Below are 144179 nucleotides of genomic sequence, written 5' to 3'. Positions count from 1 at the left end.
GATACGGAAATTCAATCACCAATACAATCAACCTGTCCAATATATTGTAGATACGGTAATACAATCACCAATACAACTTAGTCAAATATATTGTAGATACGGTAATACAGACACCATTACAACTAAAGTCAAATATATTGTAGATACGGTAATACAAACACCATTACAACTTAGTCAAATATATTGTAGATACGGTAATACAATCACCATTACAATCACCTCAATCCATTATACTTTAGTAATTTGTATGAATAAAAGGAGATGTTTTTTTTTTATGCCAATGAGACAATAATTGTTCATTTTTGTTGCTACGATATAATTATTTTCATTTTTACCATTTGAGCATATTACCCATTAGGGTCAAACTCTGTCAGTTGACCCAAGTCCAATAGTTACACGTATGCATACCTTTAATCTAAAAACCAATAAAGTTTTTGTTACCTACGTCGCCATAGGCAAAAGTAGGGCTAATAACCACTCAACTCGGTCCGTCCGTCCAAAAGACCTTGCATATAAACTTTCTTCAAGGTTTTCATGGCTTCTAAAAAGGGAATTATTTTACTATTGGTCTGCAGCTTCATAACTTTGAAGCGGGTAACCAAATTTTACATCTATCAAGCGGCTATTTCCTGTTTTCCGATAAATTGAAATTTTACAACACACTCATTGTACAAGGAAAGCTTTTGTCAAACTTTTCTTGTCTTTTATGAAAAGGAAGATTTCAAATTTGGACTGCAGCTTCGTGCGGGTAAGCAATTTTTGCATTGTACAAGGAAAATGTTCGTCAAGGAAAGGGATTAAATCTCAATCAACTGCATGCACTACTTCCATAGTTTGTAAGGACTTGTGTATTTTGAATGTTGATGCAGCTTTATATATTTCAACTAACTTAAATAGCTGTTTGCAGATATGTTAAATATGTTATATAAATTGGGATCTTGTAGCCAACAGACAACCCTATACTGTGTTTGTTTTCTCTACATTATATATACTTGTAATTTTATATATTGATTTTCTTGAGTATAGAACATATTCGATTTCAGCAATTTGTGGCGGAAAAACAAACCTAAACAAAGCTTGTCAACTGACATATACTGATGATAAGATAATATATCGTGGAGCCCACGGCGACAGAACAGAAAATTTTAGTAACGGAACATGTATAGCACCAAACAGCTGTGACAACTGTAATGATGGATACTACAATGATACGCTTGGTCATTGCTCAAGTTAGTTACGTTTATTAGTTTTGAATGGTTATTTCTCAAGTTAGTTACGTTTATTAGTTTAGAATGGTTATTGCTCAAGTTAGTTAATTATATTAGATTTGAATGGTTATTACTCAAATTGGTTAAATTTATGATATTTGAATGGTTATAGCTCAAGTTAGTTAACTTTGTTAGATTTAAATGGTCATTGCTCAAGTTAGCTAAGTTTATTAGATTTGAATAGTTATTGCTCAAATTAGTTTTCTTAAATTTGAATGGTTAGTGCCCACATTGGTTTAGTTGATTACAAATAATTACAAATTACTAATTAATCAAAATATTAAAGAATCACTATTTTGAGTGTCATAATTCATCCACGAACAACAGCTTAAAAGGTTGAGTGTTAGTAACGTTGAAAGAACGTGAAAACGGGTTTCTACCATATCTGTGTAATCTGTTGGACTATTCATCGCATATTCTTCTTTCTTTGCTTCTTTAATGTACTCATATCTTTGATTATGGTTTTATATAATCGAAAGGTGGGAAAATGGAGCGGCAGAAATATTAGTAAAATCTTTTTAAGTAGCGTTAGTGGACAGGTGTACGCTATGATATCAGAAAATAAATCCAAACAGAACAATTAAAGAGATGTGTATAATTAGCAATGTGGCAACTACCAACCCGAGACAAAAGGACAAAGATGTACACATCTATAGGTCACTGTACGGCCTTTAATAATTAACAAAACTGAAACAGTATTGTAAGCTATGAAAGACTATGGAATGACGAAATACAAAACAATTCAAAAGAAAAACAAAAGTTTTCATTAATGCTAAAAAAACTTAGCGAAAAACAAATATAGCAGACAGAAATACAATTTAAACCACGGCATAATAGGCACCTGATAACAGGTAACCTGGGTTTTTTCTTAATAAAAAGCAGATTTGTACATTAAAAATGTAATCATAATAGTATAAAATTTGATTCGATTTGATTTTAGTTTGCCCTAGAATAGACCATTGTAAACATAGAAGGTGTGCCGCAGTGTCTGATAACCACTGTGAATATTGTGACGGAGAAATAAAGGACAAGCTATATTGGAGAGCGTATACAAGACACAAGGATTCACTCGGGAACAAAGATAATTATGTGAAAAACTGCATACGTAAGATAAACTGGAAACATACAACATTTACTAGCAATATTGTTATACTTTATATTTTGTCTTTGTACTAAAACCAACTGCTCATTATCGGTAGTTCCAAATTCTTATGAGTATTATACCTTCTTGTGTACATTGTACCATCATGACATTATTTTTTGCTTTAAATTTATGTGTTCATGTAAATACAGGAATAATCTTAAATGAATAAATTTGGTTAAGTGAAATGGTTTTCCTTTTTTTACCTGCTGAAAACAAGGTTTATTCTGCTAAAAAGCTTGACGCGAAAGATACAAAGATAAATATATAATACAACAGTGGCTTCTTCGAACATTGCATGTTTTGATTCCTCGATAAGAATAAACGGGTATCTTATTAAGAAAAAGTCAACTTCAGATTTATTTAACACTACAGAAATGATTAAGTGAACGAAATAAAAAAAGTGCAATGTCACTTTAATGATATATAGTTGACCAAAACAGAAAAAAAAAGAATAAGAAAAACTGGAGCAAAACAATTAATCCCGAAATGAGTTAGTTTAAGTCGGATAACATTTTCTGTCACAGGAGTGTTTGTGACAAAGCAAGGCGGATTCCATGGCGGCTTGTTAATTTTAATTAAAACAATTAGTGAGTCTAGTAGAGAAAGCTTGCCTTCAATACACTTGGATAACTAATTCTGATGCTAAACAAAAGTATCTCAAATTACAAGAAACTTCTGTATGTTCAAAACACACGGTAATACAGTTTTTTAGTTAAACAAAAAAAGCGTAAGCAGTAGTTATTGGATTATAAAATAATGTAATTGTTGTTACTGCCATTAAAGAGACTTGCTCATGGCGAAAGGACAGTACAAGATGCTACCCTGGAAGGTGTGACAACGAAATTGCTGCTTCGTGTAAATGTAATGACGGTTTTGGGGGCAAACACTGTCAGACCAGTAAGTTTAGGTTTACACAATAGTTACATGTAAGTTTATTTGTACAAAATGCGTTGAAACACATTTTATATTGCTCCAACAATGTACGAATATTGTTTTTTATCCTTTGGTTCTCTAAGTTGATATTTACGCGTGTACGTCTAGTTTTTTTACTTCCCAACCGTCGAATTTGTTTTTGGAATAAAATAATCAAGACTTACACACAGACCCCATATTGAACTGTATATTTCTACACGTATATCGATTCATGTTATCTTTTCACATGTATATCAAATTTTGATTCTGCAATCTGAAAATTCCTCGTAACACGAAAAAACTCAAATTAATTGGGTTTTTTTTGTCGCGCACAACTCCATTTGTTTTAAAGACTTAATCTAATGGCAAAACCTCTCTCTCAATAAAAAATGTTTGCTCCCCTTCTGCTTAATCAATATATGTATTTCTTCAAAATTGGGAATCAGAATATTTTTTACAGGAAACCCCCAACATTTGAAACCCGGGATCTACTTTAAACATGATTACTAGTTAAAGAATACACATAGCAATGTACAGAGAAAACTATAAACAAGTATTCGGAAACAAACTTCATTTAGCTTATCCTATATTATGAACAAGCACAAAAGGTGAAGTTGTCAGTTCTAAGCGGACGTAAAACATAAAAATATATATTAAAACGTATAAATGAAATTCGTCCGAAACTACTTTCATCAGAAAAGCTCTACTCAAACATTCGAATTCCAGGAATGTATGTATACGTTTAAAGGGAAAGAAATAAGCGACGGAAAGGGACCTCAAAAGAACAGGCAAATTCAACGACGGTAAATTTTACCTTGGTGTTAAAAATATCTTGTCTGCATTTTGAATATCTGTGACATAGAGAAGAAGCTCTACATTAGATGTCACTGTCAAATTCTGTTTCAGTTTTAAGAGATACAACTATTGCATTTGCGTCAGCAAAGTTAAAAAGTGCGAATCCTACAGATGATCCGGTAGAAACACCTGATGATCCAAATGACCCAATACCACGTGACACAAAATGGACCAATAAAGTTTTAATTAATCATGCTATGTTACAAGTGACATCAAATTTCAAAGTAAACATGACTGCGTATCCTCCTAGCAAAACTGGAGATGAACACTTCATTACAGAGTTTAAATATGGTATAACTAAAGGACTAATGAAACTAACACTGATAAGAGGTAGTGTATATTTATAGTTTACATTGTACCTTTACTGTAGAGTTTGTTCTTAACATGCATACAAGGAAAATCTGAACCTTAAGCAAGCAACACTCAATCAAACTCTTAAGAGGTGTGTATGTGTTAATCAAACTCTTAAGAGGTGTGTATATGTTAATCAAACTCTTAAGAGAGTGTATATGTTAATCAAACTCTTAAGAGGTGTGTACATGTTAATCAAACTCTTAAGAGGTGTGTACATGTTAATCAAACTGTTAAGAGGTGTATACATGTTAATCAAACTCGTCAATCAAACTCTTAAGAGGTGTGTATATGTTAAGGCAAGTTCCCGGGTCTCCCGAATAAAGAAATCACAACGCACAATAAAATCATTAATAAGGAACCATTTGGACAGCAGACGGTTCTTGGATCACGACGCCCCATTCTTGATTTATTTTTTTAAAGAGGCGAAATATACCAAGGGGTCACTCAAAATACATAGGTCGCAACTGCAGTTGACAGCAACATAGCAAAAAAACGAAATACCAAGGAAAGACAAACAAGTTCACCAAACACTACATAGAAAACTACAGACCGAATAACACAAAAATAGTCGACCGGGATATAAAAACCAGGATATTTGGACTGCTCAAAACAAAAATAGGGTTTGTTTGAAAGGGGAACAAAATATGTCCTTTAACAGGTCAACTATAATAGCATCAAATAGTCGTTGTAAAGTGTTATGAGGATTGCCCTTTCCCAACATGGGGCGTTATATTTAGCAGCCCTGTTACAGTTTGACGTATATAGAGTAACAATAACTAAGTAACGAAATGCATAAGTACACTTTGATTTGTGATGTTTAGTGCAGTTCATATAAACACATGCAAATGCTTTGGAATCGTATGTCTCGTGGCAATATTGATGTAAGATTAATAATGAATTTTGTAATTTAGATATGGATTTGTTTTTTTTTATACAAATTTATTCATAGATAGGATTAACAGGAATCCCCCATAAAATTGGACAATACAACGGACCATACCAATCACTATGTCAACGTTACATTTTGTATAAATGAATTTGATATTGCACCATGAGGGTTAGATATGAACTGCTAAATGTTAGATATGATTTACATATGTCAAATTTTCACATTGTAGAAGGCAATACAACGATTGATCCCATTGTCTTACCATGTCGTGTAGATAAAGAGCTACCAACCAATGATGTATATCCTTGTATAGAACCAAATGTACAGTTTAAGGATTGGAACGTTAACGGTCATTTACCATTCGAACACGCAGACATGTGGGTAGAATCATGCTTAATATTATTACAGCTTTGTTAACTACTAGATTTCTAAAAAAAAAATGAACCGAGTTTGATATTATCAGAGACATATAATACAATTTTATTATATGTCTCTGATATTATATACATGTATTTCAAAAATATGTTAGAATTGGGTGATATTAAAGATGTACTGTGATTGTTGTAATGTTTACTATTTTATAACTTTGACCTAAACCTAGCATTTCCCAATCACACATCCTTGTATTATGAATTTAAAAATCGTCAATGAATACCGTCAACAGACAAGGACGTTAACAACTTCAAGGCACTGTACGGCTTTCAACAATAATAAACACTCAAACCGTTTAGCAAGCTTTAATTTACTCCACTGAATCCTGTTTCAATTTGATTTAAAAATCTAGAAGGAAGAGTTAATTTTTATAAGTGAATTTGGATACATGTATCGAAGAAATATTGTATATGCATTTTATAAATATGTGTAACCCATTGAGCTATAAGCACACGACAAATATATTAAGTGACCTATGTACCTTCTTTGACCCTTTTACTTTGAATAAGCTGAAAGCATAAGAAATGATAAAATGTTCGATCATTATTTGAACAGAAATAACGTACGGACTATTGACAGCTTAAATTTCAAAAATGTTCTATGAATATTAATACATATATCACATTTAGGACAATCTGAACATATTATAATACTTTGCATTACTAATAAAATCTACAATAATCAAAGTACGCTTTCAAACAATTGCAAAATGTTTTTTAGAGTTATTTTTTCTCTACAAATATTAAATGGTGGATACCTGAAGTATATTGATAGAGACACTGATCCGAATCCTGAATATGCTTCCCATATTAGAGTAGAGTTAAATGGAAGAAATGTTACTCGTGAATTCATAATTCAATGGGATATTCATGAACCTTATCATCAATGTGTTCAAGAAAATGGATCGAAATGTACATCTCCACCCGTTTCTGTAGACGATGTTACAAACAAGGTAAACGTTATAGTCAAAGACATACTATTTTATCCTTTGGTAGAAAAGAAATATCTCCAAAAGCGATATACGATAAGCTTGATGCATGTTATAAATCACGAAGACGATTCAATGAGTTAGTGATGGTTCGTTTAAAAGATAAAATGAGACTGAGTGGTAATTAGTTATCTTGTTTTACTAACCATACTGAGTTATGCTACTACTTTATGGTGTTTAACTACCTTGACAACCCATGAGGGTCTTTTACATTCGGAAATCAACGCTTATTCATTGCGTATCTTGTTTAAAGTGTTGTACTGACGCTTTTCAAGATTACAGTAATCTTATAGGTGAGCCCAAATTATTAACTGATTATAAATCATTATGTTGAATAGTGCATCAGCTATACCATTAACAAATTAAGTTGATTCATTGGTGTTTGACTGCGATTGCACAAGCAGGCAGAGCAACCGCTCGACTCCGTTCGTCTGTCTGTCCGTCGTCGGTTTGTATGTCCATTCGTCCGATATAAATCTTCTACATTGTATGACAGGGAATGATTTAATATTTGGTCAGCAGTTTGATGATGTTGAGATTTAGAGGGTATTTAGCAATTTGTATATCTGTAGCCACTTCCTGTTTATGTTTGAAATTTTACATCCTTTATTGTACAAGGATAATTTTCGTCGACGTTTTCTTGGCATTTTTGAAGGGGAATTATCTCAATATTTGGTCTGCAGCTTGATGTGGAACAGGATCTGCTTACTATTCCGGAGCACCTGAGATCACTCCTAGTTTCTTGTTGATTAGCCCTTAGTTTTCTATGTTTGTGTTTTGTGTACTATTATTTGTCTGTTGGTCCTTTTCCCTTTGTAGCCATGACGTTGTCACTTTATTTTCGACTTATGGGTTTGAAGATCCCTTGGGTATATTTGATAACGTTTAGGTGAAGCGAGTAAGTAATTTTTGCATCTGCCGTGTATCCGGTCGATGCAGAGATGTAATAAGAATTATTATCACAATCATTATATTTTTAGACTAGACACTCAAAATGGTAACTGATGCTTGCACTGTTTAAGGCCATAATGGTATTTTGCTAGTTTTTTCTCGATTTATGTAATTTTCAATGCCTCTTTATATGCCAACAGTTATTATGATTGCTTCAAACTATATGATATATGTGTATCAAAATTAACATATTTTTTATTATACTTAACTACGTATAAATAACATTCTTTGTTTGCATTATTTAGAAGCATAACGACTTTGATATTTGTTTCAGTCAGTTATACATATTGATTGGAACTCATGGTTTGATGATCTTTCAACAATAAATTCGTATTCTTACGAAGTTTTCGAGTTAGAACATAATGGAAGAGCCTTTTCTGAAAGAACAAAGATAACAGAAGTTGCATATATTTCTAAAATATATGAAAAGGTATATCAACATCACATTTGCAATTGTTTTTTGGTAGCAACCATACAAACTTGATGAATACCAAGACAAGATTGTATTATAATTCGAGCTAAACCATTAAAAAGACGGCCAATTTGCACTAAAATTTACCTAGTTTTAATTTACTTTAATCATGCTTTATATGTGAATTCAAATGTTGATAATTATGGAAGAAGTGCAATTTCCAAACTTATGCTTCAATTTGAATAAATGAGTACATTTACTTCTGTCCGAGTCATCTATTGTAATTTCGTATTGTTGAATAACAGAATCCCTCTTCACTCTAGCTGTTCAAATCTATGATATTAAATTTTCCTATATGATATAATAGCCCCTTGCATTTTTCTCTGTAAGGGAGAAATGTAGATTTATCTCATTCCACTATTATCGATCATTTGGGAAAATATCATCAATTTTTACATCACTTTGTGTTAGCAATTTCTTTTTAAAAAACAATGGAACTGGTCATTTTAAAGTACTATATTTTGTCGTTTGCTATGGTCACTTACTTTGTGATTTATGTATCAATTTTTTCTGTGGTCAAACTCATTCCATCACCTTTACATCCAGTTTGTGTCATAATGCTAATGGTAATCATATAACATTCACATTTTCAGAGTAATTTTACTGTTACCTCACAAGGAATGTATTCAGTAGTATTTACAGCAGTAGACAAAGCAGGGAACGAGAAATCATGTAGAGCTCTGTTTTTGTATGACGACTCGTCTGTTGTTGAAATCAACACAGAAAAACATATTATAGTCAAGCAGTCGTCAAAAAGTTCCAATAATGTTTGGGTTGATGTTGATGTCCCAATAATTGATGTTCAGTGGCCTGATAAATATAAGAATGAACGACACCATGCTCACATGTGGCTAGACAATGTTTTACCCAGACTTCGAGTGGATTCCGAATATGATGACCATTACGGTAAAAGACAAACAACAAGAGTTACGAACGTACAAGGCAAGTTATTAATTTCTTTCTAACAAAATGATTAATTATAAACTTATTACTATCATAAATGTAAAAGCTTTACAACAGGATGGGTAAACCATATCTTTCATCACACTCACCCAAGCCATTATTAAATCTATTGTTCTATCTACGATAATATTACAACCTTTTTGTTTTGTTTTTAGGGATTGTAAGATTTGAAACGAAATTTACGGTGTATTCTCCAAATGTATCCCAGTATAGCGATTTCAACGCGACTAAAAGTGTACTTGACGAATCAGCATCTTTATCTGTGACATGGAATGATGGTGATATGCTTATTGTGACAGTCCGGGCTTTTGACATATTTGAAAATTTCGAAGAGGATACAGTTACAGTTTATAAAGATGCTAGTCCTCCAGAAATCCGAAACTTATGGTTAACGAAAGGGAACCGAGTAAATATATCAGTGCACAGTATTGATGATTTTTCTAAAATGATGTATGTAAATGTAGTTTACAATGTTTTCGGTACTAAGGTTCGCTTGTCCTTAAACAAAGTTTTTGACGGATAGGCTTTTATTATCTACTCAAAATTTCCGTAGAGAGGAGCAAATTTCCGACCTATGTTCATGCCAGTTTCATAACCAGGAGGGCGGATGATCTATTTCGTAATCTTGTATTTACTGATTTTTTTGGTTAATGGTATATAACATCTTGAAGGGGGAGGGGGGGGGGAGGTGCTTGTGTATGGGTATGTGGTTTTTTGTTTGTGTTTTTTTATTGATACCCTTCGGTATCATGACCAGCATTATCATTTCTTATTTTGTCGTGAATTTTATGCAACTAGTAGATATAAGAATTGTGGTATGAGTGCCAATGAGACAACTCTCCATCCAAGTCATAATTTATAAAAGTAAACCATTATAGGTCAAAGTACGGTCTTCAACACGGAAGCTTGGCTCACACCGCACAGCAAGCTATAAAGGGCCCCAAAAATTACTAATGTAAAGCCATTCAAACGGGAAAACCAACGGTCTTATCTATATTAAAAAAGAGAAACGAGAAACACTTATGAACCACGTCAACAAACGACAACTACTGAACATCAGATAGTGTTTACTAAATGCCCCATTACACAACAATCATGTAAAACTAATCGTCCAATTTATTAGAAAAAAATCAAAAAAATCAGTATCTTGTAAATTATAAACCCATTGTTGTCCATTCAGTAATACAATGATAAATTAAAAATTTCAAGCAGCAATAATTTTAAACCTGAATCTACAACTTTCGAGACAATTTTCGTTACATACCATGCAGAAATATATCTAAATATATAAATTCAGAATTGAATGGGAAGCATATGATTATCACAGCGGTTTAAACAGTTTAAGTTGGAGATTGTACGATAACTTCACAGGGGTTAATATTACTCATGGCCACGATGATTTACATACGCAAGGAGATTTCGAGGTAATTCCAAACATTTAAATGTAACATTTTCACTATTCCTTTAATTGAAACCTTCCGCCTCTCGTTTAATTCTCTTTAAAAGAAATTATGAATCAATCAGCATGCAATTAAAAAAGTCTTTACAGTTCACTTTCGAATACTTACAAATGAAAGACTTGAGTATAACTCAACAAAGGCATTATTTCATTAAAGTTAGATAATCGACAGTGAGATAAAAAAAAAAACAAAGGACGTAAAGTTGTTTTTTTTTTATTTTTTTTTTTTTATTTCCAACAATTAAAACATATACGTTACATACATACAATATAATGCATGTAAGATATATACAATGTTAATATTATAAATACATCATAGTTGGAAATATTTGACATTATCTATAGGATAGATCAAAGAAAAAATTTTAAAAAAAATTAAAAAAAATTATAAATAAATAAATAAATAATAAAAATCATGTTAATAGCAATATAAAAGCTTTTAATCGTCCATAATCTTTAAATGTTTTTAATACATTTAGCAAAATGATACGATGACAATAGCATAGCCCAAATATTTTAGTGGGATATAATATGTCATTTAACAGTGTCTTGTAAATTGTTCTAATTGTTTTTCTTCAGAATTTGACAACATGTGAAGAAACATACCACAACACAACAGGAGGCCCGGCATGCTATTGTACCATATTTCATGGATGTTTTCATAAAAACTTTCATGTAAAGCCTGCAATAGTTAAAGGAGCTGGACTTGATCCTTTTCTGTCAAATGGTGTACACGATTCTGATTATTTTATTGAAGTTTCCGTCGTCAATAAGGCGAAGCTAAGAACTGTTGTCGCTCACAAGGTAGTTACTAAATTATATGTTTTGGCATCATTAATGGTTAGCATAAGATTTATACTCATTTAGGGAAAATAACTCATAAATATTACATTAGTAAGGGAATTTTTAGCTTGGATGGACAAATTATTATGTATAGTCATATGATTACAAAAGCTTATCTCTGATCATTTTAAAAGATATGAACTATTTACGATATTTCGTAACAAGGGTATTTTACATTCATTGTGACGTTTAGTGTATACCTAAAAGTGTAACATTTAAGAAAGTTTAAGTATATTTGATACAATGTAGTGAAATGTTATAAGTATATGATTCCAATCTCAAACCAAGAATAAGACCATGATACTGACCACTGGAACGCATAGTTATAATTGAGAGTATAGGTTCCACTTTAGCTATTGGTTGAAATTACAGTGATGTTTGTTAATCTATTTCAGATAACGATCGATATTTCCCCTCCACATGAAGGATCCGTGCATGACGGTTTAAAATGTGACCAAGAAGTTGATTACCAACAACACTTACATCTGAATGCACACTGGGAAGGATTTTTTGATCGGGAGAGTGGTGTTGAATCTTACTTGTATACATTTAGCAATCGCTGTGTTACAAGCGAAGAATTCAAAAATATCAGTATGGTACGCCGTTTGATATATTTATGAAGTCTTCAAATAAAAAATGACATACGAGAGTTGTTCCCTAATATTTGGAATTTTTTATGTTATCAAAACAAATATAGATATAGAAATTTAAGTAACAAAAATGAGAAGCCATACTAAATAATATCACTAGAGAACTATAAATTGATTGATACTTAACCTCAATAGAGTGTCCTTCTCTCATTGTACCAGCCGGCATATAGCTCATGACCAATAGAAATAAATTCTATTGATAAGTTGCATTTGCTGTATTTCTATGGTAATCACTGAAAAAACCACGTGATGTCCGTTAATCTTTAGATGAGATATTTCAACTATAGCATTAAGATCATTTGAATAAATAGCTTATCTGTTAACAACAAAAACTATGAAAACGGACAAAATATTTTATTTTACACTATTGTCAAGTTCGGTAAATATAATCATAATCATTGATAACCAAAGTTGATATACTAGTCAAGTGAAACTTATTTAAGTCCATATACACGTATAGTTTAATGTTAATCTAAATACAGGTTTCATTCACATACAACACACATGCCAGCTTTGACGCTCCCGAGGAAGGCACATACTATGCATCAGTTGTTGCAGTGAACAGAGCAAACGAAAATTCAAATGTTGTATGTTCCGATGGTGTAACGATCACAACTGATGTTCCATATGTGACTGAATTTTCTGTAGAAGGAGCTAAATCAAGACCAAGATTAGTAAAAGATGGAAATGGAACGATTTGGTTGTTAAGTGACAAGCTGACGAGACATTTTGTTCAAAATCAAACAGACACCTGCAAGTATGAGATACCGTGAAGTTTAATTCCATTCACTTAATGTACTACACTCAGTATAAATAATTACTTCCTATGATTCTAATAAAATGACATATGCTCAGTCGAAATTTACAGCAATTCAAGATATAAAATAAGAGAAAACCTATCATCTCAATCATGATTAGAAGTGTAATTTCTTTTACCTATATACTTGCAATTATAATACAACATATGAAAAAAAAAACATAGCAGCCAAAGTTCCATAATAAGGGTCTTTCTCGCTTAAAATTTTTAAACTACTAGTATGTCAACTGTATAAACGTTTGTCTAGAAGTCTAGATCAATGATGCTAACCTTACAGACACCAAGAAAAAACCCAGACAGAGTCCATTCTAGATTTACATTTCTGAAGGATAAGTCAAATGCTATTCTACACATAATGATTCAAACTGATGACAATTCGAAAAAGTATAAAAAAAATAAACTAACATTGGTAATCCAATTATCATACTCATGTGTTAAGACATCGGTAATCCAATTATCATACACATGTGTTAAAGTGTTATCATACTCATGTGTTAAGAGTTATCATACTCCTGTGTTAAGACATCGGTAATCCAATTATCATACACATGTGTTAAGACATCGGTAATCCAATTATCATACACATGTGTTAAAGAGTTATCATACTCATGTGTTAAGAGTTATCATACTCCTGTGTTAAGACATCGGTAATCCAATTATCATACACATGTGTTAAGACATCGGCAATCCAATTATCATACACATGTGTTAAGTGTATAAAATACTCATCAAAGATATTCGTAACAATTTTATGCATGTGTAATAAAAATCTCTGTTTTAATTTCTAGCGTTTCACTTTTCAGAATATTTCCTATGCCAAACGTAACCGTATTTCCTGAAGGAAGCATTATGGATACCATTCCAAAAAGCATTTGTCATTTTTCCACAAATTTCAATATAATTGCAGTCGTATCTAAAAATTCACAGGTTAGTCTGTTAATGAAAGAGACACCAAATTATATTAATGGTTTACTTGGGTTTTAAGTTAAATATAACACATTAAACGTACACCTTTATTTTAAATTAAAGTGTTCGATTTCGAACGCCATTTCTAAGCTTTACAAATACAAAAATTCATACATTAGCTAAGAGTGTTTTTTTGTATGCATTGATTTAATACATTTTCTCACCAAGCTATCATATTTTTTTCAATTGTTTCATATTTTTAATGTTGTGGCATTTTATAGCCGACTAAACGTAATGGGTTTTCTCATTGTTGAAGACCGTACGGTTGCCTATAATTGCTTACATCCATTTTATTTGAACTTTGGTAGATAGTTGTCTCATTGGCAATCATACTACATCTCCTAATCTTTATATGTATATACATTTTAGTTGAAGATGACATGGAAATCGGCTTTGAATGCTCAATTGATCCATGATTATCAAATTGGACTGTCGTCAACGGCAAACAGTGTTGCACCGGATATTGTATTTTTCCGTTCATCAAAACACCATGAACATTTTCGACTGAATCATCCGAATGTTCCGGATGGAAAGGAATTTCACATCATTATGAAGACAATCAGTAAATCAGGTGTTGTAGGGATTCAGGTAAATTTTAATTAGTTCAAATAATTGATTATAGAATACCTAGTAAAAGTGTTCATGTTATCTTTGTTAATTATTAAAATTTAAAATAAAGACACCTCTTAATTTCATGACTGTTTTGTAGAATAATTATCCTCAATTTGATAGGACAGATCGCCCATATTCCACTTTATAGCGGACCGTCATTCATTCCATCACAAAAGGGAGACCTTTTCTTTGGTCCTTTTGAATTCGAAAAATAACACAAAATAATTGTAAATGTTTATTAGAAATATTAATAGTTCTGTCGGATAGCAGGACAAATATATTTGTATTGGCCTTAAAACCTGAATAGCTGGAAATCTGCAAAAACTATCAAATAGTTAATCTTAGATCTTCCTATATTTACATCATCAAAATAAAGAAAAAAATCACCAAATGTCTCATATAAATATATATATGTCAGTTTAATATTTATATTTGTAATGCTGTTGCTTATTGAATGAAAGAAATTTTAGGCAAGAAGGTCATTTCTATCAAATATGCCATGATTAGAACGTCACACGCACAAAACGTAACATATAGGATTTTCGCACCGAAATAAAGAACATATTGTCTCGACATATGTACATGTGTACATGTATAAGTTAAATTTTTCAAAGCTAGTTTTATGAAATGTAACAGTTTTATGCTAACTGGTTAATGTTGAAAGTCAAAGTAAAACAGACTGCATACATTGATTCCAACTCGATAAATTTGCGATAGATTAATATAGACTTTGCGGCAAGGTACACACTAATATTCATAGGCTACCTATCTATCTGTCTACCTAAAATACAATAAAAAGTGATTAAAAACATAATATGTCTAGATTTGATAACAAAACATAAAATTGTAGAGTATAGGACCATTTATTATTGATACAACAAAACCACAGTTTACCGGAGAAAAGATTGACGTTACACTTAGAGGGAATGTTCTTGTCGCCAATTGGTCGGGAGATAGTTTTACAGACCAAGATGATCCTTATCCTTTACAATTTCAATATGCCTTTGGTAAGATAATTTTATTTTATTGCAAGTTCCTCATAATCTAGAGTGGGATGCAATTCTTACAATACTGCTACACGTACATGGTATATAGTAAACGAGCTAAACTTGTTGAGCTTATCCTTGTTGAACGTCGTCTTGTCTGATTCACCGCCTCTATAAACAGTTCCTGCAATAGCTACATGATTTTGCTATTCTTTCTTCAAATCCTGAATTATCGTAACAAAGAAAAAAAAGATAAAGAAATAAAAACAATTTAAACTATATTTCTAAAAATAAGATTTTGGGTTTACGTCAATGAAATAGTACTATCAAGTCTAACAAATTCAAAATACATCTAGAGATGATCATACAGACAGATCACTAGGAAAAATGAAAACGGATAAGATCCATACAACAAATTAAGATCAGAATATTACGACAAATGCTCATCATGGTCAAATGCTGTAAACATCTAACAACAGATTAAGTAAATCGTTTTATCCATTTTTCACAATGACTTACAGGTAGATAATGTCGATAAATAATTACTAATAACATAAACGGTTCCAATTTTAAAGCAGTATTTCCGTTTTTGTATTACAGGTCATCAGCAATATAAGTATGATATACAACATTTTCATAATTTACAATATGGCGGACCGTGCAAAATGACCATTCCGCCTACTTGTACAGTTTTACCAATATCGAAGCTAAATGGTCTCTTCATGGACACCATAAATATTATTTTACCATCAAGGCTACCAATGCTGTTGGTCTATCATCACTACAATCTTCTGTTCCATACAATCACAACGTTCAACTTCCATCTAAGGGAATTGTCTTTGATATTTCACCACAATACATATCATTAAGACATACAAAAGTAAGTAACGAATCTTATTGCTCTTTGTAGCTTTATTCAATTATAAAACATTGCAGCACTAGACATGACGTTCCTGATATTGACTCATCTTAATTGCACAAAATGAAGTGATTCGTGCAAAGTTTTTAAAATGCGCGGACAAAATCCGAAGTATACATAATACTCATGGTAATATTAAGCACAAAAATCCTTTCAGTAAATATAAAAATAAGGAGATGTGGTATGATTGTTATGGATGGAAACATATTAATGTTGTGATGTTACACTATTGTTTCGGAAAAAGGGTGAAGGTTTGGTACCATTAAAACGTTTAAACCCGCTGCATTTGTTTGCACCTGTCCTAAGTCAGGAATCTGATGTTCAGTAGTTGTCGTTTGTTGATGTGGTTCATAAGTGTTTCTCGTTTCTCGTTTTTTATATAGATCAGACCGTTGGTTTTTTCCGTTTGAATGGTTTTACACTAGTAATCTTTTGGGGCCCTTTATAGCTTACTGTTCGGTGTGAGCCAAGGCTCCGTGTTGAAGACCGTACTGTGACCTATAATGGTTTACTTTTATAAATTTTGACTTGGATGGAGAGTTGTCTCATTGGCACTCATACCACATCTTCTTATATCTATAAGCAAGCAATTACTAAATAATGCGTTTCGATATACATACTGTTGTTATGAATATGAAGGATAGAACGTCAAACGATTCGAAAACCTTAAAAAGTTTACGCTCTTGTCAACTGAAAGTATATTTTATGTTTCATAATAAATTGCCTTTATTTCAACAAATATTTCTTTAATTTGATTAAGCATGACGATATGTTATTGGCTACCAAAACAAATATACAAATATGTAAGAGCAAATAGTTGCCATAGCTAAGAGTGGTGAAAACGTTTTTGTGGAAGCGCCTCATAAAACCTTTAAATAAATGATGATTTCAGTCGCCTATTTAGTAAGCATTTATTTTTAACGTACAAACAAACGTGAAACGTGACAGTTACTGCAAACTTGTATTTAAATCTTATTGCATTTAAATATTTCTTGTATATTTTGTAAAGGACATAGAGGATATCGATTTCACAGTTGATACAGCTTCATTTGCAGTGTCATGGGCAGGATTTAAACATCCTTATGACAATGTTAGCTTTGATGTTTGCTTAGGTACAATTCCAGGAAGTTGTGATGTCGTTCCTTGGCAATCCACGAATTTTTTAGCTACCAAATATCTATTTTCTGGATTATCCCTGATGATTTTTAAGGTAATATATATTAGGTATGGCTGCATTTTTTGATTTCTCAAAGTTTGTGTTAGAGTTACAGTTCTCGTGTTGTTCCTGTGTGTTTTTCTGTATTTTTTTCTGTGTTTTTTTTTATCCTTGCGAAAACAGAATCACTTAATGCATTACAAAACCTAACGTTTGCCTGAAATTTGTTTGTAACAAGTCAGGCAGGAACACTGAAATTTATAGGAAAAATGTAATTAATGTAACATACATGCAAATTCTCAGAGGATATATACTGGCAGGAAATGTAAAATGTTTTGCAAAAAGACTATACGTAGCTCATTTCGTTTTTGTCAGATTTATTATGTAACTGTAAAAGCAAGTACAACTGCAGGAAGTGTGAACGTTACCTCAGACGGAGTCAGAGTTTTAGATATAAAAACCAAATTGAAAGAGATAGTAGTAAGAGATGGTAATAATTGTACAGGTAAGAATTTTACATTTGCAGTGAACAACATGAAATGAATTTAATGTATGGGTGTTTCTCATTGTGGAAGGCCGTACTGTTGCCTATAATTGCTCACATTCACATCATTTGATGGTGGACAGTCGCTCATTTTGTGTATAATATGATAAATTTATTCATTTTATAAGACAATTATTGATGAATTCCTTTTTATTAAAACTCTTAGTTGCGCGGGTATCATGGTTTATGAAATATATGTTTTTTAATTGGGTGCTTTACCTTCCAGTTTTATATTGGATTGCCACATACATATACCTGATTAAAGCACGAAAGCCGAACATTTAACGGAGAATTTCAAAGGCGAACAAGTTTCCTATTATTCATAAATATGTACAAAATGTGTTTGGAGTAAATCACTTGTACAGTCAAACCTGCTGTAAGCCAAAAAAAAACAAACTTCTTGGCATGCCACTTTCGTCTTGTTCCACAGAAGCACTACCACTGCATTACGAATCTCAATTCACATGTAATCTCTCTTATAAGTTAAGTTTTCGCTTTTCCCTAGGGTGACCTTTATATACATGTTTGACTGTATCATCATATTTTCTAGCGTTTTTTATTTTGTCAAACCATTATTATGCTAATTACGACATTGGACACAATGCGGATTACATATTTAAATAATTATGCTTTCAACCTTCAAACTTATGATATTGAATCGGTAGGTCATATGTGTATTAAGAGGGCTCTTTTTTATAGTATTTTCCGATTATATTAATTATCATATATCAATTATATATTTTAGGAAGACATGAACTTAAGTCAAGCCACCATTATAAGGTAAAAAGTCACACTGTTTACAATGTAATATAGATACTTCAGTCAGGATTCTATTTCGCCAAAATTATCTCCCCATTACGCCACCTAATTTTTATAATCGTAAAAATGGAAGCCATTGTAGTGATGACGCGCTGTCAATTTAGATCTTGAAAACCGATCAATTTATACACATAGCATCATTTCGATCCACATATGCCAGCTGTATTTCAAAAGATGTATCTACTATATATTGAGCATCATTTAATGTACTTTTTGCATTTGGTCAACTTAAAAATATTTTCTGATCTGTTATCAGGGGAAATTTTCGAAAGTTCAAAAATATTTAAAAAAAATCTTCATTAAATATTTCGTGGAAGGGCAGACTAAAAATTGTCAGAGGTTGAAGACTAACTACTCTAAATAACAAACACAAAAAATGAAGCGTTTTTGAAATAATGTATTTTTAAGATCCACTTGTTTAGTTTGTCCTCAAGTACTTTTAGTAAAAAATTGTTATTCGAATTATGACTCATTAGAAAGGTACTTCACTTGATCCATATATTTCATTTTTTAGTCCTGTAAATTTTTAATGTTAGTATATCAACCTATATCTAAATATATGAAAATAATAGAATCTGAAGCGAGATGATGTATCAAATATTATTCTTTTTTCACGTTTTCAAGATAAAATAGTCAACTCAAACACGCCAGAACAAAAAGGTGTACTCGGCTTTCTCTTTTCGATGAAATTATTGCCCATTTTGGGGGATTTTTTTCCAAGACAACTGTCGCCGCGGGCAGAGATGCATATAATGATGTAAAAAGATCAATCTTTTATCTTTCGTTTAAATTTTTTCGGCGGAATTTATGCTTATGCACAAAAAAAAATCCACATAAATTTGCACCTACCACAATCGACTGTTTTGCGAAAATTTGTCTATAATTTAAAAGTTTACAAATATCTCGAAGCTCAATACCATAATGTAAGTAAAAATACATATATAAGATGCATAACATTCTAAATAATGAACATTTATTAAACTTTTAAAGCCCATAGAAACAGATGTAAACAATTCAAATTTACCAAATAGGCCTTTTCCACCTTCTCTAATAAAGAGTTCCATTTCTTTTATTTAATTTCAAGTGGGTTTCCGCCTGACCTGGTATCTTTAAACAAAATACTGCTATAACTAGTAGCTAATTTTATAAATTAACTGTCAAAGGCGTTACGGTAGATACTAAATAATCACTTGTAAAGGCAGAAAGATAGATATCTCAATGATTTGTACATGGAAAGAAACACTTTTAAAATCAACATGAAGTAATTCAATTTGTCGTTTTTCTCATTTGGTCATAATTGTTTCAGTTTTGAGAAAAGTAAACATCTATCAAATCAAGTACTTCGATATTCGCTTACACATAACATTACTATGTAGATGATGAAAAATGCATTCTATTATATAATTCTATTTAAAATAATTGAAGAACGGTTTAATGGTAAATAAATTGATACATGTATCCATTAATGATAACTTTTCAAAGTAAGATGTCCCAGGTTAGGGGAGGGTTTAACCCCGCCACATTATGTATGTGCCTGTCCCAAGTCAGGAGTCTGTAATTCAGTGGTTATCGTCTGTCCGTTAGTTTTCTCGTTTGAATTGTTTTACATTTGTCATTATGGTTGTCGTTTGTTGCTGTTTATCATATTTGTTTTTCGTTTATTGTTTTGTACATAAGTCAGGCCGTTAGTTTTCTCGTTTTACATTTTGTCATTTCGGGGCCTTTTTATAACTGACTATGCGGTATGGGTTTTGTTCATTATTGAAGGCCGTACGGTGACCTATAGTTGTTAACTTCTATGTCATTTGGTGTCTGTTAGATAGTTGTCGCATTGGCAAATATACCACATCTTCTTATTTTTATAAGTTTTTATGATAATTATAGCGAACCATTATACGACGATTCTAATCTTATATGCATGGTTGTAATGCATGCTTAACAGGAGATACCATGTCGACGAAACTGGTCTCTCTTCTTTTAAAGTTCAGATTATACAAAGTTGTTGTTACTGGAATTTTATATTCAAAATGGGTTTATGCGATTTAGATCATACATGTCCAAGACATACCAAGATGTCGATATCGTCGATATCGACACAATATCGAATCGATATCGATGAACTTATGCACTCACATCATAACCAGATGTAGATTTTGATGACGACACCAATTACAAAACCGATGTCGATATCGTCGATATCGACAATGTCGACTCGATATCGACTCGATATCGATGATGACTTAAGATAACGAATAAAAATAAGACATAACAAGCTGATTAGATTAAGATCGAAGATTGATAAAGGGATAGATGATGGATGAATTGTAATCTATCTATTTTTTTAAAAGATACTCAGGTGCATTCTCCAAAGTAATGTATCCTTTAAAACACATTATTGTATTCTTCAAAAAAACAAAAACAAAATTGTTGCTTGTATTACACTGACAATGGCTGACATAGTAATTTATGTGTTAACTAAGTGAGATATGGTTGCACACAAAGATCTAAAAATGCAGATATAGTACAAACATTACTTGCTATGTAAAATTCAAATCCATGGGATGTGAACTGGTTCCCATTTCAAACAGAGAAAACATGGTTTATCTTTTGGTTGAAATTAAATTTTAACTTTATTTGAGTAGTTTCGAGTACTCTTTGATCGGTACTTTGTGAATTTTATGTATGGATGCTATACCACAGTCCTAGATTTAAAACACTCAAGTTTAACCTCGCCACATCCTAACTATGATTGATCCTTCTCGGGAGCTCTTTGATTAAGAAGTTGTCGTCCGTTGCTGTCGGTCATATTTGATTTTTGTTTATCATTTATACATAAATCAGGATGTTTGTTTTCCCATTTGAAATATTTGACATTTTGTCCTGCCGGTATTAGTGTTACTCTTTGTTGTGAAGACTGTAAGGTGACGTATAAATGTTAACATCCTCATTGTTTTTGTGTTTGGTGGTCTGTTGTCTCATTACAAATCGCACAACATCCCCTTATCTTAATGTGTAACTAAGGTACGTATACTTAACTAAACGAAATAAATAGAGAAACAAATTATGAAGAAAATGTTTAAATGTTGATATGGAATTGATATCGTCGACATATTTAAACAGACGAACCAGGAGAAACTAAATTGTCTATACAGATAACTGTAGGAGATAAACATTTGTAACATACTTTTTCGCTATCGACACGATGTCGTCGATATCGTCGATATCGACATCGTAAATAGACGATCTGGGAGAAACTATAATTGTTTCTTTACATAACTGTAAAACAGATAGACATTTGGAACATAATGTGTCGATATCGACATCTTAAAAACAGACGAACCATGAGAAACTAAATTGTCTATATAGATTATCATAGTAAATAGTCATTTGAAACATAATGTGTCGACATCGACTTCATATCGTCGATGTCGTCGATATTAACATCTTTATTAGACGAACCGGGATAAACTAAATTGCCTATATAGAAAAATGTAGCAGATAAACATTTTGATCATTATTTGACGATATCGACTTGATATCGTCGATGTCGTCGATATCGAGACTACATTGTGTCTTGGACATACCTCATTTAGATACCGGAAAATACTGTTGCCTGCTATTTATTTCCTTTTCATAGGATACAAGACCAGTATGTATCGAGGACGTTGACTATCAATCGTCGACAACGACAATTAGTGCCTACTGGAGCTTACCTGCTAAGTATTATAGTTACTTTCATGATTCGTATATGGCCATTGAAGAACGGTGGCAAGTCGGAGGTTAGTTTTTCTTCAAATACAAAAAACGATAAATGACGCAAAACAGTTCCAGTACTTGACTGGTGCTTAATAAACTAACAGATACCAACTCCCATAAAAACTACACTTATATTATATTGTTGTATTTGAACAGTATTAAAACATAAGTTATAATGGTTTATGAAATATATATTGTTTTAATTGGGTACTTTACCTTCCAGTTTTATATTGGATTGCAATATACATATACCTGATTAAAGCACGAAAGCCGAAAACTTTTCCAGTTCATATCTTAAGACTATTTGTCACTCTGATTTGATTTTGTATATATTGTTAGTTTTGTCAAATTGTTATTGTATGTTTCGTAGATTATTGGGAGAAGTTTCACGACTACGTTTACGTAGGAACGAATCAGTATGCTACTATTGGACAGTTGAATTTGAAGGCTGGACGTTTTTACAGAGCTGTTGTAAAACTATGCGCAGAAGAGTTATGTTTTCCCAATGTTACCAGTAATGCAATAGCTGTTATCTATAATCCACCAGTAACAGGACAATTGTCTGTGAAATTGATACATGATACTAATAATACAGACCTGGTAATATGTTTTAAATTAAAAACTAATCCTGAAATAAATGAAATGTGTAAAACTACAGTCGCCATGTATTGAATGTTTAGATCTATACAATATGCTAAAAAATAGTTTGAAATAGCAAGTGAAAGCTGTCAAATTTTACAATTATAAAGACAATCTATTTTTACACATAAACACGTTGCTTGATATTCTTACAGAAAACTAATGTATCAGAAGGGTTTTTATAAAAATAAGAAGATGTGGAATAATTGCCAATGAAACTAAATGACATAGAAGTTACCAACTATAGGTCACCGTACGGCCTTCAACACTAAGCAAAACCCATACCCCATAGTCGGCTATAAAAGGCCCATAAATGACAAAATGTAACAATTCAAACGAGAAAACTAACGGCCTGACTTATGTACAAAACAATGAACGAAAAACAAATATGATATACAGCAACACACGACAACCACTGAATTACAGCCTTGTTTTCTACAAGTACCTCTTTTTTATTAATTATTCAGTGACCGATGTATCTTCAAAAATATTCTACTCAGCTTTTTGTTCGCATAAAATAAAAGAAGCATACTTTGACACTTAAGATATTTTCCGTAGTACAGGGTCAAGCTGGCAATGTATAATAAATGCAAGTTTCAACATTTTTGACTGGAAGAAACTGACTCTTTTATTTTACGTAGCAAGGAATGTTAGGAATGAGCGTTTCCAACATACAAAATATAATCTTTCCAGAAATAAAAGGTGCTCTTGTAATGCAAATTAGTGTCCGCTACAAACTTGCGGTATTTTCTTTCAGCTGAAAATCAAATTTGACAAGTTTTATGATCCCGATATGGTGGACAAGAAAGAAGCAATATCAGTTTTAGGACTCTACGAGTGGACCATAGGGAATGATTTGGGAATGCATACTAAATGGAATGAAGTTTTGATAAGTACAGTTTCAAACCTTACTCAGGTAGGAGTGTAACCAGCTATATATTTTAAATAAGTAATGTTGTTATCATCATTGTGTAAGTTACAGTTACATTTTTCTATTGTTTGAGATCGAATTATACAGATTCCAAATGGTAAATCGGATATCTAATGGGATATATGTTTGGCGAATCCTATTATGCAATCTTTTATTCTGTTTACACAGTACACTGACATTCTTTATTAAAAGGTATTTTTTGTTTTCCACAGATAAATTTTGATGCTCCTTTTAATGGAAGCATTGACCTTTCAAAATGTCGTAAGATATTTATAAGAGGATACAACAAAGCTGGATTGTGGTCTGTTATTTCTAAGGAAATAACACAGTGCAATGAGAACCAGGCTAACGCATTAATTGTTCCAAATATTGTCATTGATGCAGTAGGGGAACCAGAATTTAATTTGGGTAGGTAGCACATACTTTATAACTTATATAAAGAAAAGTTTTGTGTAATTTTGTAAACAGGTCACATTATATATAAAAAAGGTTAAGATGTAAAATTTAATTCTCCAAAATTGTATACATATAAATCAATACATCATAAAAAGAGAAATTCATGGCTGACTGAAAAATTATTGACATTGTTAATGGCAACGTTACTTTTATGTTATAACACTAGCGCTGTGAATCAGGGGACGTAATTGGCAAAAGTGGACATTCTATTTGTATGTCAAGTATTGCAAAAATATATTCATACACCAAATTTCCCTAATCTTTTTATTGGTACATAAGTATATTTATATATATATATATATATATAAAATTAAATAAAAGGAATGGTGACATGTACATGTTATAATAAGAAGATGTGGTATGATTGCCAATAAGACAATTCACAATGTGACAAAATCACGTAGCATATAAGAAACTATAGGTCACCGTACGGCCTTCAACATGTTCAACAAATCTGCAAAACCCATACCGCATAGCAAACTATAAAAGACCACGAAATGACAAATGTAAAACAATTCAGACATGAAAACTAACGTGCTGGTTTATGTGCAAAATATGATACACAGCAACAAATTACAACCACTGAATGACAGGTTCTTGTTCTGGACAGTCATATTAAAACTGTGGTGGGATAAATCAAAGCACAAATTACAGATCTGAGAATATTTGTAGTTACTAAATATAAAAAGAAGATGTGGTATGATTTCCAATGAGACAACTCTCCAAAGCTAGTCAAAGTAAATAACAACTAATAAAAAATCGTGTCTCCACGACTGAAGAAATATAAATTATTGTTTATTGCTTGTTGGTTGCTTTACGTCAAGAGGCAAATATTTCATGCATGTTCAGGACGAAAACAAATTAACAATAACTACAATAGGCAGTTCATGTAATAGAGGCCGTCTGGGATGAAGTTCGGGGAAATTTGGACTACCACTGGGAAATGAACGTAAATTGGATAGGGACCTAAATTTTGCCTTGAAACAGGCCACATACGGACCACTAAAAGATTTGTTGCAAGGATTCTAAACGTACAGAAAGCGTGGCATTCTCTATATACGAGGCATTTAGTTTAACGTCCCCATTCTGACCGGACGAGGCTGCGTATTTGTACATCCCGCACAGCCAAATGGACGCCCCTCTTTGACAAAGGTTTTACTGCCGGTTTGAGGAAGACCAAAAGTGACAATATCTTTATTCTTAGCCACTTTGGGGACCAAATAGAGATGGAAACGATATATGTTATCTTTTTACGTTCTGTTGTATTGTACGTAATATTTCTTCCTATGGAAACAAAATTAATGAGGGTGTATTCTAAACGATTTTGGTGTGAAATGAATGCAGAGTTGGACAAAATACCTGTCTTTGTAAATTTTGAAATAATCCCTGATATTTTAACAATTGGTGACTATTTACAAAACTTAACTTTTTGATATTTCTTAAATGTACTTTTCTTTTCTCATATTAACATGACCAATTTGACCAACAGCTTGGGATACCTTAGCTAGCTTCCAGTTTTATCGAGCACATTTTAACCCTGCTTTAAAAAATATGCTTTGTCTTTTGTTTCATAGTTCAAGTTATCAGGTTCAACCCACCATTTTTTTCTTAAAATGTCCTGTACCAAGTCAGGAAAATGGCCATTGTTATATTACAGTTCGTTTCTGTGTGTGTTACATTTTAAAGTTGTGTTTTTGTTGTGTCGGTGTTCTCCTCTTATATTTGATGCGTTTCCCTCAGTTTTAGTTTGTAACCCGGATTTGCTTTTATCTCTATCGATTTATGAGTTTTCGAACAGCGGTATACTACTGTTGCCTTTATTTATCGGTCATCATGTTGTCTGGATCATGCATATGTATTTGTGTGTTTAAATTTTAATATACACGATACAGATAATTACAAAAGGAGGTTTCCTTTCCTCGAATGTAACGTACCGAATTAGGCTAGCCACATTGTCTGTACTGACATAACCAACACAAAAGATGCAACATATAGAACAAGATTTGCTTACCCTTCCGGAGCATCTGAAATCACCCCCGGATTTTGTCAAAGTTTGTGTTGCCCAGTCTTTAGTTTTCTATCTTGTGTTTTGTAGACTTTTGTTTATCTTTTCGTCTTTTTTCCTATTTTGCATGGCATTTTCAGTTTGTTTTCTACTTATGAGGTTGAATAACCCTTTGGTATCTTTCGCCTCTCTGGTATTTTTATTATCAAATAATTTTCATCTCATTTATTGGTTACTACTCAATTACATGTACCCAATGTTTAAAATCAAGTCAGAAGATTTATAGATTTGACTTAAAGAACAATAATAACAATAAGACTAATATATCGAGGTTTCGAAAATGACAATTGTTACCGTACAAGCATTTTCGGATCGATATATATATATCATCAGTATCAATAGCAAAGTACGACATTATTGTATTATATCAACAAAAGTATCCCTTTTGATTTGATGGTTTACTTTTACATATATTTGAGATAATCATGTTTTCCGTGGAAATAGCAATCACACCTGAATTTTGTTTTATTATTTCAGATGGTTCTATCCGTGACAAATTTGGACAAGAAATCTACCTTGCGGAAAACGACAAATGGGAAGTACCAGATACGGATTACACTCCTTATATGAATATTATATCTGCGTTGTGGCCTACATTTCGCCATAAAAATTATACATGGGCTGTCCTGGAAACGGAAAACCTATATAAGACAGGTTACTTAAAGAATGAAACGAAGTTAAACTTAGTGGATCCATGTTCTCACCCTTCAACAATTAAATGTGGTCATACAGGTACAGTTGTATGTTAATTGTATTGTCAGGTTTACTTTGGATCTATTTGCTGACAAAACCAATGTGTATTTAATGACAGATTTCTATTGTTCTTTGCAGTCCTTTGACACGGTTGAGAAAGTGTGGGAACTCTTTAGAATTGATATTCGAATGGTATATCTAAAAAAGACTCTGCAAAATTATACCAAATCAACGCAATGTATTTCATGTAAATAAACTCATCATAGCATGTAAAGACAGGAGTTTTGCATGCAATACAGTAATCTTTAGTACTTAATGTACATAATTGTTAGTATAATTAAATGGAAAGACGGATGGGTGTAAACATGCTAAAATTAAATTCTAAATTAATTTTTAAATTGTTATGTGTTTTGTGAACTGCCTTATAATGACCAGTCAACTTTAAATTTGATTAGCTGTTAAGTCAATGTTCTGTTAATAGCTTTTGAACATGGTAAGAAGTCAATCAAAGCTTTTTTTCTGACAAACAATATAACAGATATAGGCCCTACATATACTTTTTGATGATAATCATTACATTATTTAGTTTTAATCAAATACACAAACGTACGTAAACTTAAATAAATGTTATCATTGAACGTAGGAGGACACGGCTTTCATAAGAAAGGAAGCAGATATCTGTGATTTAGTCATCAACCCAAACAAAGCAAAATAAAAATGTGTTCTTTGTATCGTAATTGATCTTTACAACAACACACTCGTACCAGTTTATTATGTATGACTGGATGTATATATGACTGGCAGTTAACACCTTTCCCCAACACACAATCACATTTCCCAAATAAAGATAAGGAAAATACAAAACAAAACAAAGCAAAGAACAGATAAATAATTTAATCGATTATTTATGCTGAATTAATGAATCTTTATTATACATTCCATATTATTTCTTTAAAGTTACACGTATCATTTTGATAATAGTCACTTGGATTTTTTCTTCTTTCTTATAGATAAAACATACATCAATGTAAATTTCCAAACAAACGAAGAATTAGATCACGGCAAACGGTACATAGTTTGTATGCATGCTCCAAGAATATTTAAGAAATATGAAAAATGGAATGAAACATTTCCTGAGATCAGTGCATGTAGCGATGGAATTACAGTTGACCTGACGCCTCCAAGACCTGGTAATGCTTGGATAGGTTTAGATTCTGCAGAAAGTTATCAGGTAAATATGTTTCAAAAATGGGAAAAGGTACCAAGAAGTCACTCGAACACTGTACGTTGAAGAAAAACAGACAATACAATGGAAGAAAATGAAAATGAAAATAGTAATAGTTAAAAAAAACTACACAGAAAATAGAAATTAACCAACACGACTACCGCTAAATCCGGTGTTGAACTGAGGTTCTCGGGAAGGGTAAGTAAGTTATATTCATCTAGTAAACTGTATGTCATCTAATATCAAAACATATTATAGCTTATTGACAAAGGAGAGAATCATTAGCTACAAAGAAAAACTCATCAGAGATACCAGGCTTATAATTTTGTACGCCAGACGCTCGTTTCGTAAACAAAATGATTCATCAATGACAATCGAATCACAAAATGTAAAAGGCAAAAAAATCACGAATCCGTTCATGTGGTTGAAAAATCATAGTATTGAGGTCAAGTAAATTTAAACATAAAGAGTTTGAAATGAAGCAGAATTCGTTCAAAATGTTCGCAAAAAAGGAAAAAAAACCCATCTTACTTCTAATGAAAGGGAGTGCTCATATCTCATATCACAGTCAGCTTGAAATTAAGGATTATGTCCTAGTGAGCTTGAAAATAAGGATTATATCCTAGTGAGCTTGAAATTAAGGATTATATCCTAGTGAGCTTGAAATTAAGGATTATATCCTAGTGAGCTTGAAATTAAGGATTATATCCTAGTGAGCTTGAAATTAAGGATTAAATCTAAAAAGTCTGCTCCAAATCTTTTCATGAAATTTACACTGATGGACGACTTAAAACTTAATAAATGACACAGCAATGACGTTTGCAAAATTTCTATGGTCATATCTACTGCTCGTTCGTATTTCTTCTTATAATAAGTTACTTGTGAACGTTCACATTATACGAACTTCTTAAAAAAAGATCGGCTCCTAACACAAACACTCCTCCCGAAGAGTTGAAATGACAACTGTTACAGCACATGAATAAGAACACCACAATAAACTTGTTGACTTGTCTCAACTCACAAGGATCATGTTTGCGAGGTCTAGATCTTAAAGCACAATGGTCGTTTGATATGTACCGAATGAGTCATATTCTCTATTGAGACATTTTGGCCGAGTCTGAATTTAAATGACATGTGATGCATGCAGATAACAGGAAACGATTACTCTGTCGACGCAAACGGTTGGTGTACCCCCACTTTAGGAGTGGAGTGCCGTATTTCAATCACCTTGCTCTTCCTTCCGTCCAACCGTCGAATAAACATTTTCGTCACATTTTACCAAGACTGTTCTTTACAAAATTACTTTATATTTGATCTGCAGTTTGACAGTGATGAGTTTTATCGACTGCACACTTGGCAACTCGATCTGTCATGTGCATACCTTTTGTTTGCTGATGTCTTAAATTATTTTGACTGCTATGTATGTTGAAAGAACTTTAATTTTTGCGTCACAAATTTCTCCAATAATGCTGAACAGGTTGACTTGAAATTTGGTCAGCATTTCAGCAGCGGTGAGTTGTAACGTATGGGCGCTTTTTTGGTCTGTCTAACACCTTCTTATTGATTTCCTATACTTAAAAGTAGGATATTCTTAACATGACAACGCGTACAGTCTTGTTATGTATATTCGCAAAAGGATAAAAGTTAGTTATGGACATATGTAAACTACAATTGCCTCCTAACATATAGTGGAAAGTTATATCGAGCAATAAGATGTTATAAAATTTAAACAAAACCGTCGGCGAATTTAAATTATTTAACCTTTATTTATGACAGAATTAAAATGCTGTGCCTAGAAAAGACAGGACAGTTACTGAAAGTAACATAGACATTGCCACATAAAAAAGTCCAGATGCAACATAGTTTAGTGTATTTAACTAATACAAAAAGGGAAATGCAGTAAATAATTAATTCACATCGTTCTATTCGTAATTCTGTAGTCCATGTGTTTGATGCCTTTTATGGACCTTGAAATTTATAGATTATCTTCATGGGTTTGTAATGTTCTTCAACGATCTGTAAAAATCTGCCTTCTAACTGTGCAAACATTATTCAATCGCCACTGATGAATCTTGTGTAAACGACACGCGCGTCTGGCGTCAACAATATAAGCCTGGTATCTTTGATGAGTTCTTGTCAATTTTCAATTTGTGTGTGTATCTTTTACACTGTTGTATCAATGTATCTATTGTTCAGTGTGCTCTAGCAAACATTTCATTCTTTTGTACTTTCTTATATGTTGGTTTCCAATTAGAGTTACAAACGCTAAAGGCTTCCCTGAGATACATATATGACATATTTGACATACATTTTTCTAGTTTGATATATGTGATTTATCATACTTTATACATATATGTTTTTATTTAAAAAAAATACAGTCATCGACGTCAGATTTATATGTAGCCTGGGACTCATTCGTTGATGTAGAAGAATATGGTCAAGCTGTTCATAGTTCAGGGATAAAAGAGTACAAAGTTGGACTAGGTATGCATAATGTCTTCACACTACTCTAAAAACATATTTGTTTGTAACACGGCGTCATATTTCGATTGTAATTCGTGCATGTATGTTCAACCTGTTCGAAGTGTATGTAACACTGAAGAATTTGCACGCTCCGTTACTATAATTCTTTATATGCATTAAATGATAAAGTTTCATTTGATAAACATATTAAAAGGTAGTTACCAATTGGAACTGTGTCTAGAGTTTTTTTTGTGCGATTTTGGTAAATACTTCTTTAAAAGGTCAGCTGATACCAATCAGGCAATACATTACACCAGTCGAAAAGAAACAAAAAAGGGTATAGCAAAACATGGAATACAATCAGCTACAGTATATATATAAGCTACAAAACATTGAAAAATTGTAAAACAAATTGATTAAGCAATATAAACTGCAACAAACACCAGGGTTACCCAATGTTCGAGAGGGTGAGGCATGTTATTGGTATATGCATCCGTAATGACACTCAAGACTAGTAAAAATCTTATGAAAAGTCAAATGCTTTCATGTATGTTTTTTTTGTGTATAAAATTTTGCTTTCTGCAACAATGTATACTTTTTTTAAACAAGCGTCATTTCACATAAGGCATATTAAGGTTTATCAAAAGGAATTGAAAAATATGGCTGTGTTTACACCACAAAATCTACTATGAGTACAGATAAACTGATGCATCTAGGAAAGTGTTAAGGCATGGTATGACCTAGATATATAAAAGTTATATGTAGTCTATGTTTCAGAAAACTAAACACTTACCTGGATTTTGATGTGCATTTTTTTCCAGAGGATAGCATAATAAACTAACACATGCGTTTCATTTGATACGGTCCACTCAGTTACACAGTTTAAATCACCTATTGTTTGCAGATGTCTATTGTCCATCTATTGTTCATTTAAATCAATACTACTCAAAATATTTATTATATGAGGGGAGCTTCTCAAACCTCTTTCCAAACTTATCTTATTTTGGCACCTTCTGCAGGAATGAAAAAAAAAAGTTTAAAATTTTCTAAAACATAAAATGCATTTAAGATTAAATTATCTAATTCCTGCCATGCCTTAAAACTTTTCCAGGTGTACAGGTTTGTCTGTACTCAGAGTAAAATTTGTGGTGTAAATACGGTCATATTAGCCAAAAGGTTATGATGAACCTTAAAAGTAGTCAGTCAATAACTATGTGTTTTATTTGATATTTTTACATTTGATCTTGAGAGGGTTGCAGTCACATAAAGATTATTGATAAATGCATACACTTTTGTTATTTTAAGGTTCTACAACTGGTGGGACAGATGTAGCCGCGTATATATCAGTAGGAATAGGCAATCACTTCACCTTCCGTAATTTACGTTTACAGAACGGACACGAGTATTATGCAACAGTGAAAGGTATATAGTTTTCAGAACCCTTTATAAATGAGAGCATAACATGAAAATGCTAGTAAAACAATAGATAAACAGGATGTATTTGTGTTGACCCTAAGCTCCATAAACTTTCCATTGATTTAAGTTAAATTATATTTTTCATTATTGATAAGTATGAAAATAGAGGCAGATGATACCAAGACAATAACATAAGTCGTAGAAAAACAGACAGCACCATGGCCAAAACAAAAAAAAACGACAAAACGATCTACAGCATACCACAAAAAACACTGAACAACACGACTCCACAAAATCCTGGGTGAGTAAACAACATTTCACTATTGACCCCCGTCTTGCTGGTCATTGCAAGTTAAAATTCGATGAGTCGCTTTAGGTGATGTCATGATCTAATCTAAGAAAAGACGGTGAGATAATGGCTTCTAAATTTGAACATGTTTATGTTCATGTATGACACAGATATGTCAAAACGATCGATTATATCATGTGGGTGTCTATAGAACTGTCGAAAAGAAGACGTCAATGTTGTGTACTGCATGTGTTTAAATATACATGCATGTTTATTCAGTATCAAATTTTAAATCATGTTTTTTTACAGCAATAGATTTCTCAACAAGAAGTGCTATTGTCAACACACATCCAGTTAAGATTGATAACACCGCTCCTCAAAAGTCCAGTGTGGCTATACAAATAAAAGGAAGACATTTGACAGATCTCAGTGCAATAAATGCTTGGTATGTTCATTGCATGTTTCCAATTATCAGCCAATTGCTGCTTTTGAAAGAATACCGTTTGTACATGCACATATTTGACTGAAATGACAGAATATGAGGCCGTTAGATTTATAAAGGCCCTATATATCTTGAGTGAATGAAATACCTATTGACCAATTCTTGCTTTAAAAGGTCGTTTTATAATTCTATGAACTGTTATGACCGTAGATATAATATCTATTAATAAATTCGAATAAATCGTAATACTGAAATAGTTTTGTGATGTCATAATCATAAGTTATAGGATCTGCTTACCCTTCTGGAGCACCTGAGATCACCTCAGATTTTGGTGGGGTTCGTGATGCACAGTCTTCTATGTTGTGTATTGTGTACTATTGTTTGTCTGTGGATCTTTTTTCTTTTTTGCCATGGCGTTGTCAGTTTATTTTCGACTAATGAGTTTGAACGTTCCTTTGGTATCTTTCGCCTCTCTTTTTTTTTATTCTTACATAATGTCTCTTAACGTACAATTAACGCAGACAAATTATAAAGTAGATAACATGTGCTAAAACATTTCAGTATGCTTCCATCATGGGGAATTTCCACTATACAATAAATACATTTCCGTAAATTCTATCGACCGTTTTTCTCTTGGCAGTTGGAAAGATGTTTTCACAGACATAGAAAGTGGAATAGATCACTACCTCTGGGCAATAGGTTCTCATCCAGGAGATGGCAATATTATTCCATTCACTGTTACTACTTTGGATTGTGAAATCTCTGCTGAAGATACTAATATTGATATCCACGAGGGACATCCATACTTCATTACGGTCAAGGTTATTATTTTAAAATTAATTAGACTAAGTATAATTTTATAAACAAAATCATTTAAATACAACACGAAAGAAAGATTAAAAGAAATACGCATACTTCATTCACAAAAAGATTCAATATACCCACCATTTATTACACCAATGATGATGTGTCATTTCTCCATGAAATGTCTAAACATTTATTGTTAACTAAGTTCTCTATAGTAACATAATTTCCACAAAATTTATGCCGTCACATATATTTAAAGTTTCAATATGAAAATTATATATGTTATTTGTTGCAGTAAAGGTCTCATATGACATTAATTTGTGTGCAAATCTAATATTATTGTCTGAGATATCATTTATGTTTACTCATTAGGCCGTTAATCGAGCTAAACTTGTAGCTATGGCCTCTTCATGGGCATTTATATTCGACATGTCACCACCAATAACTGGTTATGTATACGATTCCAATCCTGACAGTATTGAGTCGAAAATGAGAGATGTTGATTATCAGACAAATCTTCGTAAATTGTCAGTTTATTGGGATGGGTTTCATGACTCACATTCCACAATCAAGAATTATTATGTCAGTATCGGGACCTGTTCAGGTTGTCAGGATGTACTTAGAAATCAAGGAATTGGCATAGCAAATAGTAAGTAAAACTGAGTGGGAGAATATTTATGTTTACACTTATAACATCCTAATTAATAAGGAATTAAAAATCGCTTTGATATTAGAGTGCATTAACACTATGCTAGAAAAAATAAACAGTATAATGTTTTTCAAAATGATTAGATATCAAATCCCAGTAAATGCCCTGTTCGTTTGCTTTTTGTTTTCAAACGTGATTTTATGTGTCATCTTGTGTAAGAATATAATACATCCATGTGCTCCGTGAAACCTCTTTCTGAATTATTAACATCAATTTTATCAGCAATCAAAGCCGGGCTTCAAAGTTATTGTGAAACTACCTATTCTAGAGGTGGCGTGAATCAGATGTGGATACTAAAAAATTCCAAAGATCTTTTAGAGTACATACAATCTAAGACTCTTTCATCTTGCAATAGTATTAAAACATTTGAATTTTCTACACTTTACACAAGTATTCTCCATTCCAAACTAAACGACAAATTGAAAGAGTTGGTCCTGCTTTGATTCATAAAAAAAATGTCCAACGTATATACAAGTATCTTGTCTAAGGGAGGTATAAATCCTACTTTGTGAAAAATCACTCTGATTCTAACAAAAAATTCTCTGAAACTGACATTATCAAGATGCATGATATCTTGATTGACAACATATTTGTTACGCATGTTACGTTTGGAGGACGTGTTTTTCAACAAACAATCGGCATTCCCATGGAAACTAACTGTGCCCCTCTTCTTCCCGACTTGTTCCTTTATTCATATGAGGCTGACTTCATACATGAACTTCTTAGGAAGAAAGAAAAGAAGTTACTTTTACTTTTCGCTACATAGATGATGTTTTCTCACTAAAAAAATCAAAATTTTGTGACTATGTTGAACGCATCTATCCCATCGAACTTAAGATAAAGGATACAACAGATACAATTAAGTCAGCCTCATAGCTTGACTTACATCTAGAAATTGACAATGAGGGTTGATTGAAACAAAACTTTATGACAAAAGAGATGATTTCAGCTTTTCAATTGTGAACTTTCCATTTCTATGTAGCAACATTCCAGCAGCGCCTGCATACGGAGTATATATCTCCCAGTTGATACGATACTCCAGGGCTTGCATTTCCTATCTTGATTTCCTTGATAGAGGATTGCTGCTCACACGGAAGCTATTAAACCAAGAGCTCCAAGTGGTGAAGTTGAAATCATCCCTTCGTAAATTTTACGGACACCATCACGAGTTGGTTGACCGTTGCGGAATATCCGTTTCACAGATGATAGCTGATATGTTCTTAATGTCGTTCCCTTTTCCAGATTGTGACCTACCGAATTACACTTATTACCGGGTTTGTACTAACAAGAGCAACACGACGGGTGCCACATGTGGAGTAGGATCTGCTCACTCTTCCGGAGCACCTGAGATCACCCCCAGTTTTTGGTGGGGTTCATGTTGCTCAGTCTTTAGTTTTCTATGTTGTGTTTTGTGTATACGTACTATTGTTTGTCTGTTGGTCTTTTTCTTTTTGTAGCCATGGCGTTGTCAGTTTATTTTCGACTTATGAGTTTGAATGTCCCTTTGGTATCTTTCGCCTCTCTTATACACCAAATCATTTCTTTTGCATGGCCAAGAAATACTTTTGAAATTGTATCGCAGAGGTTGTAGGCCTAGGGTAAAAGGAATTTTATGTCATATTATTTTATTAGATTTCACGCTTTGTCATATTCCTCTGGGTCCTGGTATCCGATATTTTACAACAATAACAGCCTGTAATACAGCAGATTTGTGCAAATCGGTGACATCAGATGGTGTAATAGTGGATAACAGTCCACCAACAAAAGGTGTCGTCATGGATGGAGTTGATATCTTTGATTTGGAATACCAATCTTTACGGTTTGTCAATTTTTATTTTGATATTTACCTCACGCCTTCTCTTCCTTTCATATTATCATAAGAACATATTATTAATTCTTGAAATTAAGATAATGACATGAAATCAATGTATAATCCATACGTATGACCATTATCTATAGCAGTATATGGAACACATAAGGACATAATTTATATATTTTGTGTTGTTTTCGAGACGCTGAGGACGAATCATTGCCGAAAGTGTCTAATTTGCATACACAGTACTGTTACTTTTGTGTACATTGACTGTGTATATGCGATAACAAACTCAAACCAAGCTACTATTTTTGATTAATTTTATTAGGAATTACATATCTGCCAAATGGTATGGGTTTTCTGATTCCCAGTCAGGACTTGAAAGTTTTGCATGGAGAGTAGGAACAAAGCCTGGATTTGATGATATCATCAAGGCTGTACATTTACCGGTAACAGATATCTTAGTAGAACCGAATGTACAGCAAAATACATTACCACTGGGAAAGCGAATTTACATCACTGTCAAAGCTTATAACAAAGCAGGTAAATGTGTCAAAACAAACAAGATGATTTTTCAACGTTTGATTGATAACAATTAATGTTACTATCATTTTTTTGTAAGTTTGTAAGCATTGATTTTGTTTTACGATAACAATAATGAAAATAGCATAAAACAACAATGTCTTCATCGTTTAAATAACATAAACATTGAACTGTCGTATATATTTTTTTAATTTTGTAATATATCACAAATAACTTTTTCATGAGCAGCACCTGCGATAAACCCTTGTTTAGTGTGAGCCTTGTTGCACAGTCTTTAGTTTCTATGTTGTGTTGTGTAGAGTGTTGTTTGTGTTTTTCATTTGTTTTTGCCATGACTTAGTTTATAATGTCTTTTTGGTATCTTCCGCCATTTTGTTTCATCATATTCAAAACAATTTTCTAATGATTTGATATATTTTAGGTTTAAGTGTGGAATCGACATCAAATGGTTTTTTGATCGACGATTCTCTGCCAGTGATTCGCGTGAAACCCTTTCTGTCAAGAGATTTAGGATCAATGGTTGATGATAGCATAGTGTTTAGAAGCACGTTAAAGGTCAAATGGGAAGTTGAGGACAGAGAGTCGTTCATTCAAAGACAATATTTATCTTTGACCTCACACGAAGGTGGAGAATTTAACTCCACGTCAACTGAGGTAATTATATGAATCGCTTGTAAACAGAAGGGAGAAAAACCAATTGGTAGCCGAAAGCAATGATTATTCGGTTTAATTTTAGTTTCTAAAAACGAGGTTTATATAGTCATGAATGGATTGACTTTATGAGAAATGAAAGAATTTTCTGCATGGAAAAAAATCAATATATAACTCACATTCTTTACAAAATATCATTTTTAATTCAGATGAACAAATTGATTTTTTCTTGCTTTTTTGGGGGGTTAACAGCTGCACAGAGTTTTAATTAAGATAATTATTGCAGCTTTGTGGAATGGTAAGAGAATATACGTTCGCACGACTTGAACTTCACGATGGGTGCAAATATACGATAAAATTAATAGCGTGTAATGGTGCTAAGCTTTGTGTTGAGTCTGAGTCCTCTGAGATAATGGTTGACAGTTCTCCACCTACGCCTGGTAAGGCACTCATTAATTCTGAACAATTCTATTTCACTTATATTATTACATTTTATTTTTTAACTGTTGATAACAAAAGTTTTTCATTTGTATTGAATGAGTACAATACAAGATATCCCAGTTTGTGAGTACAATATGATGTCTTTATCGAGTATATTCTTACAATATTTGTTGTGTTTATATATTGATGTAGCATACTATACTCATGTTCAAAGCTTAAGTTCATCAGTTTTAATTACAATTATCAGATATACTTTTCCTTTTTATATTCATTAATCTGGTTTCTTCTAAAATATATATTGTATCTGTTGTAACGACCAAAGTATTTTGTATTATAAAACATAACAGCAATTGTTTGAAGGCGTTAGTACATATTATCACTTATAGGCAAATACAATATAAATCCTGCTCTACAAAATGAAAGTATATTAACTTTCTAAAATGAAGAACAGTATGATATGTTCTCTAAGACATTATTAAAAGTCAATTCTCTTTAACCCTGATACTGGACAAAGTGTAGTGCGTTAGTATGAAGATGCAAAAAAATGTGTACCTCGTTATCATACAAGGTATCATATGTATCAAAACTTGTAATTTATAAAGAGGCAAAAATGAATGTTATAAGTGAAAACACTACATGTTTATCCCACGAAATACAAGGAAGATGTTATGCATACCCCATTGCTGACTGCCATATATTTCATAATTGCGAACACGGTTATAAGAAAACATACACATAATTGCTTGAACGATTGAACAGGAGAGCTTGAATACATACGCCTAATATTAATTTAAAAGGTGCAATATATATATGTTTAAAATAATTTATCTTTTTCAAATCTAAGGAATGTTTGCAATCAATACTGACCATGCTGCGAATCTTCATCGTCATGTACATGGATGGATGTCGTGGTCTCAGTATAAACTATGGTTATCATGGCTCGGATTTACAGATTTACATACAGGAATTGACAGCTATTATGTATCAGTTGGCAGTCAATACATGTTAAATGATTTGAATAAGGTAGCAAAAATAACTATTATTTAGTTTTTGAAATATTGTTCAATCATACAAATTAAACTAACAATTCCCTGTTTTGTATAACTTCTCAAATCTAATCTAGAATATGCATGATATGTATACGGCACTTAGTGCCATTGAAGTTGTCATCTCGTAGACCTGTTTACCATATCTCAAATTTAAACATTCCAAACATTCCCTTTTTTTCTGACTGTAGTAAGTGTTAACAATAGTTTCTTAGAAATAACCATTGTATATAGGTAGTATTATGTCTTAAAACAATTGCATTTTTAACATTTTTACTACAGGATGTCTTTGGATCACCAGCTAAATTTCAGCACAATTCATCCGAGTTCGATAAAGGAGATGAAGGTTTTGTTCAGACTTTTACAGTTGAAACAAAGAACTTGGGACAGTTTGAAAATATTTTTATCAGTGTTTGGGCTATTAACAAGGTACAATTAACACTACTGAATACTAATTCAATATTTTATGTTTTCCTGAATTTTATTGCAGTCTTTATGTAACATTTTTTATTGTCTAGATTTTACCGTCGAATTACATGTGTTGGGCCTCAATTTTTAATTGCTGGAACACACAAATGTTCGAATAATACAATAAAATCGAGAACCAAACCTAACCTACCTCAAAACGCTGTTTCAAGGAGATTTTATCCAAATGTAAATTGTACAAATATTGAATTAATCTTCGGTTTTAAAACTTTAACATGTTATGCGATTAATGTTTCGTAGTTTTATGTGTAGTCAAATTATTACACCATTATACCTTCTCGTCAATCATATTTATTGTAGGTTGGTCTTCAAAGTCCTATGATACATTCACAATTTAAATTGGTTCCTGGTGGATCTTTAGATTTAGTCAGACGTTGTTCAGCCCTAACTTGTCTTGGACACTGTGTATGCGCTGCACAGGGACAGCGATGCCCATTGAACAGAACATCTTGCGACATTGTCACTATAGGTAAAACTTTGTTACTAGTATTAGGTAAACTTTGTATTTAGTAATGTTAACAAAATTGTCCGGTTTGCTTGACTTTAATAATATTTGCTGGATTTTTGCATGAATGTAATTTGCAAATGTTAAACATACTTTTGATAAGGCGAACAAATCATTGCCATTTTTTTAAGACAAAGGGTTATGCACTTCTTTTACATCTGTATAACATGTATAATATTATGATTCTCTCATGGTTTCGAAATTAAATTTTGGTTTCCTTTTGTTTTTGACTTAGAGTTCGGTACTTTTTTTATCCTCTTTTTACCAAACCTCATAAAAAATTTAAAAAACAGGCGTATAAAGGGCCAAATAAAATATGAAGTTGAAGACCATTGCGTGCTCATAATTCCAATTTTGCTAATGCAGCTTATGTTAATTTTTTAAAAATTAAGTTTAGATAGTATTCTGTCGTTGCATTTACTCAAATCCTTAACATATATCGACACCAGTCATTTCATGATTGGCTTCTACTACGTATGTTTTATATAATTTACAGGAAATAAGAACAGCTTACTTGGAGTTTATGATTTAACAAACGTAAATCCTTCATCTAACGTTGATGATAAATCGTATTCCCCTTCAAATGATGCGATTGCATCCAAATGGAAAATAGTTCAAGCACAAGGATTATCGCCACTTTGGTGAGTGAATATAAATGTATGTCAATGTTATGCAATGTAATAAAGTTGTCAACTTGAGATGTTGTAATTACCTGGCTTCTGGATGTCGGACTGCATGAATATTTGGAGAGAAATGTTCATTCAAGCACAAAAGTCAAGACTATATCTAAATGCATATCAGGACAGCTCAAGCAGACCAAGTAAAACGCATAATAGTAAACTTCAAAACTAATATAAACATTAAAACAAAACAGGACTTCGATAGGGCTTTATAAAGATAAAAACGATATTTGTTATTTTTGTTAGTGAAACAACCATCCTTTAAAGACCAAAGGACAAACATGAGTACGTGGTAGAAATTCTTATAGAAAGTATAGTAAGACAATTAAAATTGAGTTTTCAGAATGAGTACTTTACCTATAACTTATTCACCCTTTAATTCAACAAGTGGTTTTTCTTTAAAAGTAAAAATGTCAATAGCAAAAGATGTTACAAGCTTATGTAGCAAGTTTGTATTTCTGTTTTAATTTCTTACTTTTTTTACTACAGAATCATATTGTCAGCATAACACAGCGTCATTATATATTATGATTCGCTTAACATAACCTGTATCGCTGACATAATCCAATATCAGATTAGTATTTCTTTTGTTGAACCGATAAACATCACAAAATTATTTACCACGGGTACATGTTCATTTTATTGCCTTTCGTAGGGGCCGAATATTAATTTTTAATTGACAATGCTAACAAACATAATAAAGCAATACCACATCAAATGAGACTTTGCAAGTATTGTTTTAAAAAAAGTCCTCGATAAAACAAAATATTACCGCTCAAATCATGTGGTTTCCAACAGGCCCTTTCTCTATTTTCTCAATCAAATTAATTTGCAAGGTTTGAATGGTCGGCAGGGTTGTCGACAGGAGATACACCACAAGGAATATTTGACAATTTAAAAGATGATGTCTGGCACCACGCAGGACAAAATTATCAAGCTATTCTAAATCTTAAAAGAGGTATGTGTGGTTATATTTATACAACGACTTAAACAACACATTCAATTACTGGATCGAAGATGGGTGATAAAATTTACGAAATTGATATAATAGATAAATTGTACAAGGCTGTGTCAATTTAAATTAGAGATTGAAAACGGGGAATGTGTCAAAGAGACAACAACCAGACCAAAGAGCAAATAACAGCCCAGGTCACCAATGGGTCTTCAACACGGCGAAAAAATCCCGCACCCAGTGGCAGTGTATACTAATAACAACTTGAGGGAACAAATGAACACACAGAAATATACATAAAACATAACTTTAACAAGATAGTTACAGAATCATATAAGATATAACACATTATTTTTGAAATTTTATTGAAAAAGTTGTGATTGTTGAGGTTTTTGTTTACAATGTACAAGTATTTCCAAAAAACAGTTTTTGGTTTTACGATATATGTTGCACGCAAATTTCATATGTTGATTATTTTCGTTCACCTGCCATCTATATTGGTGTCAAACTAACATGTATTGCACAATATTATATTTTTCTCCTGTTTGTATGCTTTTGTTAGGAATTCGTTTGTTTTGAAATTTTAGTTTGACAGAATTCGCATTACTAATACATTGATATCTATATAGGAAAGGTTCTTAAAGAATATCCAGTGTCATATTCCATGTTCATTCGTGCATGGTACGATGAGAATACATATGCACTATTTAAAACAGACGGTGTCCAAGTATTGTCTAATCCTCTAGCAACCAGAACGATACGAGGAACAGCAGTAAGTAAAAATATGTACACACAAGTCTTTTGATAATGTGATATTTGTTTTACTCTTCGGATAGAGTTTTAGAAAGATGTCATTTACCAGTAAAGTACATTAATATGAATAAAATATCATACATAGCATACATCAGTAAGGTACCAACTCTCGATATTATCAATTTTAGATAAAAGTTTAACTTCGTTAGTATTTGTTAACGAATTTTGGTGTTATTTGTCCTTGTAAATCTATGTTCTATTTTTTCGAAAATTCTCCGTGCATATTTGCTTCTTGTTTAATCGACATACAGTGCAGGGCCATAAGTATTCGTCATTTGTGATTCTTCATTATATATTTCCAAAAATATATTCTGGAGTCATTTCTGGTCGGATTTTTATCAACTTGTTACGACAAGAAGCGGAATTGTCACAAATTTATTTCCTAATTTAATTATAGTTTCGCTATTGCGCATTTTTATTTACTGATGATATAAGTACAAGTACTTTTATTGTTCTGGTATTTGCTATACATTTCAACTAAATTGAATTCTAAACAAATATTATACTTGTTCATATTAAGAAAAAATAAAAACAATTACCAAATAAAAACTATGAACAAATAAACAAAAACTATTCCGTGTTTTTTAAATGAAATGAAATATAATATATTGCCAATTAACTCTTGCAATAATTAAAAAAACAGTTGATATTCATTTTGATCTATTGACATAATGAATAACATGAATCTAAATAGTTTACATGGCAATAACATAATTACTTTTAGGAAGAAGTGCTGTTTTCCTAACAGATTTGTGCCAATAACTTTTCTTCTCAAATTGAAAGAACGAATATTACTATTAATCTATATTTAGAAGTTTTCAATCGAATATGTTTGTACCTAAATTTAAATGTTAGGTTGCCTTGTTAACGACTACATAAGGTATTGCAAGTATTCTTAATTACAATTACCAAGTTTAATGATAAAAATCACCGATGAATTTTTAAAAATTTAGAGAAATATACAGTAAAAAATGTGTTTTTTATTCTAAAATCATGATAATTTAAAAAAAATTGAATTTTTTCCAAAAAAAGTTACACAAATTTAGAACATACGTATGTAAAGACGATATTCCAAATGCTTTTACAAAAATCCGCCTGTGTTTATCTTTTGAAACAAAAAAGTTAGGTATGTCTCTCCAAAGGATAGAAATTTCCGAGAAATTCAAATATATATCTAAAATTTCGACCCCATTTATCTCTCAAAGTAGCACATGAAGGCATATTGTTTATTACATATTTCAATTGACTAGGTAAAGCAATAGCTTGTTTGCAAATTTTCGTCAAGAATTCAATGTGGGATCAAAACTGTATCGTATGCCCTTAAATGACACTGTAGAAATAAAATTCAAAAACACACGAGTTTTTTTCATTTTCAGGTTGTTGAGCAAATACCTGGAGGTTGGCAGAAAGACATCGATTTTATCAAACCTGGAGCTCCATTTACTATCAATTGGATCAATGTTTTCAAGGATGCATCTAAAGTAATGGAACATTTTAAAGTGTATATTAGTACTTACCCAGGAGGTGAGAATATAGATATTAATTGGGTAACAAAACGTCAAACCTTACAAGTATTAGTACAATTGAGGATTTGAATGTTCCTAAATTTAGATTATATTGAATAATTCTTGTCAACCATTATTTTTCTAAAATCTGCTTACCTTTCTGGAGCACCTGATATCACCCCTGGTTTTTTAGGGATTTTTTGTTGCTCCGTCTTTAGTTTGCTTAGTTGTGTTTTGTGTACTGTTTGTCTTTTCATCTTGTTTTTTGTTTTTTGCCATACCATTATCAGTTTGTTTTCGACTAATGAGTTTGAATCTATTTTCCAAATTTTGTCTTGTATTTCTTTGTTTCATTATTGTTCTACTGAAATATCTCAATTTTCATTATTGATAATGTCTAAATTCCCATTTGCAACTAGCGTATGTATGATTGTTGTTTGCAATACGTCTAGTGGGAGATATAACATGCATGTTCCGTTTCAGAAGACATGAACAAAAACAAAAATAGGTAGGGGTCGACCGGGATGAAGAGTGGGAAATGTGGACTGTTACAAATGTACTAGAAAAAAGAGTTATGTTGCATAGGAACATACATTTTTTCTAGTAACAAGTCACCTACGGACCCTTCAGAAATTTGCTGCAGGGTTTCTTAAACATGGAGAAGTTATGGCACTTTCCGCACACATGGCAACAGATTTCAGGTCCGAATTCTGACTGGACAAGGTTGTGTATTTATACTTTCCACACAGCCAATCGAACGCCCCATTTTTGCAAGGGTTTAACTGTTGGAACGTGAGAAATCCAATGAGGACCATAATTCTATACTCCAGTCAAACCTTGGTGTTACCATAAGCAAGTGTTAAAGCCATTTCTTTTTATATTTCAGGAAACGACATACATGAAGTTGATAAATATCTTCCTGGTCATATCGTGGCCTTAAATATAAGTCGGATATCCTTAATTCCTGGAATGGTATATTATTGCAATGTTATAGGATATAGTCACTCAGGAATTCACAAAACACAATCATCTGATGGTATTACGGTAGATTCAGTACCGCCGGTTCCTGGAACAATCTATGATGGGATAGGTAATATTCGCTAAATACGCTATTGCTTCAAATAAATAAAATATATATGCTAAGACACTGATGGTTAAATCGACAGGTAATACAATTTTCTCAGTTCTTCATCGTTCAAATATGACGTCAAAATGTCTTCTTTCCTCTCAATTTCTTATTGTGACGTCACGAAAAAAAGACGACGTTACAAAGAAAGAACACTTCGATCAGAAGGATTACATATGTCAGTATATTGTCTGAAAATCATTAGACAAACACATTATATCACCAAAAACTAGTGCAATATGATATTTCGCAAGTCTCAAAAGTTATATTTTCAATATTTAATTGTCTCGAGTGGAGAAATTTGGTATTACACTCGATGCAATGGTAGAAGATATCTTTACATGGAGAACAATGCACAACTGTTGTCCTGTATAAACTTGATACATATAGTAAGGTGTGAGTTATCGTCAACATAATATCTTCTTCAATATATAGGTGTCTATTCTATATCTCAAAAGCTCTAAATGTCAAGAATTGTGTGAATATATTCAACAGAAACCACCAAAGATCTTCCTACATCTATTTTAAAAAAGAAACTGAACTCTTTGAAGATAATTTCTGACTTGTCTCTTTGATTTGTATCACATTTCGGTATTTTGAAAAACACTTTATCTCACAATTGCAGGCTTATATGATATTGACTACACTAATAGTTCTAATTCAGTGGGTGGATCATGGCATGGATTTTCTGATGCCAACTCCGGCATTTCAAATTTCATGTGGTGTGTACAGACACAGGACTCTTCTGTACCGTGTGATATAAGAAAGTGGAAAGATGTAGGAATCCATCATTCAATATCGAGGCCAGTAAATATCTCGCATCAGAATATAGGTAAATTTTGTTTAGCCTGGGATCACTTTTTTGAGAAAATGTATTTTGTATGTATACAAGCATAGAACTAATTCACGTTTTATAATCATTTTTTAAAAATCTTTCATCATTTTATTTATGAAATTATGATTGTTTTTATAATATTAACTGTCTGTGCCTACTTAATGAAGTTGTGTGCATTTTTGGTGGTTATCAAACGTCTCAACTGTGAAATTATATTAAAATTCAAGACAATTGCAAATCAATTTGTCATTGCTTTATTTTGAAAATTACTTTTTATCACAGGAAAAATAATTGAAAACCTTATATATGCTGTGGACTTGAACGGACAGAAGTCAGAAACTATAACATCTAATGGTTTCTTAGTTGATAAAACTAATCCAGAACCGGTATCAATGGAGCACCTAGATCAAAATCTAGCGCATAATCCGTCATTTGAAGATGTCTATGGTGCAGCTATTGACTGGAAAAATATTACGAATACAAATTTTTGCGATGGTACAGAAAGTATTAAACCGATATTTTGGAACAGTACTATCGACAGTTGCATTGGTGTCATGATATCTGAAAGGAATGTAGCTTTTGACGGCCGATCATTTATATTTGTAAAGGGAGAAATTTCACAGATTCTAAGTCTAGAAACCAATCACTTGTATCGAGTAACATTTGTATCGGCACACCCGCCAGTGATAGGAGCAGTTTTAGCAAATAAAGAAGGATACATACAACTTAATGAGCAAACCCATGTATTCATAGTTTATACAAAAGGAGACAAGGACGGTACGGTATCTACAAAAACGCTCTGGCATCGTCACAGTTTTTACTTTCGGTCTGTGTCAAATAAAGCTCTTTTACGCCTCGGAAGCATGACCGGAAATACTGGGATACTTCTAGATAATGTTGAAGTTCAACAGGTTATTTTACATACTGACAAAGATGCTGAGTCATCTGGTAAACATGTACATGCTCATTTCATAGCCTTACATCAGTGGTCATCAATTCATGCGTCATGGGGTTTTGTGGATGCTGAGAGTCCTATTGTTGACTATATGTGGGCTATAGGTATACGGTTTGATTGATTTATTATTTTTTTTCCTTTATTACGAAATCAAAGACATGTAATCAAACACATTCAAGTTGCGCGAAGGCTTATGTAAACCTAATATTTGTTTTCAATAATTCTAGTCAAAATCTGTATTAATCCTAATTTATTCACTCAAACCTGTATGGAACTTAGTTAAACAATCAATAGAGTTTCTCCATTAAAACGAGATAAAATGATCACAAATTATTACATATAATTGTATGTTGACGTTAATTTTAAACTGCAACATATTGTTTTTAAAGTGCAAACCATATTTTACCATTGCTAACAATATGTGTGTTATACTAATTGCAGTTGATTCGAGTAACATATAAAATCATCCATACCTTCCAGAAGACTGCTGCTTGAAATTTTGTCAATGAAAACTTCGTAAATCAAAAGCTGTTCCTGTCGTTCCTGTACTTCATGTTTTTTTTAAACTTAAAAAAAGGTGGACCCTTCTTACATTAAGCTGGTTTTAATGTTGATCAAATTATTACTAAATCAGCTCTTCTATGGGGTGTATTCTCCTTACTGATATTTTGCAGCTGGGTTTTCTAAGTCTTTAATTAATTTTTAAAATTCAGTCGAATAATACTGATTAATATCGAACACTCAGTCCATCACACTTAATACTGTTGAGTAGTAATAATAATTGACATTGATAAATTCTGAGTTCGACCTTTGATTAAGTCATGGAATTATATAATAAAACAGTGCTAAGTCTTTTGCAATTTAAGGCTTCCCTTACGCTTTACCTAGCGTGGTACCAGAGCTTATATTTATCCGAAAGGTAGGTTTTGTGCTGTATTATCGATTATTGGTAAATAAAATATTTCAGTTAAGTTCGAAGGTGACAATGAGTGTTGAAATATTAAAACAGGTAGAACAGACATGCAGTGGTTAACATGCCGAGAAAACAATTAGTAAATTGAAATTGAAAAAAAATTGGTAAAAAGACAAACAAAGCACCATATATGATAGTGTTAGGTTTTTGTATACGTTTATCGTTCGTAAAGGGGTTTACCGGCCATATTCAATATGTATGCAAGATGAAAATTATCATTACTTCTATTATAGGCTATTCAGAAGGTAGTACAGAGATACAAGGATTTACTTGTGTAGGTCTGAACAATTTTGCGTACAACTACAATGTGACTTTAGCTCATACGTCTATAATTCACATAACTGTTATAGCTACTAACGCCGCAGGATTGATACGTAAGGCGCATGCTGAAGACTTCCTTGTTGATCTTACACCACCAATTATAATATTCGTCAATGATGGCACAGGTATGTTTCCATTTGTGTCAATTATAGAATTAAATAAATCATCATAATCATCATTACTTGTCTAGACCTTTTTTTCTAAAAGCTGACTTTAGTTGCTATAAATTGTTATGTTTGTAAGCTAGTCAATCTCGAAATGACTTCTCTTTTATTGATTTGCCCCAAGTTTTATGGTTTTAACATGATCTATATTCTTCATACCTTTCCACTGCCCAAAATCCAATAGTTTTGACGTAAGACAGTCAGACAGGTTTGTTAGAATAAAACCGTTGTTAGTTCTATACAGATAGCAACAATATACATGTACAATTTATTATTGGAACGATTTGACCTATACACAATCCAAGATCGGATTTTTTTCTTAGTATTACAATGACTTAATTAGAAAAGACAGACATGTATTCTAAATCTAATTTAAACTAACGTAAACAGACACTATATCACTCTCTAAATAATTAATAATAATAAAAAATGTTAATGTTGGTGTAAAGTACTTCTTTTGCTGTGAAGTTAAGATACTTGTTTCGCATCAAGCGGCTACGTTAAAGATTTATTAAGAGTTTCATTATTTATATTGTATTTCTAGGAGTTGATTTAGATGCTCAATCTTCAGAGGAAATATCAGCTAATTGGGAAGTACAGGATCAAGAATCTGGAGTAGATTTTTGTGAATATGCTGTCGGTATGCTTATACTCATTCAATCCATCGATAATCTCCACCAACAACAAACATATGCAAATTATCTTTGAAATGAAAGTGCTTCGCATTAGCCGAAGACCCTGTATTCTAGGCTTTTGTACTAATAAACGTGTGATACTAGAAAAATGTCTTAATTATTTTCTTCAATTTCAATTGTTGTTATTTTTGTTATACCCCCGCAAATACAATTTGAAGGGATGAATCTCGCTTATGAACTTTGTTGGTTTGCCTAAGGTTACTGTCTATATATTTTACAGCTATATACAGTTTGCGTACTTTCTTTTTTTAATTTTTCTTTGTCAAACCTATTCTTTAATTTACTTTCTAATGCAGTAAAGAAAACAGTGCTATATCCAATCGGAAATGGTTCTTAATGTTTTAATGTTTACATTAAACTTTTGTAGGCTATCAACCATATGGCAACGAAATCCAGTCTTTTGAAAAACTTCCAGGGAAAACTAATTATATTTCAAAATTGTTTTCCTCTGACGTGTTATCTATGCAAATGATTCATGTCACAATACGATGTAAAAACAAAGCAGGGTTACAATCGACTCTCTCTACAGATGGAGTAAAGATTTCGAACCTTCCACCTGACACTACACATGCTGAAGTTACAATTTTGTCCCACTGTGTGACAGAATACAACTGTTTTTCTCTTCACCAAGGTGATATTTCATCGGTTCGGTTAAAATGGACAGGTTTTGAGGATATTGCAGGGTTAGATTCATACACGGTAAGATATTAAATTCTTGATAGTTTCCAGATTATAATATTCATTATAATGTCACTGATGGTTATTATCACGTTATACGCCATACACATTTATATAATGGTATTTAATTTTAAATTGTTGTTTTAAGTTATAGTTTTCGTAGAGGAAAAGCAATTTGCTGAAATTACTCTAAGGGATTCCAAATTCGGCTAAAGAATAATTCAAAATAGGATAGCTGCAAATTAAGCAAGATTTTCATCTCAATATAAAGATCACTCTATATTTATAGTCATATATTTTGACAAATATGTAAGCCTAATAAAAAGGGTCTTAAAGTATTATATTTTAAAGTACTATTATAGTTTTAAATATTCGGAATCGTTAAACTTTCAGTTTAGCTTTCAAAACAGCGACAAAAGTGTAGAAATTTCCAAATCTGTAATTTATGAAGGCCAAGACGTGATATTTTGTGTCATGAATGGTTTGAAACTGACAGAAGGAAACTATACATCCCGTATTAAAGCTGTTAATACAATGTATCTGAGAAGTGTCCAAGTTAACACCAAACTTGAAGTCTCTTCTTTATCACCTCACCTTACAGGTAATCCTATTGCTTAGTGTATACAGACTGATTTTATGTTGCGTTAAACAATTATGAAGCATATCATATGTTTTGAAAAAAAGCACAAATAAAAAGAAGTTATATGTAACCGGAAATGTTGCTGTGTATCCATGAGAGATAACTTCAGTCAAATGGATATTACTACTGCTCGATTTTGATTGAAGTTGAACTGTGACGGAAGGCATAACAATCGTATTTTATGTTGTGTAATATTTCAAAAATTGTAATAACATGTATCATAAATATTAATTTCAAAGCTGGATATGTCTTGAAATGCTGATTTTTCTAAAAAATCCTGGCTGTTAACTTTTGGTTATTTTTTTTCCTGCATTCTGTTTAACGAACCCTTTGCGTACCCCCACGTATATTTTGTTTTATCCTCGATCTCTAAACGCAACAAATCAGAGTTAAGCCCATTGCAAACTTCCCATTTATCTGCAATAACTAATCCTCTGCCCAATTAAATTAAGTTCAAATGTCGAAATTTGATTCCAAGCATGTTTATATTTTACGAACTTTACTTTATTTAACTTATGCACAACTACTCTAGAAGGGTCATGATAAAGAACGATTATAATGGACACTATAAGGGTTTTATCTTCACAATCACAAATTGGTTGACTGAAGATACATGTGTAATTTGAAGTGTGGTACATAGTTTCTACTGGCAAACCATGTTCGTGCGATTTCTTCAGGTTTTTTTAACTGCGTCGCCGAAGGCGGAAGCAGGTCTAGTAACCGTTCGACACCGTCCGTCCGAAAGAAATTTGTCGTCAACTTTGTCTTGGCTTCTAGGAAAGGGAATGATTTAATATTTGGTCTGCAGTTTTATAATGCTGATTCTTTGCGAGTAAGCAATTTTTACATCTGAAATATTCCCACTTCCTGTTTGCGACAGTTTAAAATTTTTTAACACTCGTTGTAAAAGGAAAATTTTCGTCATAGTTTTCACGACTCCTATATATTGAAGGGAGTAATTTAGAATTTAGTCTGCAGCTTGATATAGTTGCGTTGTAGCGAGTAAGCAATGTATCTGCCATGCATTTACTTTCTGTGTGTCAATAGTTTTAAGTTCTACAACACTCATTTTCAAGGAAAATTTTCCTGAACGTTTTCTTGGCTTCAGGGAAAGGGAATGGTCAGTTATGCTCATGTGACCATGTTATCTCCATCAATTCTGTATCAATTTCACAAATAATGCCAAATGATGATCTGGAAGTATGGATTATAGGTACTGACGTTGTTAATCATCTTTATTATGTGTTATAGTGTCTTTTAATTTGTCTTTGTATATTTTTAACCTTTACTGTTAAGTCCATTTTAGGTAATATCCTTCTGCCACGGCTCGTTATCTATTCATCCCGCCATTGTGTTATTGTGCTATGGTCATTTTCTGTATTCTTGTCTTTTTTGTTGCTTATGTGCTTTGTCTACAGAGTGTCTCTATGCCATTTTGTTTTTCTGTGTTGACATAGTTGTTTGTTTTTGTTATTGTGATTAAGATTATAAAACAATGTTGACTACTGTTCCCCAATTTTTGACATTTTTACCTATTATGTCTGTTTGTTTTGATCACACATTGTTGTCGATATAATGGAATTTTATGAAACTGTCATACAAGTTTGAGTTTAGCTAGCTATGAAACCAGGTTAATCCACCATTATCTACATAAGTAAATGCTTGTACCAAGTCAGGAATATGACAGCTGTTTTCCTTTCGTTTGATATGTTTGAGCTTTTGATTTTGCCAATTGTTTTCCTTGGACATGTTGGAGCTCGGTATTTTTGTCTTTATACCTATTGTATGCAACGACACATGTGCAGACCCGGTGTATATTGGTTTGGTTTAAATTAGTATATTCTTTATTGATTTGCGAATGTATTTGAACATCAATACCCTATCCTTATTTTCAAACTTTGCACACAGCACAGGGGTCGATACGTGAATTTATTTTTGTAACTAACTCATCTAGCACAATTATATAAATTTTCTATTTTCTCCTAATCTGAAAAATAATCAAAGAGACAACCATGTATTTAGTATAGAATCTTAATTGACATGCTATATAAAAAACAAGTAATAAGATTACAAAATATAGTAAATATCTGAACAAAGTACTTTCCAATGGAATTCAATGCAACTGTCATACAAGTGAGAGTTTAGCTAGCTATAAAACCAGGTTAATCCACCATTTTCTACATAAGGAAATGCCTGTATCAAGCCAAGAATTCGACAGTTGTTTTCCACTCGTTAGATGTGTTTGAGCTTTTGATTTTGCCATTTTATAAAGGACTTTCCGTTTTGAATTTTACTTGGAGTTCGGTATTTTTGTTATTTTACTTTTTTCCAAATATAATGACTTGAATATGGGGCTGAATAGTCATTTTCTTTAAGTATGAACTTACTTAAATAAGGGCTTTAAGAGTCGAAATCCGTCCCATGTCAAAAGTAGATGATTTTTCTCCAAAATATCTTATAGGTGTCTGCTTTCCAAAAAAACTTTAAACAAACAAACCTTCTTATATACAAAATATACAAAAGGACGTTATGTGAATCAATGTCTTTTGTGGTCTCTGGTTACTGATTATATGTATTTACCATGACAACCGTTACTATGGCTTCAAAAATACATTGATATATGTCATCATTTTTACGTTTTTGTCGATTTTTGCAGTTAATGGAAATTTTGTTTCAGAGTAAAAACATAGTAACCGCTACCTAGTAATAACATTAATATGTTAAATCATACCTTTTAATGAAATTGTAATTATTTTAAAAAGAGAAAATACCTAATATACGTACAACAATGACTGATGTCTGGTTTTACGTATGTTTGTTGTAATGAAAAGAGTAACTGTATAAAACACAGCTAAACCAATAAGAACGAGTTAATGTTTTAAATAGAACTTTGTATTTTTTGAGTGAAATCATATTTTTATGTAGGTTTAGATGATGGCATGTACTGCTACATCAATTCATGCTACACATTACTATAGTTATCAGATGAAGTATTTGAAAAACATTGTTATATACAATAAGATGAAAAGTAGAAAATAAAAGAAAACAGTTCTCCACTGTAACTCTAAAAACGTGCTTCATTGATCTATCACTTTGAGTCCTATGAGATGCCACGAATGTATTGAATTGCTGTACAACTGAATAATATACAGGCAACAAAAGGGGACGAAAGATTCAAGAGGGACAGTCAAACTCATAGATCGAAAACAAACTGACAACGCCATGGCCAAAAATAAAGAGACAAACAGACAAATAATAGTACAGATGACACAACATAGAAAACTAAAGACTAAGCAACAGTTATCAACCGGAATTATGTAGTTTTGGCAAGATAATCCTAATATGTTTTATTTTGACATATTTGACATAGAATATGGTGACATTAAGTTGTCTTGATTTATTGTGTCCATAAAAGGATCTATATATTAAGAAATGCATCTCAATCGGTTTAGGCAATCGTTTAGTTATCCGAATGGTAAAAAAGCTACCACAAAGCTAACCCAGCATATCCAAATTCATTATAGTTAACGTATTCGTTAAGAATATGTTGAAAGAATTATTTGACCAGTATAATCGACCTTTTACGTATAAACGAAATCCTTTATCTCTGGCAACTCACTCACAAATCTAATAAAACTCTTTGTTTTGCAAGTGAACAGAAGGTTTTACAGTACCATAGACATACTACATGTGTACATTATATTATATGTCTCTTACAGTAATAACTTTTGTTAAAATATAACTCTGCTAATTGAATGCAATACAATTAGGTCCAATTCAACACTTTTATCGACGATTCGCCTGTGTAAGAAATCATACTCTTGAAATTGTGAAAGGGGTTTTACATGTATAGCCTTTTTGTTGTCATGACTCTCACAAAAGAAAGATTTAACATGATAAATTGCAAATATTATGAATTATATATATGTCATAAATCTTATTAAGTAAATGACAAATGTTTAACATAAGCTATGCAATCATTCCTCAATTTAGTCAGTATCATCAATTTCATCAATGACCTCGGGATCTGGCATGCTACGTGCATCTGTAAGATATTTTGTCCAATTATCACCAGAACAATATGGTATGTTCAAACAGCGAGCATACCCTAAATACCAAATAACTGCAGAAACATGTGCACACATTCCAACTATTCTTGCTCCAGGACGACATTTACAGGATCAGCGAAGAACAGTCACTTCATCGTATTGAATCCATAACAAATACGCTCTAGCTTAAACGTCTACTTTGGATTTTTGCACATATCGAAATTGTTTTCCTGTTTATGTACCAGTACCTCAAAGTCATTATTTTCAGTTACAAGTTCCGTAACGTTTGACTTGGCCAATTTTGTCTGGTATACGCCTAAGATAAGGTTTCTGAGATCTTCTTCCGTAATCAAAGGAAAATCAACAGATGCAGCAATAATCTTGCACCAACTAGAACATGTAATGCAGTCAAGATTTTCCGACTCAATTTTTTCTTTAAGATGATTATTTTGCTTGGAAAGATAAATCATTTTATATCTAAGTAATTGGTCTTCTTCAAGATCACCTGAACTAAGTGGCTTGAAATACATATACATATTGAGCATACAATGCGTAGGTACTCTCCAATATATGGTATTTAGGAGTTTGGCATCACATGGTTGAAAAACACCCATGTCTTAATTCTGCCATTTGCAGATTCAACTACCCAACGAATCTTTGTTTTCAATCTCTTGAAGTATTGCTTTCCTCTGTGGAAACTGTGACTGGCCTTTATTAAAAAACGATGGCATTTCTGTTTGTATTTCTAATTCCTCAAGAAGATCAATTGAATCACGAAAGCCACGGTCAACAATGACAACATCATCATTCTGCAACCAACTTTTAATATGCTTATTGTCTGAAGCAATTATATGGTTGCAACTGGTCAGCGGATCGAATCTTTTCCTACATTAAAAATAGTAGCCAAAAGTTTGTTGGACATTCCTGACCTCATTTTCGTCATGCCTATGCCTCTGGAAATACGCACCTTCGTATCTTTAGTAGAAACAAGATGTGTTGCTAAAACATTGAATGATGTTATATCAATGCCTGTTAAGCTAATGTACTCTGCATCACTTAATGCTGAGTCTTTATCGAAATTTAATCTTTTGTCATCATTTTTCAGCAGTAGCATTCTTATTTTTTAAGTAGGTCCAAAATGTCACTTCGGTTAAAATCTTAAGTCAGACAAACATTTAAGGGCTAGTGTACAAATGTATTAAGCCTTGTTGAGGAAGAAACAACAATAAGTTTAGGGTCTCGTTTCCTGCAAACAAAGGAGATTGAGTGGCTTCCACCTATTAAAGATAAAGAATACATAATAGTTTTAGGGGACACAAATATCTGTTGTGATGTGTTTGCAGTTGGTGGTACGTCAGGTTTAGCATTGGCAATGGATTTATCATCATTATTTCTGTGATATTTACGTCTACATTTTCCACATATTACATCAGAACTATCAACATTAAGGAAAACACTTTTGTACAAGTATTTACGTAGTCCTTTGTTATTTTCTCCACCAAGAAACCGTCTATCTTGAGGTTTTGTCATCTTAGTACAGAGAACGCATGTAAATCGTGTAACTTTATACATATCCTGCAATGTAAAATAGCATATTACTGAGTTATCGCAAAATTTAGATTTCAATTACAAGTTCAACACTAGTATTTTGTCTATTTTGAAACTGTGCGTCAGGTTTGTTTGTCTTTTCTACTAAAAAATATACCAGACTAATATATGAAGAATTCGGCGAGTAGACGGCAACCAAAAACCACACTTCAACTAAACGGGACTATGAATTACAAATTATTTTCATGGAACTAATAAACTGAAATGTGAATGTTGATTTCGGTATTTAATTTAATTTTTTTTACTTTTGTTCTGTGTTCCATGTACTTCAACAACACGTAGAGCGCAACTCTATGTTATGTCCTTTTTTATCGATACTCTATGTTCTTTCTTCTTAAGCATTTGATAGTTAGCAAATTTGAAGAAGGCGTTTTTTAAAAGCAAGAAAAAAGAACAAAGATGCAGAAATCGTTATTATCATTATTTATATACTTCACGAATGTGAAACTGCCTGAACTTTTTTTATCCTATGAGATGCACCCTTGTATATACGACTATTATCCAACGATGTATAAAGCATGCACCAATGATACACTTGGTATAATGAATCTTTGTAATGCAGTATTAAATATAGGTGTATTATTTCACATACCTTGTTTATTGATATTGGTAGATAACACATGTTATATTCTTCTATCTTCTTCATGCGAAAAAAAAGTCTGAAACAAACGAGTTCGTCAAAATGTAAAACATTTTAAAAGCATTATCCTTAATTTGTTTATTTCAAAGTTGTCATGAAACATATATATATAATGAAACTCGGCTTCTCTATACTAACAAAAAACGAAAAACAAAAAACAAACAAAAAAAAAGTTATGAGATTCTATCATGGAACTCTACCTTCATACGTAACGGCATACCGATCGCGGCTGTAGAAACTAACATGTGATAGTGGGTTTATTAGTAATATTTACGTTTTACACTGGTATCGCGTTACAAAATTAACGTCTGCTCTTATATATTTTATTCATGTTTTATATTGTTTTAACCACATCTTCGATTTTTGTTATGAAATTGTTAGAAGCATGTTAGTTCAAAAATGATATCGTTTAATATTAATTGCAAAAACCTTCGTATGTAAAAGGATAAGAAAAAAACAAGTCAGGCGGTTTTCCTTGTTTTGCTGTTTTTGCTAGTTTATTTGTTTGTTTGTTTGTTTTCTTTGATTTTGTAAAGATATAAAATGCTTGTTGTGTTTCGAATGAAGTCTAAGACTGGAATATATATAAATATCTTTGTGTTCATTTTTTGATTCATAAAAAAAGTGCATTCTTCATATTCACCTGCAATCTAAGCCAAACTGCACCTTTTTCTTCATCTCTCTGCACATAATACACGTATCCCGCCTAATGTTTTGATTTGATTTATATATACATATTTTACATTTACAGTCTTTGGAAATATGACCACTTTTCAGACCCTCATATATTAATGAACCACAAGTGCGGAAAATTATATCTGGAATTCCATCAGAATTCAAGTAATACCATTTACAATCTAAAGTTAATACAAAAACACGCGACTTGAGTGGCTATACTTAAATACTACATATTATCATCTAGATTGATAAAGAACGCCCCAAAAATAAGCAAACTGTTTTTTGAAAAATAGACTCCCCTACATTTTAGAATTCGCTGGTTTTCCGTAACATTTCTTTTCTTTCGTACTAAATAAATAATTTGAAGACAATTCTTAATATGAGACGTGTTTTAATTCATTTATAAGTGGAATTTAGATTATTTAAGACAGAAGAATGCACAAATTAAGTTTTACTAGAAGAATCTCATCGTAAAGTCAATATCCCAGCCTTTTATTGCACTGCTCGTGTAAGAAAAAAAGTTAAATTCGAGTATCGCACCAAGCTTGCACCAAAAAGATTTTTTAGGTAATGTTTATAAAGTACGCGCTTGACAACATATTAAATTTTTAAGTTGGTGCATGCATGGTGCGTTGATCAAAATAGAGAAAGAACGTAGTAGTTTTGCTACATGTTGTACATTTTTGTTATTTGACGTCATTAACACTCACCATTATGACGTCATCAACATTCATTTTTTGTTATTGCAACAATGCGTTTCAACTCTATGAAACATGTCCAAATAGATAATCGCTAAAAATATGCACAATATAACTTTTTATATTTTTGTAAATCTGGGGCTATTTTAGGCTATTATAGCCCCTACTCCTTTAAAGATATAAATTATCGGAATTTCCATTTGAGTTTGGTATTTTTGTTATTTTACTTTTTACATGTGTTTTGTAGGTATAACACGTCTAGATTGGTTTGTAACTAATCATACAGTATCGGCTTCTTGGCAGAATCATTTTCAATCTCAACAACCAATATTCTACGAGGTATCTGCAGGAACAAGTCTTGGTGGAGCAGACGTAATACAGTGGCAAGAAACTAAGAATGCATTCATAGAATTTGAAATTCCTCCTAAAATAAAAATTACAAAAAGTTTGATGCTTTACCTTACCGTCCGTGGAATAACTGCCAATGGAATGACCAATGTTTTGAATTCTGTTTTAAAGATTTGAAACTGGATGTTGGTGTCAGTCGTTAATATTAAATGTTGGACTGACGAACAGTTATTTTCTTTTGATCAATGCTTCTTGCTTTTTATGATTGTTGTATACTTTAAATGTGACCACATCAGAAATTTTAGTTGAATGTGATTTGTTGTTCTAAAACTTTGAAGAGGAAATCACACGAAGAATAAACATATGTAAATTGCGTTCTTCAGAAAGGAAGACCAAAACATGTTTTCCTATTTTCATAATGCAATTAGAATTAGTCTTCTGCTTTGTCATGTTTGTGCCGGAACATTGAAAACGATGATTCATTTATTTTAAACTTTCACTACAGATCCATTGGCGTTTTACTTTGACATTGTTTTTAGGTGTATATTATTTGATACTGAAAAATCATATTTTCTACATTTTGTTCAACTTAAAAACGTTAAATAATATTGATTACTTTTGTATGTAATGAAATATGCCTTACTCGATTAAAATGACATAAGTTGCTAGACTTCGAGTTTTCACTTCTTATTCGTTTTTAAAAACGACGAATACAATAATATTATTGTAGATGTTTTGCAAGTTCATAATTGTAAATGCAGGTATTTAAAAAAAAATGGATTTTTAATGAGACAACAGAAACATGATTGTTAATGTGTGTGGTCCGTGTATATTTGCGTCCATTCGTTTTTCATTTTGAAATATCAAAAACAAAAAGACAAAAAACGAGAGTGTTTTCATTTTTCGTTTTTTGATTTCTCAAAAACGAAAACGAAAAACAAAAGTGTTTTCGTTTTTCGTTTTTTATTTTCTAAAACCAAAACGGAAAAAGAAAGTGTTTTCATTTTTTGTTTTTGATTTCTCTAAAACCAAAATGAAAATCAAAAGTGTTTCCGTTTTTCGTTTTTTGATTTCACTAAAGATGAATTTTGAATGTAGTTTTAATTATTCTCGTTTTATAATGTACAATGTTTTCCTTTCTTGTTTCACAGTCATTGATAGTAAATAATGCCAATGTAAACAATCCGGTGTTCTTTCAACATAATGTACACAAAATAGACCGCCTGACTTATGAATTGAACCACGGTGATAAATGAATCAAAGCCTTTCAAATTACCTTGTTTATATCTTTACTAAAAAAAATATTATATTTAGATATTAAACGAATCATAAATTTAAATTGTACAATATAATATTATATAAAGATGGTACAAATAGATAGATTGATTACAACATCACATTAACAAGGGAGGTTACTACTTTTAAAACTGATAAGAAAACTAGCCCAGTCGTTAAAGGATACATGCACATGTTTTTGTACTGTTATGAATCACAGTTTATGACCAAACTCAGTAAAGACCCGTCTAAATTGCATTTAATTGATAAATTCAACCACACTTACCGTTATCTTGATGATATTTTTTCGTTAAATAATCAAGAATTTTCTCAATACACTGCCGACATTTTATTACCTAAAGGAACTTACTTTAAATAAATCAAATTTAAACGGTAACAACTGTCCTTTCCTAGATTTAGATATTTCGGTTTTTCACGGAAAACTTCACACTTAAATTTACGACAAAAGCGACGATTTTTCGTTCCCTATTGTTAATTTTCCCTTTTTGGATGGTGATGTTCCTTTGGCACCATCTTACGGTGTTTATATTTCACAACTCGTTCGCTATGCCCGTGTCTGTTGTGACGTTTTTGATTTTAACGAACGTAATCTATGTATTACTAGTAAATTATTAAGCCAGGGATTTAGTTACCACAAGTTACTTAAAACCTTTACTAAATTCTTCCACAGATATAAAGATTTGGTTTTGAAGTTTAGTTGTACCTGTAGAAAACTTATTTCAAACGGGATTGCACATCCTCATTTTTACGGCAATATTGTTTACCGTGCCAGGAAATTTAGAAACGATCCTGGTAAACTTATCGATCCTTTAAATAAACTTATTCCAAAAGGTTACCAATTCAACACTGTAATTTAGATCATTAAATATTGTTTTTACTGGTAATGATATTGATTTTGTTATCAGTAAATTAAAAGCAAACTAAATATTATTGTTATATACATATACACATTCATAGTTCTACAATCTGTCGATACCTGTATCTTGGCATTGCACAAGGTCATGTTTTTCTCTGTTTATGACGTTTTTACACTAAATCCATTGGATGTTGGATGTGGTGTACGGATTGATAGTTTAGTCTTAGATGCATGATTTTTTTATTAGTTTTTAATGGCTTTGAACTAGCTGTAAGTAACTGCGAGTACTCTCAGATCTGTACTTAGTGTCTTTTTGTTGTTTGGATGAACAAGTACCACGTCCACTTGTAATTGTAGTATTTGTATATTCATCCATCTGATGAGTTTAGCCTCTTTCAACTGATTTTTTTAGTTCGTTCTTATGTTGTACTGTTACACCACTGTCCCAGGTTAGGGGGAGGGTTGGGATCCAGCTAACATGTTTAACCCCGCCACATTCTGTATGCATGTGCCTGTCCCAAGTCAGGAGCCTGTAATTCAGTGGTTGTCGTTTGTTTATGTGTTACATATTTGTTTTTCGTTCATTTTTTTTTCATAAATTAGGCCGTTAGTTTTCTCATTTGAATTGTTTTACATTGTCATTTCGGGGCCTTTAATAGCTGACTGTGCATTATGGGCTTTGCTCATTGTTGAAGGCCGTACGGTGACCTATAGTTGTTAATTTCTGTGTCATTTGGTCTCTTGTGGAGAGTTGTCTCATTGGCAATCATACCGCATCTTCTTTTTTATATGCACGGCGGTTATCAGATCTATGGTATTTAAATCGAAGTTAATGTCGACGGATGCAAAAGTATTTATCAATCTTAACAATAAGGGTGCGTGATCTTTACTTTTAAGTTTAGAAAGGTTGATCTAAGATGATAAGACAGGGCCGTAACTAGCCTCTATTACAAGTAATGCAAAATATATTTTGGGCGAGGGTTCTAGGGCTGAAGGCCCCAAAAGATCTGAAAAAAATGACGCAAAATCGTGCATTCTGAACGTTTCTTTTGGACCCTTTCTTAATCTCAAACGCAAGTTTTGTTATATTTATTTTTTCGATAATATATCAAAATATATAGATTCAGTGTAAGACTTTTAGTATTTAGGGACAACATCAAAAGACATTTGTAGGATAAAGCAAAACATTGTAATCAACATAGTCAGGTGCGTGGCTGTTGTTTTTAGGGTATGTATGGTTCGTTGCCTCGTTGAAGACCCTCCGGCTACTTTCAAGATTAAGAACAGGAATAAAAGCCCTGTTCATTGATAATTTTCATTTTTTCTATGTATTGTGTGCGATGTCGTCCCATGCACTGTCCTACATAATCAAATAATCATGAAATATTTGGTCTAGTAATCAAATAATCACACAAAAAAAAAACAGCCAAGTAATTACATAATCAAAAACTCCACGAGGAGGCTCATTAAAGATGACATATTTTGGTATTAATATTGATTCACTTATAGGGTTTTTGCATCGGTAATAACCACATTAATTCTAAAACCGGTTGTTTGCATTATACGAGTCATTTTCTTCTCATATATTTTATGACGGTATGATACTAAACCCCTCACAGGAGGGATTGTGCTTGATTTTCATGTGATGAAGACATAATCTTTCAATCGGATTAATTGAGGTCTGGAGCTGGCATGTCAGTTACTGCTAGTAATCCTTTGTTAAGTTATGAATCATTGTCATTTTGCTTAGTTTCTTTTGTTACCTAGTCTGACACCGGACTCGGACGTCTTTTAAACTGAGTTTTACTACATCGGCTAGCTATAGTGGTATAGGGAGAGGGTTGAGATCTCACAAAACATGTTTAACCCCGCCGCACTTTTGCGCCTGTCCCAAGTCAGGAGCCTCTGGCCTTTCTTAGTCTTGTATGTTTTTTTTATTAGTTTAGTGTGACGTCCATTTTTACTGAACTAGTATACATTTTTATTTAGGGGCCAGCTGAAGCCCGCCTCTGGTTCCGGGATTTTCCCGTTGTGTTGAAGACCCATTGGTGGCCTTCGGCTGTTTTCTGTTCTTTGGTTGGGTTGTTCTAAGCCGACACATTCTTCATTTCCATTCTCAGTCTTAATTTCACCAATGAAACTTTACATTATTTTTTGCCTTTGTATTAAATTAACTTGTAAACTTCTTGGAACTCTACAATGACCATCTGATTACAATTAGACACGCAAGAATGTGAAATATGAAACCTTATTTGGCCTTCAATGCCTCAACTTTTTTTAATGTGGGTATCTACTTTGTTCAGTAAGATTTCGATTTTGACAATTATTTTGCAAACTATCATAGATTTCCGGTGATTGTTCTGTACTTAGTGTCTTTTTGTTGTTTGGATGAACAAGTACCACGTCCACTTGTAATTGTAGTATTTGTATATTCATCCATCTGATGAGTTTAGCCTCTTTCAACTGATTTTTATAGTTCGTTCTTATGTTGTACTGTTACACCACTGTCCCAGGTTAGGGGGAGGGTTGGGATCCAGCTAACATGTTTAACCCCGCCACATTCTGTATGCATGTGCCTGTCCCAAGTCAGGAGCCTGTAATTTAGTGGTTGTCGTTTGTTTATGTGTTACATATTTGTTTTTCGTTCATTTTTTTTTCATAAATTAGGCCGTTAGTTTTCTCATTTGAATTGTTTTACATTGTCATTTCGGGGCCTTTAATAGCTGACTGTGCATTATGGGCTTTGCTCATTGTTGAAGGCCGTACGCTGACCTATAGTTGTTAATTTCTGTGTCATTTGGTCTCTTGTGGAGAATTGTCTCATTGGCAATCATACCGCATCTTCTTTTTTATATGCACGGCGGTTATCAGATCTATGGTATTTAAATCGAAGTTAATGTCGACGGATGCAAAAGTATTTATCAATCTTAACAATAAGGGTGCGTGATCTTTACTTTTAAGTTTAGAAAGGTTGATCTAAGATGATAAGACAGGGCCTTTTTCTGTTCTTTGGTTTGGTTGTTCTAAGCCGACACATTCTTCATTTCCATTCTCAGTCTTAATTTCACCAATGAAACTTTACATTATTTTTTGCCTTTGTATTAAATTAACTTGTAAACTTCTTGGAACTCTACAATGACCATCTGATTACAATTAGACACGCAAGAATGTGAAATATGAAACCTTATTTGGCCTTCAATGCCTCAACCTTTTTTAATGTGGGTATCTACTTTGTTCAGTAAGATTTCGATTTTGACAATTATTTTGCAAACTATCATAGATTTCCGGTGATTGTTCTGCATAAAAAACCCATGGGAAAGCACATTGTCATAACTTGCTAAACGTTTATTGGAACCCAATAATTTTGCAAGGTGTTGCAACCTGTAATATGAAGACGTGAATGAAAATGCGGAGTTTGTAAGACCAGGTTCAAGCAAGTAGCCACTCGATAGCAGCCACTTCGCTAGCAGCCAGTTTTCAGATATTTATATAAACCCAAATATTGCATAAGATTCAAACATTCTTCAGATGTTTTTATTAATATATAACCACTATATTATCAGTTTTTAATATATAATTAAGCAGTCAAAGACATTATTCAATGAATTCTAAAATTTCATTTCTTGTTCATTAATTATATAAATGCAATAGAAATCGCTTTCAATATATCACACATTACAGTAAATTTTTAAATAGTCAACACTTTTGAGTGTATGTAGAATCGTAAATTATTTTAAATGTTGGCAAAATTGCACTATTGTGTGAAATAGCTTTCCAAATTCTCGGCATCCTGTCACTTCTGAACCAGTGGATTTCGCTTATTTATGATTGGACGAAATGTTTATTTTTTGTACTCAAAGTATGGTGGACAAAGAAATTATTTATTAGCTTTAAAACAAACAAAAAAATAATCCGTGCTACACCTAAACTAGGAATTTTGATCAAGTAGGCGCTAGATCTCTCTCTCTATACATATATAGCTAGCTTACGTTTGCACTTAGTGCGGACAAAAGTATTGCCGTAGAATTTTTTTTATTATCTTTTCGGGAAGGGTTGGGTAGGGTATCCGACCTCAACTTTGGACATACTTTAGAAGAAAAAAAAACTAAGCCGAACAACACCCTGGATTTTTTCTACTGTAAACCTCAGCTACCCAGCTTCCGTTTGCACCTAGTGCGGACAAAAGTATTGCCGTAGAAATTTTTTTATTAACTTTTTGGTAATGGTGTGGTAGGGTGGGTAGCTGAGGTCTACTTGAGAAAAAATCCAGGGTGATGTTCGGCCTAGTCTTTTTTTTATAATGTAATAAGCTGGCAAATTATCAAAGCTCACGTCTTAATTGATAGGCATAGAAATAAAAAGAAAACGTATGATAACCAATAACAATCTACCGGAGACAAAATAACGTTGGTTTAGGCAACTAGTACGATGGTCTGGATGCGGGGTTCTTCATTTCTGTATTCTTTGATATGTTATACCATTTTTCTCTATGCTTTAATTAGTGTTTTAGGCCATTTATCTCTATTCTTTATTTCTTTTTACGTTTTGCCAATTATTTTGTTCTTTTCATATTTAAACACTTCATTATTCTATTTTTTTATGTCTTGGTTCATTGTCTCTTATATTTATATTTTTGCCCACTATTCTCTTTTCTGTAATCCCCCATCCACACCATCCAGTTAAGGTCACCATATAACTTTCACAAATAAGCAAAACTAATACCGTATAGGCTCCGAATGGCAAAATGATTGAATGCTAATCCCGGTTTGAATTATGAAATTGTGCAAATTTGTTTTTCAATCAATTGATCAAGCAAAACACATTATCGTCCTGAAAGTTCGTATAATACTGGCAGATGGACCTTGGTCATCAATTCTAATCATCTTAGATCAACCTTTCTAAACTTAAAGATTACGCACCCTTATTGTTCAGATTGATAAAGACTTTTGCATCCGTCGACATTAACTTCGATTTAAATACTATAGATCTGATAACCGCTGTGCATGTATACTTTAACGACTGGACTAGTTTTCTTATCAGTTTTAAAAGTAGTAACCTCCCTTGTTAATGTGATGTTGTAATCTATCTATCTATTTGTACCATCTTTATATAATATTATATTGTACAATTTGAATTTATGATTCGTTTAATATTTAAATATAATATTTTATTTTTAGTAAAGATACAAGGTAATTTGAAGGGCTAGTTCAATTCATAAGTCAGGCGGTCTATTTTGTCTACCTTATGTTGAAAGAACACCGGGGTGTTTACATTGGCATTATTTACTATCAATGACTGTGCAACAAGAAAGGAAAAAATTGTACATAATAAAACGAGAAATAATTAAAATTTCATACCAAATTCATCATTAGTGAAATCAAAAACGAAAAACGGAAACTATTGATTTTCATTTTGGTTTTAGAGAAATCAAAAACAAAAAATGAAAACACTTTCGTTTTCCGTTTTGGTTTTAGAGAAACCAAAAACGAAAAACGAAAACACGTTTGTTTTTCATTTTGGTTTTTGAGAAATCAAAAACGAAAAATGAAAACACTCTCGTTCTTTGTTTTTTGTTTTTGATATTTCAAAATGAAAAACGAATAGACGCAAATACCTTTGACCATAATCGATGCCCCACACCGTATGTCAATCTACCAAAAGCAACTCATTACCAGTTGCAGATTTAAAAGCGACAACTAACACTTGAGTGAAATTAACAAAACAACAGAAGAATGATATTTACAAACATTGAATGTTACGTTTCTGTCTTGTACAAGGCACACTTAGTATAAAAATAACGACAGTTGAGATGTAACGGAAAACAAAGGATTAGACCCTTCGTATTAGACAGACGTCTTACATTGATTTCTCAAGAAAAAAAAATAAAAGCTTATCTTTTGACTTGACTTTCACTTTCACTTGATAGATGATAGATATTTCATGGGTAGTTTATTGCTAGACAAAATATCTGCCCCTATCCAATATACCAATGTTTACCAATGGCAGTCCAAATTTCTCGCCCTTCATACCGGTCTCCCAATCTTGCAGAAACTATCTAATATATTAACTGTTTATAGTGTTTTGTCTTGCCTATTCATGCAATAATTGACACTGGACTTTCAGCAAGAACAACTTCAATATATACTATTGCACTTGAACAATAAAGTACAGGCGAAACAGGTTATCTGCTATTTGTCTTGAATAGAATATAGATATTGACAATGAGGGTTGGTTTAGAAATACAATTAGGGCCAGCTGAAGCCCGCCTACGGATTCGGGATTTTCTCGCTTCATTGGTGGCCTTGGACTGTTTTCTGCTCTTTGGTCGGGTCTCTGTGACACATACTCCGTTTCCGTTCACTATTCTATTCCATACAAAAACAAACTTCAATTGTTTTATTGTTTAATTGGCATTTCTATGTCGCAACATTTTAATCGTAACCGCATAAGAAGTGTATATCCCCCAGTTCATAAGATATTTCAGGCGTTCCCAATCAAAATGTCCTTGTTAAAAGGTTAGTGTTACAAGCTTTCTACATGGTAAAGGGGAAGTACCTTGAACGACTTAACCTTAGAATCTATGACAAACGTCATGGTTTCTACTTTCCAATCGTCACCCTCCCATTTCGAACCAGTATCATACCATCTTTTCCCATCATATACATGTACACCAAACGCCACTCCATTTTCCCATTTTCCAATTGAATCGTTAACAATTCCTACCATTCATAATTACCAACAATGTAAAATATTTGATTGATTGTTGTTTAAGTCAAGTGACAAATATTTAATGCATTTTCAAACGAGAACAAATTTACAATGAATACAGTAGGAATATTTTGTATGTTAGTGGTCGACTGGGATAAAAAAAAATGAAAACGACACGTTATAAATTTCATGCGTCCAAAGAGTTTTTCGGGATTCATCAGGAACGCTCAAAGTTGAATATTTGAAAGCCAAGGATGTATAAGAACCAAAACTGTTGAAGAGCAATTTTCGAAAAGGACACAAAAAAAAGCAAAATTCATCTAAGGTCAACTTTGCTTGAGGGAGTTGAAAACTTAGTTTTTGAGTAGTTTCAAAATTTATAAACGGGCAATTTTAGAAAGATTTGTTTTAAATCAAATCAGTACTATACTACTGACTACTTAGCCAATAAAGGATGAGAAACTTAAACTATCACAGAAAAAAAAAGAAATTAGTTTCTGTCTAGTAGCAACTCTACTCCGACAGGGCGTGACTATGTATGATGTATACATCCCCAACAGCCAAACCGCAAGAGTTTTACAGCCAAAACGTCTAGTGATGACCCTTTTTGCAATACCATAGTCAACCTGGAGGTCGTAGGTATTTGAGAAAATTGCAAATAATTTCCGTGCATCTGTAATCAAACGAAGCATACAATATTTATCACGTAGTATACATTATATCCTATTTAACCATACATCATACAGCTATACACAATACACCATCACATGATACACATTTTATTGGAAAGTTTACATTCAACGAATGTAAGGGTTCCCATAAAATGATTAGATGTGCTAAAATAAGAGGTTGTAAAATCACTGCCAAAAGACTGTAATTTTCTAGTTCAATAATTTCATTAATCATTTAACTTCTAGATGATTATTGTGTTGCGACTATTTTCTTTTCTTTTCGTGTTACCGAAATACATATTTCTTTCATAAAATCATGTGTAACATATTCAACGCTGCAACACAAACTGATACCAATTCCATTATAGCATGTGTTAATTGATCGTTTTTCATCTTGTATATAGTTCAATTACCCGTAAAAAGTCAATTCATTTTTAAATCTAAAGTGAAATGACAGAATGACAGAAAGTTATTTACCTGAGGGTCCGCTGCATTAGAAACTTAACTTTTATAATATTTTCTTTTTAACACACAATACTAATTCAGTGTCATTACGCTTCCTAAAGAACAAATCGAGCAATTTAATTTCAAACCTTTACTTTTTATTTACAGTTTCATAATTCGTACAATTTATTTGCATGATTTCATAACAAAAGGCATTTTAAACAACAATAATCAAATTAAACATATCACAGCAATTATAAAGGACGGAATCAGTGTTACATATTGTCACTCATCACAGTTTAATAGCAGCATTTAAAACAGTTGTCATTCCATTCGCGGACACACCTCGAACAGATATATATCCCGTTAAATCCTTTATTGATTTGATCTTCGGAGGAAGCTGGAATTCTAGGAATGTGTTTTTTGTTTCCTGCCACTGTATGATGTCAGCGCCCCCCAGAATCGTACCTGCCGAAACTTCATAATATGTTGGCTGCTGTATTTTGAAATGATGTTTCCATGATGCCGTAATTGTACGGTTATCTAAATCAAGCCGCAAATGTGGGTTCTCTGAAAAATTAACAAATTACAATTATATTATACAAAACATATTGATATTTTTTATATATTGAGAAGCCAACATACATTAACTTATCATTGATTAATGTGTTGGGCATTTTCCATGTATGAGCTTTTCTATCATGTGTAAACTTAATTGATAACACCGATTTTAATAAATAGATGCGTTAATTTGTCTATACGTCAAACTGCTAATAATATATGCTTTCTTCATGCATATCATTGAGATACAAATGGGACAATTAATATGATTAGGTAGTGAGAGAAAACACACAGTTATTTAATTAAAAAAGAGGAAGAAAGAAATCTTTAACTATCTTAAAAACTAATGATTGTAAATTGCATTTAATAACATTAGCAGTACCATTTTACTATTAAAGACTTATCATTACTCATAACGTTTAACACATGTTTTTTAAATATCTGCACCTTAAACGCAAAATAAAATAAAAACATGACTTTATGCTACAAATCCCAGATATAGTTCGAAAATAGATAAAATCATTTGATTTCTGTGCACACAATATAAGTTTTGTTATAACCTTCATCACGTTCGCTATTGACCAAAAGATTTGAATTTACAAATGAGATAATGAACAACCATGAAGAAAAGAGAACGGGATTTTAAACAAATAGACTTTATCATTAAAACTGTTAGGTTCAGTAGTGTTTTTGGAGTTATAAACTTCAGATGGACGTGCTACAAAAAGGATGAAACATAAATATTGGTAGTTTATAAAAGGAAAATTTAAGGCATTTCTAAAACTGATTCTCAAAGTCGCTCTAGGAGTTCTCGAAGTTTGACGCAGAACTTACGATGTCCACGGTACATATGTGTACACACTTTATGCAATGGACTGAAAATTAACAGGGAAGTGCTTCTAACAGCAAAACTGCCCAAACAGAGTTATGAGGAATAACGACTAAAATGGACCTTAAATACGTTTTACGTTCACCATCAGGAATTGGTTCAACGATACAATGTGTCGGTGGCTCAACTCACCTGCGACATGTTTTTCGGTCTTAAATCTTAGAAACAAATATGGTCGTTTGAACTGTTTTTTAACCGATTTTTCCTTGTGACATTTTTATTGAGTTTAAATTCGCATGGGGGTAAAACATGCATAGCAGGAGACGCTAAGCTTGTCTTCCTTCCAAATATATATTTGATTCAAGAGTTTTATGTTATTACATACCTATTAACAATGGCGACATTTCAGAAACTACAATTCCTGAGGACACTTGAGTACTCCTTAAGTACATTTTATTTACAGCATTAAGTCTAGCTGAATAGTTTCCATTCGATATATCCAATCCATCCAACAAACAATAAGACATGTCTTGGTTTTCGGCAATTATTGACTTAGAAATCAATGTTGATTGATCATGGCTTTCAAATGTCAACTGAAACAATGCAGACATTTTAAATTTTAGCTTGAATTTTATTAGTCATGGTTATCATATTGAAGGACATACAAATCATACATACTAATCGGAAAAACATTACTTATATATGTGATGCCTATAACAATAAAGATTGCATATGAATTTTGAATATTTGTTTTTCAATCTTTAAGTATTAATGTCTTATTATAGCAAATGCAAACTATAAAGTATATGTTGATAACATCAAATATGTGACAAATACCATAAAAATATATGAATTCACTTACAAGATAGGAATCTAGACCTGTCAAATCCTCAAATCCTGTCCATTTTACCCTAATGGATGTTGTGTCACCTTGATAATGATCTCTTGGATTGTACTCTGTTAAGGTGTGTGGTAGAATTTGTACCTCGGCAAAGGTAGTATTTGGCGGGAGACTTGAAATTTTAACACCATTTGACGACTTTGAGGACTGCAATCCTGCCTTATTTTTACATCGCAACGTCACGTGTATCATCTGCATAGACACTTGATTGCTAGGGAATACTTTTGATATCATTTTCACTCCTCTTGCTAATGGCTGGAAAGTTTGTATTTCATTCCCATACGGCTGATAACCTGCAAATCAAACGTATATTATTCAAACGTTCACTTAACACAACTTAATTACTACGTAACTTTGGTATCAAATCCTCATTCGTGGCTACATTGCTTTCTATATTAAGTTCACCAATTTCTAGTATTCATAGGCATTGTGTTTAAGTTTAAAGTATTTTCAAAATACATATTTAGCAAGGGAACAACTGTGAAACCAGGTCCTTATTCTTTCATTTCATACCACAATTACTAAAATGTTTTATATCCACCTTAGTTAGTTTCCACAATTTCTAAATTCTAAGTGCCATTGTCCTTCAAAGGTTAACATTATAGTAAAAGTTTAATAACTCTAATACAATCAAAATCAGGGTATATTATAGTGAACTGCACACAATGATAAATAATGAAGTAAGCAAACATTCTGTCATACAATCTCTGATTAGTTGCATTCTCAAATTGTAACTGTGGTGTGATAGCCCAAAAGTCAAAGTTCAATAATTACCGAAAAAGATCCTAATATAAATAAGACGATGTGGTATGAGTGCCAATGAGACAGCTCTCTATCCAAGTCACAATGAATAAAAAATTTTCAATTATAGGTCAAAGTACGGCCTTCAACACGGAGCCTTGGTTCACACTGAACAGCATGCTATAAAGGGCCCCAAAATGATTAGTGTAAAGCAATTCAACCAGTAAAACCAACGGTCTAATCCATATAAAAAACGAGAAACAAACGAGAAACGCCTATGAACCACACCAACAAACAATAACCATTGAACAACAGTCCCCTAAGCTTACTATTACTTCATTCTAGCAATTACACCACAACTCCTTATTTTCTTATTTATTTTGAGTTTTTTTGTGAGCGAAAGGCCAAGTTTAAGTATCACTAATGATAACATTGGAATTATTTCTGATTGAATGAAAATTGTGTCCGTCTCCTTTGATGCCTATATGCCTATAATGATGCGTCTGGCAATATTACGGACAAAACAATCAAATCCTTTTGCCTTTGTAACGCTAATTAATAAATGGTAAAGAAACTGAGGTTAACTGATCTGTATAATTTTGTTCGTTTGAATAAACAACTTTTATAAGATCTGGAATATGAAGATAAAAAGTCCGAACAAACATCACGACCCATATAATAAGTTCTAGAATATGGGTATTAAAAATACGACAAGTTTCAATTGCAAACTGTGTGTGGTGTGAACCGTAAAATATAGGTTGGATATATCTGATGAAATTCAGAAAGTCCGGTAAAAGAACATAAATCAATCTTGTTGCAATTTCACAAATAGAAGTATTTTAAATTGTTTGAAAACTAAGGATTTTATATCCCAAGATTAGATTAACTTAACTGTAATTGGCCAAATCTATCAGAATATTGGGTTTTCAATGCTCCTCAACTTCGTACTGTATTTGACCTTTTTAAACTTTTTTATGCTAGTGTCACTGATGAGTCTTTTGAAGACGGAAAGCGCGTAAGGTGGACATTGTTATAAGCATGGTATTTTTCATTTTTTTTTTTATTTGGAATGAATATACTCACCAACTGCCCACTCACAGACATCTATTCCGGATTCAGCATCATGTACCTCCCAGTTTGCAGATACTTCTTCTGTAGTTTGTGCATCTATATCAGAACCTACAACAGGCAGATATAGACAAAAATCATCTCAATACAAAATTAATTTTTACTTTTATAGAATCGAAAAAAGCTTTAAATATTAGACAGAAAAAATGTATTAAAAATTGGCAATAAACCTTTCCAGCATTAAATTCGGATAAAATATGATGCTACGGTAACGAAAAAGTCACATTTAATAATCATAAAATACAATGTGTTAACGACATATCCAACAAGGGCTCCACCTCCTGTTGAGTTCTTTATTTCAGAAAGTATTTTACACTAAAATAATTAATTAAGCCATGCTTTTTTAATTATATATTCATTAAGCATTGTTAATCATTCGTGTGATGCTGAACACACATACTATTGGATGTACACTATATCAGGGAATGCACAATGATGTAAACAATTGACACTAGTGTTTTCAGTACTTGACATGTAGTAGAAGCATGATTAAATACTTGTGTGTTTTTGTAAAATTACATTTCATTCAATAAAATCATCTAAAACAAGTAATATTTTATTAACCAAATTTTAACACTCAAACCTCATATCAAGTATATTTTTTATTTTTTGTTTTTTGCATTGTTTAGTACACAAACCTATGCCATCATTAACAAAGCTAATGTCTGGTGCTGTTAAATCCACGAGAAGATCCTCTGCATGCGCTTCTCTTCGTAATCCAGCTGCATTTGTAGCTATTACAGTAATATGGATGACTGACGTATGAGCTAGACTGACATTGTAATTGTAGGCAAAGTTATTCAGACCAACACTTTTAAATCCTTGGACCTCTGTACTTCCCTCTGTATAGCCTGGAATAGAAATTATTTAGTTATAAAAGTTTTCAGTTAAATTACACACCAATCTTTTTTCTTCCAAAATATCATATAATTATTTTTTTTTCACAGACTTATGAATGTTTTTTTTTTTTTTTAGTAATATCTTTTATTTTAAATTCTCTGGAATACATATACCCTAAGCAGTCCAAGGCAGCTGACAGAGGGGTCCCTGCTTTCATTTAACATATCCCATTTGCCAGGGAAAATACAAATGGGTGTAAAAAAAAGAAAAACTCTATATAATGTATATTCAATATATATATATAAAAAAAACAGCATCTGTTTATAATTAATTACTGTATTCTTCCCATTGAAATCTTGCATTTTCATATAATTTTATCCTTTTACGATACAATTATAGAATTATTTATAATAGTTATTTATATTATTTTCTTTCTAACCATTTGCACTATTTAAAGTTCAATCCGAGCTCGTGTAAAAAAGAGACAACCAATTATAAAATCTTTTGTTATTTAAATTGTGTTCCCGGTTAAATGCCTGTTAGATATTGACATAGCCAAAACACGTGCTTCAATCAACAGAATTTTCGATGAAGGATTATTTGAGAAATAAATGTATGTTCACTTATGAATAAACACAGTCTGTGGTGAGTAAAATACTAGTACAAAAAAGTAATACAATTATATAGTATGTAATATTAATATGTATTAAATATAAAGTATACAATTAACTTATATAAATAATGGCGGTTGTTTGTAAATGGAGGTGTAAACCATATACTAGTTCAAAGTGTGCGTTTTGTATTCAAATGATAAATATAGCTATAATACCGGGGCACAGGTTCTTTCATAATTATATATATAATTCTGCATAATGAGCAAAGAATAAACAAGATGTCAAATTCGACTATTAATAGTGATTACAATATTTGAGATAAATGTTCAAGTTTGTCTATTCCGAAAAATTCTTTTTGTTTGATTTAGCGGTCATTGTGATAAAATCATTCATATCTTTCTTAAAAATACGGAGAATGGATGCTTCATTAAATATTGTTTTGTTGAATTTAATGTCGTTCCGACCTTTCCAAATACTAAATTTTCCAAAATACACTATAACATTTCCAATATTTATTTGCGTTTTATCAAGATCTTGATTATATCAAATGATCATGTTTTGGACCTCAAAGTTAAGCTTTATATCTATGCACAGATATAGCAATCTTTTTATTTCTTCAATGATTCTTTGAATTTTACAACAATAATAGAATAGATGCCCTTGGGTTTCAAACAAATTGCCACATAAGTTACATAAGACATCGGACTTTCGCATTTGGTACGATTTAGATTCAGTGTAATGAATATTATGTAGTGATTTCCATTGAAATTGGAAAAATATTGTTTGATTCAGGCAGCTTGTGTAGCTTTTTCCAAACTGATTGCCAGTCTAGTTCCGTATTAAATGTTCTGTTCCATTTAATTTCACATTTTGCACTAGTACATTTATTTAGTAATTTTTGTAATGATTTTAATTGAATTTTTTTCTGGGGGTATACAATTTCTTTTCGTATCATATATTTTGTTATTCTGGATTTTTATGTGCTTCAAATTTGTTGGATCACTAATGGCGCTTCTAAGTTCGTTAATCCAATCATTGGGGATTTCTTTCTTTATTAAATTGTATTCGCATATCGAATTTAGTTTATCTATAAGTTTGTCAAATATATGTTTATTATAGTAAAAGGTTTCCGTTTCATTATTTCAAACATCTTTAATTTTGGCGATATGACTCTTGGTAAAGGAAGGGAAGAACAAAGGTTTTCCTTTCCATTTTATAGTGTTGTTACCAAATATATTCTCTTCAAGAATACTATGTTTTTAACGTTCGGTCATTTTACTGTAAAGTTCACACCATGCGGTAACCGCCTTTTGGTAGAAATTTGACATATACTTAATATTAATTCCATTCAGATCTTTATAGGTACATATAAAATATTCAATACCAAATTTTTTGTCAAAATGTTTAAGCCAGTATTTGGCAATTGCATTCCAACTTTGTGTTGTACTTTCTAAAATTTTATAAATTAATTTTATATGTTTGCTTTTTATGAAACTTTCCAAATTTATCATTTTGATCCCACTAAATTTTCTTCCAGACAACATAAATTTCTGTGAACACGGCTGACTTTAGAGCCCCAAACAAAATCCCAGAAAAGCGAGTTTATTTCTTTTTCAGATTCGTTAGGTATACCCCTCATCTCAACCTCGTATCCGAAAATCGGTATTAATTGGTTTTTTATAATCAATACTTCACCTCTGTAAGTTAAATTTCTTGTTTTCCAAACGTGAATACAGTTTTTTATCTTGCCAATTATGGAATCCCATATTCTATTGTTATTAATATTATAACCATGGTGGACTCCTAAATCTTTTATGCTATCCTTGATCCAGGATATATTTTTTTTAATCTTGGTTTCTTGCCCTTTAGTCTCCCAATAAACAAACCCTTAGTTGTATCGAAGTTAATTTTGGAGCCGGAGGCCATTTAAATATTTCCAATTTTTCAAAGGCTTTTTCAGCCGATTGTTCGGATTTGTTTATAAGTTGTGTATCGTCCGCAAACATTGATAATTTAGTTTCAATAAGTCCGTTTTCCGTTGGTATTTCAATTCCCTGTATTTCTACATTTGCGCGAATGGCACACGCCATTGGTTCCGCTTGTATTATGTATAAAAAGGGGGCTATAGGGAACATCCTTGTCTTATTGATCTGCTTATTGAAAAGGATTTAGACAGAAACCCATTTGTTTTAATGCAAGTGTTGGCATTTTTAAATAGCATTTTTGTCAAGCTACAAAAGTTATTACCAAAATTGAAACCCTCCGTAACCTTTATCAGCCATCCCCATTCGACTCTATCAAAAGCTTTCTGTTTGTCTAGAAATATAATTAATCCCTCCATATCCTCATTTTCTACATATTCAATAATATCCTGTAAAAGTCAATCACTTATATTTCTCCCCTTTACAAACCCTTTTTGATCCGGGTGAATAATTTTATTTAACAATGGTTTAAGACGCTCTGCCAACATCTTTGATATAATTTTATAAGCCGTATTCATCAAGCTTAAAGATCTCCAGTTTTTTATTAGTTCTAGTTCCCCTCCCTTATGTAGTCAAGTTAACAATCCTTGGCGATTTACTGAGTTCAATTTCGTCAAATACTTCCTTTATTACTTCAGTGAAAACCGTTTTGATAAGGTCCCAGTATATTTGATAAAATTCCGATATAATCCCATCCCTTCCCGGAGATTTATCTTTCTTGGGATTTTTAACTGTCTTAGTTAATGAATGCAAGTTTTAACTTTTGTTTGTAATACAAGCATTTCATCTGACGCTTTTTGTTTAGGAATTCGTCAAAGTACAGTTTCAAACAATATTAAATGTTTCTTTTTTCTGCAATGAAGGTCTATTAAAATTAATTTCTGACGATATGAACGGTCGTATTTTTTGTATCGTTTATGGGATTGTTGATTGAAATTAAGTCGAAGGAAACAATCACTAATATTGCAGTGCTGAATGAAATGGTTTCATGAGTACTTTTAGCAGCCTGCAACAAAACAAACAAATTCCAAAAGATAAAATAAGATCAATATTTTTTTTTGGTTGCAAGTAAATAACTGATGCCTGTTTGGGATTGCTGTCTAAATGATGCATATAAATCATACATTGGTACCAGTGGATTATCGGATTCATCCAATCGAGATTGTTAAAAGATGCGTGTTGATGTCTAAATTTAGCATATAAATCATACTTAGGTGAAAATATTTGTTATATTTATTTACATGTAAAAAAAAATCTAGATTGGTACCAGTGGATTATTGGATTGATCCAATCGAGATAGTTAAATTATCGCATTTTATAGACCGAGCCTAAACGAGGACTTTAAAATTGATAATTTAACTATCGAGATTTTTTTAAATCCGATAATCCACGAGTAACTATGTAAGAATCTGTTTCTCTAATGAATATCAAATACATTTTTTCATTATTGATAAAAGAGTGCCTTGCACATTCCACAAAGTTGTCAATTTCTCCAACACCTGTAAGCACATTTCGATTCACCTAGTAAACTGATAAAGGTTATGGCCCTTGAACACAGCCAACGATCTTCTGGGATCATCAGCAATAACACGTTTATGTAATATTTTTATACAATGGGTCCAGAAAGGGTTACATTATATTTACCTATAGCCCACATATAATCTACTATTGGACTTTCTGGATCAAAAAAACTCCAGGAGGCATGGATGGACGACCACTGATGTAGAGCCACCACATGTGCGTGAATATGTTTGCCATTTTTATGTGCTTCGTCTTGATTATGAAGAATAGTTTCCTGAATTTTCACGTCATCGAAAAGAATACCAGTATGTCCAGTCATGCTGCCAAGATTGATTGTTTCTGTTGTTGTGGAAGGACGAAAGTAGAATGTATGATGGTGCCAGTTTAACTCTTTAGATGCACTTCCGTGTTTATCCTGTTTTGTATAGACCATAAAAACGTGTTTTGTATTACCTAATTCTATATAACCCTCTTTATTTGCTAAAACAGCACCAAGAATCGGAGGATGGGCTGTTACAAACGTCACACGATATAAATGTCCAACATTTAAATTTTCTAATGACTGTGATATCTGTCCTTCAACAAATACGAATGACCTTCCGTCTATAGCTACATTTTTATCCGATTTTAAAACTCCTACACAACTTCCTAATGAGTTATTCCATTGTAAAGCATAAACAATGTTGTTGCAAAAATTTACATTGGTTATATTATCCCAATCAAATGCTTGACCATTCATGTCTTCAAACGAAGGATTTGTTGCAATGTTGTGATCCAAATGTTCCATAAGTGTTGGTCCTGGATGCGTAGTGTCAATCATGACGCAATTTGATTTAGATGTTTTAGATCTATATCCGATACCGTCTACTGCATACACTAGACTTTCAACTTTCTCTCCTGAATAAATAAATTGACAGAAATTGTTCAACGGCATTTTCTCATGTCGTTAGATGTTACATACATCGCATTTCTTTATGGGATATGACACTTGTTTTTGTTTAACTTCCTGGAAACGTTATGTGATGGTTTCCCATACTAGTAGTTTTACAGTGCGAGTGACCTAATACGATATATATGGACTCAGTAAGTTCCATAATAGGATGAGAGCGAAGCTCGAACCCCAAAAAAATGTTACTGCCTCCATATATATCCCATTATGTCACTAGCACACTGTGTAACGAATTTATCTTACCGAATATCTTAACATGTGACATTTAAACTAGTGGCCTTTTAAAGGGATCATCAAATCAAATCATCAATATTAAGAACCTACCTCCATTGGATTATACAAAAACAAATGCCAACAATAACAACTTGTTAGCTTTAATGTGTTTTCTGCATTTATTTTCAGTCGTTCATTTCATCAGTTTCGTCATCTGTTGTTTGGGCGAAACGTTTCAGATTTTTCTTCAATGTCATGCAATTAAAATTGAAGGAAAATATATATCACAATGCATACAATAATAGCAAATATATATATATATATATATGAACATAAGAATGAAACAGAAATTAAATAGAATAATGATGTAAATTAAAAGCATTGAAAGGGGATATATATATCACAATGAATACCATAAAAACATATCAGAATATAACAGTCAACCAAAATTAAATAAAATAATGATGAAAATTATAAGTATTTACATTCCCTGCGGTATATACACAAGTAAAACCTATAGACATTTGCATTAAAGGATTTATTCACTTAGCTAAGAGAAAATATAAGGTAGAAATTTAACCAGTAAAACACAGAGAAAAAATAAATAAAACTGTCTCTTAAATAAAAACTTAAAAACTAAAAATTAAAAATTTAAATAAAATAAAAAAAAGGCCCTATCACTTAAACTGTTAGAATAATAAATAAATATCACAGGTCTTACACATCACAGTACGCCAGTCTAAAAATATGTGTCTTTAAACCTTTTTTAAAATATACAGGGTATCCACGTGTTTACTTTTAACCAATGATATTCCTAAAATATCCAGGATGCAAGATCATACCATATACATATATATATATATGTTCAGTTTTACCTATAGTAATTTTGGCTACTCTACAGTTAACTTATTATTCATTATTCCTAAGTTATCACCTGTCAACAATAATTTACCAATTTTACCTGTATTTATGTATGAACTGTTAACGACCCTGGATACAGAATGGTGAATCCCGACATTTTCCCAAACTCTAATATCGCAAGGTTCAACAGCAGATTTAGTTTGTACACACCACATGTAATTGGTTATTCCCGAATCTCGATCAGAAAAACCATGCCACGAAGCTCCGACCAATTCTGAATTATTCTGATATTCTGTGTCGTGTATTCCTAAAAACCAATAACAGTTCAATGTTATATGCCTGTTGGAACTTTAAATACAAGACAATACAAACTGAAAAATAAGATATAAGACATTTCTGCTATTATACTTTTTTAAGCCTCACTATGACTTTGAGGTGAGTAACAGTTATAAAAGCGCCAAGCCTTTGCTTTTCGTGTTTTTTGCTTCGCATGATACGATTTTATGTCATGGATGGATACTCACTAACCTTTTACTTTCTTTTCTATTGACTCATAGACTAAAAATGCAGAAATCTTTCAAGTTTAGAAAATTACTTCAAATCCATATATTCCCACATATAGTCACATATAATGTTAATAATGGATCCCATGGCATGCACTGTATCTAATACAATTTTTGTATATATATTGACCTTTATTTCAATACTGCCAGTTCAAAAACTCGTCTCTCTCCAGATCTGTACACTTCCGGAATGTTGGTAGCTAGCAGGACATTGTTATTTGAAGTATGATTTGTATTCAGTTCTTATACACGACCATTGATCTTTTTTCCGGAGCGACTTTTAATATTTCTTAACAAGCCGTGCTTTGATAAGGGATTCCATTTTGGTAATGGATGGAACGCAATTTTCTGCCATTTGTGATTTAATTGAAACAAAGTCATAGAGCTTTCTTCTACCAATCCAAGTTGCGCTGGCTAATATAATGTGCATAAACAATATACTGTTTGGTCTATAATACTTGACACTCTTATGGTTACACGCACTTCATTTTGTACGAAGCATAACAGCAATAGACACTGATAGTTCCACAATAGAAGGGAATAGTGTTGAACCTAACAGACACGCACGTTATATTTATTAAAGACGGATATTACTATATTGATAAGAAAAAGGCTGTCAGGACAGTGGCAACGATACCACAAAAGCGTTCTAAGCCAGCATATAGCGTACCACATACTACTCCTTATGATGATGCATATATCTGTTTTAGTGAATCGGTACGCGATAATCATAATTTTATAACATTGGTGCTGACATAACAATGATATCATACAATGCAACAGATACATTTTTGCTAGTGGCTGAGTTTTATTTGTTGTAATTCACCACACAATTGAAAATACAGAGAAACTATGTTTCACTAATGATTCATAATAAAACAACATTACGTTGTAAAAGGTTAACTGGAAAGCATATTTTCCCAAAAATATTTTAAAACAGCACGTTTAATAATTTCATGCGTCCGAAGCGCTTTTCTGGATTTACCTTCACACAAAAGATCACACATGTATATGACATAATTAAAATGAAACTAGATCCGCGTTTGAATATTGGTAGAGTCTATTTATAAAACTAACCTATACCATCATAGACAGTACCAGTTACTGGTGGCAGAGAGTCAACCATGATGCCGTCGGATGTTTCAGTAGCATGGATACCAGAGTAGCTGTATCCCACAACATTACTGTAAAATAATTTCCCTGGAGATAACGGCACTCGGCTGATGTTATGAGACGTTATGGTTCCGGGTAGATCCAATTCCACTACATGGATATCATGACCTTTAACACATTTTATTTCATTATTTCTAATACAATACACAAGTAGCTAATTTGATAGTCTTAAACCATTATACTTCTTTTGAAAAGTGAATTGACATTAAACAAAGTGAATGAATGCAACATTTAGTAAAATGAAGTGTAAAAAAAAAACAGTTTGAAATCATACCTCCTGGATATGTACTTAGGTACACTTTAAACTTGTCAATGATATTGGCATCATCTTTAAACACGTTCGTCCATTTGATAGTGAAAGGAGCTCCAGGTTTGATGTAATCTATATCTTTTTTCCAGTGACCTGGTATTTGTTCCACAACCTTTAATGGTAGGACATCAAATAAGTTTTAATATAACAAATTAGAAAATCAGAATTCCGACAATTAGCAAATAACGATTATGTTGATGTAGCAGTTACCAATTCATGTTTACTTAGATTGATTGATTGATTGATTGGTGTTTAACGCCACTTTCAGCAATATTGTGCTATTTCGTTACGGTCAGGTTTTGTTGGTGGAGGAAGCCGGAGTGTCCAGAGAGAACCGTGACTTTCGGTAGGAAAACTGAAAATCCATGTCAATCAAGATTGGAATCGAACGCACCTGCCACGTGCCGGATTCGAACTCACAGCCTCAGTGTTGACAGGCTAGTGATATATGTTCGACTATTTAGACCACTCAGCCACCAAGGCCACATGTTTACTGAGAAAAAAAAATCTTAATTATCTATTTATCCATCTATGCATGTCATTTAAACTCTGAGAACAAATCCTATATCATATATTGAAGGTTAAAATATAAGTGCTTCAAACATCTTTTATTTTGTTTCATTTGTCTGTGCAATTCAAGAAATTTTCGATTAAAGCGATTTTTCAGTTTGAAGTAATTATTTTCTTAATATTCGTGAATAGGAAATTTGAATTAGAAATACCAACCGCCGATCCTTTGATTTTCCGCTTGGGAAGAGGAGTTGACATAGCTAATATTCCATCTGTTTTAAAGTCTGCATACGTGTCGTGATCATACCATGCTCTCACAAACATCGCATACGATACTGGTGATTCTTTCAACTTTTGACCTGCATTCATAACATGAAAAGTGAACAAAGGTTCAGACAACAACATTCAAAACAAATAAAATGCACTTAAGAAAAATACTGCAGAATTAATAGTTAATGTGCAAACAGCAGAAACTTTTTTGGAAGCACATTTAAAAATATTGAGGTAGATTGTGTTTGATGAAAAACGAAAATTGATCATTTTATAAACTATCCCAATCTCGGATGAGCTATGAAATTCCGATAATAACGCCAGATTATATAAATAATGAATTTTTTAGTGATCATTTTATAAATTAGATCCAATTTCATTTCTTTTTATCTAATAACAATCAACAAATATTTGATACAACTGAAAAATAAAAATTTACCTCGTTTTATGCTCAATATTGCTTGGTTTGTTTGCCCTGCATGATGCCAGACATCGTCGTTTAAATTATCAAAGATGCCTTCTGGTTCATCTTTACCTGCATATCCTGCTGTCCATTCATACCTTAATCATAAATATTCTATTTGAAACATTTCATTCTTGGCAAGGTAGATATAACAAAGGATTATGGTGAGATTGCAATCAAAAGTATATTTAATTTGACAGAAGTTTAGGATATTATTGAAAAAAATGAAAACAACACATTACAAATTTAATGCGTCCGAAGCGCTTTTCTGGATTCTCCTTCATCAGGAACGCTCAAAGCCGAATATTTGAAAGCCAAAGATGTATAAGAACCGAAACAATTGAAGAGCTATATGACCAAAAGTACTGAAGATCGTTACACTTTATGTATACATGTACTTATATTTGATTTGCTCTTTTATAAACCTTTAAATGTCAAAAACAAATCCGAAAATTTCTACATTAACTTATATGTTAAAAAAAAAATATTGCCGTGAATTTCCAGCATTAAAACATTTGAATATCCAATGGCGTATTAGAATTCGGATGCCAACTGAAACTGTATTATAACAGACAAACATCAAACAACTCTACAGGAAAAAAAAACATGAAATACAAACAAATCTTAAATTGAAGTATTGGAAAAGATAAATGATTGATGTATCACGTAAATATATCAAGTAAATCAGGAATAATCAATTATACATGCTATATTATGACAATTAGAATGAATCATACATTAAAAGGTCTACATGGGTGACAACAATATTATTTACAAAGACTTGACTCAAGAGGGTGATACAGATAAGTACGAGTAATTTAAGTGGTTTAGATCTCATTTCGTAACACCTGACCGACAATTCAAAACATTTAAGTTATCAATTATCTAACCAATCATTCATCTATTCACTTGGTACTTTTTTCTGTTCTACGGATAGGGTACACGTAGAACAGAAAATACTTCTTTAATTCAGGACACGAACTCCTATGAGGAAATATGTAGTCACTAAATTAAAAATGTCGAGCCAACTTACCACAGAGGCCTCAAGCCTTGTGCCTGAATAACATGCCATTTGGCAGCCAGAGCGACATTTGATGGCGTGTACTTTATGTCACTAAAGGGAGAGGATGCCTGGATATTTGTAATGTCGTATATGCCAAGTAGGTTGTTATTGTTGGCTGAAATAAAAGCAGGTTTGATAATCTATACTACTAAAGGAAGAGACCGATTTCATTGAACCGCAACTCCTCTGAAACCATACAAAGTCGGAAATATTTGTGATGTGAAGTATAAATGTAGTGTTTTGTACTTCCTAAATTTGTCTTTGAAACAATCTTTGTTCCACAGAAAACGCCAAATTTTGAGAAAATATTTAAACTCAGAGACCGTTATCGATCCGTGTCTCATACGCTTTCGAGCATGATAAGTCGACTTTTATTTTATTTTTCATCCGATTTAGATGAGATTTTTTCCATTGTGTTACTCATTTTGATCCTTTTCGGTAATGTCAACGGATTTTACGTAGCTCATACGGTTATTGAGTTAAAAGGGTAAAAAACTACTGAAAATCACACTTTGCAACACTTTTTCTAAGGGTATTTAATATTTTTAATTTCCAACCGAGATGAATGGGGTCTTTTGCATTATGTTTCTTCATTTTCATCTCTTTAAAGAAATAGAATTAAATGCATTAACCGTGTCCAAATCCTTACTGTGTCCACCTTATTACTGTGTCCACACTCTTTCTTTCAACACTTGCCCAGTTGTACCTCGATTTCGAGGGCATCTTCTAGTATATTCATAAATAAGACTTGTATGTAAGACTTCGTTTTGAATAATATTGAACGATTGACATTAATATATTTTCTAACCGGAGAAATAAAATAGTTATTAAATAGTTAATTAGTGTGCTGTTCTATATTCAAAGGTCGTTTAAAAGTTAGACAAAACTTAAGTCTGAGAGAATATGAATTTTTAGTTGTAATTGGCTTTGAACTATCTTTCAGTAACTGCTAGTACTCTTATGTCGGTGCTTTCTGTTTCTGTGCCTCGAATCGATATTGTGAGTTAAGCATATTGCAACTGATTTTTACATGTTTTGTTGTGTTGTGCTGTTACACCACTCTCCTAGGTTTGGAGGGAGGGTTGAGCGCTCACAAACATGCTAAACCCAGCCACATTCTGTATGTGACTGTCTCAAGTCAGAAATATGTAGTACAGTGGTTGAGGTTTGTTCATGTGTGTCATATTTGTTTTTTTCTGAAATTGCTTTGTTATAGATTAGGCCGTTAGTTTTCTCGATTGAATTGTTTCATATTGTTCATATCTGGGCATTTTATAGCAAACAATACGGTTGGTTATTCATTGCTGAAGGTCGTTTGATGGCCTATAATTGCGTTCATCCACTTCCTTTGAACTCTGATGCATAGTTGCCTCATTGGCAATCATACAACATCTCCTTATTTTTATATACATCATACTTAAAATGATGACTAACTGACCGAACAATAGTGATCATCAACGCTTGCACATTTCACTAAATCGCAGTTAAACATTTTTCAGATCGCATTAGAATCACATGAAATATGTATCTTCAAATTATGCAGGAATACTTTTAGCAAAAACTATTACATGAGACAATCGCATGTTAACCCATATAGATAAGGATTTTGGTCCGATGTCCCCCGCCAATGCACATACCTCATCTGAAGGGTTATAGCTCAAGTTACTGTTATATTTATTCTTTTAAACTTTTTTTTTATAAAAACCCTACAAAAAATGTAAACGTCAGAGTGCTATTTTCGAAATAAATTATACTTAAAAGGGACATAACTCCTCTACAAATTAATGATAAGCACTGATCTTTTAACTCGTCTGAGACATTGCTGATTTATTAGGTTTTACTCTCCTATTAAAATGAGTAAAGACTGTTTTCACAATGTTGACTGCTGTAACCCAATTATTGAAATTTTTATCTGTCATGACTATTTGATTTGTTCACATATTGTTATTCATATAATGGAATTGTATGCGACTTGCATACAAGTGAGAGGTTTAGCTAGCTATAAAACAATGTTTAATTCACCATTTTCTACAAATGGAAGTTTCTGTACCAAGTCAGGAACATGACATTTGTTTTCCTTTCGTTTGATGTGTTTGAGCTTTTTATTTTGCCATTTGATGAGGACTTTCCGTTTTGAATTCTTCTTGGAGTCGGTATTTTTGTTATTTTACTTTTTCCCTCTAAATATTGTTTGGCAATAAATACAAACTGGAACAACATAAATTAATTTTAATCTGTAAATAGTTATAAGAAGATGTGGTATGAGTGCCAATGAGACAACTCTCCATCCATGTCAACATTTATAAAAGTAAACCAATATAGGTCAAAGTACGGTCTTCAACACGGAGCCTTGGCTCACACCGAACAGCAAGCTATAAAGGGCCCCAAAAATCACTAGTGTAAAACCATTCAAACGGAAAACCAACGGTCTAATCTATATAAAAAACGAGAAACGAGAAACACTTATGAACCACATCAACAAACGACAATTACTGAACATCAGATTCCTGATTTAGGACAGGTGCAAACAATTTCAGCGGGTTTAACGTGCAAACAATTGCAGCGAGTGTAAACATGTATAAAAAGGTGCAAATTTTATGTAGTTTTTAAGAATAAATCATTTGTAGTTTGCAGTTGAAATATGCGCCTGACAAATATCATGGTTACAGAGGAGGACGTATTTGACGGATATTGCTTAAATAGAATATATCCATGTAGAATTAAAATATACATAATCACTTTTGGAAAATACCTTTAGTAACATCATGACATGGTCTTTTTGAGCATCGTTGTCCTTGTGCAGCACAAACACAATGTCCCTCACACGTGACAGCTGCACATCTCCTTATCAATTCTAATGAACCTCCAGGCACAAGTTTAAATTGAGAATGAATCATTTTACTTTGTAATCCGATCTGTCAATGATGCAAAAAATGTCATCAGATTTCACTCAACTGTGTTGTCGCTAACCTAATACAAATACTAAACATGTTTATTTATCGGGGTCTGGTTTGTTATTGTTGTTGTCGAGTTGCTGCGTCACTGACGTTTTCCACATATAACCTTTTTATCGATATTTCAGTATTAAATCAATTATGTGAGGTTAATTTTCAAACGATGTATACTGCTTTAAGCTAGGTTTGATTTGTAAGAATTAAATGTTTTGTAGGCTTATTACTGCTTAGGGAGAATCACCTTTAAATATATTAATCAGTTTTGATTCTAAAGGAAATATAATATATAAGCTTTTAAAAGTCGTCCCCTAATTGTTGATACGTAAGGAAAAAAAACAATCGGAAAAGGTTCCGTATTATATGAAAGGTTTTCTATACGTTTTCTGACTACCATTTCTAATTTTCTGTATGTGCGTTATAACATCAGCAATTTACACTATAATTTCATACACTAAAAGTGATAATACTGTTACCTGGTTTTCAGCCCAGACGCTTATAAATACGTTTTCAAACTTGGCCAGATTTTTCGTATCAACTTCAAATGTTTGAACAAATCCTTCATCTTGTTTATCAATTCCTGACTGATTATGCAAAAATTCCTGTGGTGAACCAGAGATCTTCAGTATGAAATAAAAATACATGTAGTCAAATTAACTGTCCCGGTCATGTTTAAATTGAAGATGACAAAAGTGATTTTTTTTTACTCGTTGTTTTACAAGAGATATTACACAGTCATGTACTTTCCAAGCAGAAGTGTTCTGTTCAGATTATTCAAATCATTTGTGTTCCTGTACGGTCGAGGGCTGTTATTTTGTCTTTTATATGTTTGTCTTGATCTATCAATGTCTTTTTCAACATTTCATTATGTCATGTCCATGGTCCTTGAACAGATCTATTATGACATATTCAAAGGGAGATGTTTACAAAATCAATAATTTAAGAGTTTTGTAATATCATCTGATATGACTCCTTATGCTTGCATATTACTCATAATATGGGTTTACTCTTACCTTATTAAAATCATCCGTCATGTACTTGCTACCGATGGATACAAAGTACCTGTCGATTCCAGTATGAAGGTCTGTAAATCCCAACCATGACACCCAAAGCTTATATCTTGACCAGGTCATCCAACCATTAACATGACGATGAAGATTTGCTGCATGGTCAGTTTTGATAGCAAACATGCCTAATATTACAACACGATTTAAATACACATGTCTACCCTTGACTATAATTTTTATTTAAAAGATTTACATCAATATATTTGCACTATGAGGTAATGGGGCATAGAAAGACATCTAATGTGTTTCTGAAAGCTTGGTATATATCAAGCCGTTAGTTTACTAGTTGAATTGTTTCACAGTCTTTTATATGCGATTTTCATTGGCAATAATAACACATCTCCTTATTTTTATTTTACAGCTGTACGGGTTTATATAAAAAATAAGAAAAGAAGAAAAAACGAAATTACAAGCTTTATGAATTGGACCGTCTATCCGTTTCACCTTAGGATGCAATTTTGTTTTTATTCTAGATAGACACTTGAATTAATGTACAATATATCTATGTAAGAAACAAAATATATATGTTGAATGCATACTTATTCTTGTTCCATATAAGTGAATAAAACAATTATTGATATGTCTTGCAACCCTCCCCCACACACACACACAAAGATTGAGATAAGTGTACATTAGAGAGTAATCTTGACATGTTACAGATATTGGGTGTCATATTTACAGCTTTGAGGGTTAGACTTTCCTTCCAATATGTTGATTAGAATAGATTTGACTCGTTTAATTTTCATGAAATTTTGACAAAATAATTACTTTGAGCTGTTTAAAGAATATAAATTTTTTTAGGAATTCTAACCATGCAATTTACAGGAATAATCTTATTGGATATATAGCAGTTTGACAAACTATAATTTTGATCATCGAGAAGCTTGATTTCTTTTTACTAATAGTATCTGATTAAAACGTTCAGCTCATTTTTAAAGATTTAACTACCTTAGATGTTCTGTAATCCTTAAAATATCAAAACCTTTACTGCATAATTATTGTATGTGTTAGTCATATAACATTTTTTCCATCATTAATAAGTCTACATTTCTAGGGTATTTCCATTATTCAGCTATCATTATTCATTAGACATGATGTTGTTTGTAACCTCTACTTTTTATTCTTCCCTTTTTTTTAAATAAAAAACCTTATGAATACACACTGTAAGCAGCATTACCAAGAATACTGCAAAAACTAATGCCAACTTGCAAATCTTAAGTGTTCTCTTCCTATAAAGATTACCTGGTGTAGGTGGTGAACTGTCTACTATAATTCCTTTCGATTCATCTTCAACACATACTTTGGCACCATTACAAACTATAACCTTGATTGTATAATTTCCACCATCATGTAAATCAAGTTGTGAAAATGTATACTCCCTCACTATGCCGTTTAACTAAATAAATGATAGATTGCATTAAAAAAGTATGCGATTCTCTGATATGAATATATTAGGAAATATGAATATTGTACAATTATATGTGTTAACTATCAAAGATCAAGATCAACTTATAGTGACATGACATCACCTTAACACAAACTTTCAAATTAATCAAATTATCTATCAGATGTACCTTTAAAGTAATTTCAAATTTTTCAAAGGTGTTTTTTTTTCTTCTTTTGTGATAATGAATCCTATCCAGAAATGTTTTCCTTAATTAGAACATTGGTTATTTTTTCAATTCTCTATTATCTGTTTTATTCTTATTATAAAATAAAAAATATACAGGATTTCCTGAATATTGACTATGTAGTGAATTATTATTTCTATAAATGTTTTACTAGTTACCTCCGTGGAAGATGAATTGAACGCTCCTCCTTTATGTGATGCAATCGATATATACTGGCGCTGTATGAATGATTCTTTGTCTTCAACCTCCCACTGGATTTTCATAGTACTCCGAAATACAACTGAATTATCTTTTATTGAACCAACATCTGCCGATAAGTACGGTTTAACCTGTATTGATGGTGGTGAGTTGTCAATGTAGAACCCGTTTGATGTAGCCTCTGTAGTTAACCCTATAAATTTGAGACAACAGACTCAGACAAAACAACAAAATGAATATATCACTTTATAAATTTGTTGCGATCGAAGCCCGTTCTATATTCACCTTCATTAGGAACGCTAATATCCAAAAACATACAAATCAAAGGATAAAAAAGAACCTTAACATATAAATACAAAAACACAATTGACGTCTGAATCGATTTTCGTATATACCAAAAGTTTGTAGATCTATAAAAAAAACTTTGTAATTTCGGAAATATTGGAGCTAAACACAAGCCTTGTAATTAGTAGTAAACTCATGATTCGAGACCCGGTTTTATCCTTGTATCTTTTTAACGCAATTATACAGTATGGTTGTTCATTTCAATCTTTATAAAAAATAAAAGGATTGTTTTTCACATCCAATTCTTCAATACTATTGTATTTCACTCAAACTCTTACAGCAAACATTTAAACAAAATAATGTAGATATGATAGCTCAGATAGATTTCTAAAACAAATGGGATATTATCATTTCAATAATACCTGCTTTATTGTAAGCTTTTATTGTAATATAAATACGCTGTCCTAATGGCAGTTTTTGTAGTAGATCTGGTTCAACTAGAATATCAGTCTGTGGTAAGTGTGTTGATTTGACAATATCATCTTGACCTGGCTTCGTTCCGGCTCTCCAGGAAAATCTGTCTATACCTGACTGTGGGTCCGTAAATCCGTACCATCTAGCAGAAATGTAACGCCTATAACAGAAAAAAACATTTCTGTACTCAACTTAGAGGTAGTAAGCCACTTTAAGCATTTACTCACATTTTGATAATACGAACATTTTTGATATTTTAAAACGACATTAAAAACATCAGGATTATATAATAAATCTATAAAAAGACAAGAGAACGCCATTGCTTAGAAAACAGACTGTAGACACACAATTGTCCATTAAATGCTACATAGAAAAGTTAAATTTGATAAAACAAACTTCATTAAAACCCAGGGCTGAACTTAGTTGCCTTTTATTTATGTTGTTGTGATGTTAACAATAACAGCATTGTAACAATTTCCCGTGAAAATACTTTTTGGCATATCATATAATAATGTGTGCTTTCTCCTTAACCTGAATATGCATGCACTACGATTCAAGCAAAGGAATAAATATAAATGGTTTCACTCAATACGTTTAATTACAAATCGAAAGTGTTTTTCGATGAATATAAATTTGAATCACGCTGTTTGCACCTCAATGACTGATATTCCAAGTCATACACATCTACACCATCTAGCACTATTCCTTGTGTTGGTGGGCTGTTGTCAATAATAACACCGTCTGACGTCACAGATGTACACATGTCAGCAGTATTACATGCTGTGATAGTAGTATAGTATCGAATGCCTGATCCCAATTGCATATGACATAAGGTGTAATCTAACAAAAAGCAAAAGAATCGCATTAGTATCTAGAGAAATTCACCAAGGTTGACAATTACAAATAATGAGTCAAGTGCGTACTATAAAGTAGACTATGTTTTTCTTAGTTTGAAATTCAGTTGTTATTGTCTCATAGGCATCTGCATTATAACTTAAATTTATTGCAACAGGATACATGTCAATATGACATTTCAAGTTACAAGAACTGTTGGCTATTTGTTCCACAATTTAAGACCATACATGTGCAAAAATGTTTACCACAGGACAATTAAAAAATAAACTTGCAGTTGGAACAGCTCCAATTCATTGTATGCAATAAATTTGAATATTTACTGCAACATTTTGATTGGTCAGATTTGAGATAAGGTACATGTGTAGAGCCCATATTTCCGGAGTCAAGTCTAGGTTTTATTTTTACGTGAAAGATCTATGAACGTATTCTTATCATAACCTAATAGATTACAAACTGTTAGATATTAGGAATAACGAAGCACGGGTTTGTTCATGCAAGTTCATGGTTTCATTCGTAGATCGAGTAAAATGTGTGTGCACAAGACACATGTCATATCTAAACTGCATAAATTTCATTTGATCTCCAGTAAAGGTAACGGTTCATATTGACGCTATCCTGCTAAACATGCGAAAACCCTACATTTTTACTAAATATGAAGTTTTCAAGTATATTGATCATTCATATGAGTGAAAACTAAATTGGTTTTTTTTTTGTAAAATCCATTTAAGCATGTCAGCTATACAAATGTCTTTTATTCAAGGTCTTGTTATAGTTTTATATTTACTAACATTGATAAAAATACATCTGTTGCCGTCCAATGAACTTTGTAACTATAATGAAACATCCGTTTTATAATATCATTTATAGGATACATTGATAAATATCTACTTATATTAGGTATGACACATGATTTTTTTAACACATTCCTTCCATAATATAAATGCTTTCAACTTACAGAGCTCATAAAAACAAAGAAAATGGTGTTTAAAATATGAAGATACCTTTAGCGGTTCAAAAGTTATGACCAAAACAAATTTAAAAAATAGCGATATTTTCTGCCACTTTTGCTATATTTGATACAAAAATGATAAAATCTCTAATTTTAGAGGCTTTTATCTCCACATTTGTTGCTAACAAAACCTAAATAATCTCTAAATCTTCTAATTAGGGATATATTAGACTGGTATGGTCTTTACTAGTTACATAAACCCAAAGTTTCCAAAAATATAAAAACCACAAATAGGTCTTCAAGCACCCTTGGAAACGTGTCCGAACTGCAGAAACGACAGAGTCCAGCATTTTTTCTCTTGAATTGGCTGTAATTCCTTTACTATTTGCATTACCTCCTTACAAATTTGGCTACCAGGGTAATTTGGCATGCTCTTTCATTTGGCATTGTCAAAATTGCAATATCTTAAGTGGAAATTTGAGTTTTGTTACCATGGTAACCATTTTTTTCAATGATCTAATTTGAAGCAACCATCGTACAACCCGTTAAATATTCAATTTCCAAATTATCTTTGCACACATTTGTTTTCTGAGACTTTTTGGCATGCTTTTTCTTTTATCAATGTTAAAGATATATTTACTGGTCAGGACATGATAGTTTTGTTATCCTTAATTAGTCAATTACCATGGCAACAATTAACTACAACTTTCCACAAAATATATTGCATACTTTAAAATTAAAAAGTTACTGTTTTGTTTCAATGTTTTTTTTAAGGAAGACCATGTAATTTCTAAAATGTATATGGTGTATCCTTTCAGGGAAAAACAACCAAATGTGTTTATTTCAAATATGTCTGCAGTCATGGTAATGTGAATCTTTAAAAGGTTGGTTTGGCCAAAAATGATATAAAACAGTGGAATATGTAATAATTTAAGTAACAAGATAAAATAGCAATTAACAGTTACATGTAACATTGAAAATAAACATTTTCAGAACAGATTAACAATTTTCAAAGTATTTTTCCACAAATTGTTTATGCAATACTTCAATTTCATCCATGTCAGGAATGAGCCAATGTCTAAGCCCCGGAGAGGGCATTATTTCAAAATCAGAATAAATTATAAATTTTTCATTAATACTATCTATATCGTCTTTGTTTGGCCAAATAAAAGTATTTCCTCTCATACTTTTTCGTTTTAAAAACTTTATAATGTATGCATTGTCAATCATATCAATAATTTCCCCTGGATACCAATTATCCTCGTAGGATACTGCAACCCATATCCTTTTTTCTAAAACTTTCTGTTTGTCAATTTTCAAAGTTAGTGTTAAAACATCTTTCATTTGGTTAACAGTGTTTTTCCACATTATGTCTTTTTTATCAACATCTAAATTCATAAAATGTTTACAATAAAGTAACTGATTTCTGAGTTTTTCTTTCTTTAATCTGATTGTTTTAGACGATTGTAAAAGACAGTCAACATCCTTCCTAGATCGCACTATACCACCCATTAGCCTCACATTTAGTTCAATTTTGTTTATTTCCATCTTTTTCTTTTGTTCAAGCTGTTGTTTTTTCTTCTTTATTTGCTGTAAATGTGTTTTCCTAGCTTCCATAACACTCTTTTCATATGCAATTTCTTTTGACTTTAAAGATTTAGCACTTTTTCTAGCTTTTAAAAGTAAAACTTTCCTGGAATTTTTAGTTTTAGTTTTTAGCCATTGTATTGTTTTATTTCGTTTGAGCATACTTATTGCAGAATGATGTCTTAAAGTTGCATTTGGTTTTCTTTTGAAATAAAAGTCTAGATCTCCAAACAAATTTTCCGCGGGTATATTTGTTAACTTGCTATGTGATGTTCTTGATTTCAGATCTGGATCAGGGAGCGATCCATATACTCCATTTTCAAGGTGGTCATTAAGTTGTCTTTTTACAATTGTCAACATGGATGAACATATAATTTTAAGAATGTCATTAGTTTTAGGATGTATCTTTGCCTTGTTGAATACCTGTTGAATTATGTCATGTGGATATTGTTCATACAAACTAGGAATTTCGTCATAATCAAAATCAAAAACATTGAAATCATTTGAGCTCCAATCAACCAATCTATCTCGTAAAGGTATAATAAATTTGTAAAGATCTAAGTAATGTTCATCACTGTTAATTACATTCCAGAATGGTTCAGCTAAAATCATAGATGCTATGGCAATGGCGGAAACATGGGAGAGAACATCAGGACATTTAATGTCCGCAAGAACAGATTGCAATTTATCATTTGGGTTTTCTCTATAGTTCGAAATAAAGTCAATTATGTCTTCAGAATGGTTCAAAATAGAAACAGCACTGTAAACAAATTGCTGAACCTATTCCCCCTGTAATTTATAATCATGGAAGATTTTTGTTTTAGAGCTAAAAAAGCAAGCCACTCCTGTCTTGCACCGTTCTTCTCGTCACCCCTTGGACCTAAAACTTCTGAAGCCATACGAATTAATCTGATGGATGATGGCTCAGAATTGTGTTTGAAACGAGCAAATTTTGGCAATGAATCTCTTCCAATAGGTGGAGTTTGTTTTGCTAATTCTTTAAGTGATTTTGTTATTTCATTGTGGAAGCCTAAAAGTATATGTGCACTGCAATAAAAGAAATTAAGTTTTGATATGTCGTTCTCATTTAAATCTTCTGTCAACTTTAATTTTCTCCATTCATCAATAATTTCATTTGTTTTTTTCATCACGCTTGAACGATCACTCATCATAGCTGTAAGTTGCAACAATAATTTATTAATAGATATGCTTTGAAGATCAGCAAACTCATTTAAAGAGTCTTTAATTGTTTGAGCAACAGTATCTGAATCCTCCCTTGCCACTGATTTATATCCTAATGATAATGTACCGGTTTTTGTATGTACTCCTAAATCTATTATTTTTTTTCCTTCACGACCGGTGCCATCTGAGAAAATGTCAAATTGCTGACAGTTAGCCAATGTTTCACTCACATGATGTTTAGCTAAAACATGTCCTTCATCACATATATTTGAAATTGTCGATCTACATGGCAAATCTGATGGTACAGAGTCAAACAAGTTGTTGCTTACAATATTTATAACTTTAGAAATTTTGTTTGCAGAAATATCACTGCCATGGAGATCCATAATGCATGTTCGCATGCTATCAGTGTATCTGAAACCTTCCTTTGTAGATACTTTTTTATTTTGATTTTCTGCCTCAATTATATCTAACTGATCATTTGCAACACTTAACTCTCTCTTTAGATTTAATGTTTCAATTTTTTTATTTTCTAAATCAACATTTTGGCTGTGTAATTTCTGTTTGAGTTTGATATTAAATTTCTTCGCATGAGATAATCGGTTTGACAATCTGTGAATTTTAATTTTTTTTTCATTCTTTTTTTTGGCAAAATCTGTTTCAATAGCTCTTATTCTTGCATTTAGACCACTGTTTTCTCTGTTTAAAGCTTTATTCTTCTCTATTATTTTTCTTTCTTTCTTTTCAAGCTTTTTCTGTTTTCGCCTTAATCTCTTACAAAAATTTTCCTTTTTCAAAGAAGTTAAATTTTCTTTTAAAGATTTATTTTCTTCTTTTAAGTTTACATTTGCCTCCTTTGTCAACCTTAGTTTTCTAAGTTCCTGGTTTCTTTTCACTGATTCAGATTCATTATTCCTGATGTTTTTCTTTTGTTCAACAATTTGTTCTTTTAACACTTCATTTTCAAAACACAACTCTTGATTTTCAGTCAAAACTTCTCTCTGATTTGCTACAAGTTTTAAACACTGCCTTTTTAATGATCTATCATTTTTCTGCATATCTGTTTGTAATTTTGGTTGTAAAGTACTATTAAGAAACTTAAAGAATTTGGATGATTTAAAAGTGTCAAGATCTTCATTTTGTCTATTTTTCATGTAACTTTGAAAATTGTCATTAATTTTCTTGTATAAATATAGAACTTTATGTTTGTTCACAAGCATGCCTTCTGGCAACATATTGTTGGTCCATTCAGCCACATCTGACCATGTATAGGAATACCGGTTTTTGAAAAGACAGATTTCATGGAAAGCTTTCACAGTTAAAAGAGTACTTGATAAATTTTCCGGTGGATGGAGCAGAGTTGACCGGCGTATACCTAATGCATCACATACATTTCCTATACTTTCATTATTAATAGTTGTAGGCTTTTCTTGAGGAGTTAACTGATAAACAATATTCTTTAAATTTATGTTTTTATTCACATTGTTCATTACACTTCTGGTGACATTGGCCCATTTTTTTGGTACTGTAACAGCAGGCATGGCATAACGTAAAACATCTTCAAGGGTTGCATATATAGGACACTCCATTTCCTGCACCATCATGAAAAGTAGGGCATATTGTACATTTGTGATTGACTGTATTCCTACAATAGAAAGTACATTTATATAACAAGTATTAACTAAATCATCAGAAGATGCTAAAACAAAACAGCAGTTACCTGTATTGCATTGTTTTATTAGTACAATTTTAGACCCATCTATTAAATAAGATCCAAATGACTTCTAAGATTTATATATTCAGAATTTATAAACAGGGTTTTTTCTTCCATTCAATAATGTATTAAGATATTAATAATATCATTAATTCCCCAAAATTGTATCTCTACAGAGAGAAAAAAATAAATAAGGCTATGAATGACGACGAAAAAATAAACTGTTTGTCTCAGAAGTTTTATCCCTCTTTCCTGCTGCCCCCCCCCCCTCAATAAACCTGGGAAAAAAACTAAGTCCAGACCTGGGAAAAATTTGAGCAGCACTTCCCCTACAATAGACAATTTTAGTTTCACCCCCTCCCTATTTCACCCAGGCCAGAAGGGAGGAATATATTTGCAAAAAAAAAAAAAAAAAAAAAAGGAGAAAGAATGGGGGGGCAGGTCTCATTTATCAGACATGAGACCATCCAATTCTCTCTTTTTTCAATATTTATTATCATTTCTTACATGAAAATATATAATCTTACCTGCTTTTATCTTTTTGTTGATCAAATCATGTAAAAATTCCTCATTCCAGTCACTCAAGTCCATTAATTGTTGACGTTCCATTTTTTTTCTGAAAATTTTTGACGTTTGACGTAACGTTTACTTTTGTGGCGTCGTTAGTAACGGAAGAGTACAAAGGTCATGACCGGCAAAAGAGCCAATTTCGTTAGTTTCGAACTTTCAACTGTATTTTGAAGAAAAAATTCTCAGCTTTCTAATGATACATTTTTCAAATATTAAACTAATTGGGAACCATTTGTAAAACTCAAATTAAGACTTTAAATATATTTTTTTACCGTAAAACATAAATTTTCTTCAAAGAAAAATATATCATCTCAAAATACGAAACTGCCGCTTTTAAATGGACCATAGATTATATGCAAATGGCGACTGGCTCATTTACCGGCGAAGCCATGAAATTCACCCTTTTTATCAACAAACGCAAATTTTTGACCGTGACGTCGGGAAGAAATTCAATACTCGCTGATCGGACCTTTTCAGATAAACAGGAAAATATGTAAAAAACTTCTTTTGCAACGAAATTTGGCAGAACTAATCAGTGGGTTACAGTTGTTTACAAAATGTTATTTTCAATTTCTTTTTCAATACAACCTTTTCTGCAGGGAAATTTGAAAATTCGATTTTATTTCATGACCACCAATGTACGATGACAAAATGGCGTCATGTGTCATACCTACTTATATAATGTTTGTCGTAAAAATATAAACTTACTATAAGTTATTCCAATATCCTGGTTGACTAATAAGTCTTCACATTCTGGACAGGTCCCTATGCTGACATAATATGCCTTAATGGTAGAATGTGGATCGTGAAAACCTTCCCAGTAGGCAGACAGTGTCTTCACATCTGTTTGGTAATCTCTGTCTTTCATATAAGACGCAGCAGTTTCTTGACTACCATCGTAGACATGACCAGCAATTGGTGGTGACATATCGTATATGTAAGCCCAGGACGACGCTGTGCTGATAAGGTTTGCTCTATTTATAGCCTAGCATTAACACAAATTATAAAGTCAGTATCACGTAAAAAAATATTTCTGAGAGAAAGTTCCGTATGGGTTTTGGTCACATCAAAAGACCTCTACATCTTTTAATGAATATCATGCTTAACTGACTGATTCCATATATAATCAAAATCTTAATTTCAAGTGTTTCTTCCAGAAACTTTTTGACAATGTTTAGATCATCTATCATAAGGTCGCTTCAATATATTTTGGTATACTAGTACCCAAATAACAAAAAAGACAAACTAACAAACTATTTTCGAAACCTGTTTAATAAGTAAATGTTTACTAAACAAGAATTTAAAACACAAAGTTCTGAGATTCTAAAATATTTTAATTATAAAAATTAATCATAAACACCAACATACCGAGCCAGTTTAAAAGCGTGTGGTAAGTTCAGTATTTCATTGGTTAAGGCATTATAAACTAAATTTAAGCAACGGCCACGGCGATTACGTAATCGTTATCATATTTTTCGTGGTTTGTTGTGGTAATTTAAATTGTCGTAGGTTTACTCGGAACTTCTTATATTAATTTGTGGTCCTATTTAGTTCTATTTTAATCACGTGTTAGAAGTGTGTATCATCAAACATAAGTCTGAAAAGGGTCCATAATATTATGTTTGGTTAACATTTTAATAAATCCTTTTACTGTGAGTTATTGACTCTTAGTTTTCCGTGTTGAGATGAAAACAGATAAACGCATCCTATATTTTAGTTGACAACACTAGTCATTTTGGTGCCCTTTATAGCTTGCTGTTCGGTGTGAGCCAAGGTTCCGTGTTGAAGACCGTACTTTGACCTATAATTATTTACTTTTTATACATTGTGAAGTGGATGGAGAGTTTTCTCATTGGCACTTATACCACATCTTCTTTTCTATATATAAGATATATAGATTTTTCATGGCGAATTCATCATTTCTTTTATTTATGATTTTACCTGTGGCAATGTTGGATGGTTGTTAGGAACAATAATCACTATTCTAGATAGGAAATTAATTTCAACGTTTTTTGGTCATATAGCTCTTCGACTGTTGTGGTTCTTGTACATCCTTGGCTTTCACATATTCGGCTTTGAGCGTTCCTGATGAAGGTAAATCCAGAAAAGCGCTTCGGGCGCATTAAATTTATAACGTGTTGTTTCATTTTTTTTTTATAAAATTATGTTTTTAGTAAGATTTTTTTTATATTAGTCTTCTATATTAAGTACAGTTGAATCTTTCGATTTAAAGCAACGTGTATCATAAATCATAATTTGCTATTTACTCTTTACTCTTTACATGAAAGAGAGGCGAAAGATACCAAAGGGACATTCAAACTCATAAGTCGAAAATAAACTGACAACGCCATGGCAAAAAAAAGAAAAATGGACAAACAGACAAACAACAGTACATAAAACACAACATAGAAAACTAAAGACTGAGCAACACGAACCCCACCAGAAACTGAGGGTGATTGAATTTTCGTCAGCATGTTTGAATTATAATTTATTGAATTAACCTCATTGACGGTTACTAGGATAGTTTGAACCCGTGGTTTGTAATGTTTAAGGATGTAAAAGATCGTAATTATATAGCAAAGTAAACTATACGCATAATAAAATATAACTTTATTGTACAACGGAATTATAATACAATTTACCTTAACGGTGATAAAGTAGGCATGACCTTCATGGATATCAATTTTTGTATCTTCAGCTGATACTCCACAATCTAATGTAGTCTTTGTAAATGGGATAATATCGTCGTGTCCAGGATGAGATCCTACTGACCATAGGTAATGATCAATTCCACTATCTTTATCTAAAAATACATCTCTCCAACTGCAACGTAAAAATTATTTGAGATTGAAACATTACATTAGTTTGAGAATGAAATGAAAAGCAAAAGATATAGGTTAAACGGCTATGAATCACACACCTTCACTTGCATATTAACATTTTCTACAAATATTTAGAAAAAACCCTGTCTAGATACATCTCTCTTCTAATATAAAATTAATGGATTACAAGTGAATGTTTGATTAGTAGTTTGTGCAGTGACGTCTTGGATGTCAATGGACGTAGACATTTTCTGACCAAAACTATAAAACAGTGCATTGATCACAATTTCGCTAATGTTTATCACTAATTCGGAAGTGCGATTTCATATGCAAGAATTTTCGAAAAGGATATTTCACTCTCCTTCTGTTACGACAATATCATTTATAAGGCTGAATCGTTTTGGTATTGTTCCATAAATCATTTTTATTATTTGACTTTGATTGAAGTCATAACTTTATAGATATTGATCAAATATTGTGCTTTGTAGTCTTTTGTGTAGATATTCACAATTTGTCATGCTTAGTGCATTTACGACTTGAAAGTTACTCAAACCGTGATATGAGTTGTAGAAATTTATATACCAAGTATTGATTTCACTCATATCAGACAAATGGCGCCCTTCAATAGTTATTGGTTGGTCAGACTTTTCTGGCGGTGTGGCGTCAATTTTCACTGGATGTGAATCTGCTATTGCACTTCTAGTTGCAAAGTCTAGTGCTGAAATACAAAGGAAACTACATGTATATTATAATCGTGTAATTGTATTTAAAGAACATTTATGTGTTCCCAAGTGGCAATTGAAATATAAATAAAAAAGATAGGTCATCTCCTGATGACCGTTCGATGGCGAAAACAAACTTCTAAACCTCGCCATATCTGAATATGCCCGTTTCATGTCAGGTGGTTTCTTTATTGATGTCATAGTTGTTGCTTGTTTTATCTATATTCTATTGGGTTGAGGGGGTTGGATAATTTAGTGTTATTTGCATATCTTTTTTATTCTATGATAGATCTTTTCACATCGTTTTAAGACTTTGGGCAAATTAAAGCTGAACATGTTGTATAGACGCTTGTTTGTTGATTATTTTTGATACAACGTTTTGACCTTAATTTCTTTCAAGAAAACAAAGTATTTATAATAGTCATGTATCGCAATACTTGCAGATAGAAGTTTTTTTAAAACGAACTGCCTATTGCTATTTTATTATTTCTAAAAAAAACAATATAAATTGGGACAGATTGAAATATACAGGTTACCAAAAAGGCGGCCACTGTAACTACCTCCGCGGTTGAATACATTCTATCATAATCTGATCTTCTGTTGAATACAGCTTAGAAGTCAGTGATACCTTTAACTGTGGCATAATACTCATGTCCATTCTGTAGCCGTACATCATGTATTGTGTAATGGTTTATAAGACCGACAGTTGTATATGGAAATACATCAGTTCCTCCTTTCGTTGATCCTGGAATTAGTTTTATACAATAACTTCCATAGTTTAAAGGAAAAACAAACTTATAACTACAGCTTAAGCATTAAGGTATTAGGGTATCTTTTTCTGAGCATCCCTTCTGTGCATGTTGCAAAAATACTTTTTTGTTTTAAAAATATTTTACCTTGTAACATTTAATATACCTCAAAAATATCTAAAAATTGAAATTTAAAGATTAAACTATCAAAAATTAAGTGTCGTAAAGTGTATTTAAAATTTTCAGATAATTATACAGAATTTGATAGGACAATTTGCGTTTTTTTTTTCATTTTTCAAGAAAATAAGGTTTGTGACCCCTATTTCTATGAAAAGCAATTCTCGCATTCAATTTTAGCCAATTCTATCGTTTTATGTTTCATCAATTCGTTGAATTCGATGTATTTTAACGAAAAAATAAAGTTACCCCTAGTTTTTATATTGGAATTTAAAAGAGCATTGACCCAGAAGTCTTTTACAAAAGTTTAAGAAAAATCTATTGTCGAACATTGAGAGACCCAAGCTACCTTATATGAAAGAGAAGAAAAATTTAATTGTTGAAATCAGGGGAAAATGTATCTGCGTTTAATTCCAATTGTCTTTCGTTTAATCTATAGAGCTAAATTAATACTGCTTCTATAACGGAGATGATTTGTGAATTTCATGAATTTTTGTATTCTTACCGATTCCAACTTGATATTCTTTAATTCCCGAACTATGCACAGTTTTCTTATATTCTTCCACATCGGTAAAGGTATCCCAGCTGACGAAAATATCTGACGACGATGACTGTTAATGGAAAACAAAATTTAGTACACAGATATATTTACATGTTATCAGCAATACTGTTATGAACGATCCATGGGTACTTTGAAAACATCCAAATAATGACTTGACATAAAAACACATTGATAACCAGGATATACATTGTAAATTGTATACACGAATACTTGATTTAAAACTACCACACAATCAGTTCACTCTATATGAATGCTCCAATCAAAGAGAAGCGAAAGATACCAAAGGGATAATCAAACGCATAAATCAAACAAACTGATAACGACATGTCTAAAAAACGAAAAACGACAAAAACACAAACAACAGTATACAAAACACAACGTAGAAAACTAACGACTTAGCAACACAAACCCTACAAAAAACTGCAGTAAATAAATTGTCTGTTTTTATCAATTATACTAATTCCGCTGATTAACGCAATAGCTGTCATAATAAGTTGACTAGAAAGTACTTACCCTTCTGCTGCACCTGAATTAATCTAAACCCATTTACTGTCATAGTCCTACTCAATATTCAGTTACTCTCGAATGATTTTTTTACTTTTGGTTGTCTTTCTCTTGGTTCGTAGTATTTGCCTGTCATTCGTCTACCTCTTTATTTTTTTCATTTATTCCAAAATAACTCAATTGAGAGGTTTAGCTAGCTATAAAACCAGGTTTAATCCACTATTTTCTACATAAGGAAATGCCTGTACCAAGTCAGGAATATGACAGTTTTTTTCTATTCGTTTCAACTTTGATGTGTTTGAGCTTTTGATTTGGCCATTTGATAAGGGACTTTCCGATTTGAATTTTTACTTGGAGTTCTGTATTTTTGTTATTTTACTTTTTTCAATTATAATGCAATGCTACGATGTCAATAAATTCTTACTTGATATTTCCTATCGGGATCAATACCAATCCACACTTGACCAGGTGTAGGTGGTGTTAAATCAACCGTGACCCCATCACTGCAAGTATTCGTTTCTTCTAAAACCTCTGTCCACTTCTCATATTGTATCTCTTTCTTTGGTGCATGGATACAAATTATGTATCGTTTTCCATGTTCTAATTCTTCATTTATATCGAATATAACGTTAACGTATTCTTTGTCTAAAATAAATAAAGAAATCATAATGTCAAAAATGTTGACAATATTCTGACTCAAAACTTGTTTTCAACAGCTAGAGAGAGGGTATATTTTTTAAACATTCTTTTCATTTCCAGATAAGTTTTAGATAAAACTCAAGTGAAAAACCATTAAATTGTTTCATTATAAACCTCTTATATTTTACTTTATGACAATAGCAACATACACAATAACTATATAAAGCTTATATTATATATAAAAAGAAGATTATGGGGTTAGATGGACATTGAGACATCTTTCTACCAGACACAAAATGAATGAAGGAGTTCACCTGTAAATCCGCATTTAATAGAATCAGGATGTGAACAGGGATCCTTCAATTTTAGCTTTGCATCATCTTTATAGTAACTTGTGATATCTAAATTTTCAGAGTCGATGACAGCCCATGTGTAGTTCTTGTGACGTAATAATGGCCACGTTCCTGATATAATATTTTTATACGGTGTATAATCAACATCAGACTCGTCCCATCTGCCATTCACTTCGAGATAAATGTCATGTCCGTATCCATCACGTTTTGTTCCATCTAATTAAATAAAAGTTTTATCATAGTGAGCATATGTTTATCAGATTAACATTACTTATCCAAATGTAAGTTTAATACATGAAACATACGAGCAAATAGATTATTACATGTATGTGTATCATTTAAAAAAAGGTACATTTCATGCATGACTTCCTTTAACCAGTGTTTTGTAATGAACCTTTATTTTATTACTGGATTGGTGTCTACTTCAAAGGACTTATTTCAACAAATTACAATTGTAAGGTTAAAATAACATAACATACCCATTGTAGTCTCTTGTATTCCAATAGCATCAATTACAACATTTGATACAATTAGAGAATCACCCTCATTGACTTTGCATGTTTTAATCTCCGTGGAAATCGTAGACCAAATGCCAGCCTTATTGTAACCCCTGATGAATATCTTACGACATTTTGAAAAATCCAAACTATTGTTCAAAGGTACAGTGAATAGTATCTGAAAATTATGCAATTACTAAGTGAACATTTTTTTAAATAAAAACATTCTATAGGTGTTTTCAAGTTTTTACTCAAGGAGTATTATATCTTTATGCAATTGCTTAACAAATGAAGGGTAATCTAGAAAATTTGCAATTTACAATCAACTTGGTATAGTAAGTATTCAAAACGTGATATGCATTATGCTCATACAATTATGTATTACTTTACTGCTATAAGCAAATTATATATGAATGTAACTCAGTGATCAGTTTTATGAGGTGTGTTTCTTGTTTATAAAAATAATAAATGATAACAATATAATAGCACTCTGTTTTAAGTCGTGAGTGCTTTATGAAAAAAAATCGGACTACAAATGTTATGCTTTCAAGAATTTAATTTCTTTATCATGAATACATGTACTCTAATGAAAGCAGTGTCTTCTTAAAATTCCAATGTATATGTGAATAGATACTATCGTTCCAAATTGTGTTTTTGACAAAAGACGCATTACATCTGCATCATCAAATCATGGAAGTATTATATTGACAGGAACTACTACGACCCAATTTCAAACGTTCCATCTGCGATGCCGCGCGCAATTTAATGACATGTTAGTTAACTTGAAACATGGCACGTTATTTACACACCAGCGTGTGGTGCCATACAATATCGTCATTCTCGGTTGCTTTCGCGATTACGGAAATGAACGAAGAAATCGAAAGTTGTGGTAAATTCTTCGGAAACAGCCATCGGTAAACCTCGGCAGATTCCGTTACCCTACATCTGCATATGTGTGCCGATTGATAGATTGATGGATTTGTGTGAGATATCATTTATCCATTATATTTGTACCATATTAATTGAATAAATGCTACATGTTTATTGATTTATTTTTCGGAACAAATTGCACTATATGTAATATATATCGCAAGTTGTGATTATATAATAACTGTTTACTCCAGTGGCACACATATCATGCATATTTAAGACGATTGTAAAATAATTGTTCTGATAAAAAGTAAAGATCAAAGAGATTTGAAATAAATGTAGAAATTATCAACCTTCGCTCTAAATCCAGATCCTTGGTTGGTATACGAATGTTTCAGCTGAGCCCGATGTGTTGAAATTTTGTATACTGCAACTGTTCAATAATATTTACTAGTATCATTTGGACAGATAGTGATAAAATATTTTATGGGACAGAGATACTTTACCTATTCCATAACATTTTATAAGTCTGGTTTTTTTTCTCAAATTGATAAATAAGGCTCAAATCATAAGTCAAGATTGGCACATTCATAAATGACAAATAGAAATACTGACACCGGCTGCATATTCGTTCAAATACGAATATTTTAGCCGTTTTAAATTTCACAAATGTCAAAAAAATTTAAACCTACTTATATATATTTATTTATTTTTTATAAATAACGAGGTGCGTCTTTTTTTAACTATATTTGTTATGTTGAATTTCTGTGATATTAAGTCCTTGATCGATTAATTTTCGCATTTAAAACTGAAAATTTCTACACATTAATCGGGTCGTCACAGTGTATATATTTATTAAGAAAATTTTCGTGACCCGGCGTTAACCGGAACACGCCCTTTTGACAGTTTTAACTTAACCCCCGAAGAAATAAAATAATGTCACTCACTATTTTGAATCGTTGTAGAATAATTAATTCTAGGCCTGTTTTCATTTTTTATGTATCAGTCGATTTGTTTAAATAATTTGTTCATGAATAAATGTCAACCTACGCGATTGAAATACGTAAAGGTGTTTTCCAACAGGTATTGATGTTAATATGTCTGGATAAAAAGCACGTGATTAATAAGAAGTATCTCTGGTCAATTTATGACCGCGTCATCGCAGATAGTCACAAAAGAAATACACGACAGCGTACTTATAAGACAGTTTCCATATCTTTTCTACAGTGCTACCCTGGTTATAAATAAGTGCTAATTAATCGTTGTAGTTCCTGTCAATATAATACTTCCATGATCAAATTAACTTGCTTAACAATAATTTTGATTAAACTATGGTATGACGGTGTATTTTTAATAATATTTCACCGTTTACTATGATTTGGCAAAAAATTTGGTACTTGTTGGTTTTATCAGCTCTTCCAACGTGTGTATCAGGTTTTGACCTTTATAAAATATCTTGGTTTCGAGATAGATTAATTGTCGTAACGCGTATCTGTTGCATTGTAATTTGTACCGTCAATGTTGATACTTTGCACATTCTGGTATCTCTTTGTTGTTTGTTGGTATCTTTTGCCTATCTTTTTCAGGCAAATAATAAAAATAAAAGCGCCATTCCGTTGCTTTTAGGTTTGTATTTGAATAAGGTCATTTTTTTGTCATTCAATCGATACACCCTATCCTTTCTTCTCCATTTTGCTGTTGAACACCTGGTTTCAGTATTGTTAGGTTTGATTGTCTACTTTTTCAATAGAACTTTAATACAAATATAATATAGCAAAATTGTGTTCTTTAGTCTAAAACTAAAACATTCATGCTCTCATCTATAATGATCAACGACAAAATACAAAACAAACAAGTGAGACTGGGAGCTACTGCTCACTGAAGATACCCCCCGCCGCATCACAAGGTATAGCTGACTTATATAAACCCTGAAACCCAAATTTCAGAAACCCTCGTTATGTAGTTCCTGAGAAAGATGCGACGAAAAATAGTCATGGGACGGACTGACGGACTGACGGACAGACAGAGGTAAAACAGTATACCCCCACTTTTTTAAAGCGGGGGTATAAAAACTTACATGCTCCATATCAACGACAGTAGCGTTGTCAATCTCATTCCATATTGTGTGAATACCAACATTGTCTCCTAATGCCCATTCATAATAATTAACAACACGTTGGGCCTCTGCGTGGTCTTTTATATCAGGGTCATACATCCTCTCAAATGTTACTAAAAGCTATACGAAAATAAATATTCAGATGATAGGCCATATATTATTTTTTCTTTAATTAATTAGCATGTTAGTCGATCAAATAAATGTGGATTGATGAAATAAAGAAAACTATAATGAGTACATAGATAGTACTGTCGAAAAATTACGAAATTATAATATTTCGAAAGGGTAATTGTGTGAATGCCTTAGTGTACAAAATTAAGATAACTCTGGCTTATTTGTCATGCTAACGTCATCTAATCAATCCATTTGTCGAGTGTAAAACTAAAAGAGGTTCAGCAAAGCATTTAAATTTGTTTTTTAACAAAATGATCATTATCTGAAGAAATTAGTGTGCTATACTGTTGATTCATAGTTTGTATACTAGTGCATGTAAAAACAAAAACAAAATAAGTGCTATCAGTGTATACAAGTTACAAGTGTGCTTGACTTTCAATCTTTAATGTGTTCTTCATGATCACAAAGCCACTTAACTAGTTTAACTTAATCTTTTGCATAAAACAATACCCAACATCTATGAAAACGTCTCATGCTTTTTAAATGTGCTATAAACTACCTGGTGATGTTTTGGTTCATCAACCTGGTGAACAGTGACGTTGCCAATAGATGGAGGATTGACTATGACAGTAATACCATTGCCATATACTGGTGGAAAACATAAATCTTCTGCGCAAAACTTAACAACAGCTCTATAGGATTTCCCTGGTTCCAAATCTAAATTACTTAACGTGATATATTGATGTTTTCCTACATACTGGAACTCCCTATATTCCTTCCAGATATCTGTTAACGAAAACATTATCCTTTAGAACTAAGAAGACAAGATGAAAATATTTCCGTTAAACACTTTGTTAAAGACAGTCTGGACTACAGGGAAACAAAGTGTATTTCTATTCATTATATATTTATCAAATAATTGTAATGTTGTTTAAACGAAAAATAATATTAGATTTGGTAGTTGTTCTGAAAAATAGATTTTTTTTCTAACTATCTATAATAAATATTATGCGTTCTATGTGCTTTGAAAATTGGTCTCGGAATTTATTGTAAATACACCTATAACAATATCCTTAAATCTTTTTGAGCGATATGGATTTGTTACCGTTACTATACACATAGTTTTGATTTATTTGAATAAATTCTCTCATTTTTTATTGATAAGAATCAAAATCAAAAATGGATTTGACAGAAATATAACAGTTCAAAAATAATTATTACTACACAATGCATAAGGTAAATAACGAACCTCCAAACACTCGTTCTTCAAGTTGAACAAATGCATCTCTTATGTAATCTGTGTACATTGATGGTATCGACCAATATACGTGTAAACTCGTTGTTGAAGATTGAAATTCAACATCCTCCTCACAAGTAGGCCGCGTGTCCTTTAAAAATAAAACAATAAATAGAACACAACATAATTTTATAACCTGTAGTAAATATCATTAAAATCTTTTTAACTGATGACAATGAGAATATTTTTTTATAAACACATTATTTGTAAATTATTCCTCTGTGAAAACTCTTGGGTCGATAGCCATCTCTCGATTAAGCTCGCAATCTTTTCGTATTTAGTGCATACATAAATATGAATTGGGGTTATACCTCATTGAGATATTGACACAAAGATAGAAACTTATTATTAAAAACAAATTAGAGGTCAACTTGTGATTTTCAACAGTAGAAAGTTTTCTGTACAATATCGTACGCTCTAAATCACCAATAGGCACCAACAGTTATGAATGCAATTAACAGAACTTTCAAAAATATTCTATCAACCCAAAATTCTTTTTTAAATGTAAAAATATTAAAGACAAATACTGACGATGTTTCTGATTGAGATCGGCCCCCTGAAAATCTGATTGGTAAGTATTGAATTGTAGCTGGTTTTATTCTGTTATTATGATATGCTTATGAATGAGTAAACAAGGAAGAAGCCTGTCTTATAACGTATATAATAACCTTAATTCATAACTCATTGAAACAGTTTGAGAACATACCTTGCTATGGTGACTCAGCTTCAAGTCTGGGGCCACTATAATAAACGTGAAGAATATTTTTTAAGAATAGGAAATATAGGTTAATATCATATTATTATATTATGAACATTAATACCATATATGAGACATTAAATTAGGTAAACCTTTTTAACTTTGGAAAAAAATGTAAGAAAATTGAAAAGTTGATTTCTAATTTAACCCAATTGTTGTCGTTTTACATTTTTTTTTTTTACATTTTTGTATCCCTCTAATTTATCTGGTACTCATTAAAATAAAGATTACCCGAACAATTGTTGCCATCTCTTATAACAATGCCTGTCAAATTTGTGTGGATATCTAAGACTCTTATACCATCTGAACTGACTTTTACACTACCGGCTGTTGTACCTGCTTCAAGAGTCACATAGTACATCTACAAGACGTAAACAACGCATAAAACTTGAAAACATGAAACCAAATTGTATGTATCCACATCTATGAGATTTCCATCATTGAAAGAAAAATCCTTTCATAGACTTATTTACTTTTTACCAAGAACGTGTTTTCACCCTTTTTAAAGTTAAAATACTTTAAATAAACCATTGATAAATAATAATTATCCCTCTTCTTATCAATAAAATTTTAACAGTGAAGTTGGTAAAACATCTCACAACATATAGGCACTACTTGTACCTGAAACGGCTGAAGATTAAGACCTTTAAAGGTGTAACTATTGTTAGTCTCCAACGTTTTCATTAGTGAGATATCACAAGTTCTGGGAACTGTTCCAATGCAAGCACTGTAATTAACATGTTGGTGAGGATGTATAAAACCAGACCATCTCACTGCCAATGATGATCTTTCTGGTGTAAAATCTCTGTCTTCGATATCCTTTAATTCAAAAGATATATGCACATAATAATTAGACTAGACACTTTCAAATTGTGTAGAAACATTGTATTAAATTCGATGTTTAATACATATTTGAAGACAAAAACTATGATAGCAGTAAATGTATGTTCTTTTATTAATTAAATTGTAACCTTTTTATACAAGATACATAACATTAATTGATAATCATTATAACTCATCTGTACAGAAAGGACCATTTAAACAGAACTCATATATTAAAAATTATGATGTTTGAAATATTAGCAGGTGTCTTTAACATGTTTAACACTAATCTTCAGAACAACAAAACAAGTAATTCATTACAAATGTTTATAAATTTTCTCGACATATATTATACCTTGGCCTGATTTGGAAGATTTGATGTGGTTATAACATCCATAACTATTCCTTCAGCAGGTAACTGAACATCATGGGTGTATCTAGTGGATGTCTGAATAACGCATAGACCTGCCAGATTTGTAGCTTTGATGGTAAAGTAGTAGTCATGGTGACCATGAAGTGACCATTTCAGGTGTGAAACAGATAAGGCTGTGCACGTGGCTGGTACAGTTCGTGTACATGGTCCACCAAATTGTAAATTTTGAAAAGATTGGATGTCGTACATGTTTGGTCTATGTCCTTTGAAATGTAAGTAGCTATTATATCAGCAAAGTACTTACATATTACAAATAAAAGTGCTGACATATCAATACAAATATTACCAAAGTTCTATATTTAGGTATGCAGGAAACTTGAATGACAAAAAGGAGCAATTTGCATGTAATTAAATAAATATTCACTTTTTTCTATGTGGTGTTTTATTACCTGATATTTAGCTGTTAGTCTTGTCTAATGTGGTCATGGTCCTGCATGTATTTATTTGTCTTATGAGTTTGATTGCCATCTAGGCATGTCCTTCCTTTTTCTTTATTTAATAATATAAGGATAAAATGGTAGTCATTTGAAATACCAAAATTTCAATTAACATTTAACTTTAACTTAGCTTTGATTAAACAGCATAAATCTGTGTTTAACTTACCAACGGCATACTTGAAATACATTGGATACGGGTCGTCTGGGTCCTCGAAAGCGTCTGCTGTCCAATTTGCAATTAAAACATCGTTTGTCAAGTAAACGTGTATATAAGAGCCAGAAAACCGTGGCTTTGTTGTATCAACAATAAATGGCCCAATACTCTAAAATATATACAAACCATTTACTGTTCTGACTTAGATTTGACATAGTTAAATGAGCATTTTTTATAATCGTTAGGTAAGAAGAACCAGTTGTGGTTGGTGCCTTCCTTACTATATATTCATAGAAATATAAGCATATATCATTATTATAGTTGTTTAAAATGTAATAATAGTACAGGGGTTCCATTTGTACAACCACAAAGCGTACGCCAAAAAAAACCCAAAATTAAAATAAATATACTCAAAAATTTACATTTAAACAAATGTTAAAGGGGCACTAGCTACGAGATATGTAAAAAAAAATAAAATATGATTTTTTTTTTTGTTCAATTATTAATGAAAGTGAAATAGTGAAATAATAATTCGCTTTTAGCTGCCAGTATGGTTCAGTTTTGTCAAGAAAGCTAAGAAACATCGATGATAAATTATTCACATGCAAGTAAATAATTCGACCTCATTGAATCCGTATTCATGTGACCTTCAATTTAACCCCTTAGCTAGAGAAGGATTACGCATGTTTGTATTTGTTTGTTTTTATAGTGATTAAGATTATAACACAATGTTGACTGCTGTACCCCAATTTTTGACATTTTTATCTATTATGTCTGTTTGTTTTATTCACAAATCGTTGACAATAAAATGGAATTTATGTAACTGTCATACAATTGAGAGGTTCACCTAGCTATAAAACCATGTTTAATCCACCATTTTCTACATAAGAAAATGCCTGTACCAAGTCAGGAATATGACAGTTGTTATACATTCGTTTGGACTTTGATTTTGCCATTATCTTGTCTTGTGTGAAGATCCTGCCTTTCAAAGGCACACCTCTGGTTTCAGAGTGAAATAAATGGTGTATTTAACAGAGAGAATATATGTTCCAGTAAGTAGTCGAAGTTTGATGGGGAGACGCTGGATGTCTTTTTCAGAAGTCTGACACTTGCCAGAGCATTGTGTAGATGACCAGTTTTATAATTAGGTGTTGAAATAAATGAAATACTCTTAAAGTAGACAGACATGGTAACAACATGTTCGACCCAGAAGGTGTCAATTGCTTTTCTGATAGAATTTTCCATTTTAATTTCGAGGGTAGTTCATCTAATATGTTAAAGATTGATGGTAAGCTGTATTCAATTAATAAAGATCTGATTTTTGTGAACCAACTGTCTTTTACGGCTGTTGAAATAAGGATTTGTCTTTTGGCAAGTTGTCTATCTATAGAGTTCTCTTGTCTTGAAATGTTAGCAATAATTCCTAAAGTTAATTTATGGATTTTACTGATACCTGGAATTGTACTTGATAGTATATATACGGCCATGTCTGATATGTTATTGGGAATAGATAGAATTTGTTTGATGCTTTTTCCATAGAATACTTCAATTGGTTCCAATTGTGTAGAATTTGGTAATAGTATTTCTAAGCCATAAATGAGGACTGGTAACACATAAACTTGGAATAGTTGCAAGCATGCAACGGGGTTAAGGCCGTTCTTGCCATGCAAGCCTGTCCCCATCAAGCTGTACATTGTTCTCCTTGCTTTGTTGATGTTTTCTTGGATAATTATTGGGATGGTTTGCCGAGAGTTTCTGCTGTGAGTAATTCCTAAGTGTACAGCGGTTTCAACATTTTGAATAGATGTATCATTTAATGTGAAATTGAAGTTGTCCTCTAATTTTGGTTTTCCAGTTTTGATAATTTTACATTTTGTAGGCTGTAAGGAATATTTCTCGTGTTGACTGTAATTCTCCACTGTTGTTAATAGGGTTTGCATATTGGTGGGGTCATTCACAACCAGTGTGACGTCATCTGCGCAAGTCAGTATAGCACAGTAGATGTGTCCAATATAGGATCCAAGTGTACTGTCATCTACTTGGTTAAGAATGTCATTGATATACAGTTTGTATAATTCTGTACTCAGTATTCCACCCTGCATTACTCCTTGCTTAATATCGAAGGGTTCAGAGACCAAATTTTCCCATCGAACTGAAGTTTGTGCACCAACACTCAGATCATGCAAAAGTAGCCATAATGAAACAGAGATCCCTGCTAAGTATAACTTTCTATATAGACTACTGTGGTGTACGACGTCAAAGGTTGATTTTACATCAAGCAGTGCTACATATAAAGGTGGTTTCCTGTATACTGCATCGATAATCACTTCATTGAGTAGGAGAGCGCAAAATAATGGTGATATTCTAGACCTGAATCCTCTCTGAAACTGATTTTGGATGGCTGCAATAATTTGCCATAGGTGTTCCTTAAGGAGTACTTCTAGGATTTTGCCAATTACAGGAAGAACTGTAATTCCTCTGTAGTTTTAAGGATCTGTAGGTAAACTTGGAAATTGATGATAAAATTCCCATCTTGATGTAATCTGGGATAGCACATGATATACAGATGATGTTAGTTAATTTTGTCAATGCACCTACCAGGTCTGGTCCTCCATGGATGAAATGTTCAGCTGTAATTCCATAAATGTCAGGAGCTTTATTTTTATTTAACTTGTTAATGGCATTCTGGACTTCTAAGGTTGAGAAAGAAATTGGAATTGAGTCATCAAGACAGGATTCCATGATAACATCAATGTCTGCCTCCCTGTTGGCATAGTCATCCTCAGGAGTAGCAGTAGGTGTAGCCAAATTTGCAAAGTGTTCATTCCACCCCTTTATAATTTCTTCTGCAGAGTTGTCAAATACTTTTCCTTGTACAGTAAGTTCAGTTAAAGACGACTTTCCTTGCTTCCGCTGTACATTTATTAATTTATAAAATGATTTAGTGTCACTGGACCGAGTATTCATAATTTCAGCATACTTATCGTCCCTCTGTCTAGCAATTTTTTTCCGCCTTGCTTTACGTAGTTCAGATCTAGTGTTTTTTCTACGAGTTGTACTTTTACCAGATTTTGGTTTACCATCCCTTTTCCATCCAAATAAGGCTTTCTTAGTGCAAGTGCTATCTCATCGTTCCAGATATGGGTGTTTTTCTGCTTGTAAGGTTTGGATTTTTTGGCAAATTTTTCCGAGGTATTTTAAGGTAACATATATCATATGACGACTGATATATTTGATGAAAAAAAGGACAAGATTCTGACAAATAACATAAGCCAATAAAAACAGACTATGACATTGCAAAAACAATGTTTAATTACTATTTTGAATAATAGTTTTATCGTATGGGATTTATAGTGCGTTTGTGTATTTAGATATATGATGTATGATGTTTTAGACGGTAGATGTTTTAAACAGTAGGGAAATAAGTATGCAAATAAATCTGGTCAAACGATATTTTGCTTTCAAGTCTGCCATATTCCAACAAACGACTTACCTGTATTCCTTCAACTCCTGCTTTACTGATAGATTTGATTATAATATAAAACTCCTTTCCATCCGGGACATCTGGGTGATTAAGTCGGAAGTGAGTATGATGTTTTGTTGCTCGAAATGAAACTATATCTGGAGCATTGCTGCTTGCTGTAGATGACAATCCAACTTCATAATCGTGAATCAAGTTGGCACCAATGGCCGGTTTCCAAGACATTTTGAACTTATGTAACAAAAAGACAATATTTGTTTTTTGACAAAACAGACATGACTTAATAAGGTAAATAAAACTACAGCTTCAAAACACGAGCTTGCACCAAAAAAGGAACTTATAAATGATCGGGGTTATCTTGTTATACTAGTAGCAAAAACAATGTATTTGTTTATAGCCCTTATTTTCTGTTTTATTTTTAGAAAATATAAAGTTAAGATGTAATATGATGAATAAATATGAGAAGATGCCTTTCTTGGTCTGCTTTGTTTCTGGACTCGTTTTACATGCATATTTATGTACCTAAACTAACGAGATCTGAAGTGTCCTTTGAAAAATTACAGTCAAATAAGTTTAGCTATACTTTGTTTAGTCTATAATGTTGCTTTAATTTTGAAATTATAAAGTTAACATATAGATAGACAAACATATCAATACCTGAACTTCCTTGGATACGACAGCAAGTATATGAAGGTTATTTTTGATGCCACAAAACTGAACTGCATTCTTTGATACCGGTTTCCCTTGTGGCAAAATGGTTAAATTTTCTAGGTTTGACACTCTGAAAAAAATCTGATTTCAATTAGCAGAGTTAATTTGCACATGTTTTAAATTTCGCAAATTTGCTTATTATTATTATTCATTGTGTGTTATGTATAATGCAAATGGTCTAGTCAAAGTGAGAAGTTTATACGCACAATGACTGGCTCACTAAATCAAAGCATGTGCCTAAAACAGCTATATTTTGTGTAGCTCCTTGTTGTTATGCTTCGAACGTTTTTTCTCAGAGGATTATGTTGTTGCTGATTGGCGTCATCTGTGGTTCAGCCCAAACAAAATAGTAATTCGTGTTAGCCTTTTTATTTATATCTACACTAAAAGTGTACAGTATTCTTTTTATTAATCATTTGATAAAGTGTGCTTTTTCCTATTGTTAAGTCTTCAATACAGGTACATGTACGTATCTTTATCATCTAGTTTCCGAATCAAATATGAAAAAAATCAGGACTTTTGTAAAGTTGTTTTTTTGTTTTTCATAATGAATATTCTCATTCTCATGTATAACTCTTTTAAAATACAACGGACGCTTATGAACAACAGTAAATGGAAAGTGAAAGAAATACACTGGACTGTATACAGAAAATGGTTCAAAGCCAGTATTTGGACTGAAATATCAGATTTACCTCCATTAGAAGTACTTAACTTTAGTAGCCAAAAATGTCTATATATAGCATTCACCAGAAGCAAAAACCTCAGACAAAAATGTGATATTTTGCAAAGTTTAACTTTTAAACTCATCAATTATTCAAAACGAATAAAACATCTCTCTTACATGCAGCTGGAGGTAATGTTCTCAACAAAGTGTCTCTGTAGAATATTATCCAAAAACCAAACAGTTCCATTATTGTCTCTTATTAATCTTGGTCTTGTTTTAGCACCTGACATTACAAAATCTGTTATATATGGCATAGTTGTCATTATAGTAACTCCATCAGAGCAGACAACATTCGAATTTTCTTTCGCTCTGTTCACAGCAACCACAGAAACAAAATATGATCCCTCTGTAGAAGCCTCAAATGATGCAAACGTATTGTAGGTTTCTTTTGTCTGAAATACACAATCAATGTATGATTTGTGAGTTAAGATTTGGTTCAATGTACGTTGTGTTTTTTTTTCAAGTATGTAAATGCCACATGTATTATTCCTAATGCTTTTATTTGAAAAAAAATATAATGAATTCGTTGTGTTCCCTTAACATACTTTTCATATTCGGTTTTAAATTGTATTGTCATTGATACGTATATTGGAAATATATAGAAATACTAAATTTTAATTTTATTCGTAATAAGTCGATTCCTTCAGAACGATAGACGGTCAAGAAAAAAACACGTATATCAATACCTCGTTATAAGCTTTGAATTCGTTGTTGTCAAAGCAGTGATCACTAAAGATATATTGATAAAATTCTACACCACTTTCCCTGTCAAAAAAACCGTCCCAATGAGCATCTATATGTAGATCTTGTTGGAAATCAATTTCAGGATCTCCTCTGATGCCGTCATGTACATACCCTTCGTGTGGTGGGGAGACATCTATTGTTATCTGAAAAATATTGCAAATTTTCTTTACAAAATACTGAATTTTCATTTTGCAGTGCTAATAAAAATGATTGATTAGTTTTCAAAGAAAGGAAAATGCGATCGTAATGTTTTAACTGTTTGCTTGTTAGAGATATATTTTTTTCTAAGAATGCATTATATATGATATAATCTCAGACGAGTTTGTAGATGAAACCAATTGCTTAAACAAGAACAAAAAGAAACAATTGTTCGCGGTTCTCAATGTTTCTAAATGAAGGCACCTCGAATGTTTTCGTATGTTGTAAGTATAAATTAAGAGAATGGATACTGTATTGTCAAGGCAGACAACTTATCAAACATCATGAAAAGCATTTAAAAAATACGCTTAAAGCTTTTGTCAATATATGTTGTACTATGTGATTATATACCGCATTCTAACCGCATAACTAGAGGTGCAATGAAAATAGCTCAACAAATTGAAAAATGCAAAACAAAGAAATTAAAAATCTAAAGTGTTGAAGGTCGTCAAACCTGGCATTCCGTATACGGCACTATTTTCTTGATAGAATAAAAATACTTTACTGGACTACTTATTTTTTTCTCTACTTTTTTATAATCATTAAATACTTAAAGTAGTATTTCGTGTTCGTTATTATTTCACAAATTATAAACATGTATACATATCTTAAATTTTATGACTTGTTATTTGCTTTAACATTTGACATCACTAGTACCTTCTTCACAACTGTAGTTTTAAGCAAGGCCTTGTTAACAACAGTAACTTCAATGTAATAATCTGAATCATGAACACCTTTGTCTTTCCCAGTAATCAGACCAGAGTCTTTATTTATCTTAGGTTTGACGTAGAAATGTTTATGAAAGCATCCATGAAACGATGTGCAGTAACATGCTGGTCCTCTTGGTGCATCGCCATATTTGTTTTGGCAGTCTGTTATATTCTGCAAGAAAATGTACGTACTTTTATGGAAATAAACAGGTTGGCGTGTATAGTTTTCATTCCGTCCAGGTTAGCAACCGTCGTGTCCTATCATAAAAAATTCTTAGAGTGTACGTTTCAAACTACGGAAAGGCCGATTTGAGAATATTTTCTCATTCCAAATTGATTTCAAATTGAACAGGAGGATCTAAAGAGCCTACGTTACTCACTTGCATCTTCAACAATGGCCACTGTTTAGTCAAAATCATTATCATAGGGGAATAACTCTATTAAAGTCATATGAAACGAGTTTCTTGAAATTTTGATGTTATCGAATTATTGAACCAATACATGCATATATACTAAACTAAGTCTTGCATGCACGTTTTTTTATAGTTATTAGAAATCTATAACGTATTATTGACAAATAATATTTCATTCAATGGTTGTTGATCGCCAGCTTATTAACTTTCGAGTTTGTTGTCGAAGTTTTCCGGATCGTGACATAAACAAATAAAAACAGAGCACATGGAAAGCGTGACAGATAGGTGAATTGAAAGTGCCATGACATTTGTTTTTTTTTATATTTTCCATGCGTTCCCATTTGTTAATTAAACTATTCCTTGACAGTTGTTAAATGGTTTGTTGTATTCAATTTGTTCTTTAAGAATCTGTTATTTTTAGTTACCGTCAAGAGCACGTGTGTTTACATTCTTTCATCACGGTTTTCCCCTGGCACTTGCGCTGTGTGGTGGTCGAAATTATAACGAGAGGTCTCGTAGGTAAGGTCACTGCATACGGGAAAATATCGGCGAATTAGACGTGTCTGGGAAGTCAATAATTCCATATCGGTACATTTATGAACATTTTGATAATATAAAGGATTTTCTTTGAAATACAAGTTCACGTTCACTTCTTTTAGAGTAAAACGTAGGCATTCAAGTATATAAAACTTTTTTTTTAATTTTAAAGTTTCATATGACTTTAAGATCTTACAATTGCAGTCATGTTGACGTATTTATAGATGTAATCCTTTTGATCAGTTTTCATTTTAAAGTTTCTGTTTATTTATTATAGTTTTCATGAAAATAGGCAATGCAATGGTTAAATTATCCTTGAAGAGGAATAACTCCAATATGAATCGACTGAAGATTTCAGCCATGAAGGTTTATATGCAAATGTTGTCTTGCTGGTTATTTTTGCTAGTTTAAGTTTCTATCTATAATAATTTTCAAGACAATAGGCAACAAATGAAAAAATAAATGGAAAAACGTCGTCATTAAAGGGCAATAACTTTAATAAGGAGTCAAATATTGCTTTCGGACTTATTTGTAAATGTTGTATTGCTTATTTTTTTGCTTAATCTATCTATCTATTATAGTTTTCAAGTTAATAGGCAAACATGCATAAAAATTGGTAAAATGTGTCGTTTAAGGGTAATAACTCCTGCAAGAACTCGTCTAACAGTTTTGATGTCAATAAATTTTAGGTAGATCTCATTATTCTAAACATTTGTGGATCTCTCTTTTCCTCTCTCTATAGCGGTTTACAATACAGTAGACAATATTATTGCATTTTGCACTTATGTTTTAATTTATCCGTGTCAGCCATATTTGTCAGCAGGCGGGGTCATTTGACACATCTTTTTTTAAACTAGATATCCGTTGATGATTGTGGTCAAGTTTGGTTAATTTGGCCCAGTTGTTTCAGAGGAGATGATCTTTGTAAAAGTTAACGGTAGACGGATGACGATGACCACGACGATGGACGACTACAGACTACAGAAAAAAGCTGACATAGCTCTTCGCGAAGGGCCAGTTTAGTTAATAAAATTACGACCAACCTTTACATTTTGTAGCTGTTCACATATTCACTTATATATACTTGAGTTCGTATTAAGATCGACAGAAAACCCTAGCCAATTCGATACGTCATGTACTCCACTAATATAATATTAAACAGTTCGAATTGTTTCAATAGACTTTTTTAGTATCAAAATGAACCTATCTTTGGTATAAACATCATATAAGATAATCTCCATACTTCTGAATTTCCCTGTGAATGTAGGTTTGCGTGACCATGGACAATATCAGTTTTAGTGTAATTGTCATATAATCTCCACTCTAGATTGTCTATTCCACTGTGGTAGTCAAATGCATTCCATTCGATCCTTAAAAAGAGAATAACCTGTCTGCCATTTTCAATCTTAATGTGTTAAATTTAGGTGGCGTTAATTTAATTTAGGTAAGATATGAAAAAACTCAGTTTTAAAAACGAATTTGGGAGGGGGAAGGGGGTTAATGACCTTGACTACCCATGAGGGTCTTGCACGGTCAATTTTTTTTTAATGAATCAGACACATTGAACATTTTGGGTACGTCTTCAGTTGATTTGACTTGAATACTGGTTGAATTTGATATTGAATACACAAAACAAACATTGCACTTGAAATTGACTACACTGATTTACAAAGTGTATTTTTTTTTTTGTCTAATTTTTAAAATACAAACACACGAGCATTCCGAAAGCTATATTTGGCAAAACCTTTCGGAATTTTTAATCCTCAATGCTCTTCAACTTCGTACTTTATTTGGTCTATATTAACCTTTTTGGTTAGAGCGTTACTGATGAATATTTTGCAGACGATACATTAGTCTTATCGTACAAAATTTTGATTCTTGTATCTATAATGAGTTTATTTACATAATGATTTCGTCCCCTCATAAATCATTTTAAAATTCGTCTTTTAACAGTCTGATAATAACTCAGTCTTTTATTTAATTTCATGATGAAATTTACAATATACTAATATGGCCATTAGAAAATTGTACTCAACTGTGAACTTTGATTTCCGCGTAGCTCTATGTACATGCTGAGGAATATTTATACTTTCAAGATATAAAAATTAATAACTTAAATATTAGCTTCTGTTCTGTCAGATTGACGACATAGCCAATAAGTTGTATAACAATTATTTATTGAAGAAACTCGTCTATTTAAAATAAGTTTTTATATTCAATCAACTATGAGGATTAACTTATTTCTTTCCATTTTAATGGCTTAATACAGTGTACATATATTATATAACTCGAATAACTCGAATGATATTTAAATTGACATATCAACAATTGTTGTCAACTTTTTTCTAAAAAGGGAACGATGTAAATCACATTTTCTCCTAGATTGTCAACGCATTAGGCATGTTAAGGAATATGATGTTAAGAAAAAAGAGAAACACTTGTTTTTGTTTGATGTTTCTTTCTTTTCAGTATTTGCATAGACTATAAATGTGAACTTACGTCATTTTTGAAAAATCTTCAAAACTATGGACGGAAACATTTACTCGGTCTCCATTGGACAACCAAAGGTTTTCGATTTCAGGAGGACTGATGTCCTTGTATACTGTTACCATATCATCGATGTACACATCGAAAATATCAAAAGCTCGTACAGTGATATCTAACTTGTCACCATCATTCCATGAAACTGATAATGATGTAGCCTCGTCCATGACATTACTAGTGCTGACAAAATTAACTTTCTGTGTGATTGAAGGGGAAAGAACTATAAACTGAGTTTCAAATCTAACAACACCTGCAAATATGAAATTCGTTTAACATAAAAAAAAAAATCAGTATTAATTCGAATCTTTATGTTGGATTGAAAGTCAAAAGACCAGCTGTAAATTCAAAAATGTGTGCGGTTTATTTTCTTTTTTTTTTTGGCGATTGTTAACATTTTACAAACATTCGAGATCAATTTTTGTAATGTCATAAAATGTTAAAAAAATGCTATCTAAATTAAAAACACGCGTAAGTAATTTTGCGAAATTTAAACCGTCGCAATTTTTGCAATAATACAAATATCGCAAACATTTCTGAATTAACTGTTTTCTATTCTATAAAAATGTGCAAGTAAAATTTATAATACATCATGATGTATGTTGAATTCCATCATAGAAGCCTTACGACAAGTCGTCTATAAGGATTTATCACAACACTTAGTTTTGTTATTCCTAATTTATTCGTTGTGATATGACAATTTTATACTTCATCAATTATTCCTTAACGAAAAAGTAAAATAACAGAAATACCGAACTTCGATGAAAATTCAACACGGAAAGTCCCTAATCAAATGTCAAAATCAAAAGTTCAAACACATCAAACGAATGAACAACAACTGTCATATTCCTGACTTGGTACAGGCATTTTCTTATATAGAAGGACACCAATGGGTCTTCAACACAGCGAGAAAATCCCGCACCCGGAGGCGGACTTCAGTTGGCCTTTAAACAAAAATGTGTACTAGTTCAGTGAAAATGGACGTCACACTTAACTCCAAAACATATAAATGAATCAAAATCAAAAGCTCATACACATCAAATGAATGAACAACAACTGTCATATTCCTGACTTGGTACAGGCATTTTCTTATATAGAAGGACACCAATGGGTCTTCAACACAGCGAGAAAATCCCGCACCCGGAGGCGGACTTCAGCTAGCCTTTAAACAAAAATGTGTACTAGTTCAGTAAAAATGGACGTCACACTAAACTCCAAAACATATAAATGAACTAAAATTAAAAGAACATACAAGACTAACAAAGGCCAGAGGCTCCTGACTTGGGACAGGCGCAAAATTGCGGCGGGTTAAACATGTTTTGTGAGATCTCAACCCTCCCCATATACCTCCAGCCAATGCAGAACAAACAAACACCCAGCAATACGCACATTAAAACTCAGTTTAAAAGAAGACCGAGTCTGATAACAGAACAGGTTAATTAATTTCGTAGAGATATGCATGAACATACCTTGACGATGAGGTACAGTTGTTGTTTTACGTTTACCATAATGATCATCATACTCAGGATCGACATGCTTCCTTAGTTTTACTGATTCTAACCACAACTGCGTATAATGTTTCTCATTCTTAAATCTTCTTGGCCAGTTTACTTTCAGTATAGGATCATCAACATCCACCCAGACATACTTTGTATCTTTCGTCGATTGCTGGACTCTTATAGTTTTACCATCCTCAATTTCAACATGGGAATTGTCATCGTAAAGGAAAAACGTTCTTGCTGACTTTTCATTTCCAGCTTTGTCGATGGCCGTGAATATTACAGAGTACATTCCTACGCTTGTGACTGAAAACTCACTCTACAAAAATGTTATGTTTTATCTTATATTATAGTGAGTATTTGGAACATTTCATACTTGTCAAAACAATCTTTCCTCCCGGTTTGCTTACGGTTTTATGCATAGCCAGTTAATTGAAATGTCAATCACAATAAATTTCAAAATAATAATGATACGGCTATTTTTTACGTACTATTGCAATGTTGCTTTCCTTTCAGGGTGGCATTTTCTCCATGTAACAATGCTTAATATATACTTCATATAACATAAAACTTCATAGGTTGTGACTTTGAACCTCGCTCGTAGCAAGGTGTGTTCGACTCAGATTTTAATTGACAAGGATTGTCAGTTTTTCTTGCCGGGGTCAGTTGTTCCCTCCTATAATTCCGGCTTCCTCGCCAATGAAATCTGGCAACATAATAAAGGTTTGGGCGCTTAAAGTTAAAAAACAAACAAACAGACCACAATAAAACGTGAATTTAAGGAGATGTGATATGGTTGCCAATGAGACAATTATACAAAAAAGACACCAAAGGACAAGAATGTAAAGATCATTCGGACTAACACAGAAAGTTAGAAATGCGAAGTTATACTGTGTGAAAGGATAAAAGCGTCGTGGGAATGTAGAATGTAGTGTTTTAGCGGAGCCATTGACACTTATTGGTCGATTCATTTAAGTTCTTGTTTTTTCTATTAGGAACCTTTACAATCGCATGCAACAAAAATGTAACAATAGTTCGTTTAATGTAGGGAAAGGTTTCCAACATCTTTTCCAGGACATAGGGGAAGTCAATATTTTTTCTGTGAAACCATCAAAATATGTGAATCAAACATAACATGATAGGATCAATATAAAGTCATTCTAATATGACGCTCTTCTTTCGCTTTTGAAACAAAGCCATGTTCTTATTCCAATAAAAACATGGGCTGCACGTGATTGATGTCACAATTGAAATTGCAACGTCAGCTGTGTTTTGAACAACGCCAGAAATCAAAATGGACATTTGTTTTGGTGTTGCTCACTAGGAAATTAAATAAATACTTTCTTAAAGTAAGTTTACATGTATCTGTTCATTTGTTTATTGTCAAACGGTTGATTTTTTATAATTTTTTGGCTTCATCAAATCAAAATGGATGCGTTTTGAACGCGTATTATAGTACAAAAATTCTAAATTTTCCTATTGGAATTTAAATAATTCTATGCAATGCTCTATGCTAATTTTAACATGGGTAGGCATTATATAATTGTCCACATTTTACACCTATCTAACGCTCGGTTTAAAGGTATTGACAAATATAATGCCTCCCCATGTTAAAATGAGCATAGAGCATGGCATGAAAGAATTATTTCGTAATTTGGTAGAAGAAATCTTCGAATGATTCTATGCAATAAAATTAAAGGTTTTGAAAAATTAATGATCACTACATGTAAAAGCTGACGGACGGAAAAACAGACAAAGAGACGAAAGTGCGTTCAAACACTACGATGTGTATATTCCACATTTTGACTTATAATTAGTAGCTGGTATAAAAAAAATTTACAGAAATCCGTTATTTTAATCATATAATGACAAAAGGACAAAGAAGGAAATCTTTGTATCCTATTTGAATATCCAATGTGCGCAGTCAAATGTAAATCAAAAGTTTATGCAAACACTTTAAAACATGATAGCATTTAAATCTCTTTTATCTCTATAAACAATAATAGCACTGATTTCTTTGTAAAGTGATATTGACTTAAACAATCATTTAAGACTTTCGATATTTACCTTTTTACTTTTACAAATATCAAACAAATCATTACCAATGACAAACTAAGAGCATACTTAACCTTTAATATATACAGGCATAAAGCCCTTATCTAAAAAAAACTACTTGTGTTCGTACAGGTATACTTGTAAACCGACAGAACTCACCGTTAAATCTGTACGTGATAAATTTTTTGCTTCTGTAATCTTTTTTCCTTGATCTTCTGACAATGAAGTTCCATCATTACCAAGTTCAAAAACTTCGTAGTAGTAACTGCCTATACCAGCTAAGTCATCAATCCAGTTGTTCCATTGTAGTTGTATGGTTGACTTCAATACAAAAAAGTGCTCTTGTCAACCACATTTTAGATGATTGTTTCACATTTTTTAAAGTTTCTTTTTGTTTGCTGGGTTGATGGGTTATGAAAGTATACCAGTATTTTCTTTTATTCAACAAAAATTCCTTTCGTAGTAATATTTTTATCAGCAAATTTTAAAAGCCTGATAATTGTAGGAAATGACAAAAAAGTTCAACATTGTGAAATCGAACAAAAGATGTAAAAATACATCTGGACTTTAAAATTAAGACGGGAACAGCATGTTTAATGTTCAAATCTTCATATAACCATTAAAGCTATTTGTTTTCTGTATTAACTAATATCAAAAGCAGTTCAGCAATACCTTACAAAAGTAATTATGTTTTGATTCTTTTACGAGCATCTGCTTCCTGCATCGTTAAATATTTCCATGGGAAGTTCGTGTCAAATATACTTTTTACATTTCCAGTGTTTTGTCAATAGGAAAGAAGTAAATATACAACAAGAAATAACAGAATTCATGCCACTGCTAAATCGTGTTATACTGTAAAGAATGAAGTCCGTATATAAAGTTAAACATAAGTTTATAATTCAGACAAGTGCATGAATGACAAAATAAAAATAATATGCCCCTCATTCATCCTGAGCAATACTGTTTAATTATTTGTACATTCACTAGGTCTTCTACGTCATTACTGTCTATCAATTACTTACGTTAGGTGTTACATCTGGAGCAAGTACTGGTGGAACAGTACATTTTATTCCGTGAGTTTTAACACATTGTTGGGCAGGTTCGTCCAAGTCCCAGTGAAACACAAACTGACGTGAAACAGTTCTGCCTATCAAATCTACACGCTTCCTCGGTGCCTTTTCAGGATTAGTAGAATGCGCGTCTCTATCGATGTATTTTAGATAGCCGCCATTCGTTATTTCAAACGAATATATTACCCTACAATTAATGACAACGCCCGTACCATCATTCTCTCATACCTAACTAGACTGTTCGACATTGTTACAATAGTACTGAGCAAAAAAGTTAAGAATCATCAAGATTTCAATTGCATTTAGGTTTCAAAAACGGAATGTTCTCTTCAATTAATCAACTAAAGCTCTAAAAATTACAAAAATGATATTTACCTAGCGTGAAAATGGTAGATTCTAAATCTGATCAAAAAGAGGTCACATTAATAGTTTTGTTAGGGTTTGGAGTTCAAAACATCTAATTCAAAGTACCGAAATAAAATTTCTAAAATTTTTGCAAAAGTGAATTTAAATTGGTTTTTCGAAAAAAAAAAAAAAAAAAAAAGGCCCCCATTTCTTCCATTTTACCATCACATTTGCTCATTTTTGGAATTTGTATAGAAAATTGGCAAAGAGATCTTCCAAGGTGATATAAAAAAAATTACATTTTGCTTAAACCATCAAACTAAAAATTTCAAAATAGTTATTGATATAAAGTCCTAGATCTGGTCAAAAGAATACCGTGAAAACTTTTGATCGAAACGAATGGCAATATTATTTTCAAAGAGGTGAAAATTTTATATCATTATTTCAAATGGAAGTGATCTTTAAATTTTTTGCTCAGTATATTTTCTGGGTATTTTCTTCATTATTTTTATTTTGGTTTTAAAATGCCTATTTCTATTCCGTTCATTTAACTTCAAGTTTTTGTTCCGATTTAAATAAATTTCAATCTATATCAAGCAAGTGAATATTCTAAATTACTACTGTTAACTTTCCATTGAATGTATTAGTTAAGAACTCGAAAAAAATATGCTTAGCAGACCTACAAACGTTGAAATTTTTTTTTAAAAATCACATAGTATATAATGCAAACGATGTACATGTATTACTAGGATAATATCAATATCTTTCATCTTGTAAATAATGCAAAATCTTAAATTATTGATTATTTTATGTTTTGATTGGCCAATTGTAGAAGAGGATGTTGTTCTTTATTTATAATAGTACTTTAACAAATAAATGTCTATCAAAGATGTAGTATATACAGTAGTAGTTACCGGTCGTCATGTTGAAACGGTAAGAGTTCATGCCACGCGTTAAGATATACCATTGGTTCTTTGCATTGATATATGTCATTTGTAGGCAATTGTTTTTCTACATGACATATTTTTACAATAGGTGAAATAGTGTGGTTGGTATCTAGAAAAGAGGATCAAAATGGAAGTAAAACAACTACAGAACTAAATATTAAAAAAATACAATAGTCACTAATAATGCGCAATCAATAAGATCAATTAGATATATTGCCATTTCTTATTTTATATCTCAAATGCTTTGCAATAGTTATTACCTATATAATTTATTTTAAAAACTATTGAAAAAATATATATTAGTTTAGTGCTACAAATCTTAAACAAGAGTCTCCTACAAGACTGCATCGCTCACTTGGAACGTTTTTGGATATATTCAATCAATTTTAATTTTTGCCGTTTACAGTTAACTCTATTCACTTTTGATTTCGAATTAATGAAAAATATAGAAAATGTCGATTTAAGGGCAATACCTACTGGATGATTTCTTTAATGTTGACTCAGTCAAACACTTTTACTGTTTATAGTTTCTGTTTAGCTATTATAGTTTCTGTATAAATATCGAAAGTGAAGAAAATCGTCTTTCATTGAAAATTAGTTCTACAAGAGATTAACTGATAATTTTGTCACGTTGACTTAACTGTAGATCTTACTTTGCTGAACACTCCTGCCATTTCAGGTTTCTCTCTGTCTATTATAGTTTCTGAAAAAAAACCTTCAAAATTGTTGAAAAAAAAATGTCGTTCAAAAGCAATAACCCCTATGATAAATCGATTGACGATTTTGACCGTATCTACTTATTTGTAGATCTTACGTTGCTTACATTTTTCAGTTACTGTTTCTCTCTATTTACAATGATTTACAAGATTGTAACCAAAAGCTGTGAACTCGAAAATGGGTAATCCGATTCATGAAAGTTTTATTGAAGGTAGATCTTGACGTGCTGGTTATTTTTATCCCGTCAGTTTAGTCCTATCAGCTTCAGTTTTAAATATATAAGCTACGGACTGCAATTGACCCTTACGTTCTATGTTTAGCAACAGTAAATGGATGGATCAAATCCACAGAGAATTTGTTTTAATTATATACCCTAAGGAACAGGTACAGCTTGGAATTATGTGGCCCGATAGTTTCAGAATTAGAAGATTCTTTTTAAAGTTTACAACGACATACGCCAAGTGATAACTAAAAAACAGCAGTGTTCGCTTTTAGTCCTTATATACCTCTGACTAGTGTGAGCTTCATTTTTCCAGCGAGAACTCCGTATTTAAATTCCGTGATAAAATGATTTCGTCCACTTTGATCAGGTGCAGGTGGCGTATCATTGACTTTGAATACAGCTGTAACCTCTAAATAAGCTCTGTTTATCATAATATGATTTGTCCATTTTGTTTCACGTGGTATGGGGTCATTCGGATCAATGGGAGTTTCCACAGGATCGTCACCTGGTTTTGAACTATTTAATTTTGCAGTAGCATATGAAATAGTTGAATCCCGAATTACTGAAAATGGTAAAATGTAAAATTTGTTATTACCCCAACTTTAAATACGAGAACAATCTGAACCAATTACACAGTATATATTACATGCATCCATTAACTCAGCATTCGACTTTCAGAACGAAGAACATCGCAGACTTACATTTCTGATCGTGTTGAAACTGTACAGCAACAATTTTGAACCCTTTTGCAGAGAACTAACTGTAACTTATAATATCTGTAACAAGCCTTTGCCATGTACATTTAACGCAACGTTCAATATTCGCCATGATCTTAACATTCAGTAAAATCTATAACTTAGGGTAAACTGAGTCTTAAAAAGATTGGTCAAGTATTATTTAGTTTAGGTTAGTACAAAAACTGATTGTTATCCAATGTATTGACAATGTATGAAAGATAAATGGAAGTTAAGTAGCCATCCAAAAAGAAACAGTATAGTAAGACATTAATATCAAACTTAGTTAGATAGCATACTCTTTCGATGTCCCTTTAGGTCATATAGCAGCTCCTCAATTATTTATTCTTCCCTGAATTTGATTTTTTGGGGCTTGAGCGTCCATGGTGCGAGTTAATCAAGAGAAAGCGCTTCGGACGCACCAATTTATGTAATATTGATGACATTACAAAAGACCAAGTTCTAGGACATCCCAGCATTTAGTTTTATACGTCGTACTTATGGCTCAAAGAAGATGTGGGTAATGTGTTAATGCGACAACTACTCAACGACTTATATAAATAAAATTTTAGAAAAACATGTTACAGTGCAAGTTTGACCAATGTTCAGATAGTAATTATAGACAGTAAACCTAGAAAAATTTGTATTATACTTTGCCCTATCTCTCTCTCTCTCTCTCTTAATATTCTGTACATCATTCAATAATCACATTAAATTGCTTTAAATAAGCATTAACTGTCAAAGTCATATTGACCGATTTGACCCAAATTTGATTTACAATATACAAAAACGTTTACCCATGTTTCAAAGAGGTCCAAAGACATATTTAACAATGAATGAACACGATATAATTTATGAACATATTTCGTGTGTATTTTAGACAAGACGCCATCAAATAAACCATCAAGATGACCTCCAAAGACTGTTGATGTTCATATCACCGGACAAACATTATTATAAATATATATATATATATATAAGTACGTCTGAACAAGTAACAAATCTACGACAGATGTTATTCATCGGATCACCAGTAATGTTGATACAAGGCTGAAAACACATTCTGTATATATAATTCGTCTAAATAACAGCCCAACAATGTTAGATCTGTTATAAATGGACAGACATGCACGTGCAATCGTATAATGACGATTTTTCTGGGTCTGTTTGATTTCATGTAATAGATTTTGAATTTATAAGTCATCGTTTTACCTTATAAGAATGTTTGTGGGCCAAATCAGTAACAAAAAGGATTCTTAGTGGTGGCTCCTTTGTTTCGTTTCTTTTTTTATAACAATTAAGAATTAGCACATTGATACCTCGTGTTCTGTTAGGGTCAAGTAAAAGGTCACATGAATACAGATTCAAATGAGATAGAATTATTCATTTGAAAGCCCATAACACATTAGCGATATTTTACGCTAGATTTCACAAAATTGAACCACATGTACTGCTTATATTGAAATATGTTTTCAGCATACCTCTTTTACTAATGTTTGAGACAAAAAAATCATATTCTAAATCTTTTTCTAAATCATATATAATGCCCATTTACAGACTCAAATATCAAATAGTATAATTGATATTGACGTATTTCTAATTTAAGCTAATAGATACTTACTATGATCGCAGTTATTATTAGGACCACCAAACCCATCGAGGCATTTACAAGATGTTGCGATTTCTTTACTACATGTTCCTGGGTAACATCGTGTGCTGTCTGCACGCCATGAACAAGTTTCTAAACAATAAAATAAAGTAAGCATTTATAGTCGAATTGAATTGCCATTTTACATATTACTTGTTGACCTACAAACATGATCGTTGTACATTTATTAAAATACCAAAGATAAAAGGATATATAATCCTTGGTTCTTTTTAGTTTTGAGCATTCAACAAAATCGCGTTGTCGCCTCAATTATGTTTATTTCATATTTATCTTTGTAAGAATATTTTCGTAGTATGGATTGAAAATTAAACATAGCAATATTTTCATATATAAACGTCACTTACGTATACAATTCTTGAAATGTGGATCATTGTTGCCATTGGCTTCTTTATGTCTGGTATATGCTCGCCAGTACAACTTGTCTACAATTTCCCCGTCACAATACTCACAGTGGTTACTAGGGATATTAGTACAACGTCTGTGTTTACAATGAGCTATGGGTGGACAAACTAAAAGCAAACATGTTGCATATTTCAAACTACATAAATGAGGAAAAGCATATCAAATATTTCTACACACGTGTATTATCTCTTATCTGTATATTTTGTATTATCTTCATAAATAATTCTTTATTGTCATATAAGTAAAATGATACTTGTGCCATAAAACAAAAAATAACAACAACAAAAAATAACTGATTTGAACACACACATATATATATATATATATATATATACCATCTTTTCCACAGGTTTATTGTTTTCTGTTTGGTATTGAATTAATATTAAGATCCATTTTGTTAGATCTGGTGATCAATTTATTTGGCAATCGCCAATGGCAGTCAGCAGGGTTTTTAAAAGAACATCAGTTGTTCGACCTGTTAGTCAAATGCGTTTTGTTAAAATAGACTTTTTCACTTTTTTTGATCTTTTGGAAAATGTTGTTTGTGCTGTATTTAGACCCCTCTACCAAGAAATTTGTTTTACATGCACACGTATAAAAATTGCGGTTTTTATCCAACGCAATCATAGGTTTGAACGTTGTTTTCAATTTAGACTTTTATATATTTTTTCGTTTGGGCTTGTATTATATTTTCCTTCGGGTTTATATGATCCGTTCATCCTATTTCGACTCTTTAAAATTCAAGAGTCTATCCTAAATTGAGGTAAATTATATGGCCTTCCAAATACCGTTTCGATCCCTAACATCACTGAAGAGACATTAATTGTCGAAATCCGGATATGGTGTACAAATTTTTGCACCTCATGTTTGTGGTATACCATCTTTTCCACAAGTTTATTGTTTTCTGTTTGGTATTAAATTAATATTAAGATCCATTTTGTTATATCTGGTGATCAATTTATTTGGCAATCGCCAATGGCAGTCAGCAGGGTTTAAGAACATCAGTTGTTCGACCTGTTAGTCAAATGTGTTTTGTTAAAATAGACTGTATATATATATATATATATATACAAGCAAAAATAACTAAGAGTCCCCTGTCCTCAGCTCTAAAGACTGTTTCATAAAGGAACCTGTTTTTTTCACTTGGTTTATATTTGAAGGATTTAGCAGGACTACTAGTTTTTCAGTATCAGACAGATTTGGAAATATAGGATTATCTATTGCGATGTCATTAAAAAGTTGTATACGTAATAAAAGATAATGATGTTTATCGACTAGTACTGAGATTTGCAACACCGTATATATAGTCTTACAAATATGCATTTGTTTAACATTTTTTACAAATGCAATATAGATATCGATATATTTGTTGTTTGATTGATACTTAAAAGATTAATCAAATTATTGATGTTTGCTTAATGTCTAGTGGCAGTTTTTTAAAGCATATTAAGGATCACTATTGATGAATTCGACATACGGTTGCAAGTAGAATTTATGATTTACTGGTTGCTGTTTCCTTATCGTCAAGTGGCTCATATATCGTGCCTATTTTTACTGAGTTTTTTTTTATTCTTCTCATCCCCTTTTTCCAAATAAATTTATTTGTGTGTGAATAATATGTACACAAATACCTTCCTCCAAATATTGAATACGTACTTCGACAGTAAGCACCGTCAGCATAAAAACCATCGTTGCAGCCAGCACATTGTTCGGGGGTTTTACAGTATCCCCCACTGTTGCGCTCTGGACTTTTGGCACCCGGTCTGTAGATAATGACATCATTGTTATAATATTTATGGCATGCCGATGGATTGATTTTTCCGTCACAAATTGCTGTAAAGTTTCAAGTTAATGAGTAAGAACAAAAGTTATTTATCGTAGTAATCAGTTGCATAGGAACTCGGTTAGCGGATATACATTGTTAAATCATTGAAGTTTCATTTGTTTTTCGTTTCTCGCGTCGATTTGTATTAAATTCAGTATCATTGGCAATACGATTTTTATGTTTATTTACAATGTGCAGTTTAATTTCCATATCCATACACAGAAAGAATGTAAATTCGGTAACCGAATCCCTATGAACAGTTGTACATTACACAGAAATAAGGAAATGTGGTATGATTGTCAATGATACAACGTTATCAAGGGGGAACAGACATATATGTGTGCAAATACAGGTCACCCTACGGTTTTCAATAATGAACAAAACTCATACCGAAAAGTAAGCTATAAAAGCCCCTGTAAGACAAAATCTGAAACAATCGTGAAAACCAACGGCCTTATGTTTACTACAATTACAACATTAAACAACAAACAAACATGACACTCAACAAGCACTGAATTACAGGTTCCTAATTTTGGATAGAAACATAAAGAATTTGGTGGGGTCTCATATATTTGTGAGCGTGCGACACTCCCCCTTACCTTAAACTAAGTTGTTAAAACACTACATACGAAATATCCGGTAAGGGCTAGAGTCACCAGAACAAATACAGTACTGCCCTTTACTACAATATCTCCAGAAGCCCACGTTAACTAATAAATAAACCAGGTTCTCTCAGACTAAAATATCAATCAATAAACCTCCGACTGATTTAGTGTAAAGACGTAATTAGTAGTCTAAGAAAAGTTTGACTTTTTGCAATCATCGATGCATTTATCATTTACAGAGGATGTGGCACTCCAGCTTCCTCTACAAATATAAAAACTGTTGGCCACGAAATAGCCAATAGTGCTGGAAGTGGTGTAAACACAAATCAATCAATCAATCAGAAGACATTTTTTGGAGATAAAAAAAAAATGGCTAGGAATATGTTTGGCGAGTAGGGACATTCTCTCAAATTATCAAAGTTCTAGCTATAGTTGTTAGTGCTGGTTGATGTTCACGTTGGCGTGTCTTTCTGATTACTGATTTCTGATTTCTGATAATGCGTATATGAACTTAGTGTATAAGATCGTACAAGAATGTATAGTGTATGGGCGTTCTTCGGGTTCTTGGTTGGTAAATCTTCGGTTGTTCGCCATTTTAGCAGAAAAAATGTAATGTAGAAATATATATTATTATAATGTAACTTACGATATGGACAACTATATCTATTGCTTCTGTAACCGGGACAGCATGTCAGGTAAGAATAAAGTTCACTCCTGAAAGTGTATCCAGACATGTTCAGTATAAACATGTACTCTTTAATACATTTTATTGAAGAAAATTAAAAAAAAGTATTTGTATCACCAATCGCTTACATGTATTTCTATAAATGCAAGGACCTGTATAGTGTATATATGGAGCACTCAGATCGATGTCTGGTCTCTAATCGACGTTCGTTCCTCAAATCGACGTCCAATCTGACATCATTAAAGCGTAAGATTCAAATTATCGACCGATTCTATGCGGCTCTAATCAAAAGTCTTTTTTCTGTTCTCAAATCGATTTCCATTTCTCGGCTGAGACCACACGACTTTAAAAAAAATTATTTGTAACGAATAAAATATAAATTTGGATTTCATGAATTTATGATACAAGGAAATAGTTAATGATATCAATTTCAAGTAATATACTAGTATTTCATCGATATTTTGGCGTAACAAGAACTGTTCTTGAATATATTTGAAAATGAAGAGGTACTGTGTGTCTCCGCCTACCATAAAAGGATTGAAGTGCCCCTACCTAGATTGTTATATAGTCTGGGGATTTCAGTTATTTTTGCTAACTAAACTGTTTCCATGTCTCAACTAAGGAACCTCGTAGTAATGATCGTATGTCATATCTGAAAATTTTTTCGTTAGTTGAAGAATTCTGGGTAAATTGGTCCTACTTCTTTATTCAATAGTTTCAATTTAGAGCTCGACATATTGTATAAATAATTGTCTATTGTTGAAGGCTGTATGTTGTCCTCTATATATATCTTTCTGTTATCTTTGTTGTTGAGTTTCTGTCTTATTTATGTATACCCACATCTCCTTTTATTCATATGACTATGAACAATGACGAAGGAATTAGACAATGTGTATCGAGTGGATCAAAGTCTTCCACACAAATTTTTGTATGTCCATATAATGTGTTGTCCGTGTTGCCGTTTACCCATGCATGATATTCTTTGGGATCAGATGGTTCCTACTCTGTTGTTCCTTTTCGTATGTCAGCTAAATCATTATGATTTTCAATGTATATACAAAAACGATAAGTCTATTTAAGTAGTGTTATACAAAATAAAACGATCACTCCAGAGAAATATGAATTAAAATACAACCGAAAATAAATGATTTAATCATATTGAACATCGATAAGAGAAGCCTACCTCTAATCGATCGGACATCGTTCTGGTAATACATGACATCACATTGGGCTTTCATTAGAGGGTGAGAAACAGACCTTGATTGAATCGAAAATTTTACATCAGATTGGACGTCGATTTGAGGAACGGACGTCGATCTGAGTCTAACATATATATATTTGGAGAAAGTTATTAAGTTTTTCATTCATATTGTAAATTGAAAAATGCCATACTCCCTCTTCACCATTAAAACAGTTACTTGATCCCAACCTGATACACGTGTAACTTGGCTTGTTATAAGGTTTTCTGATTCAAATTTAAGACAAAAATACCTGTATCTTGTACAAGCTGACCAGCTCCAAAATCCACAATCTGTATAGAATTTCTCTCGGCGATAGGCATAATGTTTGCAGACATGACTTCTAAAATGAAATAAAATCATATATTATATATATCCTATTGTTAACATGTGAATTTCCCAACAGTTCAGATAAAATTATTTTTCAATTTTATCATTGAAATTTTCTATATATATTTCTTTAGAGAGAAAGAATTTCAAACTATAATGAAGGCGCTTAATAAAAGATTTAAAGAGATATATGTATGCAAGTCAGACCTTCATCTCAGTCGTCATTTGAGATCCCCTGGCCACACCAAGGCAGATCTCAATTGACTGACCATCACAATCATAGACCACAACACTGCTTGGTCTAGGCAGGATAGACTCACTCGGGCAAGATTTTGGATAAGAAAATTAAAAACTTTGGAACCAAATGGGATAAATGAAAGGTGTAGTTCCAATATATTAATTCCAGCAGTGGTTTTCATTTGCGTTACATATTACTACGCAGTCTGTTGCTATTCCTTTACTTTTGTCAACTCTAAAATTCTAGTATCATATCAGTTTAAATCGCAGATAGCTATTCATTTGGGATGTATAAAAATGCAGCCGCGGTGAATTACTCAACCTTTTTCAAATTAAGAATTTACAAAAAATTACCAAACTGCTATTTATTTGGCATGTGCAAATACGCAGCCTCTATTGTAATTACTTTACCTTCGTCAAATTTGAAATTTGAGTATTATATCTGCTCAAATCGGTCAATGCTATTCATTTGGAATGTATTTCTACGCAGTCTGTGCTGTAATAACTCAGCTTTTGTCATTTGAGAAATTTTGAATTCATATCGCACATTAATATTTTTAATATTAAAGGATATGGTTCCTAGCTATTTACAAGAAAACTCTCATTTTACTGATAATCAAAATCATAACTGACGTTCTAATGATAAACTATTAAAACTTCCAAAGCCAAATACGAATATTTTGAAGAAAACTTTTATATTTCTGGTTCTCAAATATGGAACAGTTTACCAATTGAAATAAAGGTGAGTAATAATACATGTACACTTGTATCTTTTAAATCAAAACGTTACATTTTTTTTCACAAAGAAAGCAGTTTAATATCCCTTTTCATTAATATCTATATGACTTGTATATTGTGTATATATCATTATAATATTATATGGACTTTATTAATATTTCATTATTATTTTTGAGAACTCTCAGGAAGATTAATTTTAACTAATGGGATTATCCTCTTGAAATAATGATTATTTATTTTATTTATATCATCACAGATGGCTGATACGACAGGATTGCCAGTGATTGTATTACGCATACAATTTACGATTATTTACTACTAAGTATATGAGAAACATGATTATAAGATACAATCTGTATACACTAGTATTTGGTATATTTTAGGACGCATACATTGCAAAACAGCTGAAATGATGGTAAAAGCCACGTACACTGCGAAAATAGTTACTATACTCTTAAACAGTCAAAGGGATATTAGCTGTACTTAATGAAATTGGTCTTTGTTGTTAACGTGAATCGTGATTTATTGTCTGTAAATATGTACCTGCAACACGTCCGTGAAGATAAAACTATAACTAATTTAAACAGGGACAGGTGTGAAGTATATAAAAATAATATATACAATTATATATACAATTGTCTGTATGTTAAGTTTGATTCATAACCAAAATCGGCAAGACCTACAACAACATTATCAATGTAACGTTTCAACTAAACAATACGCTTCGTCAAGGTGAAATTATTGAAGTCACACAAACACATGTCATTGTCTAGATAATTGCATTCTAAATGGATAATAACGTATAAGTTTGATTTCCAGGTTAGAATATGCAGTTTTCATATTCGAAAAAAGCTCGCAGAATTAAAAAAAAATATTCAGGAGAATGCCGAATTTTGCGCCTTATTATTTAATTTGACATACCATAAAGTCCGGTCAGGACATTTTCACCGATCTAGTTGAATTCATATGATTTATTACTTATAGTATACGCCAGAGATAAAGTACAGTAAGAATAGATTTACAAAACGCATTTGATAAAATGAAGACATTTAAATCTAACCATTTGATTCACCTTACGTAAAGGACATTCACTACATAAAAAATGCAGCTCTGATAATATGCCTTTGAAACCAAACTAATATTAAATGGACATTTCAAAAACTGTTCCCCTCCCCAAATAATTATAATACCGCTATCTGGATGAAACGAAAACTTTTTGATGACAATGCTGAAGGACGAATCATATTTACTCAATATAAATCATAAATTTGTGAGAATATTTAGTAAATATTTGACAAAGTTAAGACATGTGTTTAATTTTTTCAATGCTTTAAGTCGTGAAAATTAAAAATCTGAAATCAAAGATTTGTCAAATTAACTTAGTTTATAATCAATATTACTGTATAATGGTGTGAACTCCATATCAAAAGCTCTTTGAGCAAAATCGCTCTTTCTGAATAAATCTTTTTCATTGTGATACAATCTAGAAAAAAAATACTTATATAATATGTCTGTTTCCCTGCTGCAAAAGTTTTTGTTGAAGGTCGTAAATATGTCACCTTTTTTTAAAATATGCATTTAGCTAGGATAAGTGAAACTTGGAATGAAAATCGAACAAGAATGTGTCCATAGTGCACGAATGCCCCACTCGCAATATCATTTTCTATGTTCAGTTGACCGTGAAATCGGGGTCTAAACTCTAATTTGACATTGAAACTAGAAAGATCATATCAAAAGGAACATGAGTACTAAGTTTCAAGTTGATTTGACATCAACTTCATCACAAAATTACATTGATCAAAAACTTTAACCTGAAGCGATCAACAACTTTAACCTGAAGCGGGACAGTATCATTTTCTATGTTCATTGGATCGTGAATTGAGGTCAAAACTCTAATTTGGCATTAAAATTGGAAATATCATATCATAGGGAACACGTGTACTAAGTTTTAAGTTATTTGGACTTCAACTTCATCAAAAACTACTGTGACCAAAAACTTTAACCTGAAGCGGGACAGACGGACGGACGGGCGAACGGACGGACGAACAGACAGAAAAACATAATGCCCCTAAGTGGGACATAAAAAATAGTACATTTATCTCTGTTTTTTTGTTTTTGTGTGTGTATAATTGACCAATGTGTTACCCAGTTGGCAGTGGACAACGTCGAAAAACAACCTTTTGGAATGTTTTAACAACACGACGATGTTACTATAAAAAAGAATATGTGTTATGATTGCCAATGAGACAACTCTCCACCGAGATCAAATGACATAGATGATTACAACTACAATGTATAGGTCACCGTACGGGCTTCCCTAGTATATACATACACTTTTAAAATTTGACGTTTTGCGATAATTTTTAAATGATTTGAAGACAATTTCAAGAAATCTTTCGCCTATTGTATGTGCTTTCTACACAAATTTACATCTATTTAGAAATAATTCATGCAAAAATATCATAGTAAATAAAAAATGCATTATTTTATTATTCGATTTTCAGTTCCAGTTTTTTTCTTTCCGAAGCTGTATGCACAATCTTATCATGAACATATGTGATATGATCCATTTACCTTTACTTAACCTTAATCAAGTCCGTTAATTGAGTCATGCCGGTCAAATGCAAACTCGAATTGGTATGATAGTACAGGACATCGCCATACCGGGACAAAAGATACAAAAGTAGGAATTGTTAGTAGGATGTTTTGATGAAGGATGAATAACCGTTTCACAGATGATATCGGATATGTTCCTTATGTCGTTACTACAATACCCTTCCCTTTTCACGAATGTAACTAACCGAATTAGACCCCCCCCCCCCCCCCCCCCCGAAAAACAAGTTAAAAAAAGTTAGTGTTTTAGAAAAACTCATCTAGGAAAATTGTTTTTCCATAACCAAAATATTTGCTTAGTAAATGTTAATTGCTTACCCCCCTTCATGAAGAGCCATTGCATTTCCAAACATTAGCGACACAAACATTGCAAACAATATGCGATTCATAGTCATTTTCTTCCTTTCCTTCTGAATTCTAGTGAAGCATTTGAAAGTTCTTTTTCGGAGAACTGACTTTTAAGAAAGTCTTAAAATCTAGACCAATCACGAACATGCAATATTCAAAATAGCTTTAGACATAACAAGTCAAAGTTACTGTATTGATATCGATCCATTAACGAATCTATTAGATAATTTAAGAGGCTATATCTTGTTTCTGGTTTCACTTGCTTGAGTATGGTCTATGTCCATTTTTCTTTAACGTCCAGTACTAAGAATATTTTGCTCTTGCCAAAGCTTTATTTGACTTCATTAGAAAATATAAGGTTATACATAAATATCGAAATTTAGTTCGACAGTGTTTTGTCAATACATATATCTTTATTTATGCAAACTACGATCTCCAAATCTTAACAATATTTACACCAACAACTATTAAAGATAAGATAAAATTTCACTCTGAAGTTGTTTAAAGTTATTTGAAAGTTTATATCGAAAGTGGATTAAGCTTTTCATTGTTCATTATCAGCCCTACGTGTAACAACATTGTTATCTTTTGTATTGTAGTTATTTCTTGTAGAGCGAGGCCCTAAAACAGACTAACAAAGGATCTTGTAACTGGATGCAAAAATATAATATTGCTCTGCTTGTTATCATAAATCCGCATCTAGGAGACAGATTAACATAACACTGGTTGCCTGTTAATGAATGCAAATTGTTATCATATGAATATATATTAAACATGATGTATTTTTGTATCAAAGTAAAATAGTATTTACACAAATCAATATTGCCTCGCGTTGATCTAAATAATATTACTTTGAGATGTACACATTTCCTTTTGATATATTATAAACACAGACAATCGTTTACCTATTTTAACCGGATTTCGTAAAATTAAATGAAAAAAAAAAAAGAAAAGTTGAATAACATACATAAGGCAGCAGCCCAACATTGTGAAATTTATGCACTTCAAGTACTCTATAACGTTTTAACATCACTGAATTAGCTAACAGTTCTGTTTGAATTTGATTCTGTATTTACTATTATTATTAATATTAGTAGATTGTTCATATACTTTAAAAAGTAAAAAAGAAAAGAAAAAATTCGTATTCGATACTGGCGTTCATAACAATTGGTGTAAATTAAAGTGATTATTTAGGTTACATTAATTCCAACTATTTAACTTGTGTTTGAATGTTATCTGTCTGAAACCAAGTTTGGGGAAAACGAAAGTTTCATTTTTGTAATCGTTCCACAGAAACAAATCGTGTCATTTGTCAACCTTATATGAACATTTTTTTATCGTTTGAGCATTTGGATAATCTGTTCAAACCAGGACAGTGAAAAATAACTATCTGTTTCGCTAAGTACTACAGTCGTGTAGATAAAGATTTATTGCAGCAGGCTTTGGTTGTCTGACACATGTATCTATTGTTTTGCTTGACATACCATAATGATATGCAAGCCTCGAGCTTTGGCAAGTAAATTTGTGTAAACAATTCATAATATACAAATATTATACATGATAAATCGTTTTAATTCTATATTGTTGGTTGTTATATTAAAGACGTCCAGATAGTTTTTGACTGAGTTCTATATTTTTGGTTGTTATATTAAAGATGTCAAGATGGTTTTTGACTGAATTCGATTGTTAGTCAATTACCGTTTAAACAGAATATGGACCGACTATACGGTATGGGTTTTTCTCATTGTGAAAGGCCGTAAGGTTGCCTACAGCTATAATTGCTTACATCCACTTTATTTGATCTTTGGTGGATAGTTGTCTCATTGGCAATCATACCTCATCTCCTTATTTTTATTTTCTTTCGGATCTTTAGTTATAATGAACGAATGAGTGTTCTACTCCTTTTCCAGGAAGTAAGGATTATGTAGAACCCTGAGTGACTTTTATTTCATTCACGTGCTATAGTTGTGTACCTTAATATCGGCACGTGTAAACACCACAATGGCTGTCTTGATAGAAAAAAAAGGACATGGGGTATCCATTCATGACAAAAAAAATCAGTATATGCATAGAAAAAAACACAAACAGCGCTGTTATTGCTGTTATTCATCTTAAAATTCCAGTGAATCCTTCAACACGGAGCAAAAAATCTATCACCTCACTACAAGTTTAGGACGGTACGGAAGCCGGTTAGTGTCAGGGTGTAGTTTTATGTTTAAGTCGTTATAACGACTCAGCTAACTTGTTATAACCACTTAGCTTACCTTACTAGTTATAAAGACTTAGTAACTTGTTATAACCACTTAGCTTACCTTACTAGTTATAAAGACTTAGTGACTCGTTATAACAACTTATCTAACTCGTTATAACTACTTAGCTTTCTCGTTATAACGACTTAGTTACTCGTTTTAACGGCTTAATAACTCGTTATTACGACTTAGCTACTTTCTCAGTTACAGGACTTAACTATACACCCTTATATATCGGTCTTGAATTATTTTCGATTGTCTTCTTATTTATAGATTTCTAAATTTCGACTATAAGTGCACATTAATTAGAAATATAAATTTGAAGACAAATCTAAATATTTCAATTTGTCTTGATTAATTGTTCAAACTGAAAAGGTAATCACAGAAGCCTATTTTTGGTTCGCTTAGTTTTATCAGTAGTGGATAAAGTCTTTTAAAAAGGGGGTGTGGTTTCATGTTAATAAGTAGAAGAGGAGGAGCCAAATCTCATGTTATATTATTTTTTCTAGGAATAAGGAGATAATCAGTAAAAATCAACGGGTCAGCAAAGAAACACAAACGATTAGCATGCATAGACATCTATTAACTTTTTACGATATTGAAAAAGCAAAGACAAGTCTATCGAAACACTGTTTGGTATGCTTATATTCAGAAATTGGTATGTGCTTTGACCTATAATTGTTTACTTTTTACACATTGTGAATTGGATGAAGAGTTGTCTCATTGGCACTCATACCACATCTTCTTATTTCTGTATAATGCTAAAATTAAGGGGCGTAGGAGCCAGGGCAAATTTAATTTAACTTCTAGACTATTTGACTATAGAAAATGTTTTGCTTTGCTTTTCACTTTCAGAAATTTCCCTACCAGAAACGTATTCATCAGATTCATGTTATTACAAGTCTTTGCTTTTAGGCATGATCAGTTTGTTGCGTTTTTCTTCTTGTTCGCTGGCTTATTGTTCAATAACTTGATACACCTTATTGTTCGCTGGCTTATTTTTTATACAGTAATCTACTAAATTCAACATCATGTTAATGCTTTGAAATTTGATATATGGATATAAATAAACCGTCTTCTTGCACTGTGAGGCATTTAAGAAAGCTTAATTCAGGCTTTTATTCCCCCCCCCCCCCCCCCACACACACACACAAACAAAATTTTTTCTATAGTCAAATAGTTTAGAAGTTATTTAAATTTGCACTGGCTCCTACGGTCCTAAATTTAAGCACTATATTCCAATTTCCTAAGGAAGCCGGTTAGTTTCAGGGTATAGTTTTATTCTAAGTCGTTATAACGAGTTAGCTAAGTTGTTATAACGAGCTACTAAATCGTAATAACGAGTTAGGTAAGCTAAATCGTTATAACGAGTTAGCTAAGTCGTTATAACAAGTTAGCTAATTCGTTATAACGACTTAAAAATAAAACTACACCCTGACACTAACCGGCTTCCGTAGGACGGCCTTTAGCACCGGTTTGAGCGAAGTTCTTTGCAAACTGACGATCACGCCACAACTGTGGATTGGAGAACAAAGCCATGGACTTATATCAATAAAATATATCTGGCAAAGAAATCAAACATGTACTGTCATAATTTAGCCTTACAATCACTCTGATGCGTGCAAAAACACTGCAAACATTTAGACAACCACGGGGCACATCGAGATATTTGTTAGATAACTTTGCAAGACAAAACGTATGTGTAGGGCAAATAATTTGGTTAGACCATATAAGATGTAACACCACCAACTCGGGCCGTGTCAAAAAGAACACACCAGAAAGTAGTACATATTCAAAAACAAAATAGTTCTTACGCATAGTCCACTAAACTGCATAAATACACTATAGACTCAAAAGAACACGCTCCTATGTCTTTCAGAATGATTTATGATTAGATAAACTT

At 32.1% G+C, this 144179-nt stretch overlaps 2 protein-coding genes across 2 annotated transcripts; both read right to left on the bottom strand.

Moving 5' to 3' along the window:
* Window positions 1–68844: 68844 nt before the first annotated feature.
* On the bottom strand, window positions 68845–115937 carry LOC127704619 (uncharacterized). Its single transcript, XM_052208737.1, has 37 exons — window positions 115827–115937; window positions 115182–115400; window positions 111701–111857; window positions 111020–111300; window positions 110464–110661; window positions 110074–110203; window positions 109792–109826; window positions 109038–109176; window positions 108348–108574; window positions 107636–107794; window positions 104671–104866; window positions 104153–104407; window positions 103624–103844; window positions 102639–102744; window positions 101836–101952; window positions 101068–101203; window positions 100306–100486; window positions 98372–98648; window positions 91460–91646; window positions 90755–90966; window positions 90008–90240; window positions 89461–89614; window positions 88165–88343; window positions 87628–87771; window positions 86953–87115; window positions 84171–84315; window positions 83114–83235; window positions 82621–82763; window positions 81859–82006; window positions 81489–81692; window positions 79949–80155; window positions 77949–78722; window positions 73507–73719; window positions 72824–72919; window positions 70961–71292; window positions 70484–70691; window positions 68845–69278 (listed from the first exon to the last, which is right to left on the bottom strand). The coding sequence occupies exons 2-37, from the start codon at window positions 115392–115394 to the stop codon at window positions 69001–69003; spliced, it is 7170 nt and encodes a 2389-aa protein (XP_052064697.1). The 5' UTR covers window positions 115395–115400; window positions 115827–115937; the 3' UTR covers window positions 68845–69000.
* Window positions 115938–116717: 780 nt separating this feature from the next.
* On the bottom strand, window positions 116718–136099 carry LOC127706677 (uncharacterized). Its single transcript, XM_052211335.1, has 6 exons — window positions 136015–136099; window positions 121706–122000; window positions 120450–120576; window positions 118204–118428; window positions 117291–117491; window positions 116718–116996 (listed from the first exon to the last, which is right to left on the bottom strand). The coding sequence occupies exons 1-6, from the start codon at window positions 136097–136099 to the stop codon at window positions 116718–116720; spliced, it is 1212 nt and encodes a 403-aa protein (XP_052067295.1).
* Window positions 136100–144179: the final 8080 nt, after the last annotated feature.

This window comes from Mytilus californianus, unplaced genomic scaffold, assembly GCF_021869535.1.
Source record: "Mytilus californianus isolate M0D057914Y unplaced genomic scaffold, xbMytCali1.0.p SCAF_6, whole genome shotgun sequence".
Taxonomy (NCBI): Eukaryota; Metazoa; Mollusca; class Bivalvia; order Mytilida; family Mytilidae; genus Mytilus; species Mytilus californianus.
Note: the sequence above shows the minus strand (reverse complement) of the source record. Positions and strands in the feature narration are given on the sequence as shown.

Excerpts from the sequence above, each read along its gene's own strand:
- LOC127704619 (XM_052208737.1), bottom strand. The coding sequence starts at position 115,394 with ATGTCTTGGAAACCGGCCATTGGTGCCAACTTGATTCACGATTATGAA. Across the intron at positions 101,204-101,835 it reads GTATTATGCCACAGTTAAAG|CACTAGACTTTGCAACTAGA; the intron begins GTATCACTGACT and ends TTTGTATTTCAG. Across the intron at positions 84,316-86,952 it reads ATGTCATGATGTTACTAAAG|CCAACAATAACAACCTACTT; the intron begins GTATTTTCCAAA and ends CTTTTATTTCAG.
- LOC127706677 (XM_052211335.1), bottom strand. The coding sequence starts at position 136,099 with ATGTCTGCAAACATTATGCCTATCGCCGAGAGAAATTCTATACAGATT. Across the intron at positions 122,001-136,014 it reads TCAGCTTGTACAAGATACAG|GTGTTGTTAGATTTGAAACT; the intron begins GTATTTTTGTCT and ends TCATATTTGCAG. Across the intron at positions 117,492-118,203 it reads AAACTACAGTTGTGAAGAAG|ATAACAATAGATGTCTCCCC; the intron begins GTACTAGTGATG and ends AATATTTTTCAG.